The sequence below is a fragment of the Hippoglossus hippoglossus genome, chromosome 17 (assembly GCF_009819705.1).
Source record: "Hippoglossus hippoglossus isolate fHipHip1 chromosome 17, fHipHip1.pri, whole genome shotgun sequence".
In the NCBI taxonomy this organism is placed as follows: domain Eukaryota; kingdom Metazoa; phylum Chordata; class Actinopteri; order Pleuronectiformes; family Pleuronectidae; genus Hippoglossus; species Hippoglossus hippoglossus.
In genome coordinates, this window is record NC_047167.1 from 612,212 (window position 1) to 728,130 (window position 115,919).

Here is a 115,919-nt window from a genome sequence, read left to right on the forward strand (position 1 = left end):
TACGGGAGTCTCCATATCCCATAGTGAGACATCAAAACGAATGCTAAGAAAGAGAACTTTAGGTTACTTTGGTAACCCCGGTTCTCTGGTTAGCATGAGTGAGACCAGACCGTCCTTCTTGCTGCTGGGGTGAAGTGAGAAGAGGTGTGCTTGATTTTGAATGACCTGTGACATCATGCGCATCAGTTGTATTTAAGGTGTGGCACCTTGACACGGACTTCACGAATGCCAGCCACTCAGGGCTGGAGAATTGGTATAAGTGCTTCTGTGAATACACGCGAGGGGTATATCCCATAGTGAGGCATCTCACTCATGCTACTCAGAGAATTGGGGTTACGACAGTGACCTAAAGTTACGTAATGGCCCTAATACCTTTCACTTTATATAGGCAAGTCTGATTAAAGACTCCATTTGATCCAAAATGCTGCAGCACGAGTGCTGACAGGAAGAAGATGAGATCATATTACTCCTGTCTTAGCTTCTCTGCATTGGCTCTCTGTAAATTTCTAAATAGAATTAAAAATCCTACTACCTAAAGAGCTCCTAGTATCGTATCATCCCAATAGATCACTTTGATGTCTGATTACAGGCTCACTTGTGGTTCCGCCAGTAGAAAGGTTACAAGAGCCTCCAGCTACTGAGCTGCTCGCCTGTGGAACCAGCTCCCAGGGAGGCAGACAACATCTCTACATTTAAATTTACATTACATGTCATTTGGCAGAGATTTTTTTCCTCTTCAGTCATATCATGTAGATAGTACTAAAATTACCAGCAGTGTAAATAAATGTGAGCAAATAAATAAAACAACTATCAGCATATAGCAGGCTCCTGTTCCCATTGTGCTATCAAACATTTTGTCTACTACTATTAAAGTCTTACTATTCCATCTGTTTAATTAGACCTCACATTATCAAATAATTCTTGGCCCCAGGATTAATAGCGCACGGTGTTTTCATCGCAGTTACCTTCCTTCGTGAATTAGAACCCTTTGAAGAACTCAGTTTCCTAACCTGATTTTCCACCAGAGGAACCAGGCTCTAACATACGTTCACACAACAAACTTTAGTGCTCAATTCATATTTTTTGTCTTGATACAATTTTTTTATGTAGCTGTTCACATTATCTTATAAAATGTGGCTAGTATCAGACTCCAATGTGAACTGGTCATGGCCCTGATGTGACCTGCATTAATGAGGTCTAAACCTCACTGTCCCTCCACTAACTACCTCTGTTGCATCTTTCATCCATGTTTGTTTTCGCCGGGTGACTCCTGCCTGCCGCTTCGTCTGCGCAAAAATATGAGGAATGTCGATCTAGAGTGACGTAAAAGTCGCAATGAAATTCAATACGTGTCACATGACTGTTCAGACTGAGGTTGCATTTCAAAAAATCTGATCTGTAACTGATTAACTGCCACATATGGGGGGGGGAAATCAGATATGTAGTCTAAATTTAGTAGCATGGAGATAGTTTTGGGGAAAATGTGACATACATTATCCCAGGCATTCTGCATAGTAAGGTCGATACCTGAAAAAATATTGAGAGTAGACATTTGTCAATGCTGCTCCCTATATCTCAAACTGATTTTTTCTTTTATATAATTCTTTCAACATTGATACACCTCTCCATTTATGTAAGACACTGTCTTTCCTCATGAATTTTGTAAATATTGTTATTTATTATTGCTCTCTCACACAAAATAACTATTGCACGTCTGTCCATTGAGCGGGATCCTTCAAACTCTCTCTAAGGTTTGCACCTTGTTATTCTCCTGTTGAAAGGGTTTTCCTTATTATTGCTGAGGGGTAAGAACAGAGAATGTCACACCTTGCTAAGGCCTACGAGGCAAATTATGATTTGTGAATTTGGGCTGTACAAATAAGATTTGATTGACGATTGATTGATAGTCTGTCAGTGGCATCCTGCATTGCAGGGTACATGGGAACAGGTCATGACCAGGACAACAAACATGTTTTTTTTATTTTGCTACATGTGTAAAAATACTTAAGTGGTAAAATTGTCCAAATCTGCTGTGACTTGCTATGACATTTTCATTTTATGAACAACTGACAGTTTACATATTGTACATGTCCACCTTATGTTGTTAGTATCTCTTTAATGATCCTACACTAGAATTTAAACTTATATTCAGTAGACCTGAACAATGCTTGGCTGCACAAAATGACCCACCTGTGGACACAGAAGGTTTAATAATGCTGTGTGGATTCATGATGGTAAAGGAAACATATATGCTATGTTGCCCTCTGGTGGCTGAAAAACAAATCAATTAAAGTCAGATTCTTGTAGTGGAGCCATCAACCAACAAAGGTCTCAGATAAAATCCTCCGATAAATCCTAACTACACAGATGAAGAGAAGAGTTGGGGAAACATCTGCATATGAGTGTGTCAGAGAGCAAAGGGAGATAAATATAAAGAAATTAAAATTTGATCGAAGAACATTGGAATTGGCTATAGACAAAAAAGCAAACCATACAAATAACAGTGGAAAATGATACTTCAGGAGGAACACATTCAAATATATAAAAAGACACAAGATAAAACATATCATACGTATACACATATTATACAAATGTCATACACATTGCAACATACATGCAGACATAAAAAGTAGGGAGTATAAAGTGCTTAGATCGCATATGATTATTGCAAAGTCCACAAAAGTTATTGCCCAGTTCCCATAGTTAAGAAGGTTAGGGGTGTAGTAAGCAGTTTTCATTTCCAAAAGCTCAAAAGGCAAAAGTGTGTGAAAGAAAAGCCCTGCTACAGAGGGTGATGTAATGTAATAGGCTTGTGTGGCATGTGGGCGCCTGTAGATTGTAGATGTTAAGTAATGCAGAAGCAGAGACGGATAGTGAAAATGTTGTTATTGGCTATAGGCTGACCATGGCCAGCAAAGAAAATATATGTTCGAATGAACAATGAAGTTTTCCAGCTCCATTTAAAAAATATTGTCCAGCTACATTTCCTCAAGAATCAAGAATGTGTTTACAATCTACACATTCTCTGCAGACTCTCTTCAGAGTACTTTACGTTTCAGCAGTTTTACAAGGAGGGCAGGTGTTCTAATGTAAATGTAGCAATATTAGTCATAATCTGAATATTGGCTGTTTTAAAAGGAAAACACTCGTCAAGTAAAATGTATATTGAATGTACATTGATGGTTCAGAAGGCACATAAAGACAGGGCACATGGGACAAATCAGTGATAAAGTTGAATATCTCAGGACAGGTCATACAGGATTAAATGATACACTTCATAATATAGGCAAGCACCCACCTGGACTATGTGAATACTGCAAACAACCGGAAACTTATGTTCTGATAGAATGTAACAAATATAATGAACAAAGAAGGGAATTAATATCAGGATTAAAAGATGAAAAGCAAAATATTACATCAGAAAATGTATTAGTAATGACATTAAGGAATATACATCATATTCTAATGAACTATACTTAAGAGAAACAGGACAAAAGACAATCATTTAATTTTAGTTTTGTTTAGTTTTGTTTGCTCCCAATCTACTGCTCCACATTCCAGTCCAGAAGGTGGCGGTAATGCACCTATAAGCTGGTTTGCCAACCGCCCATAAACACCAGAAGAAGAAGAAGAAGAAGAAGCAGCAGCAGAAGAAGAAGAAGCAGAAGCAGCAGCAGAAGAAGAAGAAGCAGAAGAAGAAGAAGCAGAAGAAGAAGCAGAAGCAGAAGCAGCAGCAGAAGAAGAAGAAGCAGAAGAAGCAGAAGAAGAAGCAGCAGAAGAAGCAGAAGAAGAAGCAGCAGCAGCAGCAGCAGTCATCAGTGACTCAGACCTCAGCTGTTCGTACTGTTCTCGCCCTGCTTCAGCTGAGGACCTGTCATGTCCACACTCCATAGTCTGAAGGCTTTCATCAGCCAGCGGCTCACTGCGGCGGTGGAGGAGGTCATTGGCCGATTAGAGACAGTGATAAGCGAGTATGAAGAGGATATGAAGAGCCGCCAGCTCAGGCTGATGCACACTGCCCAGCGACAAACCGCAGGTTTGTGTAATAATAATAATAATAATAATAATAATAATAATAATAATAATAATAGGGTCAGTGATGAGCCAAGGAAAACGTTCACTCACACACTGTTGCTCACATAGCACATGCTAAACGTGTCCCCTGGGTTCAGACATGCTCCCTGATTAAACACACATATCTCACATACAGACCGAGTTGAATACAAACCAGCGGGTAATGTGTCTGTTTGAAGCAGCAGGACTGTAAAGCAACCTCACCAGTAATTCACTAAATCTGTCCCTCTGTCTGTCAGTACTGCAGCCAGTAACATGGTGTCACTGTCTCAAGGCAGAGATATTCATACATTAAACTGACTAGAAACCTTCTTCTTCCTCTTCTTTGTTCTGTTTATTGGCTGTGGGATTGCCTTTGCTAGATTTACTGCACTGTTTGAATGCAGTTTCAAAAATGTACTGCTGCAGTTGGTCTTCAAATGCTTTATGAGATTGCCAGTTTTGTATTTAGCAACACTTGTGCTACCAGAAATCACTTCAGCTGTGGTTCAGGGGGTAGAGCCACCAATGTCGGTGGTTCGATCCCAGTCTTCCCCATTCTGCATGCTGAAGTGTCCTTGGGCAAAGTTCTGAACCCCAAATTGCCCCTGACAGCTGTGCCGTTCTCAGAGAAAAATTGCTGCCCAAAGATGCACTTTATGAATGTGTGTGTGTGTGTGTGTGTGTGTGTGTGTTAAAGGCAAAACAACTGTATTGTAAAGTGCTTTGAGTGGTCATCGAGACTAGAAAAGTGTTTCATGAATGCAGACCATTTACCATGCACTTCTTCTTCGCCACTCTAAATGCAGAAATTGCCAGTGATAGTACAGCGCAAAGTTCTGCTGTTTTGGAGCCGCGAATATGAAGTGAGTTCTGGAAAACAAAATTTGCTATTTTGTTTGGGTGAAACTGATATAATTAAAATCTGTCGTATCCGATCAATACATTGATTTGTGTACTAGCCAACACCTGTCCATTTTCAGCAGTATCGGAGGACTGACTGACAGTAGTAGTGCGTTTTTTTAATACTGAAAAGAAGCTATGCAAATATTTTTTCTTTGGTGAACATTTACATGGATTAAGTTTTAAAGCTTAAATGTAACTTTGTTGTTGTGTATTTCAATGTTTTGTGCAGGTGTGCAGCAACATTTGGTGATTAAAGAAGAGGTTCTGTCTGAGCAGCAAGAGTGGATCTCCAGCCTGGACAAGCAAGACCCAAAGTGGGCACACGTTAAAGAGGAACAACAGGATCTCTGGACCAGTCTGCAGGTCAGGAGTCAACTGCAAGGACTGCACGAGGAAAATATCATCAAGTTCCCCTTCACCCATGTCCATTTGAGGAATGAAGATGAAGAGGAATCTCAGTCCTCTGCGTTTCATCACAGACAAACTGAGGATAATCAAGAGGCTGAACCGACATTGAGCAACTCAGCCCATCATGTGAAAACAAAACCTGATGTAGAGGGCAGTCGAGGACCAGAAGCTGACAGGATCTTAGAGTCTGGTTTAAAATGCCTCTCTGGATTTGGCGATAAGACTATACACTCTTCTGAATCTCAGACTGATGACAGTGATGATGACTGGAAGGAGATTAGGAAACCTCAAATAGATGTGAATACTGTGAAAACTAACGTTCCAGTCCATGATATGGGACACAATATCGACAATAAATTGTTTAGCTGCTCAAAATGTGAGAAAAGATTTGGACAGAAGCACCATCTGCAGACACATATGAGGTGTCATACCGGAGAGAAACCCTTTATTTGTTCTATCTGTGGGAAAAGATTTTCTCAGAAGGGGAATCTGAAACAGCACCTGACAGTCCACACACGTGAGAAACCATGTAGCTGTACTGTTTGTGGTGAAAGATTTTCACAGAAAGGAAATCTAACACAACACATGACGGTCCACTTAAGGGAAAAACTTTGTTGGTGATTGACATAAATTAATAACTTCTATGGCCAATAGTCACAAATCACAATTTACCTCATAGGCCTTAACAATGTGTGGCCCTTAACCCTCAACAAGCGGGAAAAAAACTACCAAAAGAAAAATACCGCAGAAAGACATGTGAGAGATCACTGTCCCAGGACCAAAAGAAGTGCGATAGATGTCACGTGTAACAGAGCAAATCAACTAAATAAAATATGAGAAAAGACAGTGTCTAACTTTAAAAAGTGAGGTGTATCAATGTTACACCTCACATCAAAGAGGGAGAGGAAGAAAGAGAAGCTCAATGTGTCATGTGTCCATAACAATCTCAGCCTTCAGCGACATGAGTTGGTCTAAAGCAGAGCTGAGCCGGTCTCTAACCATAAGCTCTATCAAAAAGAAAGGTTTTAAACCAACTCTTAAACGTAGAGACGAACTGAAACTGGGAGATGATTCCACAGGAAAGGAGCTAGACACCTAAAGTCATGGCTCCTACTCTACTTTTAGAGACGACAAGTAAACCTGAATTCTGGGAGCGCACTCAGCGCAGTGATCTACAGTAGTGAGGTGATACTGTGCTTTGAGCTTTTTAAGTTATGATGGGGCTATATTATTAAGAGCTTTATGATGAGGAGGAGAAATTTAATTCTATTCTAAATTTAACAGGAAGCCAGTGTAGTGAAGCCTATACAGGCGACATGTTTTTGGGGTTCTTGTCAGGACACGTGCTGCAGCATTTTGGACAAGCTGTCTTTAACAACTTACTGGTGTAGCCTGATAATAGGAAATTACAAGAGTCAAGTCTGGAGGTAATGAACACATTAGCTCTCTCAGCTTTCTTCCTTCCACAGAGCTGCTGCCTGCTGGATGTTTTTGATGTGGGCTCCATTCTGAGTAAAGCTTTAGAGTCACTGAAATCACGTTGTTTTTCTCACATTCTGAATATTATCTGAGGCACATGTCCTGTAGCAGGTGTGTTTATACACACATTTATACACTGTTGCCACATGATAATAAAAGCCCTATGAGGAGCATGTATTTTTCAAGTAGTCACAATTTGTCTTCACTGCACCATACTCATGAAATCTGTCAAGTCATGTGTCTCTCAGCTTCAAGTACAGGTGCCCTTTATGTAAATGTTCAGTGTTGATTTATAATAGGAGTGATCAAATGAAAGAAAAAACAAAAGAGCAGCAGGAAATTTAGGTGAAGAGTGTGTCAAGCATCTTCATTGATCCCAGTCTCACATGAAGATAGGACAGGACCCCTCTGAGTGTAGACCCTGGTGGTGGAGTAAAGCCAGTGGGTTGATGGAAACCATTGAACAAGTCTCCCTGGACATAATGGAGGTTATGTTGGTGATGGCAAGCAAAACTTCAATGATAATTAAAGCATGACATCTAGTGCTTGAGGAATACGTGCAGAAACACGATTGGTCAGATATATTGGCGCAGGACTGTGAGTGAAAGGATGTAGGAAAGCAGAAGTGAAGCAGAGAAATAGCCAGTGTTAAATCTCATCTCTCCCCTGTATGAGCCACACATTGAGCACGATTAAGAGCCAGACTGCTGCTTTGACTGCCCCAATTTACCAATGCTGTCTAGCCAAAAGCATCTGCTGAGTTTTAGTTGGACTAGATTGCTGTATATCAACCATTGTTTTATATGTTGATCCAAAGTCCATTATAAAATGTTGCTGATTGACTGATACACACACCTTTCATGCAGTGTGGTAGGCCTGAAATGATGTTGACACTCGAACAGTGTAGGATTGTTTTTTTTCTTTGCAGTGTAAGTTGCCGTGCAACTGGTGATCACAGTGTGCACATGTGATGGTTAATATCGGGGTCTGCAATATAATCTCCCTGCTGTAAGTACTCTGCCTATGTTGCTGTAGTACTTATTGGCTTTGACTCATAATCATTTAGTCTTTTCTCTATTTCTCAGGTCCTCCATAGCAGTCATACCATTTTTGAATAAACAATTAAATGTGAACTGAATGAAAGACTCCCTAAAATTGTATTGTGTCCACACTCAGGCCATTGGGGTCAATTATGAACCATAGGCTGATGTAGAGAAATATCTGTCTGTGTACACAGTCTGTTGAGTCACACCTTTGAATGTATATATTGTTAGTTTTGTATTGTATTGCATTTTTGATATAGACTTTTTTTATAGGAAGCTCTTTTTACCTTGCTCTTATTATTATTTTTATTTAACTATTGCACTGCTGAGCTGACTGGTTTCTTCTTGTCCAACACCTTTCATTGTACTGTTGACACTGTGTTACAGCATATGACAAATAAAACTTGGCCACGTGGGATCCAAAATCACAGACGTCCCTAGGTGGGACGTCTGGGGACTTTGCTGTCCATCAAAGTGTATACATGTAGTCTGGAGTGTGTGTCCACAGGCAGCCTGTGCAGGGACGTGCATAGACATTTTGAGGGGCAGGGTCCTCAAGTGAGAAAAAGGGCACTTCTCATAATTATTTATTTAAAAAAAGATTTTAACAAATCTCTGACTTACTTAATTTATTTTATTACCCTCACACTCACGCAATTGTTAAACACTCAACAGTTCGCACATAGACAATGGTCTTCTTTGGTATTCACACTCACAAGAGCAGACAACAACAAAGGAAACAAAGACGCATCTTTGACGCACAATTTCCTATATCACTGCACATGGCTTCTTTTTCATCAGTTAATATTAGTTAAAAAAATCAGTCAAATATGAAATCTCTTTTTATTTAGAAAGTGCTTTAAAAAGTAAAGCTTTTAAACACTGTTATTACAAGTGTGCTGTAATTAACAGAATAAGGTTTTCAAAAATCAGACTACAACAGTAAGTGAATGACGGTGGTCAGTGCTCTCCACACTGATTTGACATTCATTCAGTTTAGACTTGTGTGCTGCACCTAAGGATTAAAAGGACAAACTCTGATTTGAGCCTTTACTGTATCAAGGTGTCCCCGCCTGTCCCCACCTGGCCCCCTTAGCAGCTCCACTGCACTGAGGCGCATTACTCCGCTGGTCAACAAGTGACTCTGCTCCTCTGATGTTTTCTAATCATCACACTTAGAACTGATCTTCATAAAAAACTGCTGAATTCATATTTATGTTCCTGGATAAACGGGGCGTCGCTTCTTCTGCAACAATGAAGTTAAAACACTGCGTTACGTCTAACCCTTAGGTCTTGTGTTGTGTAGCAGGTTTAAACGTGTGTTATAAACTCTAGAGCGACTCACACAAACACAAAGTAAACGTCAGTGCTGGTGTTTATTGTTAAAGTGTAAAGTGAGTGCAGGAGTGAGGAGGAACAGAGACTCTGACACGTGGGGGGGGGGTGGTCTAATCTCACGACCTCATATTGAGATTTTTATATTCGATCAATATATTTGTTGACAGGGAAGCTGTGTAAAAACAGGAGGATTATATTCATATATTAAAAAAATTAAATTAAAAAAGCACCCCCAAAAAAGGGAACTTTCTCTGGAGAAAAAAAAAGGGCAGAGGACACGTGTACGATGTAGTGTGTAACTCAGTGGGGTTAACACTGGAAGTGGGCTGTTAACTGTGTTGCACTGACCCGGGTGTGGGGGCGGTCTGGTGACGTCACTGAGCGGGAGCCGGAAAAGGAAGATTGTGCAAACACGTTGGTCTCAAGCTCTCAACATGTCCACGCTTCAGTCGCTGAAAACGTTTATCAACCAGCGGCTCGCAGTGGCTGCGGACGACATAGTCGGTCTGCTGGAAACAACCATATCCAACTATGAAAAAGAGATAGACCGACAGCGCAGACTGCTGGAGGACGAGAGGGCTGAGTTCCTGAAGAGCAGATCAGGTCAGTCTTCATACAGGGACTCACTGTCGACATCACAGTCTTCTGTTTGCATATATGTGTGTGTCTGTGTATGCATGTACATATATGCATGCATACATTTGTATACACACACATATGTGCCTGACCTGGTATGGTCAAAATGTTGCCCTTTTCTCATTTCAGTTTTTTAGAGCTGTAACTATTCTACACAGGTAGTAGAATTTGCCTTAAAGAAAATTTAAATAACTAACTAAAAGGTATGTGTAGACTCACTGTGAGTGGGCGCCCTTATGGCGGTCAATCTAAGTTTCAGTGGTCCATCCGTGATGCAGTCTATGAAAACACAAAACATTTTCCTCCTTGCTCTCTGCTCCATCTCTTGCACCAGGTCCCAAATATCATTGACATATGCACCTCAGTGATTACATGTGCTGTTAGGCCTGAACAAAACTGCAAGAAAGTAGAAGTTTGAATGACAAAAAGCTGTCACTGGAACTGATAGATGTGTGTCCCATGTCTGAATGGGCTGTAGTCTCTGTTGAGAGGGAAGTTCAAAAAGCCCGAGGATGTTTCATTTACCATAATCCAACCAATAGCATATTTTTTGTGAGATAATTCTCAACAGTAGACTGCATATAAACATGGACCACTCAACTCCACATTTTCAAACTTCAAAGAAATATAAGTAATTGAACATGCATCAATGTGATGAGAACCACCTAACCCTTCATTTACTTTGACTTCCTACTTTGGCCCATGCCCCTTCTGCTTGGAGGGGGCGGGGTTTATGGCCCATACTGTAGCCAGCCACGATCTTTTGGCTTCACTTTTGGTAGCTGTCATGTCGTCCATCTTTATTTACAGTCATTGATCCTTACCCAGAAAATGCCAAGTCACTTTAAACTATAAGCAAATAATTTGTGATTCATGTTTTATATTTTAAATTTCTGCATGTCCAAGCTCAAATAGCAATGATGACATCACTGTGACTTAATCATGGTTATTATTGGAAACATGACAAAGCTCTGGTATAGCCAAATACATTTAACAACAATAACAACTGTCAACATTAACTCTACATATGACCACTAAGCTAACATTTACACTATGATGATCCTCCTTTTGTTTTTTATCTGAGTTTTGGACAGGTACTTTTCTTTTACAGGAAATAGTAGAGGTGTATGCAGTTTTGTAATTCTCCAAACTGAGACTTTAATGTGGAAGACTACATTGTTGCAGCATGCTTGGCAGATCACCATGGACAAAAAGTGGCCTTTCTAAAATGAAAATTAATCCTGGATTAAATTCAGGAGACAACAATGTTCCGACAGTTCAAAAAGTAAAACTACAGAAACAAACGTCACAACATTCTCACAGATAATGTGTTATTAACAACCTGATATGCCACTTTTTTTGGTTTGAATTATCCAGAATTGTGTTTCTTGAAAAGCTCAAATCCAACATAAATGTAAATACTTTTTAAACATTTAAAATACTTGTAATTTTAGAATAGTTCAGACTATCAGTGTATGAAACCTCTTTTTTTTCTTCACAGATATGCAACAGGCCATGAGGTTTCGGGTTGTCATTGATCATGATATCAAGAAGATAACTTTCGAAAATGGCGTCCCCTCATCTGTGGAGGAAATGATCAAAGTTTTTAAACAGGCATTTTCCATCACCACAGACATAGGCCTTCAGTACAAAGATGCTGACTTTGACGACTTCTTCACACTAACGTCTACAAGTGACCTTAAAGATAAAGACACTCTCAGAGTCTTGCATGTGCCCCCATGCATAATAATGACAACAGTCCCTCTGGAGTCCCACTCTGACACCACTGACGCATCTTCAGTGGATGATATCCTCTCTACTGATTCAAAGGACAATCTGATTCCCAGGCCCCCTGCCACTGAGAGGCACAACCTGTGGCCTGCTGTCTTTCCCATTCCCACCTTCTCCTACAACACGGAAATGGCTCTGAGGCAAGGTAATGAGAGGTTTCTAAAAGATGGAACCCCACTGACAACACCAAGTGTCAAATCAGATATTCTGGAGCGACTAGCTGAGGCCATGTTTTCCTACACCGCTTATCCCAATGATCCACAGAGGGCTGCAGTTGCACAGGCCCTAATAGAGAAGCACCCCTGCCTGAGGGAGCCTGGCTCTTTTAATGGATTTTATGGGTGGCAGCAAAGCCTCAAGTACAAATGTGGAAACTACAGGAGCAAACTTAAAGTACATGGAAACCCTGAACTAATGATAAATACACTGAAACACAAGCAGGATGGCGACAAAAAACCTGCCAAAAATATAAAAAAACCAAGAAAATCTGAAGTAAACTACCTCCCCCCACATCCAGCCGGTCAAACAGATGACAGCCTGGAGAATGTGAGACTTGCGCTAATTGCAGCCAGCATGACAGAAGACAATCGACTGAGGATCAATGATATGATGTCTAGAACATACAGCTGCAGAAGAAGGGAAGTGGTTGGCCAGTCCATGAATGTGGCAGAATTCAAAGAGAGATGGCCTGCCCTCTTTGATCCATTTCAGGTAAATAAACTGACTGTAATAATGTTTGTGATCTGATCACAAGTGGACAGCTCTATGGGTAAAGCTTCACTAATGCAGTATAGTTTAAAACACATAGCTATGTGCTATGTTTACACCTGGTGTCAACACTACTTTGTGATAATACATATACTGCATCATACAGTGCTGGGAAAAAGTATTTGCCCCCTTCCTGATTTTAAATTTTTTTGCATATTTGTCACACTTAAGTGATTCAGATCATCGCATTTTTTTAATATTAGACAAAGATAACCCGAGTAAATACAAAATGCAGCTTTTAAATGATGATTTCATTTATTAAGGGAAAAAAGCTATCCAAACCTACTTGGCCCTATGTGAAAAAGTAATTGCCCCCTAAACCTAATAACTGGTTGTGCCACCCTTGGCGGCAACAATTGCAATCAAGCGTTTGCGATAACTGGAAATGAGTCTTTCACATCGCTGTTGAGGAATTTTGGCCCACTCTTCTTTGCAGAATTGTTTTAATTCAGCCACATTGGATGGTTTTTGAGCATAAACGGCTTGTTTAAGGTCATTCAACAGCATCTCAATCGGATTTAAGTCCGGACTTTGACTAGGCCACTCCAAAATCTTCATTTGGGGTTTTTTGAGCCATTCAGAGGTGGACTTGCTGGTGTGTTTCGGATCATTGTCCTGCTGCATAACCCAAGTGCGCTTGAGCTTGAGGTCACGAACTGATGGCCGGACATTGTCCTTCAGGATTTTCTGGTAGAGAGCAGAATTCATGGTTCCATCAATTATGGCAAGTCGTCCAGGTCCTGAAGCTGCAAAGCAGCGCCAGACCATCACACTACCGCCACCATGTTTGACTGTTGGTATGATGTTGTTTTTATGAAATGCTGTGTTAGTTTTACGTCAGATGTACACTGCAAACGGGACGCACACCTTCCAAAAAGTTCAACTTTTGTTTCGTCAGTCCACAGAATATTTGCCCAAAAGTCAAATTATTGTGGACATAGCCTAAGTATGTCAGTTCACATTTTATTATTGTAATGCATCTCCATATGTGTCTCCAGTGATCAGATCTCACTTTCCACTTTAAATGCAAATAAACATGTACAACCTTTTAGTTCACAAACACGAAAAGTTTGTCTTTAGCTAGTCTGAGTATACATATTATCCAGTAGTGATGAAAAGTACCCTTTTCCATATTTATTTAAGTATATCTAAAAAAATATATATATTTTTCTACGTTTCTTTTTTTCAGCATGACTTTCTTTTTTTCTATTTGTATTTATATATTTCTGTGTCGGTCCGTTTGACACTGACAAGTGGGTGGAGCCTGCCACGAACAGACTATAATTTCAGTGTCTACAATAATGTGGAAAAACATATTTATTACTTGTTTGCAGGGATTTCCCCAAAAGTGCTACTTTCCTCTCCACCGATCAAATGTAACTAGCGGCTGATTCCATGCCAACACAGGTAGTTTTTTTTTTTACAGGTAAACTGTAGGGTGTGGCCAGGCAAGCAGGTGTGTCTTCAAGAAATATCCCCGGACATATGGAATATACATTCACCGGCCACTTTATTAGGTACACCTTGCTAGTACCGGGTTGGACCCCCTTTTGCCTTCAGAACTGCCTTAATTCTTCGTAGCATAGATTCAACAAGGCGTGGCGTTTAAACAATGCTCAATTGGTACTAAGGGGCCCAAAGTGTGTCCCCCACACCATTACACCACCACCACCAGCCTGAACCGTTGATACAAGGCAGGATGGATCCATGCTTTCATGTTGTTTACGCCAAATTCTGACCCTACCATCTGAATGGCGCAGCTGAAATCGAGACTCATCAGACCAGGCAACGTTTTTCCAATCTTCTATTGTCTAATTTTGGTGAGCCTGTGCGAATTGTAGCCTCAGTTTCCTGTTCTGTGGTCTTCTGCTGCTGTAGCCCATCTGCTTCAAGGTTCGACGTGTTGTGCATTCAGAGATGGTATTCTGCATACCTTGGTTGTAACGAGTGGTTATTTGAGTGACTGTTGACTTTCTATCATCTCGAACCACTCTGCCCATTCTCCTCTGACCTCTGACATCAACAAGGTATTTTCGTCCACACAACTGCCGCTCACTGGATATTTTCTCTTTTTCGGACCATTCTCTGTAAACCCTAGAGATGGTTGTGTGTGAAAATCCCAGTAGATCAGCAGTTTTTGAAATACTCAGACCAGCCCGTCTGGCACCAACAACCATGCCACGTTCAAAGTCACTTAAATCCCCTTTCTTCCCCATTCTGATGCTCGGTTTGAACTTCAGCAAGTCGTCTTCACCACGTCTAGATGCCTAAATGCATTGAGTTGCTGCCATGTGATTGGCTGATTAGCTATTTGTGTTAACAAGCAATTGAACAGGTGTGCCTAATAAAGTGGGCGGTGAGTGTATAACAGAGTGGAGAGATAGACTCAGAGAACCAAGGTTGCGACGTAACCGAGTGTTCTACTGCAGCAGTATTACGTTATATGGTGGCTTTTCCATATTGTCTTCAGCATCGTTAATCAAAAACAAAATCTTGCCACACAGATAAATGAAGAGTTCCAAAGGTGCAACACTATTCCCCTGGAGTCTACGTTTCTGTCCCAGCTGGACAAGTACACCCCAAAGTTCCTGGAACTATTCAGGACAAAGGGAGGAGTTGTTGGACAGCGCCTCAAGAGTGTGTTGATTGAACTGGTAAAGGTGAGTTTAAGGTGGTTAAGAAGTAACAAAGTCAAGTAATACATTCATCTGGAGCTACAGAGTAGATCTGGATTTGTGTTTTGTTTACAACATGGTTTGATAAAAAAAGTTGTTCTTCATCAAGACGTGCTGTTGGTACTCATGATCCAATGATCCAATGATCCACTGTAGGAACCACATGCCTCAGTGGTGAAGAAGAGGGACATGACTCTGAGATGCCTCGTCGAATACCTAGGGGAGAGTGTGCAGGAGCTCATCTCTGACTACTATGTAAGTATGGTCTTTCTGGAAGCTCCACACGTTTTATTTCAATGTGCTGCTCCGGTACTGACCTTTTCACATGGAGGAAGAAGAAATCTGTTTTAGTGCATATCAGTTGATTTAGCATTATTATTAGCACTAGACTATCGACTTTTATAATATCACACTGAAATCAATTTAGACTTAAACACTTCAGCAAAAGGTGTTCGGAGAAACATGTTAGTGAGAGGTTGCAGCAGCGGCCTGAGGCTATTCATAAAAGCTGAAACACATTAGAGAACAGGGGATTTTTAGAAAGTAAAAAGGTAAAAATGGAAAGAACATACATAAAACCAAGAAAACTCGGTGCCTATGCACTCAGGAATGATAAAATAGGCAATATGCTCTTTTAATAACATCAAAACAAAACAAATAATTTGTTTGGCTTTTTAAAAAGGACACAAAAAGAAGAAAATGCAACTTCACGTGCAACATCACATGAACTTGATTATATTGATCCTCTTGATTTTACATGTTCTTCCTTTAATCAACACATGTTAACAACTGTTTTGCATGTGTTGTAGAGAACCGCAGAAGAGAAAGTACATGAGGAACTTAAAACACAGGACATGAGGATCTACGCTTGTCAGCAGCCGGATGCAGTGGGCATCATTATTGATGGAACTCCAGTGCTGACAGGACTGGATAATGTGTCCAGAGCCTGCTGCCTGCTCTTTGGCCTCACCTATGCCCTAAATCGGGATTATCCCCCAAAACTTGCCAAAACATTTGAAGTCTTTCAAAGACTGTTTGTAGGACTTGATACACTACAGTCAAAACCATCCTCCAAGTTCATCAGCCTGAAAAACAAACTCCTCACTTAAGCAATTGCTCTGAGCCACTGGTGTTACCCATGTTTGGTTAGTGTGTTATAATTTGGAGCTGGAGAGGTTTCTGGTTATTTGACAACTTTACTGAATGTTATTAACTGTCAGAAGGGCAGTGCTTTTGATGAATAAGGGTTAAAAACACTGTAGTTCACTTTGCTTCAGTTTTAGGAAACGTATTACTGCTGTTACCAAGGACAACTTTGGAAAATATCCTCAGCAATTCCAGTTGTGACTATTTCTCTGGTCAGTTAATGTGGGTTTTATATGTCCAAGAGATTTCTGCTTCTTCCCCAGTCCAGTGGAGATGAGCGCTGTTTCATTTCAGGTTATTGATTCTGAAGAGAGATGTTTGGTTCAGAATGATTGTTTAAATGTCACCAACTAAAGGTACATTCATCTGAAATGTCACCTTCATATCACATTAATGTGAGATGGTTCCAATTTACTGTTGGTTTGAAATATATATCACATTGTTGAATATGTGAAGAATTTGTGTTGAATCCTAAACCTACAATGGAAGTAAAAACACCTCTCATGCTCTCATCTTTCTAAATTGCAGCAATGAAGAAGCATATTTCCCTGTTTTTCACCAGGACCTTAAAGCTCTCTCTGCCATATGAGCTATGAGTGTATTCAAGTAAGCTGTACATTTTTTTTTATATCTAATTACATGCTGTAACTGTTCTGAAAAATAATATTGAAATAGTTTTAGAGTGACTGCTTTTATACATTTTGTAAACATTTCAGTTTGAAGAATGTCCACTATTCTTAGCTTACAAATTCAATTTAAAAAAGAAGCAGGGAATTACAATTGGAACATTTTTCAATTTTTTTTTTTTTAAATCTAATTTTCCACAATATTTTCCAGGGGATCATATTGTATTGCTGAACTCAAGAAAATGATTGGGTAGATCATCGTGAACCCTTCATGTGAATTTCGGCTACATGTCACATGGCAAACTTGCCTTGAAGAGAGACTACTTTTGCGATTAACAAATAGTGGGTCAATAAAACTTTTCTCTACTTAACAAGTGAAGAGACATGAAGGGGGGAGAGGTCGGTGGGAAAGGGAGAGAAGAGAGAGAGACCAGGAACAGTTGTTTAACCATCATAATTGAGCTACGTCACACTGAACAAATATAATAAGTGATATTTTAAAAAGTGATGTTAATAATGATAGCAGCACCAGTTAATAATAATAATTATTGAGTAGTGTCAGATCTTGATTCCTCCAGCTCTGGACTCAGAAATACCTGCAGAATAAGAGGGAGAGAGAGAGAACACAAACTATGGGAGAAAAAAACCCCTCACCTGAGCCACCACTAACTATAAGCTTCATCAAAAAGGATTATTATAAGTCTAACCTAAGATGTAGGGATGGTAAATGGTTTGTATTTATATTGCGCTAACACTATACTCTAGTCTTGACGACCACTCAAAGCGCTTTACATAACAGTTTGCCCTTCACCCATTCACACACACACATTCATACAGTGCATCTATTAGCAGCGCTTAGTTTTTTCTATGAGGGGCAATTCAGGGTTCAGCCTCTTGCCCAAGGACACTTCGGCATGCAGATGGGGAAGACTTGGATCGAACTGCCGACCTTCTGGTTGGAGGGATGACCGCTCTACCCCTCAGCCACAGCTGCCGGATGGTGTCTGTCTCCAGAGCTGAGAGTCCAAACTGGGAGCTGGTTCCACAGGAGAGCAGAAATTGGAATCTACATGTTGTTCCAGGCTCTGAAACAGAATCTCGTTATTTATGGTGTGAAACGCAGCACTAAGAGCCAGCATGACGTGTATCGACACGAGCCCATTGTATGAGGCCATGAAAAGTTCAGTGGTAACTTTTATTAGTGTTGTTTCTGTGCTGTGTTGGATTCTAAATCCTGATCGAAAGTCTTTAAACAGACCCTTCCTGGGCAAATAAACACAACTGGTCAGCAACAGCTTTTTCCAGGATTTTAGAAATGAAGGGTAGCTTTGTTATGTCTAAATTTAGCTAAAACATGAGAAGGCTTTTTAATCACATGTTTAATTACATAAAAGCCTGCGGTAAGAAGCCTCTTGATAGAGATATATTAATCAGATTTAATATAGAACTGTTGATTCAAATGCCTTAGTTGGGATATAGTCTAATAGACAAGTTGAAGAAAGTTAAATGAAGAGTCAGCTCAGAAAGCTCTATAGACCTAAAGTGGTCTAAATTTGTATCTGGTTCTACATTTGGTTCTAAGGCTACTGTACTAGACGGCGTGTTATTTGGCAAATCATGAAATCATTACTGCTGATGTGATGGCCCCAGAGCCTCTGCCTGGGGTTGTGTGTTTTGGGTTGTATGTGTGTATCCTGTCTTGTGTTGCAGGTTCCTGGTTTGGGTGGAGCTGGAGGCCATCATTGATCTCTCAGATAGAATATAAAAGACCTGCTCTTCCTGGCAATCAGATGATCTGATAACTGACAATACAGACCAGTTACCGTATCTCTCCACTGCTTTTATGATGATTGGGTTTTTGTGTTGAAGCTGTTCAGGAGGTGCCAATTAAATTGTATGCTCTCGCAAGATCATAAGAAAGTGGTGTTGAACTGGACTCCACAAAACCAGAATCAAAACACTAACTTATGTCGCCCAACCCTATACAGTACATCTAGGTCTAACAGCTGTGATAGAGGGAGAGTGGGATTTGAGAGTTATTAATAGGCTAAACTGATTTCTACTGGATTCACACAACCAGGATCTTCACCTACACAAACCCGTACTCTAGTTCAATGATTTCCCATTGTTCATTTCAGTAAGTCAGTTCGTGTTGTTTATTGTTTAGTTGTTAATTTATAGTGTACAAGCAATAGTTACTGAAAGAACAGAAAAACATGAAACATAAGGCAATATCTCTGGGGGGGGGGGTATAAGTGGGGTTTAGATGATACAGGTGAGTGTAGATGAGGCTGGAGACCTGCTCTACAAGATACTGTGTTTCTAGTCCCAATATTCTGCAATAAGGCATCCATGTTTTTTAAACTAATTATCTCACGTGTGATGATCTGGGGAAACTTAATCTTTATTTGTTTTAGACATAAAGATTTATGCTTATCATAAACTTGATAGTCCTCATTTAACTTTGACAAAGTTGTTGAATCTTCTCTGCCAGCTCCAAGCAGTGTAGGATCCTGACTTTCTCTCTCTGGATCTCCTCAGGACTCACTTGGCCCGCCAGCTTGGCAGAGAAGTGGATCAAGTCCTGCATGAAGAGGCCCACAGCCCCTCTGGGTGCAGGGGGGATTTGGGTTAGAGTGCAGGAGTTAAACTGAAAGTTGATGTTCTTGGCCCTAGGAAGGCCCGGTCCCCGCTCCTCAATCCACGTCAGAGGTCTACAAAGAGAGAGGTGGACTTAAAGACTTTTGACTTAAAGACATCATTTAAACCATATGATGATGAATGACTGGTTCATCTAAATAAACTGTAGATCGTGTCTATGATCTTATTGGTTGCAAAACTTGCATTACTTGCATTAAATGCCTTACGCCACTATATGATGTGATGCTCTGATTTCATTGTTGTGATGACAACATTCCTACCACATGATCATAAATGGATTTCTGGCCTCTATTATTTATGGAGATATCCTGGCAAATGTTTTTTGGGATTATATATGTTGACACAGTTTTATACTGTAACATAACTAGTGCATTAAAGCTTTACACACTGGGGGCATTTTCCATCATATTTTTAATATAAGTACTGAATAAATACTGCAGTAATAATAATAGTAATGCAGTACAAACAGGTTCGCAACTCTTATATATTGGACTAGGTTGATTTTTCTAAGCTTCCACACTGAATAAAGACATTCAAATATTCACTGTAGACTATAGTAGTTCAGACTACATAACAACTGAGCTCAGACAGAAGTCAGATGTTGCTCTGGGTCAGTAGGATCCTTTGTATGGTCCTCTGCCTCCTCAGATGAAACTAACAGGAATTCAAACTGGTTTTTGCAGATACCAGTGATAAATCAGTACGGTTGTGATGCCTAACCAGTGCCAGCACCGAGCACAAAACCATCAACGATAAAAACAGCTCTTTCCTCTTGTTTCAATAATATTTGTGCAAACCTACAGTGACCAGCTTTTTGGAATTACAAAACTTCTTTAGAGAAACAATATATTTATATATGTAATAGATACTTGTGTTTTCAGTAGGAATCAGTCACTTTGGGACAGAAGCACAGACATGGCAGCGTAGTCCGAAAGACTATATAGAGGGACATTGTTAGTTTATTTATGTTTTTCTGCGTAGACCGTCCATATGTCCATCCCATTCTTGTGAACAAGATGTCTCATTAATGACATGACAGTAATTTCTTCAAATTTTCTACAAACGTTCAGTTGGACTCAAATGAATTGATCAGATTTTTGTGGTCGACGGTCAAAGGCGTCAGTGACCTCATGTTCTTGTGAACTTGATATATCAGGAACACCTGTAGGGATTTTCATTACATATGACAAACACAATTGAGTGGTCAAAGGTCAGGGTCTCTGTGACCTCACAAAACCCCATTTTGCCTTGTGAACTCATTATCTCAAGAACATCTTAAGAGAATTTTTTCAAATGTGGCAAGAATGTTTTGGGCCAGATGAACATGATGATAGCTCAAGTGTACCTTTAAGGAATTTCTTCAAATTTTGACTAGTTACTGGATTCTGATATAAACTGATTAGATTTCAGAAGTCACAGTGACCTCATATGGGCTTGGGAAAAAAATGTATGTAGAGTGAAACTGCAATGATTGGCGGAGGCATATAACCACAGGGCGGTAATTCTCGTTGTCTCTCTGTCTCTCACCGGTTTTCACAAGTCACCAACTTTGCAGTCATCTTGATGCAGTTACCAGAGTCTTCCTCCATGGTTGCTGCAGTCACCGACAACTCACCAAACAAATCAACCAACCAGGTGAGGCGAGCAATGCCACTGAACGCTGGGAAACCAAATCCAGGCTTCAGAGATCCGCCTTGAACAAATAAGAAAACATACCCTTTATCATGACATTTTCTTATTGACACGTTGTAGTTCAATCATTGAAGTGTGGTTCTTTTAGCAGGGCAACTCTACAGATCAGACCAGTGTTAATGTGACAATAGCTTATACCACTGTATGACATGACATTTAATTAACATGGAAATAATATCAAAACCTATATATTTTTAAACTAAACCAAAAACATACTTTTTAGAAAATATTTTTGCAAAAATGTATAGATGTATCAAAGTAAACACAGTCTCTTACCTGTAAAATGAAGCATGCCCTCCTTCAGGACTTTTCCCTCTACTTCTCTCTTCAGTACTTTGTACTCTTCTGTCAGCATCTCTATGTGCTCCTCATGGAGAACCACTCCTGACAGACACACACACACACACACACGACTATAAAATATACTGGGTTTTTAAGTTGACAGAAAAACAAGTGTTAGCAGCAGCTTGGCTCGCAGCCCCTCAGAAACATCCTTTGTACTCCACACAGGGTCGGAGCTGCTGAACCACAAACCCTAAATGAAGTTAACTAGTTAAGTTGCGTTCAGTAGTAGGGCCACACCTCAACCTCATCCTTGTATAACCCTGAGAGCTACATTTACCTAGTCAAACCATTACACCCTGTTTGTCTCAGATTCTGTGACCCACCCTTTCCCTTCCTTCTCGTCTCTCCCTCCCTCATCCTTTCTTATTCAGTTTGCATACATCTCGTGCGTTTCATTGTAGGTTGGGTGGAATAACGTAGTCTCCCTCTGCACAGTCACCAGTGCATCCTCCCAGATTAGCCTATGAGACAAATCTTTACTTCACCATCTTCACTCAAAATCCATTAATTTTCATTTCAACCTTTAAATGACAGATATAGTTGAAGCGGGGTTCTTGCTAGTGAAAGGAGTACTAACCAAGAGAAGCCGACAGCAATGACCACAGACTGAGTGAGAGAACCCTTGAAGCAGAAAATTACATATTGTCTGACTTCCACTGCACCTTACTGACAATTACTGCACTGGACCCATCATCAGACACTCTATATGAAACTGTCCCTCCTGATTTACACATGTGATTAAAGTTTTACCTTTTTCCAGAGCTAAATCCCACAGCTCCACAGCAGCCTTGTAGGTAATGGTCATGGGATACTCAACACAGACATGTTTCCCTGCCTGCAGAAAGGTTCTGTTGAGAAAGGAGGAGTTATTCTAGTCAGCAGAAAGCAACAGGAATTCTGATGAGAAGCTGCAAGTTGTGCATTCCGATTAATGTTTGTTTTGTTGGGAGAAGTTTTCTCAAAATCACTTTACAGAAAATCAGCTGCACAGTTAAACAGTGTCTGTAAGTGTCACTGGTCCTCGTCATAACATATTATACTTTATAAAGTGAGAGTAATCACTTGCCCCATACATCTAGCAGACTCAAAGCAATATTAGTATAAATTAAGAGAAATTTATCTGGCCACCTGCTGAAGCCAATTTTCATTCTCCTTTTGACTCTGTGTTTGGTCTCAACCAGCACCTGAAGGAAATGTTTAGCTTTTCATCCGCTAAATGTTCCACAATGTTCATCAGCTGGTCTCTGAATGTGTCAAGCAATCATTTTATGGATGTAAAACAATCCAATCTACAAAAGCAATCTTTGATGTAATCCAACAGGAATTAAACATTAGAGCAATTATGTACTACATATTTTAAATATTTCGACTTAAGTCCTTTGAGTGTATGTATGGCAGAATGATGGTATTTAACTGCACATGGTTATTGTATGGATTATGGTGATAATTGAAAATGTGAAAATGGAGAAACTCGTCCATTTTAAAAACAGTCAGAATGTGTGAGCTGCTGTATTTATTTATCCAAGACAACAATATGCTGTCTCTGAGACAAGATGGGAACTGTCCTGTGTTTAAGAGGATGAAAGAAACAACCTACAACACACCTGGGTGTAATGTATGATGCCGTCTTTCTTCCAGGCCTGGCCACAGAAAGTACAAAGTGCATTTAACACCCCCCCTAGTTAGTGGGTTGGAGGTGCTCAACTTTGGTCTGGCCTGCTGGTTCATGAAAATAAAACGTTTTTTTTCTTCGATTTTTCCTTTTATTTTGTCCCACATTTGTAAGTATTTGTTTACTTGCTGTACAGGCTTATTTAGTGTAGTTGTCCATCACACACATTACCTGACATTGTCCTCATGAGCCACATTCTCAGTGCAGATGAACGCAGCATGAATGTCTTTTCTGCTCAGAGCCTCCTCCAATGTGATCTGACTTACTCCCTGCTGAGTGTCCAGACTTCTCCTGTTAACAAAAACATGGTAAGACAGTGCTGTTACCTTCTGACATGTAGAGGGAAATCGGACAGTACTTTGACTCTGTGGGTGAGTGACTATACATGTTAAACTGCTGCTTCCCTTTCACACACTGTATGTGGTGAATAGCTTCAATTTGAGAAAATCATTTTATATACCCAGAGGTGTGATGTTGCACTGGAGAAAACACTCAAGCTAAAAAGCCAGAATGAGTTTTTTCATTTCACCTGTACTGTTCACAATGGCGAAATACACATTAATTAAGAATAGTGTGTCAGGGATAGTGTGTTTAAGACTATATAGGACTGTAAGCTACTTAACTACCCTCAGTTAGAGGTTAATTGTGTCTACTAGCTCTAAAAGAAATGGCCAAACGAGATGTTTGATAGTTGCTATGATAAAAAGGACCATCTAATTAGCTTTTGTGCATGTGACACTTACAGAGAAGCAAGACTCAGATACAGAGAACACAAAAAAGATAATAAAAGATATAGTCTTAATTCCCCCCTCCGATTGATCATACACAAGAAGTCATGCCAGATAAAGCACTAAAAACAGGCAAGAGGCAGGCAAATGTCACACTTGGGGAATCAACACTAGGGTTGTGGTCTTCTACTCTATTTTGCTAAGGAAGGTTCCCAACCTGAGTGAAATTAGCCAGAGGCTGTCCCCCATTTCCTTGCAGCGACAACATTTAAAGTGACCCAACATTGTAGTCGCACCTAGGCAGATCCACGTATAGAAAAACAGAGCAACATTTTGAATCTTGAATCTTTTATTATCTGTCTGAACCCTAAATCCATAAATACAGATTTCTTCTGTCACATCTGTCCAGTAAGAAGTCATGTTGAAAAACAAGCATTTTGAACTAGTTCAAATAGCATCATCAGAACTAAATACAAATACAAATGTCATTTCAATCTCCCAATTGTTGAATGCACAAAAAAAATGTATTCTCCATTAAAATAAATAAAAAGGCCAATAAACATATCACGAAACTCTACTGTATTTTTTTTTTGTATTCAATTATTTTTTTAATGTCACTTTCTCCTCTTGAATATCTTTTGTATTATTATATAATTTTAACATTTCATTCCTGTTTGTTATGTTTTTATTTTTTTAGTAAATTCTACTTTGTTGTTTCTTCCTGTGAGTTGCTGACTGGTTAAATGTTCCCTCTTTATAAACCTCTTTTCTTAGGAGGTGTAAATCTGTTTGTACGGGAAAGATTTCTTGAATTGTAGCCAGTTTGTTACTGCTATGCTTATCCTCTGTTACTAAAAAAGTTATTTTAAAAAAACTATCCGAGTGAGCCCATGTGAGAATACCACAGGACAATGTCTGGAAAATTCACAGCGTTTCTTTGAAAACTCATTAACACACATGTGTTTTGTGACGCAAAAGTCGAGGTATACAAATATCTCAGGATGAAAAAGAAGTGTCATACATGTAGACGATGCAGACGGAGATGTCAACTTGGAAAGAGGATGAGATCCAAGAGCTTTTAGCAATAAAGGCCGACTGGTGTTAATGTGCTGTAACAGCGCATCCTGTTTATAGGAGGGCAAACCAGACTTAATATAAAGATGGACGACTGGTTTCCACTTCCTCCCACTATCCAGAAAAGAAGCCAATGAAATGAAGCCCTGGAAACGAGGGCTTCTTGCCCCGAAGATGTAATCTGGAGCCAGAGCCTGCACAGTATCAATCGGGGGGGTTGGGCCACGGTATCAAGGTCCTGCCGATACATGCGACCAATCAAGAGTCTCAGCTGTCAATCATATTTGATCCCGTTTTTATAGCATCAAATCACTAATTAAAAACAAACATCTGTGTGATAAAAACAGCCTAAGATGACAGAAACAATCTCCTTATCATCGCCTGTACTTGGGCACACTCTCAAGTCCAAAATAGGACAAACAAGTGCAGATCTTGTGTGGCCTTTCCTCACTTGATGCTTCAGGTCATATCCTATCTTAACCTTGGCCAATATTGGCTGTGTTTCTGTGTGTATGTTGGACAGCGTCTGTGAGTTACCTGGATATGAATCCTCTGACACTGAGCTGCTCTGCAGGACTGCCAGGCAGTGGAGCTAACATGTCTCTGATCCTCACCCAACCTGCTGTGCCAATTCCAACCACCACAGCTCCAAACATCCTGCCTGAGAAACAAAGACAAGAGGTTTCAGAGCAGTAAAGTGAGTGGAGTGGATTGAACAGGATGTGATGAATAGACATGTGAGCTCTTTTATCATTTTGAAAACAAATACCATAAACAGATTATTCAACATACTCTAGTCATACATCAAAGAAGTCATGAATACCTAAGAATAGACATGAATTATATTTATAAATGTTTAGAAAATGTACTTATTTTTAACTAGCTAGAAAACACTTGTATGTCACAGGACTTTCTCAGCATCATGGTCTAAAAGTTCCCCCTCTTCCAGACATTACATTCTGTTGGATTCACTGTATGTTGTTTGTTTTAAAGAAAACACAAAGTCATGAGTAAAGTTTCTTATGTCCACTTCATGTAAAAAGACGCCAGTTTATATGCACATCAGGTTATAGGTTCAAACACAGCTGTAGAAATCCAATTGAAGTCTTGGAGCTTTGGCCTTTGACATAGACGTTTGTCTGCTCCAGCTTACTTGCTCTGGGCTCTACGCAGGGACGTAAGTTTGGGTTTGCCAGGGATATGCTCTAATAGTTCTAGTTCAATCAAGCTACAACAATACAGGCGTAGTGTGATAGAGGCAATGGGGGATTGTTGGTCACACTTGAAATTTCCGCACTGTGAAGGTCTTGAAGGACATTACGTTTTTAAAACGATGAACACAGGCTGAACAGAAGCAATGTTTGCAGCATGCTCTAACACTCATCAAACATTAAACATGCAGAAAAGATAATCTTTCCCTCAAACACCACAACTTGCTGTCAAATTAATATAATATTCCTGTCACCGCTGAATAATTATAACACCGCTGCGTCAGCACCAGGACAGACGCTCATTAAAGATCCGGTGTGTCAGAGTCTCTGTTCCTCCTCACTCCTGCGCTCACTTTACACTTTAACAATAAACACCAGCACTGATCACAAGTTATTGAGACACGTACAGGACTGACGTTTACTTTGTGTTTGTGTGAGTCGCTCTAGAGTTTATAACACACATGTTTAAACCTGCTACACAACACAAGACGTAAGGGTTAGACGTAACGCGGTGTTTTAACTTCATTGTTGCAGAGGAAGCGACGCCCCGTTTATCCAGGAACATAAATATGAATTCAGCAGTTTTTTATAAAGATCAGTTCTAAGTGTGATGATTAGAAAACATCAGAGGAGCAGAGTCACTTGTTGACCAGCGGAGTAATGCGCCTCAGTGCAGTGGCGCTGCTAAGGGGGCCAGGTGGGGCCAGGCGGGGACACCTTGATACAGTAAAGGCTCAAATCAGAGTTTGTCCTTTTAATCCTTAGGTGCAGCACACAAGTCTAAACTGAATGAATGTCAGATCAGTGTGGAGAGCACTGACCACCGTCATTCACTTACTGTTGTAGTCTGATTTTTTAATTGAAAACCTTATTTTGTAAATTACAGCACACTTGTAATAACAGATTTCATATTTGACTGATTTTATTAACTAATATTTACTGGTGAAAAAGCAGCCATGTGCAGTCATATAGGTCATTAAATAATAAAGGAAAGAGTATTTAACAATTGTGTGAGTGTGAGGGTAATGAAATAAATTGTTAAGTAAGTCAGAGATGTTTTACTATATTCAACTTTTTGTTTAAAAAAAATATTTTTTATAAATAATTATGAGAAGTGCCCTTTTTCTCACTTGAGCCCCCGCCCCCAAAATGGCTGTGCACGTCCCTGCTTACAATGAACAACACAGACGTGGCTCCTTTTGTAAGTTGATAAAGATCGATTACTGGTTTAAGATTTGTGCAAAGGAGTCTCACACAGGTGCATTAGAAATATAGCAATACATATTAATACATGTAATTCCTACCAGCTGTAAACAGATGTTTTCCCCGTGTTTAGCGCAGTCAATAGAAATAGAGTTCAGGGTCCTTGTATAAGGTCTGTGTTGTCTGTTCGGTGAAAGGTTGTATAAATAATGTGTGACCCAATGACAAAGTGCGAACACATGTATAAGAGACGATCTCTGCCGTGTGGAGAAAGCGATGATGAAGATCAAGTGGATCCAGTTTCACGAAGCATGACATAACATTGGAGAAAAAGCTGTTCATGACAGAAACATATGTCATTGTGGAGACTAACACACTGAGACCTGGACCACAGACGTTCAGCCGCAGTGTGCGCAGAGAGGAGTGGACTGTGCCGCGGCTCTTACCTGCTTTCTGTCGCTCACCCGGAGGAATCCAGCTCACAACACAGATACACGCACAACGAGGTCCTCAGGCGGTGTGGAGCTCTGTCACCGCCGGTCCCAGCATGAGGAGCGGACTAGTCCATTGTCAGCAGAACAGTGTTACATAAGGTGCGCTTGGTTTACTGCACGGGTAGTACCGGCCGACTGGAGACAGAGGGGCGGAGGTCCTTTGTCCATTTACCACGTGATTGCAATCAATATGGTAGATTTATGAACTCAGTAATGAGAAGGTCTCAACCACGTTGGAGACCCAGTAGATCTGAAACTCCAACATTTCATTCAGGGTCTGATTGATTTTATTTCGCAGCAAACAAGAGGAAAAACTTTGTGTCAGAAACAGTACTGACTCAGTCTTCATCCTTCCTCACAGTGTTTCTTACATTTACCATCTTTATTGTTTGCAGTTTAGAAGAATATTCTATTGATAAATGGTTCAAGAATGTGCATGTATATGCAATGACTGTTCACAAAGACAACTGTGTGGTTACACGACTGCATTCGTCCTGTACAAACAAAACCTTATACCTTAATCGAAACCACTAATCCTGCTGGGTTTTTGCCATTTCAAAGCTGTTCTAATATCATTCTTATGCTATTTTAATATTTGTTAAAGAGGAGAGCCAGTGTACACAAGCTCTTTACGGTGCCTTTGTAGAGAATGGGAAGAAACTTTTACTGTTTGGAGTGTTATAAAATATTTTAATATTGCAACTGCAAATCATCAAAAAAACAAGAGTTGGATTAAGGGGGAAACCTGTAGCACTGTGAAAATGATTATGTCATCAACAAAGATCAATATTATATATTTTAAATCAATACTGATTTGTTTGTATTTGTAGCAGTAAACATTTAAAATCTTCATAATGGGTTTTAAATAAAGAAAAAAGATTATATGAGAAAAGCAATCCATACACATTTTTCAATAATAATGCTTCTAAAAGTAGATGACATCATGACAGGGTGAACAGAGCTCCATGATATATGTATGAGTGTCTGTCCATAGAACTGTATTGAGTCATTTAGCATTGTGAAAGTTTTCCCAGGAGACAAACACATAGTGATTCCGTGGGCAGTTCAATACTGGAGACACACCCACAGAATCCTCAGGCCTGTAATATATAGATAAAAACTGCCCCTCCTGTTTTTCTAAACTGTTCTGTTGAACTCTTAGAAAGAAATAAGTGTTCAATTATGACACACTTGGTCTACAGACCTACAGAATCCAACATAGGAGGGAGAAAGTTAACAGCTACAGTATAGTAATGCATATGTAGCTGGTAGTGAAATGTCCCTCCAGAGCTACTGTAGGGATGGGTAGACCTTAGCATCTCCTACTTCCTGGTTTCTAATTTGTCTGGATGCATATATTAGCCATGATCTTTAGCATGCAGTCCTTTTTGCTATCCTTGTAGTATCTATTACTTTCCCCCAATAAGCTAATAGATCTTTGTATCTGCCATGCAGTGCTAGTATTGTGTACTGAACATGTGTTTCCTGTCTTTGTGCGATAGGAACGGTGCCAAACATGGCCGTCCAGACGGTGGGGGGGTTGGTGACGCTGTTTCTCACATGTACTTTGCACCCCCCATAATCCCATGTTTGGTAGTTGTTGTTTGCACGTCCTTCACAATTTATATTATTCTCCTCCACCATTTGCTTTACTTTGTAGTGTGTGTGTAGGGCACGTGAGCGTGGTGAGTACTCCGTCACAGTATAACTTTATATATATATATATTTACAATTAAGTCTCTTGTATGGATTCACTTTTCTGTTTTAATATAATGTTTAAGTTGTCAGTTGCTGAATAAATGGTTGTAATCTTGGGAATTCCTAGTCTCAGTCCATCTTTTACTGTCATGGGTCGTTATAAATGATCTTTGGGCCTTTAGTTGAGTCAGTATTAAAGGGTCAGTACACTATAAAACTTTAAATCCAGGACTTGCCTTGGCCCATGGTCACTGTTAGGATTTTAATAATATAATTAGACACTATAGCCCCGAAAAGGATTGATTTTACACGCACCATGTTTGTACCTTAACAGAAATAATTTATGTTTTGTTATGTGTTAGGACTGTAATCCGTGGCATACAATACACTGTACTTAAACTTGTTCTCATACATAAACCTTTATATATATTACAGTATTCCTTTAGCTTTATTCAACATCACACATACATAAATGCACTGTGCTCATTAAGACACTGTGACCTATGCCTTAGAAAGAAATCAAGAAGCTGCCCCAACTTCTGAAGGCCAGATAGGAAAGGCGTTGTCTTGTCTGATAAATACGCATGCTTACACACACAGAACATACAGACGATAAAACAAAAACACAATGTTTCACACTCCAATGAACAAAAACACTGTGTCTGCAAAACTACTGAAGACTCACAAAAGCTTCAGCCGGATAAAGGCTTTTTCTTAATACACAAAACTTAACACTGTCAGAATGTGAAGATTTGTCCAGCTACTATCAAAGGAGTGACGAACCTGGGAGCGGCTCCTCATCACTGGTGGATTCCAGTTCCAAGATGCTGGGACCACGCCTTCAACCTACTATTATAAATATTGCACCTGTCATCCGTTCGGGGCGACTCTTGGCTACCCCGAGCTACTGACTAAAAGCCGAGGCTGTGCATTGAGTGCCCATAGCTATGCTGTACCTTTTTCATTGCTTCTAAATAAATACTTTTTGAACTAAGACCGACCCTTCTCATACCTAAGGATAAAAGAACACGACAAAATTGGTGACCCCGACGTGATCCTGAAGAGAAGTTTTTGACCAGAAAGACCGGAGACCCAAAGGTCGAGGCCGCTCCGATCGATTCTCCACATACTCACGGGCGCCAAACTAAAAGGTAAGCAGAAACCTGTTAAAACAAATTCTGCATTAGTTATATAGGCATTGATATAGATTGTGAGTGTGCGGAGAAGAGAAAGGAGGTAAAATAATAAAGTTCTGTGTTTTATGGAAGCAATGAAAGGGTATGTAAAATAAAAGTACTAAACAGAGGTCTGGGACCCTGTGAAAGGTCTGGGACCTTGTGAAAGGTCAGGGACCTTGTGTGGGGTCTGGGACCCTGTCTTGGCGCAAAAGAAACAAGATAAAAAAGCGAGGTCTGGGACCTGCGCGGGACGGGCGCCACACTTAAAAAGTCTGTGACGCACCAACCCTTAAAACTAATTCAGATTGGAGAAAAGACAGACGATTCATGCAATAGATTGCATCCGTGCAACCAAATCTGGGATTAGGGTGTGAACCTGGAGGAAGGGGCTACCGGCACTGACGAGTGAGGAGCTTAACTAGCCAGACACACCGTTGCTTGAATCGGGCACAAATTAAAAAGACGCCAAGGCCATAACATGTCGCGAGTACTGACAGATGAAAAGACTGACTAGAATAAAAAGACTGACAGACAAAAAAAACTGACCATAAAAAATATAAGATTTAAGAGGTCTGAATGTGTGGGTATTTACTAAATACTAAACAATAGCGTTTTGGAGATTGATTAAAGAATTTAAGGTAACTAATACGTGTGGGTAATGGAACTGATTTGAGTAGTCCTAATATGAACTTCATGTAAAGGAACTATGGTGACACAGCACTAAGTCTGATACAAGTGTGAATGAAAGTGTGTGTGTGGAAAACGAGAGAGAACCAAATTAGGAGGAGATAACAAGAGGAAGGTCACCCAGCTGACAGAGACAGAATAAATAAGGAAATAAGAAAAATAGAGCGAGGTCGCCATCTGGTGGCGGATAAAAGAAAGTACAACTAGCGGTGTACGCCTGCCATCTGGGGGCTGATAAAGGGTATTACAGCTAGGGATAAAACAAGGACGCCACCTGGGGGAGACCAAAGGACATTACAGCTCGGGTTACAACTGGTTTGACATCATTGGATTGGCTTGTGTTTTGAATTTTTGATTTTATTTAATTTTGTTTAATTTTTATTTTTTTCTCCACTAAGAGACGACGGGAACTTTTTACAGTCAGAGATACACACCCTTGACATACAGATACACACATTACAGCAACGTGTCACAGCACTAGGAAAACATCGGGTGGCTGACAATTGGATGATCTGGTTTCTTCTGTGGCTGTACCTTCTATTTGGAATACTGATGTACTGATGTGTGCTGTTCTGGCGATATTACCATTAAAAAAATAATAATAATAAATAATAATTATATATATATATATATCTATATAGATATACACTCCCTCTGCACCCCCTCCTCCCGCCACCGGCCTGTACCCAGACATCCCCGACCCTCCCCTATATGACAACACTTGTTGCAGCTCAAAGCCACCACTACAAACCCCTGTTTTCCGCATCATCAGTGGAGAGGTGGGCCTGGAAAGTGACATCATAGATGCAGCAGGAAAAGCTCATCGAGAGCTGAATGAACGCGTGGCGTACCTGGCTGAGCAGTTGGACGAATTACAAAGAAGAGCAGACGAGGAGACCGAATCTGAGAACCACCCATGTCAAAAAGGCGGAGCAGCCAGCCCTCCGCTTATGGACCCTGACCCCCCAATTATTTCATCCACACCCCGCAGGAGCCCATACAAAGACAACAGACAGAATCACTTAAGTGACGGACCTGATCTTCCACATGCCCTCCCCACAACCAATTATCCTCCCCCTTCCAGGAGTACTACCCCTCCCAGGAGGAATGCATCTATTCCACCACAGGATCAGGACAATGAGCAAGAACAGACCTCCATTCCGACCGGGGCTTGGTTCCCTGCCAGAGGAAAATTCGTGGGGATGATAGACGGAGGCCTGTTTCCTGAAGAAAACGATACGCCATCCCTGGCCGCTGCGATGCCCTCTCACCCCGCCAGTCGCACCAGGGCCAAAAACCCTTTGGACCCCCAGCAACCTGCCCCGTGGAAAGTCCCTGTTCAAGCTCCACTGCGAGTGGGGCTCGAGGGGCAAACTCTTTTCCTACCATATACCATGAAGGACTTAACCAGCCTAGTTAACAACCTCCCCCCACTGACAAAAGGCGCCAATAACTGGATCAGGAACCTGGTGACCTTAACAGCTGGCGACCCGCTGTGCCTCGGAGACTACAGGGGACTGATCACCCGACAAGGAGGGGCACATGTCTGCAACGCAATAATGACTGCAGCAGGGTTGACAGACTCCCCTGACCGAAGCCCCCTGACGACCTGTGCAGGCCCGCTGCACGATGCCATGAGGGCTCTTTACCCTGTACAGTTAGACCCATGGGCTTTAGGCTCCATCACCCTAAGAGAAGGGGAAGATTTGAACACCTACCTGGACAGGGCCAGCAAACTCTGGATGGAAGCAATGGGGACCAGACACGACACATCAGACACCACCCTTATTCTCTGGCGCCGCCAGGTGGTGGGTGGGCTTCCTGAAACAGTCTAGACAACCTAGAACAACCTAGAAGACGTCCTTAACCTGGACACCCAGACCGACCCAGACTGGAGACGCACCGTGGCACATAGTCTCATCAAATATCGGCGACAGGAAAAAACTGAGGCCGACGAGGACAAGGCTCTCACCAGACAGCTACTAAAAGCCCAACTGGCAGAGAAGAGGCATGACGTCAACAGCAACAAGAAAAACAAGCCCCTTAAACAAATGGCGGCCGTGTCAGGATTACATTTGGAAATAGCAGAGGCAGTAGCACGGGCTATGCAAACTGAAAGACTCAGTCAACCCCCGGTCGCCCCGCAGCCCCCACCTCCCAGCTACGATCAGTGGGGACAGGGTTCCCCCTCCGTTCAGACCAAGAGGAGGGTACGGCCGTGGTCAGTATAGAGGTCAAACCAGAGGAAACCCCAATACCGGAGACCCCAATACCGGATGCTTCATATGCGGCCAGCTTGACCACTGGGCCCGAGACTGCCCTCATGGGGAACAAAGAGGAACACCAGCCCCCTACAGAGGACAAGGCCCCCAGCGCGGAGGCCCCCCAGGACGAGGCCGAGGAAGAGGCATGCCCCCGCAACCACACCAGATGCCATCTTCCGCCTGGGAATACGGCTACGAATATGACCAATGAAGTTGCCCAGTGTCCACAGCAGGTCATGTTGTGCCCCCCGAATTTGACCCCATAGTGACCTGTAAACACCAATGGAGAACAACAGCGGACGGTTAGCAGTCCCAGCCAAACTAGCCCAGATACTTCTCAAACAGGCCCATGGACCTACACACATCAGTAAGAAACAGACTCAGAAGAACATGAAACACTCCTGGTGGCATCCACACATGGAAGCCCTGGTAGAGAACTTTGTACACGAATGCGATACATGCAATGCACACAACCCTAAAAGACCATACAAATGCCCCATGGGCCGTTTCCCTGTTCCTGATGCGCCATTCAAAGAAATATGCATTGATTTCACAGACATGGGCGCTGACCACCGAGTACAGGGATATAGGTACATGTTAGTAATGGTAGACAGATACACCAAATGGCTCGAAGCAATACCCTGCCGACGGGAGGACGCTAAAACAGTGATCAAATGGTTAAGAAATGAACTCATACCCAGGTATGGAGTTCCCCGAGTCATCAGATCAGACAACGGGTCCCACTTCTCCAACAAACATTTAGGTACGGTAGAAGCCGCACTAGGGATCACGCATCGATTTGGTTCCGTGTATCACCCCCAGTCGCAAGGATTGGTAGAAAGAGCAAACCAGACATTAAAAAGAAAGATAGCCAAAGCATGTCACAACACCTCACTCACGTGGGTTGAAGCACTGCCCTTGGCGCTCATGTCAATGAGAAGTTCATCCAATGGTGTCACCCATCTATCCCCACATGAGCTTCTCACAGGACGGCCCATGCCAGGGCCTCCTCGAGACCCTGGGTATGGACCCGGGTTGGATGTATGTCAGGAGAAATTGACTGACTACATGAAAGCCTTAACTAATCTTACTGAAGTTTTGTCTGCACAGGTCCAGGCGGCTGCTGGACGTTCTGACGAGACCCCCACGGAGACTCCTGTTCCAGTAAGACCGGGTGATTGGGTAAGGGTCAAAGTTCACAAGAGAAAGTGGCCCGACCCTAGGTGGACAGGACCTTGGGAGGTAACAGAGTGTACCTCACATGCGATCCGAGTAAAAGAAAAAAAACAGGAGCAATTTGGCACCACCTCACACATTGTGTACCCACTGACCCAACTTCTCGGTCTTTACGAGAAGTAGCCACTGATTTGGCCGACTCCTCCTCAAAATCTTAAAGTAATACGTTGACCACAAAAGGAGGGTCTATCTGTATGTCTTGTCTTGATTATTTCCAAATATAAGCTTGTATACTCTACTTTAAACTCAGCTACGCACCTCTGAGTTCCATATGAGCAGAGAGAAACACGCATTCAATTAGAGAAGCAGTATACTGAGCTGGTAACATATATCCTGTGTCAAATGTTTTATGTATTCAAGAGCAATTTTCGTTAATGGGACTAGAGAGTCCATCTTACCTGGTATTTCAGTTGGAGTTGTTTATTTTATTTATGTTTTTTATTGGTTTATTAGATGTTTGTTTTATTTGTTTTGTTTATGTTTTATTCAAACAAGGATATTTTAATATTTCAAAATTCGAATTCAAATGTCAGACTGAATAATGTTCATTGCTCTTTGAAAAGGTGAACTTGCATGATTATGTTATAATATAATTTTTCCTAAAAAGGTTTTAGAGTTATGACAATATATAATCCAACAAGATTTGCTATCAAGACCGCCAACCAAAATATTTTTTTATAGTGCACAAAATTAGAGGGTTCCTTGCACTGTTACACATATCCAAGCAAAATTGGTACTGTGAAATGATATATCCTTAACTGAATAGAGATCGAATTTGGAGTGAAGAAGCAATTTCCACACAGAAATTCTTTATTTATTTAATTTTCTTTAGTTTTAGAATTGGAAGATAAAGACTACTTAAGAATTTTACTTGAGATTTACACCCTTAGATATAATATGTGCTGACATTTTGCAAGTAAATTTTGTATCTGATGTTGTGATCATTTTATGATCAAAAAGGAGGAATGTAATGACATTTTTTTACCATTATACCACACTAAATATTATCTCTGCTTATGCATACTATTCTGCTTGTGTAAACTGCCAAAATGACATCAGAGCCACAAATCTGAGACTGTGCTCGTCCCCCCCCAACAAGACCTCGAAGAGGCCTTCAGCATGTGTCTGTGTCTTATCTCCTGGGATTTTAATATTCACTCAGTCCACACACGTAGTTCTCACAACACACACACACACACACACACACACACACACACACACACACACACACACACACACACACACACACACACACACACACACACAGTTCAACTCTTCACACACACACACATCTCTTCATTGCATCTACATAAAAAGCATACACCTGCAACAGTTTCTTTGTCACTACAAATGCAGTGTGCTACCCAAGGGAATGAATGTGATAAAATGGCCAATGAATGTGAACGAACAGATAAATCTGCACAGAAAAAGTTTTCTTTGTATCCTACAGTGCCTCAGTGTGTCAGAGTGGACCACGATCTCGACTGTGCCCCTCTTCTGAGACCTGAAGTGGCTTCAGCCCCAGCCGTTGACCTCTGCCCTGTATTCCTCCACGAACAGAACAGCAGACACCTGCTACAGGTGTGGAAAGAGGGGACATTGGGCGAGGGAGTGTCCGGAGGAACGAGGTGCAGCTGCTCAGGCAGATTTGAGGAGGGGGGGCCAGGAGAGAGCGGTGGAAACTCTGATTCATTCGACGCCTGAGATACATGGTATCGCACCCACACCACACATACATGAAAGTGACACACCAAATGTCACTGACACACACACATTGATATTAGAAGCAATCACATGCTTAGAAATGGAAAATTACTTTTCTGCATTATACATCACATGTTCATATGGTTCCTGATATCACATATAAAAAACAATGGTTTAGAGATGAATGCAAAATGATAAACCTTTGATAACACGTTTTGTGGAACACAGGCCCCAGAGGTTACACCCACAGATACAATGCAGATCCAAAGAAACATCACCCTCACCCGGAGGATCACGCCTGCCGGTTCCCCCGACAATAGACTCTTAAACATCTCCACTATAACAAATTGACTAAAAAAGCCGCACTGCCTTATTATTTTGTTTTAGGAGTAGACATGACAGGAGCTGACCCCATGGGCATCGTTAGGGTAGACGTCCGTTCCTCCTCCCCTAGAACTCAGCCTTCCCCTTCCCCGTCTGATAACTCTACTACTAGCTCCACGAACTCTCCCCCTGAATCCACCTCACCACTACCATCCCCACCCAGCTCCCCTGCGGTACAATATTACGACGCCAGTACCGTTGAAGATGTGGTAGAAATAGAGACTGGATACACTGATGAAAACATATGGCTAAAATGGGTCCACTTTACTGCCCGTTCCCAAAACCTCACTAATTGTATAGTCTGCAGTCAGCCCCGGCCCACCTTAACCACCACCCCGGCCCCCCTACTGATAGACTCGGATCGACCCGGTTTTGATTGCATGTATGGCTTACACATGGAAGCCAGTCCCGCCAAATGTTCTACTCTCAGTCATCTCTTTCCCCCGGCGCCAAACAACACGCTGCCCCCTATATTTACTCCAGTAAAGGGAAATTACACATGTCTGACTAAAAAAGGTAACTCATCTCACAGAGAGGTGGGTTCAATACCGTCCTCCTGGTGTTCTAGAAACATCAATGTTACCGACTGGCACAACGCCACACAGCTGGAGTGGGCCCGCAGTGACCTCTTCTGGTACTGTGGAGGAAAACGCTTGAGGAACCGCCTTCCTTCAAACTGGAAGGTTTCCTGCACACTTGTTCAATTGGCCATGCCCCTGACTATCCTCTCTCCCCGCCCAGAACAACCCACTAGCACCCGTCGACGAAGAACTACGCATTTTGACTTAAATAGGGACTCACCCACATACATAGATGCCATAGGGATTCCACGGGGTGTTCCAGACCAATATAAATTAGCGGATCAAATTGCAGCGGGATTTGAGTCTATCTGGATATGGGTAACTCCCAACAAAAACGTGGATCGCATTAACTACGTCCATTTCAATCTCCAACGCCTCACCAACCTTACTCGAGACGCCATAACAGGCCTATCCGAACAGCTCGCCCCTACTTCCCTTATGGTCACACAGAACCGAATGGCCCTAGACCTCCTACTGGCAGAAAAGGGTGGTGTGTGCACTATGATAGGAAGTTCTTGTTGTACATTTATCCCCAACAATACCGCCCCTGATGGCTCGGTGACCAGGGCCTCTCCGCCTTACGCACCATGGCACAAAACATGGCCGCAGACTCTGGAATTAACAACCCCCTAGATAATTGGATGAACACTGCATTCGGCAAATGGAAAGGGCTGATTGCATCCTGCCTCCTCTCCCTAGCTATCTTTTCAGCTATCCTAGTCACCTGTGGCTGCTGCTGCATCCCTTGCTTTAGGACCTTGCTCGACAGACTCATCACCATGGCTCTGACCAAGGAAAACATGCCCCATCCCCCACCCTATCAGTTGCCTTTGTTGAGTGATGATGATGATGATGATGATGATGATGATGATGATGAGTTTGCATTGGATGAGATAGAGGTTGGGGAGTTCGTGGATGATCCCCAGTAAATTGTTCACACCATGAAATGGTGTGAAAGGAGGGATTTGTTAGGATTTTAATAATATAATTAGACACTATAGCCCCGAAAAGGATTGATTTTACACGCACCATGTTTGTACCTTAACAGAAAGAATTTATGTTTTGTTATGTGTTAGGACTGTAATCCGTGGCATACAATACACTGTACTTAAACTTGTTCTCATACATAAACCTTTATATATATTACAGTATTCCTTTAGCTTTATTCAACATCACACATACATAAATGCACTGTGCTCATTAAGACACTGTGACCTATGCCTTAGAAAGAAATCAAGAAGCTGCCCCAGCTTCTGAAGGCCAGATAGGAAAGGCGTTGTCTTGTCTGATAAATACGCATGCTTACACACACAGAACATACAGACGATAAAACAGAAACACAATGTTTCACACTCCAATGAACAAAAACACTGTGTCTGCAAAACTACTGAAGACTCACAAAAGCTTCAGCCGGATAAAGGCTTTTTCTTAATACACAAAACTTAACACTGTCAGAATGTGAAGATTTGTCCAGCTACTATCAAAGGAGTGACGAACCTGGGAGCGGCTCCTCATCATTGGTGGATTCCAGTTCCAAGATGCTGGGACCACGCCTTCAACCTACTATTATAAATATTGCACCTGTCATCCGTTCGGGGCGACTCTTGGCTACCCCGAGCTACTGACTAAAAGCCGAGGCTGTGCCTTGAGTGCCCATAGCTATGCTGTACCTTTTTCATTGCTTCTAAATAAATACTTTTTGAACTAAGACCGACCCTTCTCATACCTAAGGATAAAAGAACACAACATCACATATAGTAATAGTGTAATATATATATTAATGAGATGACTTAACTCCTGATCACCAATACAACCAATGCTATTAGGAGGGTGGGTGTAGGTCAGTAGGCAGAGAGGGTCTGTGGTTTGAACCCTGGCTTCTCCAGTCTGCATTCTGAACTGTCTTTGGGCAAGATACTGAAAGTGCCGTCAGTGTAGCAATAGTGTGTGAATGTGATGTGTACTGTAAAGAGCTTTTAGTTTTCACTTCAAGCTCTTTACGCACATTTAGTTGTGCATACTGACAGGCTTTTAGTTGGACAAAGAATGAATCTTAGCAGTTGTGAAAGGAGCTGAACAGAAAGAGCTCATGTTACACCTGTCTTAGCTTCTCTACGTTGGCTTCCTGTGAAATTCAGAATAGAATTCAAGATCCTGCTCCTCACAAACAAACCCCTTTATATTCGAGCCCCATTGTATCTTTAAGACCTGATAGAACGCTTCTCTATTCAAAGGCAGGCTTACTTGTGGTTCCTAGAGTTAAGAGGAGTATTACTGCAATTATTGTTAATAACATTTTTTAAAAATATTATATTATAACTGTTATTACAGTAATCATAACCAGTACACAATGGCTCCTGGTCTCTCTCTCAATTTTCTTTCCGCTCAATCCAACAGTTCTTCATGTGTATATTTACTTTATATTTCCTGTCCCTTATTATGATTTGTTACGAGACTACACACACCGCCCGGCCGAGCACGAGTGGCAGACGCCAGAGTGTAAATGGAGCGAGCCCACACCCAATTGGCGATAGTCTGTGTGACGTTTACGGAAGTAAACAGAGCAGCGTCGACCTACCGGTTTGACAGAAGGTGAGAGGTTTGTTTCGTTTTGCAGTTCTGTTGGTGCAGTGCCCCATGTGAACCTGTGTTTGGAATGGGATGTTTATTTTGTTCTTGTTTGTGTGCTGGATGTTGTGCAGAAGATTTTAATAAACAGTCTGAACTTGGTAGTCCTGGCGTCTCTCGTTAGCCAGGTTGGCTGCCATGTAAAGGAAAGTTTGAAGTTCTACCCATGTGAAAACTCCATTTCCTCCTATGTAAAAAAGGGCTCTCGTTACACTCCAAACAGCCCAGCCGTGGGCATGATGTGAACATGGGTTACCACTTAACATGGTAAAAACAGTGACGGTAAAAAAAGCAACAACAAGGTTACATTATAGCAGTAAAAAGACAGATATTTTACATTAAAAACAATTCTGTTACATAAATAAATCACAGATTAGAGCAGATTTTAAAAAAGCGAGTTTTTTAAGTAGGTGAGAGAGGGAGAATGTCTGAGGTGTTGGGGGAGAGAGTTCCAGAGGGAGGGGGCAGCGATGGAGAAGGCCCTGTTTCCCCCCCCCCCCCCCCCCCCCCCCCCCCCCCTTGATGCTGATGAACTGGTGGTGGTCAGAGAGGTATGATTTGAATCGGGAGAGGGCGGTGCCGTTGATGTGGATGGAGGACTCAATGCGGGTGAGGAGGATGGAGTGGTTGATGGTGTCACTAAGGTCAAGGAGGATAAGGATGTTGAGGGAGTGATCTTCAGAGGAGAGGAGGAGGTCGTTTGTGACTTTGATTAGGGCGGTTTCAGTTCTGTGATGAGATCTGAATCCGGATTGAAATGGTTCGTATAGTTGATTGGAGTCCAGGTGGGTTTTGAGTTGGGAGGCAACAGTACGTTCCAGTATTTTTGACAGAAAGGAAAGATTGGAGATTGTTCTTTAGTTGTTGGGGATGTCAGGGTCATGGCCAGGATTTTTGAGGATGGGTGTGACAGAGGCGAGTTTGAGGGCTGGGGGAACAGAGCCAGTAGACGGGGAGGAGTTGATTATAGGGAGGATGAGCTGGCGGAGAGCAGGGAGACAAGCTATGACTAATGTAGTGGGGATGGGGTCCAGGGAGCAGGTCGGAGTCTTAATGCCATAAAGCGATTAATTGAGTTCTGAGGGGGTTATGGGGGAGAATTGGGAGAGTGAGCGGTCAGTTAGGGGGGAGACTGATTCATGGTGGGGTGGAGAGGGGCTGTTAGTGGCTAGTTGTTTGTAGATGGTCTCGATCTTTGATTGGTAAAATGAGAGGAAGGAGTTGCATTTATCAGAGTGGGGGAGATTGTCCATGGGTTTGAGAAGTTTGTTTATTGTGGAGAAGAGGACCTTGGGGTTAGCAGAACTGGAGTGGATTAGGCCAGAGTAGTAGGTGGAGCGTGCTGTGTTGAGAGCGTCTTTGTACTAGTGAATGTAAGCTTTGTATGCCAGGGTGGGTACTGCGAGGCCGGTTTTATTGCAAAACCGCTCTAGTTGGCGCTTTATTGATTTATTAGACAGAGTTGAGGGGTGAACCAGGGAGCAGTGTGGGTGAAGGAGACAGTTCTGGTTTTGAGAGTGTGTCGTTGTAGAGATTGAACAGGTCTGTGGGGGAGGGGCTCGAGGAGGGGGTGAGGGTGGAGAATGTTTCAGTGAGATGGGCTGACAGGGTTGAGGGCCAGATAGACTTGATGTTACAGAGATTGATGGTGCGCGTGTGTTTGGGTTCTGGGATGGGGAAGTCGATGTCCATGATGATGGCGAGGTGGTCGGAGATGGTGAGGTCAGAGCCAGAGAGCTGGTGGATGGTGATTCCGGTGGAGCAGACCAGGTCGATGATGTGGCCACGGTTATGGGTATGGAATTTGATGTGTCTGCTGAAGTTGAAGCAGCTGAGTATGTCCAGAAATTCTTTGGCTAATTTACAGTCTGTGGAGTCGATATGAATGTTGAAGTCGCCCAGTAGCAGGATGGAGGGTGAGATGGAGCAGAGCTGGGTGAGAAATTCAGATAAGTCGGAGAGAAAGGACGGGTTGGGTTTTGGGGGGCGGTAGAGCGGACAGCAGCGGGAAGGCTCAGCCCGAGGAAGACCCCCTGAGCGTGTGGTGACGGCCTCCCGGGGCATCCGACGGCGGTTCTTCCCCGTGGTGGATTGACAGGCTGCCTGACCTGCGCTGGCCACAGGTGGAGTTGATGCGGCGGTGACAGGAGCAGCCGTGGAGGACATTATTGTTGGGGTTCACCATGAAGACAAGCCAGTCCTTTTTCACAGTGTCAGGTAGCTTGCTCTCTATGGACCTAGTTAACAGTGGGTTTTTGATGGCACCTTTGTTTCCAAGCTCTGTGAGATCTGCCAGGGCTTTCTCCACTGTCTGGATCAAGTCAATAACTTTTCTTGGCTGATTTGTCCTTAAGACAGGAATTTTCTCCAGTTTTCCCATTAATCTCCAAGGCGATTGTAGACTTATTTGCAAATCTGTTTTCGAGCATTCTGATCATGTCTTCTGCAGTGTTGTATGTAGACAGCCGGAGGTCTCTGGAGATTTTTTCATCCATGCTGTCCAAAAGTTGCATCTTTTTTACTTCATCTGAACCGGTTGGTTCTCCTTGCTTTTGCAGGCTTTCCCATACCCTCTTCCATCGGTGGAAATTACTTTTGCAGCCATGAAATCTAGGAAGGCTCGTTGGCTTTATTCTCACAATCGGCGTGGTCTTTGCTTTTGGTGTGTTCGCCGCATTTGCTGCAGCTGCCATTGAAGCTGTCACAATTTTCTCCTCTTCTGCAATTGTTAGAAACGTCATGCTTGAGTGACTCAAATGAGCTTCCTGGGTTTTGTGTCGTAACAATACACTGGAAGTCTCCCTACGTGGCCTTGGCCCACCCCCCACCTCATCCCCCCCGCCCCCCCCCCCCCCCCCCCCCCCCCCCCCCCCCCCCCCCCCCCCCCCCACTCGTTACGCCGGGTTTACACCGGACGCAGCGAGGCTGCGAGGCAGCGCAGCGCCGTTCCCAAGCACGTTGGCGTTGGCCAATGTAGGGAGACTTCCAGTGTATTGTTACGACACAATTCACAGGAAGCTCATTCGAGTCACTCAAGCATGACGTTTCTGACTTAGAGGAACCATAACAAAACACGCAAGTGTTTTTTCCCCAGAGTTTTTGGGTTGGTAGACATGCCAGATACCCACATTAACCTGTAGAAGCACTAACAAAGTGGAATTTGCATGCTATGTCCCCTTTAAATGAAACTTGGTCAGATGTATCCTAATAAAGACACTGTATGTTCTTGATGTAGTTTTATCCACCTCTCTCAAAGCCATTTCTGATATTTTATGAGGTATAAAACCAGATCCCCTGGTTGCAGTATTTGTTGTTTGAAATTAGAACAACCAGATAACTGGAGCCACATACATTGTTACAACTTTTATAATGCTACTTGCACATATGATCATTTTAATAATGTACAGCCCCATTCATGCTGTGGTTGAGGGAGGTAATGCAAAAGCTCAGGTAGCCTATGTGCTTCTTAGATGTGGTAATTAATATAGCAATAATTTACTTTAATTTTACTCTATCAGAATATTGTGTTCTACACAGACTCAATTTTTTCTTGTAGATTTTTTGTTTGTCTGTTTTTTCCAACTCTGTATTTGCGTCAGTGTGTGTTCTTTATTGCTGTTGTAGCGTCCAGTTGTTTTTAGAACATTAACAACGTGTCTCTTCCGCTACATGTTTGCCCATAGTCTTCTTCTACTAAAGTCTGAAGCTGTTGTTGAGATGTGAATGTTATTTAACACTCTCACAGGAAAGAAAGCAAAGATGAGGGTTTCCAATAGTCATCTGCAGCAGCTCGCCATCTTCACCACTGTGCTGACTGGTGGAGGGGTTGGCACCATGTACTATCTACTTCAGCGTGAGTACAAATGAGCGGGTGTGTGTGTGTGTGTCAGTTGCGTGTGTGTAAATGCAGGTTATTTTGTGTGTAAACCAGCACAAGAGAGTTGGGATGGGTTCATAAATGTCTGTGCATTTATGCTGTATCCCTCCTGCTTTGTTCTCTTACGATTCATATGACACCATAAGCATCCTTCAGTCCTCAAAGACTATGATAATATATGCGCCTCAGTAATATCTCCTCAATGTTTGGTGTGGTGTTCTGAACGAACACTGTAAAGGCATTTTTAAAGAATTTTTTTCAGAACGGTTATAAAACTCCCACCTATTTTCAAATACCCAAGAAAACCATCTTATCTAATTACTACACAACCCTAGCCAGCAGGAGCAACCAAAAGCAGAAGGAAAGCACTTGCTGTGCTAGTTACATCACACACATCCTGTGGCAGGGGCATAGTCACCAACAGAAATACAGCCTACATGGTGGAAACAGAACTGTTGTGTGTGTGTGTGTGAGCCACACTAGTCATGACTGCAAATTTTTTAGACGCTTTGCATTACAGTTTGTTAGATGCAAAACACAGTGTCTTGCTTTGATGGAAGGATTTTGCCAGCAACAACAGGTCAGTCCACCAGTGCACGGCAACCTGCATCCAAGCAGCCACAACCTACCTGACAGCTTTAGTGACCCAAGCTGGGAGTTTGCTACGTCTGAATGCCTTTTTGTTGCAGCTGCACCCCCAGGTGTTACTAGAAAATCATATGCAACATATTAACAGGCATTCATGGAGTTATCATTTACTTGGATGACATGGAATTACTAGAGTAATACTAGAGTAATTCCATGTCAAATCATCACACATTTTGGCCGCAACATCATAAATATTAATACAATTTGGTATGCTGATTTGGTCATATAATAAACCCGTAATTAAGGGAGATATGGGCTAACTAATTTTGATGTTTTTGGAGGACTATGTGACTTTGACTGGCCATATCTCCTTTAATATAGGTTACAGCTCCAAATGTATCAAAAATAATATGCTATCCCCTGTGGTGGCAATTTCTGTTAATCAAGCACAAAGTCAAACACTTGTCTTTCTGTAAGTTTAATCCAGCATCTGCAGATGGACTCACAGTACACATCACCTGAATGACATGTACAAATGAGCAACGAACAGAGATGAGAGTTGTGTTCTTATAACCCACAGCCCCCTCCAATTGGGTATGTAAAGGTATTTATTACCCTCCTGATGTCTTCAGGGTGGGAGCTATCCTGCCTTCATGTCTCTGTGGGCGACCCCTAGAGTGAGACCCCAGATATGAGATCCCAACCATTTGCAAAGAGACACCATAAAGTTAAGGCTTCAAGAGGCCATAGAGTAAACATCTCTGAGCAATAATCGTAAACCTAAAGTTGAATGATTTAAACAAACAATTTGGTCAATCTTCCACATACACGTCTGCTCAAGCAACATCACATCCACAAATGACAAAATTTCCATTACACCCCCATTTGAAAAATAACTAATTTAGTTGATCTGAAAATTGGTCAAATTTTCACTTAGCTGAACATGTTATAAAGACCTCCAGAAATTTTTGAGTGCTGAAATATCATTATTTATCAGGCATATGCGAAATATCAGTGCTCTACTCCGTTGGTGGGCTCCAAGGACACTACTGGATAGTTTACTCAAAGAAACACAGCATGGGTGGAATCCATTAATTCAATTAATTATCTGAGATCTCCTTTGTCAGCTGGCAGATTCAAACACTTGGCATGGTGTTGGAATCTTCTGAGTGGTTCATTACCACCTCAACATTCAAACAGTAATGTAAATGTAGTTTTGCAATAACAAGTCCTTTATTAGTCCCGCAATGGGGAAATTTGCAATGTTACAGCAGCAGAAGACGACACATAAGTAGCATGCAGTACTTGGGTGAAGGAATATAAAGAAATAGAAATATAAAACAATATATAGAAAAAATATATAAATGTGATTAAACCGGTATATACAGTGTTAAGAAATACATTATGTGTCACAATATGTACAGGAAATGGATTGCACATAACGGTTTATTTATCACAGACATTTTTACAAATGAGTATAGTATAGTAAATATTGCACAGTTGAGAATATTAAAGTGACAGTCCACAGTGGTGGTGCATGTAGTTTTACTTGGAGCAGAGCTGGTTGTAAAGTCTTGCTGCTGCAGGAAGGAACGACCTGCGATACCTCTCCTTCAGACACTTAGGGTGGATCAGTCTGTTGCTGAAGGAGCCGCCCAGTGCTGTGATGGTGTCCTGCGGGGGGTGGGACTGGTTGTCCATGAGAGAAGACAGCTTCGCCATCATCCTCCTCTGTCCCACCTCCTCCACTGGGTCAAGCGGGTATCCCAGGACCGAGCTGGCCCTCCAATATTAACATATTGCTTAAAAACTGTTATTCCATCCATGTTTTGATTCTTTTTTTATTTTGACCAAAGTATATCACAGACATTGTATTTGTTGTAAGACCTCAAGAAACTGACAAATTGTGGAAAAGGGGCATAATATCTCTTCATTAATGTCCTTGCCAGTCACCACAGTACATTGTATAGGGACAAATGCACACTTTTACTAGCCTGCTCAAGTTTGTGGCCTTTCCTAGATGTTCCAACCTATTTCACACTAATGTTGGCCATACTGCACCTCTGCAAGCCAATCAGCTGCCAAACCCAAATTGCCTGGCTCCTGGTGATGACAGGCTACTACCTGGACTTCCTCCTTATGGACACAATCACCACATGGATTTCTACCTGCTCAGCTGCTCAGTTTATTGGGGCACTTCGTAAAGTGATTTCAAGTTAAAAAATAAAGTCAGTTCCTCGGTGAGGTTCTGATTGCTAGTTCTCTAAGTCTTATGAGATACGAAAAGCATATGAGATGCACACAGATAGAGAGAGTGCAGAGAGGGGGGCTGCTGAAAATATCACAGTGGTTATATTCTGTCTGTGGCCGGATGTCACGACCTCATATGGTACAATGACTTTTCGATGCTCACACAACATGAGCAGGATGGAATGCAGGGTCATACAAGTACACAATATGTAAGCGAGAGTGCAGAGCAAAAGGTAAATTGCTATACTATAATTCACACAGGATGTACGATAGCGAGCAAAGCAAGAGGACAGGACATATTTCATGGTGAACGGTACTTTACAACATGCATTGCACTTTTGCTTGTGGTTTTAAGAACACACGTACATGGAACATAGCTTCACACCTAGCTCAGCCGTTTATGCAACACTCTCCATGCCCAGCACCTGACTTTGGCGGCATATGATCTCTAATATTCTTCCATCCACAATGAATTACAACCTGTCAACATACCGGCTAACTTTTCAACTGCTCTCATCTGATAATTTAAATGGTTTCATATGGCACTCTTGAGAATGAGAAATACTTTAACACAATACCTTTACTGATTATTATTATAATTATTATTGTTATTATTTTTTAACAATTCAGTTTCATTTTCTTTTTGTAATTTTATTTCTACTTTTCAAATAGAGAAGTTCACTGGGTCAGACTGGCACAGACTGTCTATGCAGAAGTTGGAAGCATGTCCTGCAGCCATGGAAAGTCTAGGTGTCCCACCTTTAAAAGTCTACAACATCCATCTGACTGACAGACACAACCGTGTAGATCAGGACACTGCGCAGGTACTGTGTTTTAGAATGTCAGCTGAAATTTTAAAACAGTTCCCATGCCCAACCTGTATGTTGTTTGTGTTGCTTGCAACTGTCCTAAAGATCCATGTTGGATTGTTACTGCCTCTCAAGGGTCAGGATATTTGAACTATATTTGGAGCTGCATTGACTCTACCCGCACATGTAGAGAGTGGCCTAACACCATTCCCGCCCAGATATTTTAAACTTGATACGACAAGCTATAGCTCACTTCTTTCACTGAGCAATAAAACTAGGGATAAACGAGGAAAAGAAATGAAGAGAAAAGCAATAGTTTAAGCTGTCTTCCATATGTCTCATATGACACTGATCTTGATGTTGAATTTGTATTGTGTTTCAGATAAAGATCCATGTAGCAGGGTCAAAAACTGGCGGTTGTCTTTATACTTCTTCAGTAAGAGACTCTAATACCAACAGGTTAGTACACTCTCGTCTCACTGTCCTCTTCTGTGTTCACTGTAAATGATGGTTACTCTTTTTTATTTTTTTATTTTTGTTTATTGTTATATGCTGAACATACATGTATCTTTCTATTCTTAGAAAGATATAGTAATGAGGGCCTCTAGTGTGGAGCTGAAGCCAGCAGCAGCATGATTCAGGGGGCTCTTAGAAAGGCTTTCATCCCATCTAAATAAGTACTTTGTACTCACTTGTAAATTAAGGAACAAAAGACAAACAGGAGACAATTCACACAAAAGAATTAAGGCAAACTATCTGATTACAAGTGAAGACACTGACCATGTCACTTGAAACCAAACTGAATATGAGGCTATGGAAGCTCTCCAAGCTGACATCATTGTTGTTATACTGCAGTGGCAGGTCTACTCTGGTGGAATTCAGAGGAGAAGTTGGCCAGAAGCAACATTTTATTGTTGCTGATTTAAAAGAAATAATGGACAGGATGTGAGTAGATGGAGCAGCGAGTGGCTGACATGGAGGAGTGGAGTGTTGAAACTTGGGAATTTATCCAAAATAGTCACCAATCCTAATGCAAGTTTGTCTACATTTTAATTTTTGCTACAAATTAAGCTTGCATTAAACTCAAACTCCCACCTTTTTAACTATGAAGCTCAGGAAAATGAAAGAAGAATGTAATTGAAATGAAAGAATAACGTAATTAAATACCTAAGTGTACAAATAACCAAAGATACCTATGCCACCCATGAACACAAATATTCCTGCCAGCTGCTATTAAAGCAGTCCTGTATATTTAAACAGATGTCATGAAGATAAATATATTACCCAGGCTACTCTTCTTTTTTACCTACTGCCTGTCAAAGTGCCTCATGAACAGTCCAACAAATAGAACAGAATGATTCCAACATTTATTTGGGGAAAACAAAAACCAAAGATTAGATTTGGGACATTAACACTACCTAATAATAACTGTGTTTGTTATTATTATTATTGGGCATGTAACATAAAGGCAATGTTGCACTGGATTGAGGGGGACCGATCTGGTAGATGTGAAACCTGGGTACAAATGGAGTATGCTTACTGCCCACATAATCTAGGCTCCTTACTATCGACCTACACCCACTCCTCAAAGTCAGTTTTGCTCTAACCCAGTGGTCTATCACTCAATCAGAATTTGGTCAACATTTAACGTTTGAATCCTTTGCACAACTCTCTCAATTATTCAATTTACCAAAATCAAAACTTTTTAGGTATCTCCAAATCAGACATTTTGTCCAGAAAAACATTATTTCCTTTCCAGGCCTTCCAGCCAGCAACACAGTTGATCATATCCTCTTATTATCCCCACATCGCAAAGGTCTAATCTCAGTTCTCTATAACAATATAAACAATATCATTCCTCACTCCCTCCAAGAAGCTAGAAGACTATGGCAGAACGACCTTGGAGAGGTAATGCCAGATGATCAATTGAAAGCAATACTTGACTTAATACACACCTCCTCCCTTAGGCAAATAAGGCTGTGTTTTTATGTACAGGAACAATGGTGGAGAACTGAATTACGCAAAGTCTTATGGTACCGTAATTTCACACATCAGAGTCCCCCTGCCAGGTACACCTCCATATCCAATACGTTTCATTGCTGGACAAATCACTGGTATTTGTGCTCCCTGCAGGTGGAGTCTGGAGCAGGCAGTGCTGAATCTCCGAGGAGGACAGACCATCAACCTGCTGAGTCCTCCTTCAGCAGCTACCGCAGCACAAGCCCAGGCAACAGAACAGACACAGGGACTACACACAGGTCACTGGAGCTGAATGTTGAAGTTGAAGTGGTTCTGCTCCAGAAGGTGCTGAATAGAAGTCTAACTATCCACTATCAGCTCCACTATCATTTGTGAAGAGACAGTTTGTTTTGATGCACAGCTCAGTGAGTGTCATTGTGCTTCTCCCTGACTTCTCCGGTTGTTGTTGAGTGTCTGTGTTTAGTTTTGAATAAATAATGTGACACAAACATATTATTGCACTTACCACTGTGCTGCACTGTTACATTTTTTTGTTCTTTTTGAAAACTAGTAACTTAGTTTTTGCTTGTTAAAAATGTGCCTATCACTGTTAGGCATTGTTGCAAAAATATTGCCTGGGTTCTGTTTATAAACTCAGAAAGAAACATTATGGGATGTTGCTGGAGATGTCACAGTAGTACAACTGGTACATTTTAAATGAATTACATTACATTACATATTATTTAGGTGATGATTTCATCCAAAGTGACTTCCAATAAGTGCATCAACCATGAGGGTACAAACCCAGAACATCAAGACTCAAGTAAGTGCAATTTGCTTCAAAAAAGCCAAACTAAAAAGTGTTATAAGTAAGTGCCATTTAAGTGCAACTAAATGTAATTTTTTGAACCAAGGTGTAGTCAGAAGACATTTCTTTAGTCTGCGGTGGAAGATGTGTAGACTTTCTGCTGTCCTGATGTCAATAAGGAGCTCGTTCCACCATTTAGGAGCCAGGACAGCAAACTGTCGTGATTTTGTTGAGTTGCAAAATCAAGCCGATTGGCAGATGCAGAGCGAAGTGAACGGGCTGGGGTGTAAGGTTTAACCATGTCCTGGATGTAGGCTGGGACCAATCTGTTCGCAGCACGGTACGCAAGTACTATTGAAGACCAGTTGAGCTGCTGCATTCTGGATGAGCTGCAGAGGTCGGATGGCACTAGCAGGTAGACCTGCCAGGAGGGAGTTACAATAGTCTAGGTGTGAGATGACCAGGGCCTGGACCAGAACCTGCACCGCCTTCTGAGTGAGAAGGGGACGTATTCTCCTGATGTTGTGCAGCATGAATCTACACAAGCAGGTTGTTGCAGGGGGCAGGGGGTAGTTTTGGGGTTTTCAGAACTACACTAAGTTTGGTGTGGATCAGTTGAGTTGTTGTCCAGAAAATTGAAGGACGGATAGAAAGAAAAAGTGACCGACAGACAAGATTTTTGAACTTATCAGTAGGATTTCCTTTCCAAAACCAACATGAGCCCAAACACATAACTGCAGAGTCTGCAAAAAAACAGAAGTCAAATGGCTGATGACCTTGGTTTCCTGTCCCCCTGCAGAGAGGACAAACAGCACAGCGTGGACTCAACTACAAGTTCAGTTGATCATTGGCAAAAATGTTGATATGGCCTGGCTCACAAATCTAAATTCAGTAATAGCTCCAATTTGATTCTACAGTATTTAAGTTTCAGGTCCATTAAAAAGCCAGCACCTCCACAAATGCGAAAAACATCCTCTGGAAGCCCTGCATGGAGAATTGTGCAAAAACATACTTTAGTAATTAAATTCAAAAACGATATATTTTATACACACCTACTACAGACCACTCCTACCTGTACAAGGCCCTTCAGTGCCAGTTAACCCTAAAGCTCTGATGTGTGGAGAGAGCTTCAGCTTCAACACAATCTGGACCAAACAAATTCATCATATCACTATACAGCACATCAAGAGTGTTATGAGCTTATGTTTAACACCCACAACTCCTTTTAATACCAGGTGTAAATGGGGTATGATAGTCCTCAACCTATCTTCCAAGTGAACTGACTTTTACACATTGACACTGGTAATAGAGACTGTCCTTTTAAAAATGAACCCATGGCATAGGTCATCTATGCAGCAGCCTTTAAGAACACATAGTTATTATTAGGGTAATTCTAATGGCTGTAGAAGTCATTCATCCATCAGTTTTCTGTACCACTTCTCCATTGAGGGTTGTGGGGTACTGGAGCCATAGCAATTATGATAGCAAATGGGGAAGATGGGTAACGGGAAAATGGACAGGTTTCTTCCAATCTCTCATGCAGTTGAACTTACAGCATTTCACGTGTTGTGTGTCCTTTGTCCCTCTGCAAAAAAAAGAAAAAAGAGCATCTGGAATCTACAGTAACTGGTTGTTTTGTCAATTACATATGTACACAGTTTAACCTATGGCTTGGAAGCTAACTGAGCATCACTGATATACTGCTCCAAAGACCTCCTTTTCTTCCTGTTAGAAATATATAGAAAGAAATGGACCCATGACCCTGACAGTGGTCGAGTTTCCTCTTTGTGGAGAAAATATATAATTGTCTAAAATTATTGTGAAGCTTGACAAAGAAAACAAGATTATATATCGAGCAGGTTCTGTACCGATGCAGATATGAATTTTGTTCATCTAATCTGATTTAGCTGTTTAATATGAATATTCATAATTTTTTCTTTTTATTTCATAAAGACTACCAAGCAACACTTTACAGAGGTGCCACAGATTCAGGGTGACAGTGATATGCACGTAAAAGTTATCCCTCTAAGCGAATTGGTAATGTGCAATACCATTTTTGTTGAAAGTAGACATTAAACAAAAGTCTGAGACCATATCGTATCAAGTTTCTGTGAGCTGTAAACTTACCACTGTAATGGCAGATTTTGCATTGTGTAATGTTTAATAGAAGAACAGATATGTATTTAGAAGAAGTAGATAACAAATGTGTTTCTGTGACTTAACTACGGGAAGTTGCAGAAGGAAGTGTTTATGACCCTCACATGTGTGTCTTAGCAAATGCTTCACTGCAGGGGTGTTACTTAGTGTGTCTGATAGAGATGGGTGAGGGGAACTCTGCATTGTATACAGGACTGGGGTCTTTTGATGTTGTAAATCTAGATAAGGGATCTCGGAGACAGATTGTCTCACACCAGAAAGGCACACCAGGAGATCTGAGACAGGAAATCTGCCTAACCTGGTCAGACATCAAGAGACTGAAGAATACCTTTTGGCTCCTCGCAGGGAGGGGCTTCTGATTGTATAAGTGAAGTGATTCTCCTGTGCTCTGTGCTCATTCTATACACGTCACACTAGGTGGCTGTGTGGGGTGAGCCCACCTGCAGGTGTTTTAGTTGAACTTTCCGAGAAACAATGTTATGTGTGTATTATTATACAATAGAGTATCATTATTAAACAGAAACTGCCACCACACCACCTTCATGCAGAAGGCGGACGGAAAGGTTAACAAGGCAGCTCACTTCATCTCACTCACACCATGTGGAATGGGAGAGTGCTGAAATGATTTTATCCTCAGTGTGAACATGAGGAGCAGTCACTCTGCAGCTACTTCTGGTGTCAAGAAGTCGCTGCAGAGTGACTGACAAAAAGAAAAACAACCTGAATGCTGGACTTGTGGAATCTCATCTGAAGTGTTTCTGCCAAATGATTGCACATTAAAGGGGCAGCCCTACTGCAATATTTGTTCACCATGTAATCCCTGTTATTAACCATTTTTTCTGAAAGGCACATTTTGAATTGTAAAGAAACAATGTTGTGTTTTTCACACATGATTTATGGTCCAGTTGGCTATGAAGTCAACTATGTTTGTAACCAATAAAAATAAACGAAAGTCTGAATGGCTGATGACTGGCCAGCAACATCACCTGACTTCAACACATGCTACAGCACAGTGTCGACAGTGACGACAGTGACGACAGTGTCTGCCTTCAGCAGGAACTGTCGTCTTTCTCACTTCTGACTAAACCGCTGCAGCGAACACTCCAGAGTCCCTCAGCTGTTCTTTGCGTTTCTCATCATTCTCCTGCACACCTACAAAAGCTCCTGCGGTGAGTTCAGTCCGACTTCAGTGACTTCAAAAGTCTGAATTTGTTTGTTTTATATTAATTTGTATTTGACACCATGTGCTGATTTATGAGATGTACATGTGCAATTTATTGTTCGTATTGCATGTTGTGAATTTCAGAGATCAAATGCACACTACAAATGACTTCTTTTTCCAAATGCATACTCTTTTCACCTAATGAAAAGGAATATTAAAGAAACAGCAACACTGAAAACAACATTGTTCATTATAAATAACTATACAGCACCAAATACACACATTTAATTTAAAATGGAGAAGCTACAAGACAGTCTTATACTGTATAAGCAAATGTGTCATGTTACAAAATGTTAAAAATAAGTTTTCTGATATTTCATTCAGAATCTATAGATTTTCTCCAGCTGTGGATAATGTCAGTGTATGCACATTTGCTGTTGATAGATTTTAAAGGGCATCATCAAAAGAAAATCGTCAACTAACTATGCATTTTAATTTAAAATTTTTTAAATGTTTTGTTTGAAAAGATGGAGTTCCGATTGGTTGCAAGGTTCATAAAGATAAATCACAGATTACCACATTTGATGGTTTATCATAAAGAGAAAACATGTCTGAATATTTATTAATGGAGTTTCAACATTAAAGTCACATTGATTCTACAAACCCACAGTTAAAAACATGATTAGTACTTATGATGATGCAAAGTCATGGGACAGGAAACAAGCCTCTGCGCTGCGTTTATGAACTTTCACTGTGAGAAATGACTTAGAATGGATCTGCACAAAAGCACATTAAATATAAACTCAGGTTTGCCAAAAAAATTAACTTTTCAAACAAAAACCCCAACACAACCTCATCATGTATGAATGGGCTTAGCGCTGTTGACTAGAATGTTGTCTTTTCAAAAATAGAGGAAGCAATCATAGCTTTTTATCTGAGTTGCATCATTCACTTTATGCCTTTTGAATAAACTTTGTCAGCGCTAATTTAACATGCTCATTGATTTTCCCTCTTCAATAAGTTTGATTGAAAGATGTGGTGTGATTGAAAGAATTTAATCTCAGAGCATTTGGCAAAGACAAGCAGAGTGGAGTGGCACAGCCCGGGAAATACTGGATGCTTTGACTGAGGTCACTAATGGGACAAGAATAAATCGAACACATAAAAATGTTAGCAGAAGGCTAGCATGTTTCAATGTCGATCTATGTCTTGTTTTTGTGGGAAATGACAACTTTATAGACAATTTGGGAAACTATAAAAACTTGGGCAACTGCTACAAGCTCCCACAAACTCACTGGAAGATGTTTTACTCTGTGGAGGTGGCTGTAGTGATGGTGGGGGTGATAGAGCAGGATGGCTATTAATTGCAGGCTTCATGGTTTAATATTCCCACATTACTACTCCCCACAAAGGATCCCCTTTCATTGCGGAGATAAAAAGTATAAAACTCAAGTCACAGTACCTGATAGTGAATAATTTCTGGGAACAACAAGAAATGAGTCACTGTGTTGCACACTAGTTGAGAGAGTCAGGACTTTTAGCTGCGCCAAGCACTTTCTGTTCTCTGTTTTGAGTGGCAAAAAATAGGAACCTAAGTTGATGGACCACACAAGAATCAGTCACTTATTTCTTAACACTTCTCTGTTACAGGATAGACTCCAGCCATGAACGAAGACGACCAATATCAGCTCTACCTGGATCTGTTCAATGACAGTAACACGACCGACCCGAGCTATGTGGGCTCCAAAACAGTTAAGATCTGTTCGAAGGAGAGTGTCAACTACTTTGGGGCAATATTCATCCCAGTTTTCTACTATGTCATCTTCATCCTGAGTTACCTTGGCAACGGGCTTGTCCTCTTCATCGTCTACAAGTATGAAAAACTTAACACAGTGACAAACGTCTTCCTCCTGAATTTGGTCCTTTCCAACATCCTCTTTGCCACCAGTCTCCCCTTCTGGGCGACATACCATCAGTCAGAGTGGATTTTTGGCTCGTTTCTGTGTAAGATGGTCAGCAGCGCCTACTTTATTGGCTTCTACAGCTCCATTCTCTTCCTCACACTCATGACATTTGACCGATACCTTGCTGTGGTGCATGCAGTGGCAGCTGCCAAGAGCAGGAAAAAGGCATATGCCGTTGTTGGGTCAGTAGCAGTTTGGTGTATCAGTGTTGTAGCAAGCATAAAAGAGCTGGTTCTCCAGAATGTGTGGAAGAGTCCGTTCAGTGGACTCATGTGTGAGGAGTCAGGATTTCCTGAAAGCACAATGGTTCGCTGGCGTCTGGTCAGTTATTACCAACAATTCCTCCTGTTTTTCCTTCTCCCTCTGTTCATGGTGATGTACTGCTACATCAGCATCACAGTCCGTATCCTGTCTACCCGCATGAAGGAGAAGTGCCGCGCCATCAAGCTCATATTTGTTATCATTCTCACTTTCTTCGCTTGCTGGACACCCTACAACATCGTCATTCTCTTCCAAGCTATACAGATTTCCAGCACCAGCGAGGATGATGACCTGTGTAGTGAATCTGAGAGTTTGGACTATGCCTTGTATGTCACCCGGAACATAGCATTTCTGTACTGTTGTATCAGTCCTGTGTTTTATACGTTTGTGGGAAAGAAGTTCCAGAGACACTTCAGAAGGCTAGTGGCAAAGAAGATCCCCTGTCTGAAGAGACATATCAGCCTCAGCAGCCAGAGCACCAAAACCACATCACAGCGGACACCACACTCTGCTTATGATTACTAAACACACACAAACACCAAATGAATGTCAGTGTAATGACATTTGTTTCCTGGGGACTTAGTGCTTAGGGTAACCTTGTTAGTGTAACCCTAACAACTACTGATCGAACCCTAAGCATTATCCTAATGTTAGCCAATGCCAAACATTACTCTAACCTTAAAATATGTGTTCCCCTTTAAATTGAAATATTTACCTTATGGGTACTTGTTTATTGTCCCCATAAGGAAGACAAGTCCCCATTTGATGGTCTATAAAAATGTAGGTCCTCACAACATGAGTAATACCTTGACCACCCACACACACTCAGCAAGTAAAGAGAGTCATCATTGGTTTGATTCCTAGCTCCTCTAGTCCACATGACAAAGTGTCCTTGGGCAGGATACTGAACCCTAAGTTGCCCCTGATGAATGTTCCAGCAGATGGTGATAGAAAAAGTGGAACATATAGTAGCGCTGCATGAATGTGAGTGTGAATGCGTGACTGTGGCTTGTACTGTAAAGTGAGTAAATCTCACACTTAATAAGAAAGAATAAAATTGTCTTTATCATTAACTGTCTTAGATAATTTTGTCAGTGTTTTGTCAGTGTTTAGATATTGTTTATTCTATATAATGTTACCTCTATTTGAAAGGGTTACATGATGAAGACTTGCTTTGTGTCTTTTTTTGAGTATCTTCAATTGTACAAACCATAGCTACTGTAATCAACTACAAAATGCTTCTGCCTTTGATCACATTTTATGTAGATACACTATGAATTTGATTATATCAGGTCAAAATATTTTGCCACATGTGCAGAGCTGGTAATTCATTGAGAATGAAAAGGCAAACGTATTTTGTTTATGTCAACAAATCCAATGAAAAGATCAAAACCAACAATGTATTGGTCCTCCTCTCAATACTTCCGAGTCCCACATCCCAACAGTGGCTCTCAGTCCATACATGTTTCAAAACAGCTCCGAAATAGATGGTTGTACACTTTAGAAAGGCTTGAGCCAACAGTGCATAAATGATGTGGGATAGAGATAATGCTGCACATAGACATGTGAGTGAATGGGTGAATTCAACTTGTGCTGTAAATACAGTCCATTTGTCATATACCATTATTTTAACTCCTGGCACGTTGTGTTCAGCAGCACATTGAGGGACAGACAGGACTTTGTGGGACTGCATTGTTTTAGTTCTTTGAATTGCCTGCTTGATGATTTCATGCATGTGCTCCGAACGAGGTCCGGAATTCCAGTCTTTTTGATTTGGTGTATACTTGTAGAGGTTTGATGTATTGGACTCATCTTGTACCGTTGCTTTGAAATAATTTGTGTATTACCTTTCCAATAAATATGATATTCACACTGTTCCCCTGTGACACCTGTCCTTTTAATGGAAACTGTTCCCTTCTATTTTCAACAGTTTTAGATTTTTCGTGACCAATGATTCAACCATTTCCCCTTTTCTGACAGAACATCTGGAGCCGTTTCCTGTCAGCTAAGTAGATTTCTCTGGTGATTCATTACAGTCATTTCTGGGAAAACAACATTAAATACGCATGTGGACAGTAATATGTTGAAACAATGTGACGAATAAAGGGGTATTTTATATCGAAATCCCTCTCTCATTTCTTCTTGTAAAACTAAATATTTTGAGATTTATTGTTATCACAGGATTATTGGATTTATTCCATCAAACTGCATTTGGGATGCTGCTAACCCCATACCTGTAAGCTCTGCATTAGCAAACATGTACCTGTGCTTTTAAGGACTGCAGCAACAGTGTCCTTTTCTTTTTTTTGATAACTTCACCATGGCTAACATCATCCCTTCCTCTATCCCATTTTCTGCTTACCCAAGTCAGCTAACAATGTTGGATAATTTCTCCCCTTATTTCCTGGTGCCCTTATCAGGTGCCTTTTCTTTGAAAATTGGCAAATAATAGTGGTAGTGAATATTTCACCCAGCCCTAATATGACTAAATTATTGATCACTTTGTCTGCGGATTTATATTTAAAATCATCCCTTTTAACATGAGACTTTTGTCACATGTTTACTACTGCCATTCTCATGCTGTAAACTTAACCAGTGCAACGAGTGGTGGGATAAAGTTTGCAACATCCTTAAAGAAAATATTTGTCCTTATATTATAAATAAAGGTTGTCTCTAGTTTTATTAATTACATTATTACTGCCCATAGATGCACTGTATGAATGTGTGTGTGAATGAGTGACTGTACTGTAAAGTGCTTTGAGTGGCTATCACGACTAGTAAAAGCGCTATATAAATACAGACCATTTGCCATTAAACACTTTTGTTAACGCTCCCATTTTTAATGACTGGAAGTAAATAATGTAAGATTTCCTCTTTGCAAACAAAAGGCTTAATTCTCTCAAATTTGTTCTCAATTTTCTCAAGTGTTAGTGAGCACCTCACCTTTCCAAAGATAATCTATCCATCAGATAGGTGTGACATATCAAAAGATGCTGATTTTAAAGCATGATCATTGTACAGATGTGCCTTGGACTGGTCACAATAAAAGACCTCTCTAAAATGTGCAGTTCATTTTGAAGAAAGGCCTTTATTAGGCACTGAACTACAGTTTCCAGGATCTTGTATGACCATCAAGCAGTGCAACACATTTCCTTTGCATATGAGTTGATCAGGTTATTGATTGTGGCCTGTGGCATATTGGTCCACTCCTCTTAAATGACTATGCAAAGTTGCTGGATATTGGCAGGAATTGGAACCTGCTGTCGTACAGGTCAATCCAAAGCAACCCTCACATGCTCAATAGGTGACATGTCTGGTGAGTATGCAGGCCGTGCAAAAACTGGGATGTTTTCAGCTTCCAGGAATTGTGTACAGATCTTTGCAACATGAGGCTGTGCATTATCATGCTGTAACATGAGGCGATGAATGGCATGACAATGGGCCTGAAGATCTCATCACAATATCTCTGTGTGCTCGAATTGCCATCAATAAAATGCTCCTGTGTTCATTGTACGTAGTTGATGCCAGCCCATCCCATAATTCCACCACCACTATGGGTGGTTGTTGACAACATTGACTTTAACTTGTGAAAAATGGGAGTGAAAATAGAAGCGTTTATATTTTTGTTGATAATATACCTTATCACAATATGACACTTAGTTCTTTAAGTTATATGGACAAATCATGGACTGCTTATTGTACAATGCCAGCACATGACTATATGTGAAAGTAATTGTCAGCCCTTTATACTCAATTCAGTTCATTTAAGAGATATTGTAATCCAAACTCAACAACTGAAGGAAAAACTTGTTAGATGCTATGCTTTTTTATTTGTAAGTTAAAGCACAACCAACTTGATCAGCTGACCTAGGTAACGACAACTCAAAACTACTGTCCAGGGGTCAGACTAGCTGCAGACCCCGACCCAAACAAAGATGGTGGACTTTTGTTCTTTAATTTATCATTACTTAAAACTTGGGAGACAGGTTTATCAATTGTGATTATTTTTGTAATGTGTTAATATTTTTAAATGCAATAAAAGTGCTGTCAGCTGTGAAATTATTCACTGCAAAATATTTCCATGTGAACGAAAGAAGCAGCTCTTCTAATAAACTTAATCCTTCCACTCCACTACAAATGTACTTTCTTCTCCAAAATTGACAGCTTCAGTCACTACTTACTTTTTAGGGAGATTTAACATAATAGATAATATAACCAGCTTTTAAAATACTTCACATTTTTAGAGCTTAAACCAGAGGTTTCCAACCTTTTAGCTCCTGATTTGTTAACAGAAAAACTGTAGTACGAACTATCTAAGTAAAAGCACTGGTTTGGTCCCTCAGACTATTTATTAATATGACATTGTTAGATACTGCTAAATATTAGATGTTAGATACATTGTTAAATACTGCAGTGTATAAGTTATATTTCACTGTTGTAGCAGTTAAAGCTGGATTTAGTTTGAACTATAGTTTTATAGACAGGGACACCAGACAAACCTGTGGGATCATCAGATAATCAATGGAAGAGGAAAGAGGAAAAATACAAAGATATGTGTGATGGAAATTCATCTTGAGATTTGAAATAATGAAATTCTCAGACTGGAGTTGCCTTTGGGTCTTTTTAATAGTAAGCTCTGCAGAGGTTACACAACAAGCACAGGTGCTCAAATGGAACTGGCCGCAAGTTCACAAATGCCAGAACTTATACAAAGAGGCGTTTCATAATATGAAAAAAAGACATGAAAGACATGAGATCATCTGTGTCTGTCCGTCCGCTGTAGCAGTTGGAAGAAAACATCACCAAATAAGGGCATACACCCTGTTGATCAAGGTCATAGCAGTGAGACACCGCCAAATAAGGGTTCCATCCTGTCAGGTAGACAGTATCACAGCAGTGAGACACCTGGTCAGGGGGATTTCCACTACCTTAGACACTGGTCAGTTGAATTTTCCACTACATACAGTGCCTTGCATAAGTATTCACCCCCTTTGGACTTTTCTACATTTTGTCATGGTATAACCACAGATTAAAATTTATTTCATCGTGAGTTTATGTAATGGACCAACACAAAATAGTGCATCATTTGGAAGTGGGGGGAAATATTACATGGATTTCACAATTATTTACAAATAAAAATCTGAAAAGTGTTGAGTGCATATGTATTCACCCCCTTTACTGTGAAACCCCTAACAAAGATCTGGTGCGACCAATTGCATTCACAAGTCACATTTGCAAGTCACATAATTAGTAAATAGGGTCCACCTGTCTGCAATTTAATCTCAGTATAAATACACCTGTTCTGTGACGGACTCAGAGTTTGTTGGAGATCATTACTGAACAAACAGCATCATGAAGACCAAGGAGCTCACCAAACAGGTCAGGGATAAAGTTGTGGAGAAATATGAAGCAGGGTTAGGTTATAAAAAAATATCCAGAGCTTTGAACATCTCTCTGAGCACCATAAAATCCATCATAAGAAAATGGAAAGAATATGGCACAACCGCAAACCTACCAAGAGGAGGCCGTCCACCCAAACTGAAGAGTCGGACAAGGAGAAAATTAATCAGAGAAGCAACCAGGAGGCCCATGGTTACTCTGGAGGAGTTGCAGAGATCCACAGCTGAGGTGGGAGAATCTGTCCACAGGACAACTATTAGTCGTCTACTCCACAAATCTGGCCTTTATGGAAGAGTGGCAAGAAGAAAGCCATTGTTGAAAGGGATCCATAAAAAATCCCATTTGGAGTTTGCCAGAAGCCATGTGGGAGACACAGCAAACATGTGGAAGAAGGTGCTCTGGTCAGATGAGACCAAAATTGAACTTTTTGGCCTCAATGCAAAACGCTATGTGTGGCGAAAACCCAACACTGCCCATCACCCTGAGCACACCATCCCAACAGTGAAATATGGTGGTGGTAGCATCATGCTGTGGGGATGCTTCTCTTCAGCAGGTACAGGGAAACTGGTCAGAATAGAGGGAAAGATGGATGGAGCCAAATACAGGGAAATCCTTGAAGAAAATCTGATGCAGTCTGCAAAAGACTTGAGACTGGGGCGGAGGTTCATCTTCCAGCAGGACAATGACCCTAAACATACAGCCAGAGCTACAAAGGAATGGTTTGGATTAAAGAATGTTAATGTCTTAAAATGGCCCAGTCAAAGCCCAGACCTCAATCCAATAGAGAATCTATGGCAAGACTTGAAGATTGCGGTTCACAGACGGTCTCCATCCAATCTGACTGAGCTTCATCTTTTTTGCCAAGAAGAATGGACAAACCTTTCCATCTCTAGATGTGCAAAGCTGGTAGAGACATACCCCAAAAGACTTGCAGCTGTAATTGCAGCGAAAGGGGGTTCTACCAAGTATTGACACAGGGGGGTGAATACTTATGCACCCAACAGATGTCAACTTTTTTGTTCTCATTATTGTTTGTGTCACAATAAAATTTATTTTGCACCTCCAAAGTACTATGCATGTTTTGTTGATCAAACGGGAAAAAGTTTATTTAAGTCTATTTGAATTCCAGTTAGTAACAGTACATAATGGGAAAAAGTCCAAGGGGGGTGAATACTTATGCAAGGCACTGTATGTTTTTTTTTTTTTTCTGTATTCCTGTAACTTTGATTAGATATTAGATCATTTTGTATTACACTAATTAAAATAAAAACATTGTAGCGGTTTTAGAGTGACAAAAATCTGTATTTGTTGGAGCCATTACCAGCTCATGAACATCTAAAGTGACCCCTGACTTCACACTACTGTTTGTAAGAGCTTGTTACATTATTAATTCTGTCTTCATCTGACAAGAAGTGAAAATATAGAGATAAAAGATCGAAAATAATTTAAAACACTCAAAGAAAGTATAGGTGACTCAAAATTACCAAAGAAAATGTATCAACTGCAGTGTTTTTATATTGTGGTCAACACAAGTCTGTTTATTATACCGGTAACAATAAATGGCATTACTGAACCTCTGCAAGAATGTAAAGGTTATGAATAAACTGATGTTTCTTTAAAGGGGACATAGCATGCAAATTCCACTTTGTTAGTGCTTCTACAGGTTAATGTGGGTATCTGGCATGTCTACCAACCCCAAAACTCTGGGGAAAAACACTTGCGTGTTTTGTTATGGTTCCTCTAAGTCAGAAACGTCATGCTTGAGTGACTCGAATGAGCTTCCTGGGTTTTGTGTTGTAACAATACACTGGAAGTCTCCCTACATGGCCTTGGGGGTTAGGGTTAAAATGATGTTAAGGGTTCGGGGGTAAATGATGGTCTTCATAGCCCCCCCCCCACCCCTCTCTTTCTCTCTCTGTCTGTCTGCTTGTGTGCTTGTAGTGGATGGGCAGAGGGGGACATTTAAGTATGTGATTGGGAAAATTAAAACTCCAGGACAACAGAAGGGGAATACAAAGTATGGATGCATATTTGATAATTGATATCATATAAAATATGTAATTTATATCGTTTAAAATCATGGGGGGAGAGGGGGGAGGGGGGAGCTGGCTCATTAGCATTTAAAGGAACAGGCACTCAAAACAGGTCACTCTGTGGAGGGCTGTTTTATACAGGGTAAAAAGGGTGCTGTTTTAAATGATCCTTGTGGTATTTTGACCAAAGTATGTTACAGACATTTCATTAAGACCCCAAGGAACCATATCAACTTGTGGTAAAATGGGCATGCTATGTCCCCTTTAAGCAAACTGTTTCAAGTAGATAATTGTAGATAATTGGCAAACTTTTTGGAGGAAACCTGGTCTTGTTAGGAGAGACGGCGTTCATCCCACTTGGGATGGGGCAGCTCTCTTATCTAGGAATATTACCCAGTCTATTAAATGACAACCCAGAGTTGGGACCAGGACGCAGAGCTGCAGTGCTAAACACTTCTCTGCGCTCCCTCTGGATCAGTCACACAACCACAAACCCATAGAGACTGTGTCTGTCCCCCGTCCCATTACATTATTTAAATCAAACAATAACAGAGGGAGAATTCCACACAAAAATCTAATACAAATTAACACAACCTCTGCAACAACTCAGGAAATAAAGACTTTTAAATGTGGTCTGTTAAACATAAGATCATTGTCATCAAAGGCTATTTTAGTTAATGAACTAGTCTCAGATCATAAAATAGATTTATTGTCCCTCACTGAGACCTGGCTGCATCCTGATGAATATGTCAGTCTAAATGAATCTACTCCCCCCAGTCATGTAAATACACACGTTCCCAGAGAATTTGGTCGAGGAGGTGGAGTTGCTGCTATTTTTAACTCCAGTCTATTAATTAATCCTAAACCTAAACTAAGCTACAACTCATTTGAATGTCTTGTTCTTAGTCTTCCACGCCAATCCAAGAAACACCAACAGCCAATCATATTTGCTGTAGTTTACCGTGCCCCTGGGGCTTATACTGAATTTTTAACAGAATTCCCTGAGTTTTTATCAAACCTAGTCCTAAAGACCGATAAAATTATTATTGTTGGTGACTTTAATATTCATGTTGACAATAATAAAGATAGCCTTAGCGTAGCATTTATTTCGCAATTAGACTCAATTGGTTTCAGTCAGTGTGTACACCAACCTACTCATTGTTGTAACCACACACTTGACCTTATATTATCATACGGTGTCAAAATTGAAAATCTAACAGTACTTCCGCGCAATCCAATTCTATCAGACCATAATTTAATAACCTTCGATTTTTCACTATCAGAATATATGCCACTAATAATGAACTCATTTTCAAGATGTTTACCTGATAGTGCTGTAGCTAAATTTAAGGAAATAATCCCGATTACATTTAAACCCGTACTATCCGTCGATATAAACAACAAATTCATTAAAAACCCGAGCTCCACTGAGATTGACCATCTCGTCAATAGCTCTGTAAGGTCATTACGATTAACATTAGACTCAATAGCGCCTCTAAAAAAGAAACATATAAAACATAGTAAATTAGCTCCGTGGTATAATTCCAAGACACATGAGTTAAAACAAGTATCAAGAAAACTAGAAAGGAAGTGGCGCTCCAGCAACCGTGTTGAAAATCTCCTAGACTGGAAGAATAGTGTTAAAGCATATAAGAAGGCCCTCCACAAAGCAAGAGCTGCCTACTACTCAAAACTAATAGAAGAGAATAAAAACAACCCCAGGTTTCTCTTCAGCACTGTAGCCAGGCTGACTGAGAGTCACACCTCCACCGAACCCAGTATTCCTCGATCCCTAAATAGCAATATCTTTATGAATTTCTTTAATGATAAAATTCTAACCATTAGAAATCAAATCAACCATCTCCTGCCCTCAATTGGCACTAATACCCCATCAAGAATAGAAAACTCAGAAACGGCCAAGAATCTTACCAATTATTTAGACAGCTTCTCTCTGATCAGCCTCGATCAGCTGACCAAAATAATCTCATCTTCTAAACCAACAACTTGTATCTCAGACCCCATTCCTACAAAATTACTTAAAGAAATTCTGCCCCTAATTGACAGTTCATTACTGAACACAATACATCTGTCATTATCATCAGGATATGTACCACAGTCTTTTAAAATAGCTGTAATCAAACCCCTCCTCAAAAAACCCACCTTAGACCCAGAGGTTTTAGCCAATTATCGTCCGATATCTAATCTCCCCTTCCTGTCTAAAATCCTAGAAAAAGTTGTAGCCAATCAGCTGTGTGAGTTTCTCCAGGAAAATAATATATATGAAGACTTTCAGTCAGGGTTTAGAGCCAATCACAGCACAGAGACAGCCTTGGCAAAAGTCACTAATGATCTTCTAATAGCTTCAGATCAGGGATTTGTGTCTGTCCTCGTCCTGTTAGATCTTAGTGCAGCATTTGACACAATTGACCATAATATTTTATTACAGAGACTAGAACAGTTAATTAGCATTAAAGGAACCGCCCTAAAATGGTTTAAATCCTATTTTTCAGACCGCTCCCAATTCGTGCAAATTAATGATGAGTCATCTGTGCGCACCAAAGTTAACCATGGTGTTCCACAAGGCTCTGTGCTCGGCCCAATTTTATTCTCATTATATATGCTTCCACTTGGAAACATTATCAGGACACACTCGGTAAATTTCCACTGCTATGCGGATGACACCCAGTTATACTTGTCAATAAAACCTGAACAAAGTAATCAAATAACTAAACTCCAAGCATGTCTCAAGGACATAAAAACCTGGATGACCCGCAATTTTCTCTTATTAAACTCAGATAAAACAGAGGTTCTAATACTTGGCCCTAAACACCTTAGAGATGCATTATCTAACGATATAGCTGCGCTAGACGACATTGCCCTTGCTTCCAATGAAACAGTCAGGAACTTGGGAGTGATCTTCGATCCTGATTTATCCTTTAATTCTCACTTAAAACAAATTTCTAGGACAGCCTTTTTTCACTTGCGTAATATCTCCAAAATCAGACATGTCCTTTCTCAAAAGGATGCAGAAAAACTAATCCACGCCTTTGTTACATCCAGACTGGATTATTGTAATTCCTTATTATCAGGCTCCAGCAGTAAGTCGTTAAAGACTCTGCAGCTTGTCCAAAATGCCGCAGCACGTGTCCTGACAAGAACCAAGAAAAGACACCACATTTCTCCAGTATTAGCTTCGCTACACTGGCTTCCGGTTAAATCTAGAATAGAATTTAAAATTCTCCTCCTCACCTTCAAGGCCCTTAACAATATGGCACCATTATATCTTAAAGAGCTGTTAGTACCTTATCAACCCACTAGAGCACTGTGCTCCCAGAATTCAGGCTTACTTGTCGTCCCTAAAGTCTCTAAAAGTAGAGTAGGAGCCAGAGCTTTCAGCTATCAAGCTCCTCTCCTGTGGAATCATCTCCCACTTTCAGTTCGGGAGGCAGACACCATCTGTACGTTTAAGAGTAGGCTTAAAACCTTCCTTTTTGATAAAGCTTATAGTTAGAGCTGGTCCAGGCTTGTCCTAGACCTGCTCTTAGTTAGGCTGCTATAGGTCTAGAAGGTCGGGGGACACATGACACACGGAGCTTCTCTTTCCAGCTTCTCCTTCCTCTTCTCAATCTTTATCACATCAAAGTAATTCATATCCCATCAATACATGTTACTGACTTGACTTCTTCCCCGGAGTCCCTTTGCCTTATCGTCCGCAGATCCAGGGCCGCGGCTGTGGCCACATCATGGATTAGGATCTGTGGATCACGTATCAGAGGTCGTAATGGTGGATCCAGTATGGCGGATTCTGCATCGTGCTGGCTGATCGTGATAACAAAGGCAGATCCTTTATCGTGTTGGCATCAGATACTGGTAGTGGACCACGACCGAGGTGGCAGCTGATGATGGATCCTAATGGCGGCAGTGGACAATAACTGTGGACTATAGTGGCATCCGATCTTGATGGTGGATCATGATCTTGCTGGCTGCTGACCATGGACTATGATTGCAGCAGGACTGCTCGATACATAGTATTTCTCCTCAGACACTTGACCATTAATGACATTAATCCACCAATTCACTGACCTTCAGTTATACTTCAAAATGTTTACCCTAATCAATGCTGCTAAAACCTTTATCTTGATGTTCTCCTTTACACTTGACATCCATTGCACTTCTGTCCGTCCTGGGAGAGGGATCCCTCACATGTGGCTCTCTCTGAGGTTTCTACGTTCTTTTTTCCCTGTTAAAAGGGTTTTTAAGTAGTTTTTCCTTACTCTTGTTGAGGGTTAAGGGCAGAGGATGTCACACCATGTTAAAGCCCTATGAGACAAATTGTGATTTGTGAATATGGGCTATACAAATAAAATTTGATTGATTGATTGAAGTTCAGTACAGTATTGGAATTTAAGGTCAGCATTCCAGACATAGAGAGTCAGGGAATTTAACCAATGTAATGGTTTAATCTGAGTTTCTGTCAGTTTCATGTTTTCTAACGTGCAGTGAAATGTTATTCTTACATATTAATTTTTTTGCATTAATCGCCAAAGCAATACAAATGTACAGAAATGCAATATAAGCAACCAATTAAACTCTGTAGACTCTGCCCTGGAGGCTAATTATGCACTATTATAATTCTGCAGTTAATGAATAAATAAGTAGCCTAAAAAACATTGCAAATATAAGGATCAATATTTCCATGGCAGATGGATTTTTCCACTATGTAGGCCTAATGTCACAGCTTTCCAAGTAGGAAATTGACCATTGAAAGTTATAATTAGCTTGTCATGTTCATAGACTATGAGGAAACAAGGGGACCTCTGCTGGTCACTTTCAGCCATTCTGTCACTATTTGGGAAATAGGTCGCAGACTATGTATTTTAACTTATTTATTAAATTAGGCTACTATAGCTGCTGGGCCAGGTATTTTGACATACATGCCATTTATCAATTTTGCAATTGTGTAGATTTATTCACACATTACTTAATTTACGTATTTATTTGTCAATATATGTAACACTACCTTTCTATTCTATTTTGTGATTCTATGACTGTCATTGTGGATCAGCACCTGTGCTGTGTGTCTGTGTCAGTGTCTCAGTCTGAAATGTGAAAATAAAAATAATGAAATTATCAAAATGATCAGCGATTCTGACCCACGGTTTGACCCAGTTACTGACCACTGCTGTAGTTTATGCCAGCACATAGAAGAAGACATTTTGAACTCGGCGCCTGCCCCAACCCCAGCTCTTTGATTGGAAAAGGGTCCAATAGTATATCAGGTGTATCATATTGCCAATAGGTGAAGAATGGAAAATAAAGCATGTGCTGTAACACAGTCAAATTTGGCCTCAAATGCAAAGTGAGTAATATTGTGATTTAAATTGTCAACTAATTTTCATTCTTTGTTTCCTTTATAGAATACATTTTTTTCTTTGTGACGTTGTGATGTAAAATGGCTGCAGCAGTCAGTTTGATAGCCAGCACTTGCTGGTATAGCAGCAGGTTCCTGGAATCTTCACACTGCCTCTTCAGCTTCAAGACATTCTCTTGTGACCCAATCTTTCCAAAGAAACACTGAATTAATAGTTTTCCCATCCTGTGTCTGTGAAAGGAGTGATTTTCTCAAGTACATGCATACAGCACTCATTTTCTATTTTTGATGTGTTGTCTGCTAGCAAATGTGGGTGAGTACAAGATTATTCTAGTGTGTGACTCGTTGATACGACATTGGGATCAACACTTTGACAAAATATTGACAGGTGACCTTCCAAAGCAATAGACCTCAAACAGACATTTACTATGCAGCTAAAACCCAAAGTTTCGGGAAATATATGATTTTAAGATGCAAGATGTCATGACTGTACAGTTGGAACTATTACGTTGCAGTAGACCTGCCCACCTGTGTTAATGTAACAGCACTAGTGACTCCTGAGGGAACAGGCATGGGAAATGAACACATGTACTGAAGTTCTGAAGTTCATTATATAAAACGGATTACCTGGTTGGTTAGGAACAGTGAATTCAGTAGTGCTTGCATGTGAAAAAGGACAGAATGCAACAATGACAAGTACAAGTGCGAGTTCATTGATACAAATTGGGATTGAGGCATTAAACTTGGGGGCACTTATCTAAGCACGCTGCTGGATGATTACAAATCCATCTTGCATGTAGGTTCCCTGTTGACTGCCTGCGGTCTTTGCTGGAGCTTGGAAAACATTCCTGGTAAACAAAACATGTATGAGTGGCAGCATTTTTTTTTTCATTTGGTGGAAACTAAAATTTGTTAACAAAAATGTGGTCACTTGCTCACAGTGAATGCCACGGAGGATTTCCTTCTGTATTCTCACATGAGCTCACTCGGACATTATCCGGAGAGAGTCCGGAGCGTCTCACTCGGACATTTGCATTGTCACATATCTGTGTATGAAAACAGATCTGCTGAATTGGTTGGATCTACAGTCATATTTGTATTACTATATTAGCAGTTGAGAGGGACAGTAGACATTGGATTTAAATCACAATATCCTAAAAAAAATACAGGCCTTTTTTAGCCCTGTGATCAGGCCCAGTGGAAGGGAGGGTGCACATATACATCTCCTAATTGGCACACTTGATCTTCTTCCTTGCTGCTGTGGAGCCCTACAACCAACACCGTGCTTGTTTTTCATTCCATGCCTAATGTAAGTCGATGGATAGTCGAATCTTTTTTTGCTATTCTTTAATTGAGATTTCCATGTGTAGCCTCTGTGAAAGAGAAATCCCTGTCTGAATCCACCCGGTCATCCAGGTCTGTTCTCTCACAGAGACATCTGCTGCCCGTGGAGCGGGGGAACACTGATCTTTGTCTTCATATTGTCCTCACACCTTCGTCTGGCGCTCCCCTTCTGCCCAACCCCCCCTCAACCCCCTCCCAATTTCAGGGAGCCCTGCATTGTTGTACGTATCGGACCGTACCAACTCCAGCAGAGATCGGGGGTGTATCGATGAGTCCGGCGGTTCAGCGCAGTAGCATCCGCTGTCTGTCTGTCTGACCATGCACCTGAGGTCCGGCCCGCAGCACACCCGCGTTCTGTTCACAGGCTTCTTCTGGAGGTTGTCGGTTGAACCCCGCTGGAGTGCCGCTGGGCAGGTTGAAACTAGAGAGGAGAGAGGAGACAACACGGGCAGGTCAGACATTGCTCGTTGCTTTAGCTGCTGATAGAGAAAGCAGCGTCTCGCCTGTGTGTGCCCAGAACAACAGACCGTCTCCGTCCGCCCCGTCGACCCCAGCCGTTTCTCTGAAGATGTCTCATGTGACCGCGCTGTGGCTGCTGCCTGTGGTGTGTAGCATCATCAGCACCGCCAGTGCTACATCCTCAGTGTCCCGTAAGTAGGCTAACACACACACACACACACACGCACACACGCACACACACACACACACACACACACACACACTCTCTCACTCACACGCGCGCGCGCGCACACACACGAGCATCAGTAGTGTAGTAGTGTAGCAGTGTCTTGGTGTTGCTATTAAACCCAACACAGCAGGATGGAGTCAGTTTATGAGTCAGTGTTGACAGGTCGGTTTATTCAAAACATTTACATATTTCATAGAATAAAATACATAATATCTGTACAACAGTCGTAATAACGTCTCCTTCATCATTGCTCTGAGGCCTCTTACTTTGTACATGATGTTGATTACACTGCAGTTCAATTGTAGACGTATGTGTAACCCTAACCCTGAGCAGACAATCATGGCAGCGGGGCATGTGAGAAGCGGCGTGTGGAGGTCCTTTAGGTCCTACACTGTAGAGGATCAATGGTGAGGCTGTTTGTCATCTTCGTACCATGCAACTGCCTCATAACAAATCGGTGGGCTCACTTCTTAGCAGCTACTGAGGAGGCACCACAGACAAGCAGAGCAAAGTCAAGTGGTCCAGCTCGTCTGACTGACACAATTTGAACAAATTTGAACTTGATATTTGGGGAAAATGGCAGCCTCAATAGATTCTGGATGAATGGATGGATATAATGTATATCATAATACATATTTCCACAAGTATTTATTGTTAATGTGCATGGGATGAATTGTAGTTGTTGCCATCAACAAATGCAAAATTTAGCAAAGCCTATGTGGGGTCTATAAGCCCATTCTGCAGCCGAAGTGTCCTTTGGGAAGATACTGAACCCCAGATGGCCCCTGATCGCTGATGTGCCATTCTCACAGAAAAAGCTCTGCTTATAGATGCACTGTATATGTTTGTGAATGGCAAAAAACTATAAAGCATTTTGAGTGGTCAGCAAGACCAAACAGACAGCGGTTCGATCCCTGTCTCCTTCACTCCATGTGCCGAAGTGTCTTACCTGCCGGCAGTGTATGGATGTTGTATTACCTATGCACTGTATGAATGACTGTGTGTCCAGACACTGAATGAATTAATAGGTGTACAGACCATTTACCATTTATTTCGTCATAACAGTGAGTATTTCATTGGGATAAATCTGGTGGCTGAAAATCAAAAACTGTGGTTTCACCTCTAACAAACGGGTATTTGAAGTAACAGCTTAAGGTTAGAAGGTTGGCATCAGTTTTACTGCAGTGACACACTCTTGCTGTTTTTACTGTAGCATAGCACAAAGAACACACACTGTCCAATCACTGCACTGTTCTTTTTTATACCTCTCTATCTAACACATGTAGAAATAGAAAACACGGCTGGGTTTCAATCAGTCACAAAACAGTGCCAACATGCAGCATTTCCTGCCTCGCTGAGGGGTTTCACCACTGGTCTGTGTTCTGGTCTGATGGTCTCTGACTATTTGATGTCAGTTAGATAACTTTGGAATAGTTGGAGGGTACAGTGTCTTCCTTGGTACCTTGCTTTCTTGCTATGTTCTTGTTTTCAGGTTTGTGCTTAGAAAACTGGGAAAAAAGCCACAATATTACAAAAAAGACTTTGGTGGAAACGTTGGCATATTGATTAAATTAAGCATAAAACATTTTGGTCAGAGGCAGAAAAGAAATAAATCACATTGTCGCAGTTGCTGCTTCTTGTTTTTTTTCTTTCACACGTTTTCTTATAGTTCCTTTCACATAACTTTTTTGCATTCATCTTTTGTTCTAAATTCTTACGAGTAACCTTTTTTAAGCTGTGATCCCTGGAGTTCTGGTCTGTTTCTTTCCCTTTGGAATCACTCCACTAAGTCCACTTACAGCGGTCATTTTGGGTCTTTTCATACATGTTTGGACTGTGAAAAGTATATATTTTTTACAGTTAAGCCAAACCGAGCGAGCCGCCATCTCATCCAGCTCTATACATTGACTAAGTTTTACTCGGTCTGAGTTTACACATGTGACGGTCACACTGTGTGTGAGAGAGAGAGAGAGAGAGAGAGAGAGAGAGAGAGAGATGGCTGATGAATGCATGCGCTGCTCTGAAGAAAGATTTAACTCATTAAGAAAAGTATCAATCATTTTGTGAAGAGCAGTGTTGATATTTTCTCTCTCTATTCTCCTCTTATTCTTTTCTTCCGACAGAGACTAATTACAGTCTTTTGCGATACGTAAATCGCGCATGTTGATCGTTTTCTTTGTAGTAGTAGTCGCAGCATTGAAAGTAAACCAGTATGGTACATACATAGCTTCTGAATAGCTCTCGTGTGTTTATGCTCAAAACATTCCTGTGCTGTTGGTTTTTAATTCACGCTGAAGTGGACTTTGCTGCTTTTTCTGTTCTGTTCATAGTCCTCTGGTTTGAAATAAAGACCGGGTTCTCTCCATATGAGGGTTATCAGCTGTCATTAGCCATTGCCTATCGGGATATTTTACTAGAAACCGATGATAGCGTCATTTCCTCTTCAGCGCATTGCACTCCGGAACAATGCACATCCAAATCATTATGCCTAAAAACTTTGGATTAACCAGCAGCTGTTGACAACAGGCTTCTTCTTACTCCTACGAGTGGTGTATGGACACTGGCTCTGTTGCTAATATTTGTAAACATACCAGAGGTCAGGTAGATGGGAAATGGTTTGTATTTATATAGCTTTTCTAGTCTTGCTGACCACTCAAAGCTCTTTACAGTAAAGTTTTACATTCACCCATTCACACACACATTCATACAGTGCATCTATTAGCAGCACTTTGTTGTTCTATGAGGGGCAATTCAGGGTTCAGCATCTTGCCCAAGGACACTTCGGCATGCAGATGGGGAAGACTGGGGATCGAACTGCTGACCTTCTGTCTAGAGGACGACCACTCTACCCCTCAGCCACAGCCGCTGAGGTCAAGTGTCCAATTGGAGAGCGGCCTTGGAGTGCAGTGCATTCTGGGTGTTGTAGTGTTTCTACCTTTTTCGCTGTATTTTACTGTCATGTTGCACCAATTTGGATTTTTTTTTTCACCTTTCTACTGTGTAGATAATATACATGTTTATTAGAAGGCCATCCTTCCAGCAGTAAAGTGCTTCTTTAACATTTATTGACAGTGACATTCATTATATTATATTATATAAGTGTACTGTGAAAGGTTTGTGAGTTCATTTCAGTAGGTCAGGACACTTCCGCAAGTAAAACAATACCAGTCAGTCTATGTCAGATTCGTGATTCATTCTTAATCTGCAGAATTGTTTGCATCTGTGTTCTTATATTGATGAATGCCATGTGTTCGTAAGTTCCTAATTAGCATAGGTAAATGCCACACCAATGCCCATAAAAGGGGATGAGACTGCAGGGCCATGTGCACACAGAGGAATCACAGAAATTGAAAAGGATATTTAAGAAGTCAAGAATGTCTAACGGCAATGGAATTTCTCCTTAAAACCCACTTATGCAGTTTTTACAAAGATTCTGACTTTCACCAATGTTTTCTTATCTGGGATTTGTTCTTATGTAAGAACAGAATCTATGCACACAGAAGAGCACTCTTGCAGATTCTTGACAAGTGAAAGAATGCATGGAAATGTTGAACAGGAGAACACACACACACAGGATATTTGGTCTATACTGCAAAAGATAACACTTTTTAAACACACGAACATGTTGAAGAGGAGAATAATTAGTCACAAAAATAGTTACCCATCTTTAGGTTTTACATACTGGTATTTACATATGAAGTGTGTCACATGTTCCATAGTTTTACAACTTTTAGTTAGAACGTCCAAGTGTAGCTGGTAAATTCTGAAAACAGTTTATTTCTATTCTGAGACGAATGTCGCTCTGGAGATGCACCGCACACTGAGTGGGACCTGAACCCGAATAATATTCAAAACATTTAGTATGAACCTTGCATGTCCAATCCCAATGGGTCCAGTCAGGCTCAGCTGAGCATCCACAGATGCTCAGCTGAGGGTTCACCTGCAGTGCTGTGTTTCCAATGATGCACTGATCCAGCTCAGATAACTCGATGCACCTTCCTTATCTTTTCCCTTGCCTGATGAATTGCCCCATTGTTTCACTTTTCTTTCACTTTTGGATTATGTTCATGTGAATTAATTCTGTATGAGGTGGGGGTTGGTTATGATTTGTTCTCCTTGACGTGTGAGTTGTTAGTGAGGTATTCATCCTGTCTGTGTCATTTTTAGTCCACACAGAAGTTGTGGAAGTGGTCATAAGAAGCAGTTCATGGACTCATCAGCAGACTAAATTAGACTACTATAAGTATTTGTTTGTTCATTCTGAAGGAGCGTAAAATCTTTGGTTACAAATAGGATGTGAGGATTGAGAAAGGCCTGTGAAGCCCTGACAATGTAAATATCTGACACATCATTAAGAAAAGTCTGTTTGGACTATTTAGGGTTTTTAGATTCATTATTTCAGTATGTTAATAAGTTTGAGGTGGAAAGACACAAATCAGCAGCTGATTTATGGTCACCGTACAGACCACAACACACAGATAATGATTAATCTGCTACAGCACCAACTCTTTTATGTGAAATTTGTAATTAATAATTAATTAATAATAATTAAGAAAGAATAAACACTCTTATATTTTTTAAAGATATATCATTTCAACTATAATAAAGAACATTACTCACAGTAACTGAACAGAAATCTCTTACCATTTCATTTAATCAGATGTGTGTTTCTCTGTAACTTCCCGTATAGAATGGGACTTAGACATAGCCTTATTTTCATGTCCTCCTGCTTCACTGGCCTGATTTTGTACACTTCATCTCAAACAAGCCCTTCCTTTGGGCTGTTTGTTTTGTAATAGTTTACCATCAGTACCACAACTATTGAAATTATCAACAGCAGTGTCAGATTGATCAAGGGGCCATGTCATAAAAGCTTTCTGGTTTCACTATAGGCCCTCATGGCTGCACTGCATATACAAATGGCAGTAATACATCACAAATCAGAAAAGCTAATTTCTTTCTGTATGACAGCGGCAGACTGGGACCTTAATTCAGGCTGGAATTTGACTCCTTTCCAGGTTCCCCTTTTCATGCAAAGCACCAGACCTCTAATTTTGTAGGCTAACCCTATTTGTTGTTAACAAGTAAGTGGCACAGTAACTCATTGCCATCTGCCATCTTTTCAATGACATCATTATTGTCAAGTGCCATAAGGATCTCCTTGTCTATTGCCATAATTGGTCAGTAATCGGTCCGATTGCACTAAATAGATAAATACTGTAGTGACACTCATGCTTAATGCTGCGTGGTTGATGCACTGGCACTGATGGAGTACGTGGATAGAAGGATGAGCAGGAAACTAGAGTTCAGCAACTATGAAGATTTCCTATCAACTCATTAGTTGATATAGATTCTTTAGATCTGTGATCTTGGATCTTTGTGCTGAACCAAGTCCAGTATTACACCATCGCAGTACAAACAAAAGTACCCACCACTCTGGGTTCATTAGCCGACGATATGATTAACACTGTATATTTTTCACCGTTCTGCTTAAAGCCCCCTTTGGGAATATAATATTTCTGTTAGTTTTAATAGATTTCATTTGTCTCTGAATTTAATAATCCTGCAGTTTTGGGTGATTATAATATGCACAGGAGATTCTGACGATGAGAAACATTTGTTTTTGCCTCCACCTTTAAATCGGACACTGTATTAACAGCAGCAGCAACTAGGGTTGCAAAGGGGCGGAAAATGTCTGGGAAATTTCCGGAAACTTTCCGGAAACTTTCCATGGGAAGTTAAGCTTGTGAATTTGGGAAATTTTGACACTTTTTTTGCAAATGTTAGCTTATAACAGGTAACTTAAATGTAGTTGAAAACGAGACTAGGCAAGCCTAGCTCAGCTGGAACCTGGATGCAGCTAGGTGGGAACATTGTCTGCCAGAAACGTAAACCTATGACTTTCTGTTGTTTTTGAACGTCTTTGTCATTACCTAGCATATTGATTACTTGTTACACTGAAGCCATGTTCATTTTAATACCAAGTTTATTTGTATACAGTAGGCTAACTTTTTACAGCAGTGAGAGTAGGATGTATGTATGTCCACACAAAAGTACACCATCACCTCGATTACTCGCGGCTGTTGGGGTCCATCAAAAAAGCGAGAGTTGGGCTACTTATCAAAAATAAAAGTAATTACCGCAAATTAAAGGCTGAGCAATAAAAACGTCATTCAAAACTCTATTTTAAAGATGTATGGAATGCAGCACACGCTGTGTTTCTTTGAAAAGGATGTAGCTAGCTATTGTAAACCAAATTGACAGAATTAATGGATTGTTTTATTTTTCTCTCAACCCGACATGATCAAATGCGTCAAATGAAAGTCCGAAGTCCTCTTGTCCGAGAAAGCACGCTGTATCCATTATTGATTGACAACGCAAACAGGTGACTGTATCTATAGTCCACAGGAACAAAATTGTCTTGCTGGCAAGTGGCTAACGTTAGCAATTCTAGATCTTGCAGCATGATCTTGGTTAAAACAACCAAGATCATGGTTGATCATGGTCGATCATCAACATCGCTTTCTCCTCCGCTGAGCCACAGGAGACATTTAACACCTGTGAACTACTTCCCATTAACTAACGTTTATGCGTAAAACTACTTCCCCTTTGCACTTTACATCCATTTCCTCTAAAGTAAAAATATATTCAGAAACCACCAATACTCATCTCCAACATACTGTCACATAGAGGAAACTGCTGAGGTCAGATTTTCATATTTAAGTCCATCGTTCCTGCAGGTAGTCCACAGGAACAAAATTGTCTTGCTGGCAAGTGGCTAACGTTAGCAATAACGTTTTCACTGACCGGGTTCTATCCTGAGATCCACATAGAGACGGTAGAGTTCTACTCACAAATGGATTAAGTCAAAAATGTCATTTTTAAAATTTGTATTAGAAATGTTTGCATGCATGTCTGCTTATGACAAAACAAAATGTTTATATTTATGTCTGTATATGACAAGGTAAATACCGTTAGTATAAATTACCCCAAAGTTTCCAGTTTATTCCCATTAATTCCCGTATATTCCTGTTAATTCCCATGGAAAGTTTCCAACTTTGAATATTCCCGGAATTTTGCAACCCTAGCAGCAACACGTTACCACTCAGTCAATTTTCTTTATTAATGATATCACTGCTTTGGCCACTAAAGAATCTTTCTTTCTTCACCTCCACCTCACTAACAACCTCGATGTCGGTAACAGTAACAAGTCTGTGCTCATGGTTGGGGCCCCCAAGGCTCTGCTCCGGAAGGTTGGAGATCTCGTCCTCGACATTGAGGTTGAAGCTGCTCCATCTTCCCATCCCTCGATGTCCGCAACCTGGGTGTCATTCTTGACTCCACCCTCTCTTTCCAATCCCACATCAAATCCGTCACCAAATCTGCCGTCTTTCACCTCAAAAACATCTCAAGACTCAGGCCTTCACTCCCCGACTCCGTGGCAGAAACCCTCATCACCTCCCGCCTGGATTGCTGTAATGGAGTCCTGTCCGGTGTACCAGACAACATCCTGAACAGACTTCAATATGTACAGAACTTCGCTGCCAGGGTTCTCACCCGCAGCACATCCCCCCGACCCTCATTCACCTCCACTGGCTCCCAATAAAGGCCTGCATCAAATACAAACTCCTCCTTCTCACCTATAAATCCCTCCACGCCCTAGCCCCACCATATCTAACTGACCTCCTCCACCCCTACACGCCGCTCAGAAGGCTGCGGTCCTCAAACACAGGTTTGCTTTCCATCACCAACACCAAACTGCGAACCTTTGGAGACAGAGCCTTCTGTGTCACAGCCCCCACCCTCTGGAACTCTCTTCCCGCAAAGCTACATCTCTTGACAGATTCAAAAAACTCCTCAAACACCACCTGTTCACTAAGGCCTTTTGCCTCAGTTAAAGGAATAGTTCACCCAAATATGATAATTCACTCATTATCTACTCACCCCATGCCGATAGAGAGGTGGGTGAAGTGTTTGAGTCCACAAAACACTGCTGGAGTTTCAGGAGTAAACAGTGTAGCAGCCAGGTAGCAGTTGAATCCAATACAAATGAAGATATTAGGGGCTTACCTTCAGATGTAAAAAAACAACAGAAAAAAATGTAACATGCCTCCGTACTGCTCCTGTGGTGTCATCCAAGTCTCCACTAGCCCCGACATTCATATTCAACTCGAAACTAGGTCATTTACACCATGTTTTAAAGCATTGATGTCTGCTGATATCTTCCCCATGAGGTGCATTCAGGGACAGTCAGAAATGCGAATTTGCGCTGGCTTAGCCACTTCTGGTGGACTTTTACTCGTAAAAGACAGTGGAAATGACCTAATTTCGAGTCGAATATGTCGGGGCTTGCAGATACTTGGATGACATCACAGACGTACGCACGTTTCCAGGTGTGCTTTATAAAGGGGAAATTGCCCTCAGGTGTGCGAGTGCATGGTTTTATAAATATGAATCTTTTTTGCGTGTGAGCAATGGTTATGGATCCTCCGTACTGTTTTATAAATGAGGCCCAGTATTTGGGGCAAGAGCTTTTCTCTTCTTAATTCTCTCCCTCTCTGCTTTACCTTTCCTTTTCTTCTGACCAGGACCTTCCATTTCACCAGCGACTTGTTATAACACTATCAGAAGCAGGTGCACAGGTGCTACAATGATTTCAGATAGCAGAGCTGTAATATCATTTGGCTGCTATATGTGCTTATACTCTTCCTGGATGTTTACTTGAGTACTGATTCTGTACAGTAAATATCTGATATCAGTCCATCTGGCCATCTGGCTGACAGCTGTCCTCTCAGCTCCTCTCGGAGCTGCTGCTGACAGGACATCTGCTTCTAAAGCGGGACTAGGGTTGCAAAATTCCGGGAATATTCAAATTTTAAAAATGACATTTTTGACGTAATCCATTTGTGAGTAGAACTCTTCCGTCTCTATGTGGATCTCAGGATAGAACCCGGTCAGTGAAAACTTATCAAAACCTGCAGGAACGATGGACTTAAATATGAAAATCTGACCTCAGCAGTTTCCTCTATGTGACAGTATGTTGGAGATGAGTATTGGTGGTTTCTGAATATATTTTTACTTTAGAGGAAATGGATGTAAAGTGCAAAGGGGAAGTAGTTTTACGCATAAACGTTAGTTAATGGGAAGTAGTTCACAGGTGTTAAATGTCTCCTGTGGCTCAGCGGAGGAGAAAGCGATGTTGATGATCGACCATGATCAACCATGATCTTGGTTGTTTTAACCAAGATCATGCTGCAAGATCTAGAATTGCTAACGTTAGCCACTTGCCAGCAAGACAATTTTGTTCCTGTGGACTATAGATACAGTCACCTGTTTGCGTTGTCAATCAATAATGGATACAGCGTGCTTTCTCGGACAAGAGGACTTCGGACTTTCATTTGACGCATTTGATCATGTCGGGTTGAGAGAAAAATAAAACAATCCATTAATTCTGTCAATTTGGTTTACAATAGCTAGCTACATCCTTTTCAAAGAAACACAGCGTGTGCTGCATTCCATACATCTTTAAAATAGAGTTTTGAATGACGTTTTTATTGCTCAGCCTTTAATTTGCGGTAATTACTTTTATTTTTGATAAGTAGCCCAACTCTCGCTTTTTTGATGGACCCCAACAGCCGCGAGTAATCGAGGTGATGGTGTACTTTTGTGTGGACATACATACATCCTACTCTCACTGCTGTAAAAAGTTAGCCTACTGTATACAAATAAACTTGGTATTAAAATGAACATGGCTTCAGTGTAACAAGTAATCAATATGCTAGGTAATGACAAAGACGTTCAAAAACAACAGAAAGTCATAGGTTTACGTTTCTGGCAGACAATGTTCCCACCTAGCTGCATCCAGGTTCCAGCTGAGCTAGGCTTGCCTAGTCTTGTTTTCAACTAAATTTAAGTTACCTGTTATAAGCTAACATTTGCAAAAAAAGTGTCAAAATTTCCCAAATTCACGAGCTTAACTTCCCATGGAAAGTTTCCGGAAATTTACCGGAAATTTACCGGAAATGTTCCGCCCCTTTGCAACCCTAAGCGGGACACATCAGAGTTAGGGTAGTTTGAACAGATGAGTGCTTTGGTAGTACTTGAGCTCTGCTGATGTCTTTCTTTTTATATGGATAGTAACATTTGTTATAAAAATCTGTACCACCAATCTCATTCTTGGTAGAATCCACAGGAAGGAAGAAAGCCAAAGTATTTAAATATTGAATAAGTGAATATTTCACCCAAAATCTATCTATTATACTATTATTGGATATTCCCATCCAGTAGATCTGAAAGGTGGCTGTAGTTTGCTTCATCATGAGATATAGAGGGCTAAGTCAGACGAAAAATATTTGAATTGGATGACCAAACACAATGTGCTTAAGTTAATAACACACAAGCAATTACAATTCTTCATGTCTGTTATGAACACACCCATCAAACATTCACAGGACTGGCGGGAAAAGTAAGTGAACCCCTCTTGGATTGATAGCTGGTTGAACCTCCTAAACATCAAGCAAGCACTCCCAGGAAATGCCTATCAGACCAGCATGTTCAGGAGGAGTTTGTGACCATTCTTCCTCACAGAACTGCTTCAGTTCAGCCATATTCTTAGGATGTCTGGTGTAAACAGCTATGTTGAGGTCATTCCACAACATCTCTATTGGGTTTAGGCCTGGGCTCTGACTGGGCCGCTCCAGATTTTTTTTTTTTTTAGCCATTCTGTTGAGACTTTACTTCCGTGTTTTGGGTCATTGTCCTGCTGCATCACCCAACTTGTGCTGAGCTTCAGCTGGCAGACAGCTAACCTGATATTATCCTCCAGGAGGGAGGCCTTGATAAACTTGGGAATTTATTTCCCCCTCGAGGAAGGTGAGCTGTCCAGGCCCAGAGGCAGCAAAGTAGCTGCTACAAATCATGATGCTCCCTCCACCATACTTCACTGTTGGGATGATGTTTTCATGTTGGTGAGCAGTGCCCTTTTTACGCCAAACAGTGCTGTGTGTTCTTCCCAAACAATTCAACTTCAATTCTATCAGTCCACAAAATGTTTTCCAAGTAACATTGTGGAGTCAAGTCATGGTGCTCTTGGGCAAACTTCAGGCTGACAGCAATGTTTTTTTGGATAGCAACAGCTTTCTCCTTGGTGTTCTGCCATGGACACCCTGCTTGTTCAATGTTTTGTGTATTGTTGACTCATGAACAGAGATGCTAGCCTCTTCCAATGATTTCTTAAAGCCTTTAGTTGTAACTTTAGGGTCCTTCTGTACCTCATTGAGGATTCTGTGTTCTTTGGAGTCATCTTGGCTGGGTGCCCACCTCTAGGGAGACTTGCCAAAGTAGCAAATAGTGTATTTATTGACAATTTATCTAACTTTGGACTGATGGATGGATGGAAGAAGTCTTTGAGATGACTTTGTAACCCTTTCCAGCATTATGCAAATCAACTACTCTTGATCGTATCAGCAGATACTTCTTCAGCATACTCAAAATGTTTGAGTGTTTTTTAAAAGTCAAAGTTGCTCTAACCCACACCTCCAAATTGGTTTCATTTATTAGACTCTGACTTCTGAAACCAATAAGCTTTTGCTCAAGTTAATCTATGGTTTCAAATACGTTTTCCAAGCTACGCTGTGAATGTTTGAATAATGTATTCAAAATGGACAAGAACAATGCAATTATTTGTTTAATTAGTAAAAATATATTATCAGATATCAGACCATGACCAGAACATTTTATATTAAAAAAATATACATAAATGATTGTTATTCCAAAGGGTTCACATAATGTTTCTTACCACTGTAGGTCACTTTATATCCAGATAACGTATCATCACAAAAAACACACTCTGATATAAAATGATAATGTGGAAAAGCCCATTTCTTATCACATATTTTATTATATACTATATACAAATAACTATAACATATATAACCCTAACCCTAACCCTAAATATTAGATTTGTGTCCTCTTTTTATTTAGACTCTTTTATAAAATATTGTGTATTAACAATGAAAAGGTAAATGGAAAACAAAAAGCAATGAACAATGAAATAAACGATAGAGACTTTTTTGCATGTTCACACAATATATGTCATCAAATATCATGCAGCCCTAGCTAAAACTAATAGAAGGATGCACAGGATGGACAATAGTGTTTATATTAATATCATATAAATGAAGAACACGTATTCTCCTCAAAGGGTTGAGCTGTTGTTGGGGTGTTGAGGTTGTTTTCCAGGTTCTTTGTTGGGCAGATTATCACTTTCTTGTTTTTTTTAACTGCTTAATACATGCTTGGCTTGTTGTTTTGTAATGCATATGAGGAAGCTCATTACCATGCCCTGCACCTGTCACACACACACACACACACACACACACACACACACACACACACACACACACACACACACACACACACACACACACACACACACACAGACACACACACATAGAGCGCTGATCCCTCCCCCATCCAAGACTCCATGTCAAGAACAAAGACTCAAGAACCCACACACACACACACACACACACACACACACACACGCACACACACACACACAAACTGTCTGCTTTCTGGACCTGAGTCAGAACATGAGCATCAGTACTGTAGCAGTGTGTGTTAAGGTTATTTTAAAGAATATTTTTAAAGTATTCAGCCTTTTTCTGCTTGTGAAAATTAACTATGCATAGTTGCTCAGCAGCAGTGACCTAATCATAGACACCAACAACATAAAAATGTTAAAATTACATTTAACATGATACAGACATTTAATTCGGACATTCTCCGCGCTTTCTCCGGGGGAGGTGCATGTGTGAACACAAATGTCCGAGTAAGAGTCTCCGGATTGGCTGCAGATTTTCTCTGCCTGGATCCCTGGTATAAAGTCCGCGGAAATCAGGAGAATCTGATGTGAGTGCACAGCTGCATAGTGTTACTGTAAAAGCAAACATGAATTGGAATTACAAGGACTATTAATCCAGGCACAAAGACACTCTTCTAGTTCTTGGGCACATTATAGATGTTTTGATATTTATAGATGAAAGACAATAGTCTCTTTTAGTTTTAATTTAGTTTCAATATCATATATAATAAACACAGACAGAAGATACAATGTGATGTGTATTTAAACATCGGATACTAATAACTGATAATGTCTCTAATGAAAAATAAAGATTGATCAGAATATGTTGGCTTGCTTAATCAAACACTCGTAAGACAAACTATCAATAATCAAAGATGGGAGCAAGAGAGTGAACCAAGCTCACATTCAACAGTTGCAAACTGATCCGTTTAGTTCACCATTCACCAAAAATATGAGCATGTTCAATGAATGGGGCTCTTTTAGCTCATTCATACACAGCACTGAGCATGTTCATAAATCTCCCTATATCATTGCTAACATGGTGATGTTTACAAGGGTGCTGTAATGTTCACAATGTTGACCATCTGAGATTAGTAACTTCATGCATTTGCTAACATTTGCTTATCAGCACTTCAAAACCGTTGGATTGTCTTTAGTTTATATTAATAAAACCTTCATTGCTTATGGTAAGCTAATCGCTTTGTCTGTTTTCCATCTCTCTGGTTCAGGGAAGTGTGAGGACAGTTTGGCCACTCCTCTTCCCTACAGCTCCCTCAGCAGTTCATCTGTATATGCCAGAGGATATGGAGCTGGTTATGCCAAACTCAATCGAAAACAAGGTAAGCCTTTGCAATAAGTATTGTGTTGTCCCTACTATTGTGAATGTACATTCTAAAAGTTATTGGTTGATATTCAGATAAAGCACAGTCAAATGTTTTAGAACACTCCTATTTTTCCAGTTTATTATTTATTTACATTTTTGCAGTTCAAGCCCAGTGAATATATGTAGATGAGCTGAAAATGTCTAAGGTAAAGAAAAAAGTTTAGGTCACCAATAACTGACAAATCATGAAGTAAATGAAGCCATGAATTTTAATGCAAACTATTCATACAGCATGATTTACCCATTTGTTGCCCAAATAGGAATACAGTTATGCTTGGCGTGGATGGCTCCATTCTTTGTATGTCCCCTGGATCAGCCAAGCAGCATGCTAAGATAAAACAGGGAACATGTGCAGAACCCCCCAGTGGGCGGAGCAGGCAGGATACATTTGTTCAAGATCCTTTAAACCACTCTGATGCCAGAGTTAGTCAGTAACAGGTCTAAGGGATAACTTTGTCCCATCTTGGTCAGTGATCTCGATTTCAACTATTTGTACTTTTCCATCTCGATAAAGGAACAGTTTGGTGATATGATCTCATTACATTTGGCCTGACCATTGTGGACAAATATTGTTTGTGCTGCTTATACCGGGAAGATAGTTTTAATACCTTCTGGGTGCAAGAGCCCTGGCGTGTCAATAGGTGACACTTCAGTCTTTATGGTTATGGGTAAGTAAAAGTGCTGAGCTGTAGAATTATAGTCCAGGATCCAGATGCTCTAGCACACTTTTGGAGTTTCAGGGGTAAACAGCGTCGCAGCCAAACTACTTCAAACATAAAAAACTAGAGAAAAACATAAACCTTTTGATGAAAAACTGCTCCTGTGGTGTAATCCAAGTGTCCGTAAACCCGACATTCAAATCCTACTCGAAACGGTGTCATTTACACCATATTTGTAGTCTCCTCCGGAGCAGGATTACAGCGGACATTTAGTCTAAAAACATGGTGTATATGTACTTGTTTCAGGCCGAATTTGAATTTTTTATTTTAGGGCTTGCAGACACTTGGATGTCACTACACGAGCAGTATGGAGGCATGTTATGTTTTTTTTCTGTTGTTTTATCATGTCTGAAACTTTGGTCCCCAGTTACTTCAATTGTATTGGATTCTGCTCTAACACTGTTTACCCCTGAGACTCCTAACTATCCCTTTAAGGAGGTTTTAGCTTACAACTAGTCTACAACAGCATACATTTCCTTGCATAGTAAAAACATTAATTATTGTTATTATTTTGTTATTTAATCATATTGAGATTGAGATCTCTTTTCCAAGAGAGGCCTGAGAACCAGAAACATTCACAATCAGCAGCAAACAACAAAACATGAGCAACAACAAAACAACACAATTAAAATAAATAAATTATACAGTCACAGGTTTCATAAAAAACATCACATCATAAACATTTAAAATCCAAGGGGAACACAAGACTGTAGTTGGAGGGAAGTTTGTAGATCATTCCATTTAAAGGGTTCATAGTAACTGAAACTGTACTGGTTTTAAATGAGAGAAGCCAAACTCAAAAAATTATAATTTCTCAAAGTTTGCAGATGTCTAATAAAGTCACTGACAAAGCACAAAGGCAAACAAACCCACAAGCTATACCGCATAGATGGACTCTTAAATCAATTACAGAAAGAGCTTGGGACTCTTAAAGAAACAGCACACACACAGCTCTGTTCCAAGCTTAAAGGGGACATAGCATGCCCATTTTACCACAAGTTGATATGGTTCCTTGGGGTCTTAATGAAATGTCTGTAACATCCTTTGGTCAAAATACCACAAGGATCATTTAAAACAGCACCCTTTTTACCCTGTCTAAAACAGCCCTCCACAGAGTGACCTGTTTTGAGTGCCTGTTCCTTTAAATGCTAATGAGCCAGCTCCCCCCTCCCCCTCTCCCCCCATGATTTTAAACGATATAAATTACATATTTTATATGATATAAATTATCAAATATGCATGGGAGAGCGAGCGGTCGCGCCCGAGCAACTGCTGCAGCCTCCCAGTCCCAACGATCCAGACATGTGAGTGAATCGCGGGCTGACCAGCGCAGAAATGCTCGTCCCGTGTGAACAGCCAGGCGGCTGCGTGCTTGGGAACGGCGCTGCGCTGCCTCGCAGCCTCGCAGCATCCGGTGTAAACACGGCGTGACGGGGGGGTGGGCCAAGACCATGTAGGGAGACTTCCAGTACCTTGTTACGACACAAAACCCAGGAAGCTCAATCGAGTCACTCAAGCATGACGTTTCTGACTTAGAGGAACTATAACAAAACGCGCGAGTGTTTTTTTCCCAGAGTTTTTGGGTTGGTAGACATGCCAGATACCCACATTAACCTGTAGAAGCACTAACAAAGTGGAATTTGCATGCTATGTCCCCTTTAAGACAGGACACCTCAGTTCCAAATGACACCCTTTTTCTGCTCTTCTTCCTTGTCATGTTCTCTCATCTTTCACCTAGGTGCTGGAGGCTGGTCACCTCTGGATACAGACCATTACCAGTGGTTACAAGTGGACCTGGGTTCTAGGAAGCAGGTGGTTGCCATAGGGACTCAGGGTCGCTACAGTAGCTCTGATTGGACCAGCAAGTATCGGCTGCTTTACAGTGACACTCAGAAAAACTGGAGGCCTTATTTACAGGATGGTAACATCTGGGTAAGGAAAAACCTTATTGATGTTGTGTAGTGCACCCTTTGAAAACCATTATTTACAATTTCTGTCAAATGAAATCAGTGCAGCAACGTCTTACTAGTGACACTGATGTCTTTAGGGGAAACATTGCCATAAATATGATTTGTAACTTTCCCAACAGTTGCCAAATTGTTTCTGCCACTGCATCTGCAAAGCATGGTATACTAGTAATACTGTAGAGTATAATAGAAAACAACTCTTTGTACAAATACTCACCAGTTTATTGTTGGATCATCTTGTTTAAATCCAAGGGTGCATCTCATATGTTTCCCTCAAGGTATTGTCACATTTCTCTCCCATTGTACAAATATCCCTTTTCACTTCTACTGAACTGACCCTACTTCTACTGAACAGTGCGGTTCCACCATCGTAACTTAGCAAACAATGTCGAATATGAAACTCCTGGAAATAAAAAAAACGGGATAGTAGCTTGTCTTACAAACTCACAAATGTTTTGGTAAAGTGCACTATTTATGCTTTTATTCTAAATGATTTACAAATTCTTAATCTTTCCAAACTCAAAAAGCAAGACATTCGAAGAAAATGGTTTCATCCCAGTGGAAGCCACCTCATTCTCTTAACATTAAAACTTGGTCCCTCTCCTTCTTAGATGTTATTTATATGGAGCTCTCTCCGGCTTGGATCAATGTCGTCTACATTAAGTGCCTGATGCAATATTGCAGAGGCTCAGTGTGTTGCTCCTAACGTTCTGTCATCTCAGATAGTTCCCTGTGTGTGTGTGTGTGTCTGTCTGTCTGTGTGTGTGTTTTTGTTTTGTTTGTTTTAAGGGGGTCTTGTGCTTAATGTCAATAGCTTTCTATAATGTATAACTAGTTTTGAGTTCCCCGTGACACGTTCTTATGTCTTGGGCCTGCTGGAAATATGCTCCCTGACTGGAAATACCAATAGAATTTTTTTCTCTCTCTAATCTGATATCTTACAGAGTCACAGCATGTTTCTGCTTTGTCTGCACATGTTGAAAGATAAATACAAATTTGATCGCAAAAGAAAAGTGGGGTGAAGTTCTATGTCTTTATACAAAAAGTTTGAGGTCATATATAAGTATATACTGTATATATAGTACATATACAGTATATATAGTATAAGCTAGACATAGCCAGAGTGCAAGGAAAATCCCAAAACTAGTAACAAATCTAAGTATCAAACTATCAGAGCAATCTAGCAAAGTACTAGGGAAATGGAATAGACTGACAGGGAAAACCAGGAACAGGTGTGGATTGTGAGGGCTGCAAGATAAGAAATCATTTTAAAAGGATGTTACAAGTTGCCTTTGCAAGCAGCCACAAATGGAAGTCATTTTTGAAAGCGACTAAGATGGGCAATCGCATTGTCCAGTCTGATCTGTTGGATCAGGGGCTTATATCATGCCCTTTTCTGTCAACCCAAAATATTTAGTTTTCTTTACCATTTTCCTATCCATAGATACCCATATTTTTTTTTAATCGTATCAATAATTTAATAAAGGAATTTGAACATTTTAATCCACTTTTTCAAATTTATATCATTTATCTTTTCAATAGAAAATTGAAGTATTGCATGTACCTGCCAGTATAGTGTTTGTTTTATGTGTGTTTCAGACATTTGAGGGAAATATGAACAGTGAGGGCGTGGTTCACCATGAACTGCAGCACACCATTCTGGCTCGCCACATTCGCTTCATCCCAGTGGACTGGAGCAAGGAGGGACGCATTGGCGTACGTCTGGAGCTCTATGGCTGCTCATACTGTGAGTACAAATACAATATATGTCACTCTATAATTGTGAATTAGATTTGATTTTACCAGCAAATTGTTTTTCACTGTATGTATTAAGAACTATGCAGGTGTTGCAGTAGTTATTACATTTTATTAAATGATAAACTAAATGATAAAACATTTAACATTTAACTCTTCCTAGCCCTAAATATACTAATTACAACTACACTACACTTCTGTCACATGGTTGGCTGATCATTGCATAAACATTCTTTTTAATTATCAATAAAAGACTATTTAACTTCCAACAAGGACTTTCATAAAAGTAAACCTGTTTTAGTACACATTAACAAATGTGTTGGCCAACTAATAAAAATGTATGAAATCTGTGAATGATAAGTACAAGACGGCAGTGGCTGTTAGATCCCAGTGCCATGCTATGAGTTTTGAATAACGAAGTTTTGTTATTTGTTTTTGTCTGTCAAATGTTTTATGTTTGTTAGACTGTCAGCAGCCTTTTTGTACAGTCTTTTAATATTGTCAGATCCACTACAACTTGAAAATAAGATGACTTAAATTTAGCAATGTTGGTTTGCAGAATATAAAATGGATGACGGAATGTTAAAGGTTGACAAACAGTCCATAGGTTCTTGCACTACTTACAACTGTGACACACATGAAAACAGTGTAACGTGGACATTTTGGATCCCAGCTCTGTTCCGTTGGCAGAATACAGAATTTCCTTTTTTCCCTGTCTTCCAGGGGCAGATGTGATCAGCTTTGATGGCCATGGTGTCATCTCATACCGCTTCAGGAATAAGAAAATGAAGATTGTGAAGGATGTCATCTCACTGAAGTTTCGAACCACAGCTAGAGACGGGGTCTTGCTCCATGGAGAAGGACAGCAGGGAGACTACATTTCCCTCGAGCTCCGCAGGGCTCGACTGCAGCTTAGCATCAACTTAGGTAAACTCAACGACTCCTAACGACCCTACAATTTAAATAACTACTCCCAGCAGTTAGTTAGAACTAAAGAAGCCTCTTAAATGGTGAAACATCTTCAAGAAACTCAACCAAGTCCAGTTGACCTGTTTTCTAGCACTTGGATATACCATGATCTGGATGACTGAGAATCTTCACAGACAACTTAGGTAGCATTGCTGTAAAATATGTGTGGTTTCAAGGACAGCAAAAGCATTACATATGTCTGGTGTTGGCCACAGACAGCCTGTTATGTTCTATCCAACTCTTTGGATTTTACCATCTAGTGCTGTCAAACATGATAAACACAACCTGTTCATGTGTGTGTGATTTGCAGGCAGTAACCAGTATGGTTCCATCCAGGGTCACACCTCTGTGATCAGTGGGAGCTTACTGGATGATGACCACTGGCATTCAGTTGTCGTAGAGCGTTATCGGAGGAATGTCAACTTCACTCTGGACCATCACACTCAGCAGTTCAGGACCAATGGAGACTTTGACCACCTTGACCTGGACTATGAGGTAAAGACTCCCTAAATATCTAAATATCTAAGAATACAGAGACAAAGATGTGTTTTCAAATTGTTGTGTCCTCGACTTTATTGCTTTTACTTATCCAAACTTAACTTATCTACTTCTTCATGGACATACTCTTACTGTTAGGCCTGGATTTGTAATAGAAGAGTTCGGTTCAGTTGGGGTCATGTTAACCATTTTGGCACTCTCATAATAGCTAATCAATACTGCTGACAATGTGTGTGAGGAAGATGATGGAGACACTCTGTCGCTGTGTTCTTGGCTACCTTGCTACTGCTTGTCCTTACCAATTAACTCCCATCAGCCCAGACAGAAAACTCTTATGATTTTAAGGAAATAAAAGAAAAAAAATACAATTACATCTTTATGTGACATAATTTTCACGTTAGAGTCACATGAGTCCCCCTTCTCAGCAACCAGTGAACTTTTGCTTAATGTTGATTTTATATGTATGCAGGGACAATATCCCAGCAGATTTATTTATTTGTCAGGCTTCAGTCTAAATTATGTCTTCAAGGTTGGTTAAGTGTTAAAGTTTCAGTCTTTAAGCATGTCTGAAGAAGTCTCTGTGACTGGTGTCACACAGGTGTATCAGTTCAAATTCTCTGTTTTAATTTCTTTTATTATTGGATTATCTGTTTGGTTTTATATCTTTTTATGGAATTTGGAGCTATTGTTATGTTTGTCATTAATGTGACCTTCAAACATACAATGGATATTCACCATCTTGTCCTATGCTGTAAAAAACTATTACATAATTACAAATAGCCGACCAGTTGGACTTTGTATATGACTTAAGCACATAAAAACGTATCTACGAATAATATCAACATAAAAGACAGAAATGCAATGCTTTTAAGTCAGTAAAAGCATTTTTTCAGTCAACTAAAAAAAATGATTTGATTATATATGGAGAGTGTATACGGGTCACAGTTTCACAGTGAATATCACAGAAGGATCTAACCCTTAGTCCATGTTGTCCACGTCGCTGTGCCCTCAGATCAGCTTTGGAGGGGTGGCTGTGTCAGCAAAGCCAAGCTCAGGAGGCAGAGATAACTTTGTGGGCTGCATGGAGGGAATCACCTACAACGGAGACAACATCACAAACCTTGTTCGCAGGAAGAAGGTGGACACGTCCAGCTTCGTAAGACAACTCCCTTTGACTCAGTATGTGTGTTTGCCTGCATGTGTGGGTGTGAGTAGAATGACACTTTTACCAACTTTGCGCACTTTTGAAATGAAATTTCTGAGGATCTCATGTTTTTTTTAAAGAGAGGGGTTTTATTGCACTAAGAATTATCTGTTCAGGGAAATTCCTCATCTTGATGGTAACTTTTTCTTAAAGGAGAATATTTCACAACACATGTAATAGCTCTTTAACAAACAGGCTGGAACGCAAAGCCAGTGCTTGGAGATGAAATAGAATGTTCAACCTCAATCTTGTTTAAGAACATGTAAGGGTAAAAAAAAGGCAGTAAGAGAGAAACTCACTTCTTCAAAAGCAGATCAGGAGTCCAAGGAGCATGTCAAATGATGCAACACACATTCTGCCAGGAGGAGAATATGGCTGGAAAGGAAGGAAGGTCAGATAAGTTCGAACATTGGGAACCTTAGAGATACTGCTGGGCAGGTAGGAGTGGCTGGATCTGATATAACAGGACAGTTGCAAAGTGCATCGCAGAAAAAAGGGAAGACAAGACTAATGTAACGTAGATCCATGAGTTTCACGATGGCTCAAACCTGCTCCTCAGCATGTCCAGGTTTTTTAATGAAATGGTACAGTTGTGTGGATCTACAGCAGCTGTGGGTCCAGCACTGACTCAGCAACTACTGCAGTCGTCTGTATCTGCTGATCTAGACATTGTAAAACAAAACCTGTCATGACATTTTCCTTCCCTGCTCTAACATTTCTTATCATCCATATTAATGTAATCTATGTTTGGCGAGGTCAGTACTATTTTGCTGAAAGAATTTCCAGCATTCCTGTATTTTTAGAATACAACGAAAATGAAAACTTAGCAGTGCAAAATTAAGTCAATCTACGACTACAATTCCACAATTCCTCTCTCCTTCTCTCCCACTGTAGCGTAACCTGACTTTTTCCTGCACCGAGTCCAATTCCTTCCCTGTCTTCTTCAACTCGACCTCATTCCTGCGGCTGCCAGGTCAGAGTGACAGTGACACTCTGTCAGTAAGTCTGTCTTTCAGGACATGGAACCCCAATGGGCTGCTAATGTTTACCGCACTGGCTGACGGCTGGGTGGAGGTGGGGCTGACGGAGGGCAAGGTCTCCGTCTACATGAATGTGACACAGAGGAAGAACACACGCATTGACATCTCATCAGGTGAGCTCAGCTCATTGGTCATCAGATTGGAAGTTCAGGAACCTTCAGTTAGTTGAATCAGTTGTCACCTTGTTGCCTGCTTCAATTTGGCTGTTCTCCTGACTGAAGTGTGTTTTTGTTTTCAGGCTCAGGTCTGAATGATGGCCAGTGGCACAGTGTCCATCTGAATGCCCTGGAGAACTATGCAATGCTGACCGTGGATGGAGATGAAGCATCTACAGTCAGAACAGCCATCCCCATTCAAATCCAGACTGCAGGAACCTACTACTTTGGAGGTGACTAATCATAGATTTCAATTTTGTGGTGGTGGCAGTGCAAGTTTTATTGTCAAGCAGTGAACCAAACAGTTACATAAGTTTCTTTTAGCCAAATGAGAGTTGTTTAAATTAAGTGTGTTACCCCAACACAGTGCCACTTTTCATTTCAATTCAATTTCATTTGTATTGCACCGAAATCCCAACAGACATTATCTCAAGGCACTTTACACAGTAATGTCGAGACCATACAATATTATAGAGGAACCCAACAATTCCCACAACTAGCAGCACTGCTGACTGTGGAGAGAAAATACTCTTTTAACGGGAAGAAACCTCTAGAATCAGACTCAATGTGGGTGGCCATCATCAACCGGTTGTGGTGACCATCTGCCTCGACCGGTAGTGGGGGAGAGAAAAGCGGTAGGTGGAAAAGAGGGGAGAGAAAAGAGAGGGGGAGAGAGAGGAGAGAGAGACCAGACGGGTGAAAATTATACAAACACAATGTATAAGCAGGATTGATGGGAGTGTAAAATAGGAAGTGTAAGAAGAACTACCACTATAGTTGGGCATCACACGGAGGTCTGTGGCTACATCCACACTAACACATTTTAGTTTTGAAAACAAATCACCTTTGCTTCGTTTGTCTGGCCTCCACACTACTCCAGAGTTATCCAGCCCCGCAGACTTTTGTAAATGCTGCTGGTCCCATTTTAGTTTGAAAACTCTGGGGTTGCATTTTAGTCTGGATTGGACAGACACTTAGTCATTTGGAAATTACGAAGCAGGTGCCCATGTTCTATTCCTGGCTTTTCATATTCTTTAGTTTCCACTGTTTGAGAATGAGAAAAATGTAAATAAAGGATTGGTCATTTCCCCGCCTGTATTTCTGATGTGTCTGTGGAGAAAGCTTTAAACAGTATTTAGAACTTTTTGTGGTGTGTGGTGACTAAGACAAACAGATTTTTTCAGCAATTCCACTGGTTTTAACAATGACTTTTCACTTCCTCTGTTTGTGTCCAGGCTACTTCATGCACACTAACACCAGATCAGCACAGCGCTCCTTCCAGGGCTGTATGCAGATGATCCACATAGACGACCATCTAGCTGACCTCAGGGCTGTGGAGCAGGGCCACATTGGAACTTTTGAAAATGTTAGCCTGGATATGTGTGCCATCATTGACAGGTATATAACTGTAGAATTATAAACTGGTTGAAATAAAATAAGAGGAAGCACAAGGAAGTTACCAAGTGGGTAGTTCTGCTGTCCCATTAGCAAATGTGGGTTGGAAACTGGTTCCTGTTGTCAATGACAAACTTGCTGCTGGGAGAACTGGAACCTTTTTCCCAATGGGCTGCAACACAAATTGGTTCCCCTGGCTCAATATATAAAAGGTTAAACAGCTCCACCCACACACGCACACTATTTGTGTCTTTGTATCCATATTGATTAAAACAGTTGACGGTTACTGACCTGTTTTACATGAATTAAGTGTTGATTACAAAATATAAAAGTGTGGCTGAACAGATCAAAGCAAATTAGTTTTAATCCTGAAGGCTTCAAATATGTGTGGTCCAGTACAAACAGTACAGTACTACAACAGTGGCAGGCTGATTACATCATCAACCTAATATGTGTTATTTAGTAGGATAATATTGTATAGCTTCAATTTGTGTTCTGGTTTGATCAGAAAGTCCAATACACCAATTGAAGCATCAACGTCTGAGATTATCGCAATCCTACAGATTTTTAATAACGAAAGATCAAACAAAAGAAAAAAGTTCTGTTTTTACTGTTGTACTGTCCAGTTGCTAAATTCAAATGTTATAAATATATATATATATACAAATTTATTTATTGAGTCCATATTCACAAATCAAAATTTGCCTAATAGGGCTTAACAAGTGTAACAACTCGACAAAAAATACCATTTTAAAAAAGTTTGGATTTTAATTTCTCACTCTCTGTTACCTGTTATTACAAAAATATATAGCCATTCTTTAGAATGTAGCTCCTTATTGATCCCGTGCAGACCTGATATTAACATCAACCCTGAGAGATCTGATCACAAGTGGTCAGCGTTAAGCACAGGTGTGAACGTAACCAAATGTGTCCTCAATGCGTCCAGAGATCCGATCACTAAAACCAGATTTGGAGGTGGCCCATGTGGCAACATTATTTATGCTGTGTGAACGCAAATGCATCCTGGGCCTCATATTAAGGACCGCCTACTCAGCTCACATTCTCTAACCTGCTCCAGTTTCACAATGAATCAAACCTATTTTTATGCTTCTCAGTGACAATACGTTGATATTTTGTGACCACTGCCACAATATCAACACAAACAAACCAACTAAACTAAAATAATTGATACTTTTTTCAAATGGGCAAAATCTTTTGTCATTTGTCTCTGCATCTCAGCATACAGAGTGAGAAAGTGAGTTTCGGTCACAAGTGGTCACAGGAGGTGCATTTTAATGCCAGGATGTGAACATCTGTACTTAAAGCTGTCCACTTAAAGCTGTGTTTCTCAAACTGTGATAAACCTCATTCAATCTGTATTTTAATTGTGTAAATAACATTTAGAATATAAAATTATATAGTTATAATTCATGTGTAGGTGTTTTTATTTGACGTATTCTTCTAGAAATCCGTATCGTTAATTTAAACGTTGTTTAGCATATGATTCTTATAACATGTAGCAAAAACAGTATGTGATGGTCTCTAGAGGGGACCTGGTGGTGTATTCTCAGTCAAAAGTTGGAATTATTTTTTACACCCACTCCTTCCCCTATTTATCTGTGTCATAAAAGGTGTGTTCCCAACCACTGTGAGCACGGCGGTCGCTGTTCTCAGACGTGGGACACATTCAGCTGCAATTGTAGTGGCACTGGATACACTGGAGCTACCTGCCATACCTGTAGGTGCTCTCTCTCATACACACACAAACACACACACACTGTATATTGTATGCACACCATCTAAAGTTGTGTGTTGTGTCTCCTCCGTAGCGATGTATCAGCAGTCCTGCGAGGAGTATAGGCACCTGGGGAAGAGCTCAGGGAGCTACTGGATCGACCCAGACGGCAGTGGCTCTCTTGCCCCCTTCAGAGTCAGCTGTGACATGACAGGTGAGATGTTCAAGTATCACAAACTCTGGATACGACAGTAAAAGGGTCTATTTCCTGGAGTATCTCTTGTTTCTGCTTGTGACACAAACATGAGTTCATCTTTCAGCACTTATCTTCAACAGCTGCACATCAGCAAACATACTGCATAGTGCAAGTTGATCTTTCCTGAAGAAGGTGTGGAGGCATTGATGGCATGTTTTTTTGTTTTTTAGAGGAAAAGGTCTGGACCACAGTAAAGAACAACCTGTCTCCTCAGACTTCAGTCAACAATCCAGACCAGGAAGGGAAAGCAGTGCTGCAGATCACTTACAATGTGACCGATGAACAGGTACACAATGACCACACACTTACTTTGACCTACTTCAACTACTGCATATGTGCCTGTGGTGGTACAGCCCATTAATAATCATAATAATCTATAGATTGCTTTTAAAAATCCTCTCAAAATATAGATATTGAGGATATTAAAAAACAATTAAAAAATCGACAATGCAACCTGGGGGAATAAAGAGCCCTATAAATAAAAGGCAACACAGGTTCTTTCTCAAAGGGGTTAGCAGAGTTAAAGAACATCACTAAAAGTATCGTTTGTGAGGTAACTTATTAACAATCTATGAAAACATGATGATTGGCACTAAATTATCTGTCAAAATTAATTACTGAGTGCCCCAGTCCACTATCGTGTCCAGCCGGTGAGACCTTGGCTCAAGGAAATTGTCAGCTGTGTTGTCCACGGCGCCCAATCTCTTCTCCACACAGGCCACTCCTGGGTCATCGCCCACTCCCCCGATGTACCAAACTGTCTGGGGAGACAAATGTCAACCGCCAGTATCCCGTGGATATACCAACCCAGTCCCCCCCCCCCCCCCTTGCCTGGCCCTGCAGCCAGCCCTATGGTGTCCACTGCATTAGGGAATGAAAATTACTCGCGGATTTCTCCGGCGGTAATGACCACGGCCAAGACTGGAGTATTCACAGAAAACGGACATGGGCTGCTGTGTTCAAGCAGTTTGTGGCAACTTGTCCTCTGGTCTGTGGGTTCTGCCATGGTTCTTACATGGCTGCATGCCCGCCCTTGGTCCCCTCTCAGTCTCTCTCTGGTTCCCTGCTGCATCTACATGCTCGCCATCGGTCCCTCTCAGTCTCGCTCTGGTTCCCTGGTCAGGGTCGTTCAGGGGCAGTAGGATAAAACACAATTTCATGCAATAAAAAAATCAATAAAGCAAAACAGTTGAACCAGAATAAAAATAGCTTAAAAGACACCAATATTATAAAACATATAATTTAAAAATGCAGCAACTTAAAAATATGTTAAGACGACTATAACACTGAAACCTGATACTTTGCTATGTTGTGGTTGAGCAGTTGCAGTTTGTAAGACAGATGTTTACCATAGAGGGTTACCTCAGCATTAAGCACACAGGAGACAGAGCATTGATTCCAGCTATTTTATGGCTGCTCGCAGTATACAACACAAAAAGTCCACGCCACTGTTACTTATAGTAATAGGATACAACCACACAAGAGAACATGTAAATACAAGTCTGTCATCCATCCATTCACTTATTCATCCATTTTCTACCGCTCATCTGGTGTCGGGTCGAGGTGGCAGCAATGCTTTCCAGCTCCAGTGGATTCTGGGTCTACCGTGGGGTCTTCTCCCAGTTGAATGACTGGAAACTTCCAATAGAACACACCCAAGATGCATCCTGCTTAGATGCCCCTTTGAAATGGCCTCTTCTCCGAGCTTCTCCGAGCTTCTCCGGACTCTGTCTGTAAGGATAAGCTCATCCAACGTAAAGGAGGAAACCCATTTCGGCTGACTCTCATTCCAGCTGCTTTACATAATCACAGATATTATCGTAATCGAGGGCCATATCGTGTATCGTATTGCATTGTTACCCTGCGATTGCCACCCCTACTTAACACTCAAACTTCACACTGCTGGGGGAGACGGACTGATGACGCCAACAGAATCTCTTTGTCTGCAAAAAGCAGTGAGTCGAATCTCCCATCCTTGAAGATCACACATAGCATTTACGACAATGGAAACCCATGTTTGACTCCCTCCCAGGAATATCAACACAACTCTCACTGTGGTTGCTGAGTTAATGGTTCATCTTAGCTACCATACTCCCACTGTGCCCACCAAGACCCCCCCACTGACACAGTTGTAAGCCTGAAAGCAGATTGGATGAGCAAACTCCCATGACCCCTATAGTAGTTAAAACATGTTTAGTATGACTGGGTATCGTCTGAATTACGATGAAAATGTACAGTGTTTCCTGATAATGTTTCTTAATGAAAGCATATATATATATATATATATCGTAAATTTAATTGGGCTAGGTATTGTATAATTAATGTTGTTGAAACAAGAAATGTTTCCTCCACAGCGCAATTTAATATTTATTTAAAGAACACACATAAATATTCTTTGTCTGCTGTTGTGTGTGTGTGTGTCCAGGTGTTGTCAGTCACTGGCAATGCAAAGTACTGTGAACAGTATGTAGCGTACGCCTGCCGAATGTCCCGTCTGCTCAACACTCCAGGTAAAATGATTTATCAACAGCAGAGAAGTCACAGCTTCATCTGTTTTTCTGTGTATCAGTGTACTATTAATACTACAGGATAACAGGTTAAAAGCCTTTCATAGGAGCAGGATATTTTCAAATTAAACGTGTAGTTTGAAAAATCAGTACAGTAAAAGCAAAAGTAAAGGGACACTGTGTTACTTGTTTGACCCACAGATGGCACCCCGTTTACCTGGTGGGTAGGAAGAGCCAATGAGAGGCATTCCTACTGGGGCGGTTCTGGACCAGGGATACAGAAGTGTTCCTGTGGTATCGAACACAATTGTACTGACCCCAAATACTATTGCAACTGTGACGCTGACGTGCGCTCCTGGTAAGTGGACCAGTGCTCTGCAGCTCAGCTGAGTTAGTGAAGGTCACAGAGTTTGTATGCTACTTTACCTTCATTAAAGTAGCTGTACAGTTGCTAAGAGCCAGCAGCAATCATCTTATTAGTGCGTTATTATGGATTCTGTCCCCCTTTTTATCTATGTTGATTGTTTTTTAGTTCACTATATTTCATGATGTACAAGGGGTTATTTGGAAGTAAAAGTTAAGGCAAATATCTAAATTATGTCTGTCCATTAAACCTGAATCATATGTTTTAAAATAAGAAATATGTAAAAATGGATGTACCTTTGCACTGTGAATATATGCAGGAGGGAGGATGCAGGCCTGTTGGTGTATAAAGACCATTTGCCAGTCAGTCAGGTTGTGGTTGGTGATAGGAGCAGAGCTGGATCTGAGGCCAAACTGACAATCGGGCCACTCAAATGCCATGGGGACCGTAAGTGTCACACACACACACACACACACACACACACACACACACACACACACACACACACACACACACACACACACACACACACACACACACACACACACTATAGTAGTAATCTATAGTTATTTGGACACCTATTGGCTGATTGATGCAGTCTGTAGCCGTGTGAGGCCCAGCTACAATGTCCTTACAAAGACAAAATTGGTCCTCATAGCTGTAGAAGGAAATGTACACACAGAGACCATGAGCTATTTTCTTTGATCAGTATTTGAGCAATATTGTGTCCTGCTGTTTTTTTGTGAAGGAAACTACTGGAATGCTGCATCCTTCAGCAGCCCTGCCTCCTTTCTTCATTTCCCGTCCTTCAGAGGGGAAACCAGCACTGACATCTCCTTCTACTTTAAGACTTCCTCCACTCATGGAGTCTTTCTAGAGAACCTCGGAACCACCGACTTCTTGCACATTGAACTAAAAGGTGTGTCTGAGTGCACACTGCACACGATTTTAGAAGCGTTTTTAAGTAAAAAACTCAATCAGATCAATATGTGCTCTCTGCAGTCATTGCAGTAGTGTGATTTGATGCACATCAGTGAAAAGTACATATTTTTCCTAGAGATGAAAAAGATATCATCACTTCACTGTGATTAAAACTATAACCAAGTTAGCTCCCTCAGAATAGTGTTTTATCTGGTCAGGATTTTTCATATACAGTTTAAGGGCTAGGTTGTTGAAGGGATTGATGCTAACCGAGGAAAGGAGAGATGTAAGTAAAAGAAAAAGAAATGTGTTTCTTTCAATTTTAGTTTTTAGCAACAGTATAAATTATAATAACAAGATGATTAATGAGATATGACAGGGAAGTACTAAAAAACAAGACAACACAGTAAAGCTTAAATATTGCTATTGTCTGCTTTTCACTCTGGTGTTGTCAGGGGCCTCGGTGGTCTTCTTCTCTTTTGACGTGGGCAGTGAGCGGGTGGAGCTCAGTGTGCGCTCACCGGTTCCTCTCAACGATGACCAATGGCATCGTGTTGAGGCTGAGAAGAACATCAAGGAGGCGGCACTGCAACTCAATGGACAGTACAGAGAGATCAGACCTACCCCCTCAAAGGGACACAAAAAGCTGGAGTTCTACAGCGAACTATATGTTGGTAAGAGACACACAAAAACACACATAAACAGGGCGGAGGGACAGAGCAGACAGAGCTGGACCATCAGCGGGGGTCATCAGCAGTGCTGGATAATGGAGTGCTCAGACCATCAAGTTGGAAAACGCTTCATCCATTGTATTTTGTGTTTTATAAGTCATATAGACAACATATATAATTTAGTAGATATGTAAAGCACTGCACTCTATAAAGCTCCCTTAGCTGTCGTTGTTCTTACTGTGCAACTAAACCTGTAAGTCCATATGACATCGAGAGTATACCCCATGAGTCCACCATTCCATTCAGCTTATGTAGAACTCTGCAGTTCTAAATAATGACATTGCAATTAAAGCTATATCTGCATTGCATGGCAGATGACAGCAGAATTAAAAGTAAACAGTGTTGGCAGAAGTGCATCAACAGTCACAGGAACAAATGTCCAAGTTCACCTGCATGAACATGATTTATACAAGGGTTGAGTCTTTGAATGTGAAGCATTAGTGAAATAGCTATACTTCATCGCTCTAACTGAACTAATATGTTTTATATCTTATTTCGCAGGTGCCTCAAGTGGTCAGAGGGGTTTCTTGGGCTGCATGCGGGCTCTTAAGATAAATGGTGTGACTATTGACCTGGAAGGGAGAGCAAAAGCGACTCCAGGGGTGAGTCCAGGCTGCCAGGGCCACTGCAACAGCTATGGGATGCGCTGCAGGAACGGAGGGAAGTGTTTGGAGCAGTACAACAGTTACTCCTGTGACTGCTCACTCACTGCTTACGATGGACCCTTCTGCACAGAAGGTACAGCCTCAAACAGTGAATCAGATAACATTGGATCAGATTAGATGACTTCATTGATTAGATTCGATGCAACATTTGTACAGTGTTTGAATTAACCTTGCTGCTTCTGCTGGTGTGTGTGTGTGTGTGTGTGTGTGTGTGTGTGTGTGTGTGTGTGTGTGTGTGTGTGTGTGTGTGTGTGTGTGTGTGTGTGTGTGTGTGCGTGCATGCACTTTAGATGTTGGTGGCTACTTTGAAACAGGGGCCTCGGTGCGTTATGACTTCTTGCCGGAGGCGGGACATTTTGCATTGAGAGAAGGGAAGAGCCTATCTGGTGTTAGTGTCCCTAGTGAGGCCAACCTGACTCAGGAGGAGCTGGTGTTCAGCTTCAGTACCTCCAGCACTCCCAGCATCCTGGTCTACATCAGTTCCAGGACTCAAGACTACCTGGCTGTGGTGCTAAGGCACAATGGTGGGTTTATCAACATACTTTTAATTTCTTCATCAAAGATTATAAAAAGATATATATATTGAACTGCTGTTACACTCACCCTATTAAAACATTATTTCCAGGCACTCTCCAGATCCGCTACAGTCTTGGGGGGCTAACAGAACCTCACACCATTGACGTTGACCATCGTAACATGGCCAATGGACAGCCACACTCTGTCAACATAACCAGGAACTTAAGAGAAATACGACTCCAGGTTAGTACTTTCTGCCACTGTATCATGTATGGTGCAGATTTGTGCAAAACAGTGTATTGGTTGATTTATGAATATCAGCCTCATGTTTGTATGTACATATATGGATCAAGGTGTGTAAGCTACCAGTGTTAGCTTAGCCACTGAAACCTCTAAATCTCACTGATCAGCATCATGTGCATCAGTTCTTCATGTTTAGATGAAGGTTTCAGTATTTCTCATGTCAGTCTCTAAAACGCTAATAAGTGTATTTCCCAGGATGTTAGTAAATTATGTGATGAGTGGTTCTTGGTGTCACTGGTCCATTCCTCTTTCCATATTCTCCAGCTGGACCACTACCCAGTGTACACATACACTCTGCCTGAGGCCTCGGACACCCAGTTCAACTTGATAAAGAGTATCTTTCTCGGAAAGGTCTTTGGTAAGTGTGTAAATGATTCGAAGAATCACCTCAGGGGTCACGTGGGAATGACAGTGATGACATGTTTTTTATTTGTATGGTTTTGTTTAAACTACAATTTAACAGGCGACTGTGACTCAGGGGGTAGAGTGGGTCATCCTCTAACCAGAGGGTCAATCCCAGTCAAGCCCATTCTGCATGCCATTCTCATAGGAAAAAGTACTGTCCATAGTTGCACTGCATGAATGGGTGAATGGCCAAAAACTGAACTGTAAAGCGCTTTGAGTGGTCATCAAGTCTAGAAAAGCACTGTGTAAATACAGACTATTCATCAATTATATAATTTTTTACTGATCATTGTTAAATCCATTTTTATTCCTGGAAATCATCTCGCCATCACCCTATTTTGGAAACCAATATCATAAAGAATAAAGTCTGATGTGTCAGCATGTGCACACACAGTAAGGACAGACAGTACAAGGTCTAACCCAGAAGTGTCCTTCACAGTGATTCTGAGTGAATCCCATGTTAATCATGATTCTGTAATTAGTGTGCTTTGGGCACCTTCTCCTGTTATAGAAATGAATATGTTCCCTCCTATAGACCAGCTTTATTTCATTGTAAATTGTTTTGCATGCAATAACACTAAATACATTATTCTAATAATGCAAACAATGTGTAATAGTTTTATGTATTGTAAGTATTGACAACATTCTCCATCTGCTCCTGAAAACTTTCTGAGACTTCACTCATTGTGTGATCTGCTGTCTTTCTTGTAGAAACTGGACAGATTGACCACATCCTAATCGAGCGCTACAACACGCCAGGCTTGGTGGGCTGTCTGTCAAGAGTTCAGTTTAACAGTGTGGCCCCTCTGAAAGCTGCACTACGCTTGGGCCTGGCAGCACCTGTCACCACCCATGGGATTTTGGTCCCATCCAATTGTGGAGCCTCACCCTTGACCATCTCCCCCATGGCCTCAGCTAGTGACCCCTGGCACATAGAAGCAGGTTGAGACACAAACAGATTTTCAAGCAAAATTCCAAATTTAAAGTCCAATAGAAAAGATAGTTTGTACATAATAATTGTTTGTCCACAGCTGGAGTTGTTTTCCCTTTCAATGAGGACAAAGCCAGTGGTGATGGAGTGGATCACAACTTTGTCATAATTGGAGGTAAATCTTACACAATTTTGTCTCCAGCAGAAAATGATGACTAGTGCCCCCTATTATCGTAAAGTAATTTAGCATTTCGGTGCATTCACAAAGTTTTCAGACTTTTCACTTTTTACATTCACCTCATTATGGGAAAAGGGAAAACAGATATTTTGCTAAGTTAATATACTGTGGCTGAGGGGTAGAGTGGTCGTCCTCCAACCAGAAGGTCTGTAGTTCAATCCCAGTCTTAACCCATCTGCGTGCCAATATGTCCTTGGGCAAGATGCTGAACCCTGAATTGCCCCTCATAGAGCAACAAAGTGCTGCTAATAGATGCACTGTATGAATGTGTGTGTGAATAGGTGAATGGCAAACTGTACTGTAAAGAGCTTTGAGTGGAAAAAGACTGGAAAAGCGCTTTATAAATACAAACCTTTTACCATTTATTTTAAAGAATAAACCGAACATTTACATTGTAAGTACTAAAAGACACTTTGCTATGTTACTTGAACTTTAGCTCAGGTCCATCCTATTTCTCTTCATCATCTGTGAGAGGTTTTTGCACTTTGGTTTGAGTTCATTTGTCCGTTCATTTGTTAATCATGTCCTATTCTATTGATTGGACATTATTTGGAAAGACACATACCATCTATACTGTCTATATAAGGTCTCACAGCTGACAAAGCCATGAGATTGAAGGAGCTGCAAATATGCTGGATTGAAGATTCCTAAGAGCCACAGTGGCCTCCATAATTCTTAAAGGAAGAAGTCTGGAACAAAAGGGACTCAAATAGAGGCGGTTCTTGATAACAGGTGACCAAGACCCAGATGGTTCCTCTGGCTGGTCTATTCAAGCTGTTTTTTCTTTTAGTTTTTTTAAATATTATGCACATCGATTTGGGGGATATCAGATAGGGTTGAGATTATTGGACTTTGTAAGGTCCTTTACTACATTTCCTCTGGAACATATTCTGTGATCTGTGATTGGACACAACTCATAATGCTTATCAATTGCAAAGAGCCCTAATAGACAAAAGAAAAATACAATTGTGCCTAATCAAAACAGATCTAGAAATGGCTTGTGTTATGAAAATGTTAAACGGGCAATCACTTAAGTCAGTTTACTTATGATGATGAGAAGAACTACTCAGCTAGTGACAAGTTGTAGTCCTGTATAAACTCTTTTAAGATGCATTAAGGGGGTGGTGTTTTTTTAGCATTGACCCTCAGTGTATTTGGGACTAAAAGTCAGGATATGCACCAGTCACCTCTCAATCCATTTGTCTCTTGAGAGCACAGATTTAAGAAAATCTGATTGTAAGATTTAACTTCCAGATCTGTCATTATAAATTGCTTGATTTCTTTGTTTCCAGGCATCATCTCCATGGTGATCTTCATTGTCCTTTGCATCATGGTGTTTATGATCCGTCATCTGTTCCGCCATAAAGGCTCCTACCACACTAATGAGGCCAAGGGAGCAGAGTCAGCAGACTGTGCCGATGCTGCGATCATCGTCAATGACCCGGCCTTTACTGAAACCATCGATGAGAGCAAGAAGGAGTGGTTCATCTGAACCCCTCCCAACAACATGGACACATGACATTAGGATGTATGTAGTTTTCTAAGCATAGGCAGTTGTAGTGAGGTGACCCCCGGTGGAACCTTGAGGATGTGCCGAATGGTTTATTCAAAACTTTATGGACAATGGCATTACAAAATGGGTATGAAAGCACAGGGGAACGCACTGCCTGGCAGAGCCAATGTTGAAATGTGGAACGGTTTATTTAAACTTTATTTACAATGGACAGGATGACAGCCTTCATGGTTCAGAGAACAGTGCCATTAAGTTACAGGCCATGGATAAGTGAATGTGTTAGCCTTCCTTTTATTTTTTTATCAATTATAATTTAATTTCAATTGAACTTTTGTTATTTATTAATATTTGAGTAATATATTTTTTCATTTATTTATTTCTATAGATTGATATCTGTAGGCCTTTGTGCAGTGTGCTAAAATATCAGATTAGAAGATGATGGCATTAATGGTAATAATACAACTTATTCATCTATTAATGCCAATAATCACTCATATCTGTAGCAATGCTTATTAATTGTAGGGGGAGTTTACATTATGTCTAATCATTTGCATTACTTTATATTAATTCCAGTTGAGTTTAATTTGAGCCTTAAGACTGAAACAGTGTGTGTGTGTGTGTGTGTTTGTGTGCGCGCGCGTGTGTGTGCTAGTGCATGAGTGCACACTGACTGGCCTTCTTGCCTGTAGAGGAGATGTAGCCATGACAAATGACTACATCATTTAGACTAAGACCTGAGGGAAAATTGGAAACACCACGCTTCTATTTATTTTTGCATCTACATAAATGACAGTGTCTCTTAATGACTTTTTATCATTGATTGTTGAAACTTACTGATGCATCTTTTATTTGACTGTTTTTGGTGCCAAATGAGTTGCGGCTTTTGAACAAGGAATGATGTCCTGTCAGTCCACAAGAGATCAACTTGCTGTTTTGGTTAGGTTAGACAAGATGTTAATATTATTATCATAACTATGTTCGTACATCGAGACTGGTGGGGAATAAGTTTAGCTTAATGCTAACTGCTAGCCTAACTCCACCTCGCTAGCCTAACTCCATCACAAGTAATCATTTCCAACAACTTCAAATTTCCTTATTGTCTGTTGTTTGTTGGCAAACTCCATCCAAGAACCAGCTTTGCTAACAGTAGAGATAAAACAGGGCTCCAACCTGACAACCCTACTGTGAGGACAAGACTGTTTTGTTTTGGTTGGTCAAAAGATATCTCCAAACATGATGTCTCCTTTCTATTTCTACACAAGTTATTGTGTTAAACACGGCTGTGAGTTGTTGAACAGGCACATTATCAGAGCCACTTGCACCAGCCCCGAGACAAGTCCAACAGAGACCCAACCCCTTGGGTCAATTGAGGAAAAAAGAGTCATGTGCAAGTCTGTACTCTCAAACCAATCTTGGGCACACAGCTTGGGCATAGACTTGTGAGCACAAATTTGCAAGCTGAGCACAGATTCACACGTGGCTCTTTTCTTTCTCAACAGACTTAAGTGAACTCTGGTTTTGAGATAAAATGGGGTCAAATGACAAAAAAGGTATTTTTTGTACCTAAATTGATATAAATTCACTCAATTAAGTCTTATATATGTATTATGTATCACTATTACCTACCATTGTAAATGACAGCTTAAAAGAGTAGATGTGATACTAAAGAATATGTGAGAATTTTTACAAGCCATTGATGAGCAGTAGAGCAGTGTAGAGTCGGCATAGAACAACTCTGCCATGCCGGTCGGGTAAAAAGCTCCTCAATTTCAAATATTGACTACACACAGTGGAGACATTTAATAGGTTTGAACCTTGTCTTGTTTCACTTGTGATGGAGTTAGGCCAGCAGCTTCACCATGCTCCCAGTCTCTGTGCTATTCTGGAGTAAACACATCCTGAACATTTTGGTACTGGATGAGAGTTGATGAAATTTGCCTGTCCACCTCAAACAACTGACTAGGGAAGTGTTCAGTGTTCATTATGTTGATTTGTCCTAAGTTTTCTTTGTTCTCTCTGAGCTGCAGGCTTACTGACTTTGGGGCTAGGATAGTATGGCATGTGACTGAGACCAGCTCCGTTGTGATAGAGAGCAGCTACAAGAAGACTTGGCTGACTCAGTTCAGGATACTTCTTTTAAAAACCTGAGCTATGTATCTGATTTTGAAGTAGTAAGATGAGGTTTCTTAAAAAGAATGTTTGTTACACACATATAAAACTACGGCTTACATCCTGACATTTGATTGTATTGCATCTGTATACTATTGACTGCACTGCTGTGTAATGGCATGTTGTTTGACACTGAATGACTCACATTTCTGATTTGATATGCTACTCTAGAATCACATAGCTTTTTCTTCATGTTATATGTATAAAACTTTGCCTAACTGTTCTTCTTTTTATAGCTGATTTCTCATTCTTTGTGCTTTTCTCATTGTCTTGAAATTTCGCCTTGAAAGACCAGTAAAACATACAGTACAAATCTTACACTGGCTGCTATGCAATTTTTGACCTCGCACAACTGGATCCAGTTGATTGACATTTAGGAGAGATGTCAGAGTGGGAGTTGGGGGTTGTCGGTCTGTGAAGAGAAGTTATCAAAGATAAAAAAGACAAATATAATTATAATCTTAATTGTCTTATATGTCCATATTTCAAGCTTGGGACCGTTAATTAACCAATAAAGATGAGTTGTTTTGATTTAGCATTTGTTATTCATCACAATTTGGATGACACTTAAGGTCCCCAAACACAGAGTCATTGTTCTTGGCCCCATATGTTTTGTCCTTTAGTCTTGGCTGCATTTCTTTAGCTCATATGCCATTTTGTGCTATCACATTAAAATTGCATGCAAAAGCTTACGTAATAGCCAATTATTGGCTGCCTAAGCAGGGGCCTGCACTATGAAGCAGGATTTCTAATCGAGGTAACTTCACGCTTAACTCTGGGTTTTTAGTGTTTGAAAGCTAGGTCATTTCTTACAGAGGTAAATCAACAAAGTCACTTCCGCTGCTATTCTAATCTGCTCTGGAGGAGGTTAAGCGATCCAGACCTTTCAATGGCCCTACTACTTACCAATCCAAAACCAGTGTCGTCATTCTACAGGATCCTATTTGTCCAGTGTAGAAAGAATAACAATAAATTGATCATAAGAACTTTTAAAGCTTCATTCTAATTAAAGAAATATTCTTTGTTTCCAGCAGAATTCCAGACAGTGTTTCTGATTTGACTCATTCTATCACTGCAGCTCAGAACAACTAGGTACCACTTTCCTTTTTCCTTTCTGCCATTTTTTATATCCTACCATTGTCAAGGTCAGGTGCATATGTTATGCTATTGATACAGTAGTATTGAGGAGCAACAGGTTTTCTCCTGCAGAAAGAGGAAAAGAGGAAAGAGAATGTGCTTTTCCATCACATGGAGGAACTTCTAAGCCTACATGCTGCAATGCAAGACTTCAAATCCAAACTGCTCTACAATGCTTCTATGTTCATTTTAGGTTCAGCTCCTTTACAGTTATGTTCTGCAAAATTACAGACATTTACCATCGAATCTGGAGTATTTTGGACAAGACTCTGCAGCTTGTCCAAAAGTCTGCAGCACTGACAAGAAAAGAGATCACCTCTTCCTGGCTTCCTGTTAGATTGAGAATTTTTAATTCTCCTCACCTACAAAGCACTTAATGATATGGCACCATAATACCTAATAGAGCTCATAGTAGCATATATCCACTAAAGCAATGCGCCTCCAGACGTCAGGCATACTTATCCTTTAAGTCTCCAAAAGTAGAAAGACCCTTCAGCTATCAAGATCCTCTCTTGTGGAATCATCTACCATTTTCGGTTTGGGACTCAGACACCCTCTAGTTCAAGAGAAGACTTAAAACCTTACTATACTATACTTGCTACTATAGGTCTAGATTTTCCAGGGACACATGACACAAGTAAATTCGCTTTCCTCCTCTCCTTCTTCATCACATTAATGTCTCATCAATACATGTTATTGACTTGATATCTTCCCGGGAGTCCTTGCTTTTTATTGTTGCAGATCCAGAAACGCAGCTACGGCCACATCGTCGATAATGGAGGCAGCTCATTGTAGATTATGATTACGTAAAGTATAGATTGCTTGGATATACAATATGCCTATACTCGCAAATTTTACCATTTCAGTCAGACAACTCACGTTCAAATGTTTATTGCAACAGTAGAACAGGTTAGTGTTTGGCGTCTAGGCTCCGACTTAGTCACTCCCCCCGATACGAGATGATGGGAGTGATGAGCAAATACTGTCTGGAATGATTGAGAGTTTATGTTAGACACTGTCCTTGCGCACAAATCAGTGGTGGCTCCGGACAAATTTCGGTCAAGCCAGTCAACACTCCCATCTCTGTGGTCAAATCAGCCGACACTGAAATTCTACTGCACCCATATATTGACATTTATGGTAAACACATTCAAATGCCCCACAACAGGAATCGAGCAACGGAGTACGTTAGTAGTAAGTTAGCGGAAGAACATATGTGTGACTACGTTTGGTTTTCAAAATAAAGTGTTGACAGAGCATATACACAATGCATAATTGAAAATAATATTGATTGGAATATATTCACGAAGTATACAACATCTTACCTGTGTAATTTTTATGAAGAGCATTTTTACTGTATCAATTAAGAGATTTTACAAAATAAAAGTCCAACATTTGTTAGCTTCAAGTAGCTAATTTCTGGATATTTGAGATGTGTAGCGTCACGGGTTGTCCCTAGGGGGGGCAGTGCAAAAGAGAGCGTAAAACAGGCACCATCAGACAGTATAAATGAAAAATAAAGGTTTATTGGTCCGTCCCACTGGCAGTTCCTTTACATCAAAAAAAAAAAAAAACTTTTAAAGTCCATGAATAAACATAAAGCGTCCCGGAGGAGAAAGTGGTTTCTTCACCAAACAAAAGTAATCCAACACTGCCAGGTCCTCGGTAGCTGTTCCTCCATGTAGGCGTCCTCTCTCCTACTCCGGGCCCAACTCTCTTTTAGTGGTGCTCTCCCCTCTGCCCTTTATTCAGTTTCCCAGCCCTGCCTCAATTAGGGGCCTTAAGCACCTGCAGCTGGGTGCACGATGAGGCAGTCTGGGAGCTGTAGTCTCTAGCCCGGCGGCCATTTTGGGTTGTGGGCACTGATCCTGGGTGAGGATGTAGCGCCCCTCCACAACCTGTCCCCTTGTGATGCCACATATCCCTCTCCCCGGGCCTGACGTCCTCGGCAGGGTGAATGAGGACCAGAAGGCATCACGGCGTGACAGGGCATCTGCGTTTCCATGGCGCCGTCCTGGCCTGTGAATGACAGAGAAATTAAAAGGCTGGAGGCTTAAAAACCACCTCGTTACCCTGCTGTTGGTTTCTTTGTTTTTTGCCATCCATTGCAAAGGTGAATGATCGGTCACCAGAGTGAACCTCCTTCCAAGCAGGTAATATTTGAGGGTTTCCAGGGCCCATTTTAAGGCTAAGCACTCTTTCTCCACTGTGGCATAGTTCTTCTCTCTCGGCAGCAACTTCCGACTCAAATACAGAACGGGGTGTTCCTCACCTTCCTTTATCTGGGCTAGCACCGCGCCCAGACCCACCTCAGAAGCATCTGCCTGGACCACAAACTCCTTGCTGAAGTCGGGGGCAGTAAGGACTGGTTTCGAACACAAGGCCCTCTTCAGGTCGCCAAATGCCTCTTCTGCCGCCGGGGACCATGTCACCATCCGGGAGTGTTTCTTGGTCGTTAGTTCTGTGAGAAGTCAGGGATGAACCTTCTGTAATAATTGGCAAGGCCCAAAAAAGATCTCACCTGCTTCTTGGTCACCGGTCTTGGATTGCACAGAGTTTTGCCTCCTGGGGTTTGACAAGGCCCCGCCCGATGGTATACCCCAAGTAGTTGGTCTCCCCGAAAGCCAGCTTACACTTCTTGGGGTTCGCTGTCAAGCCTGCCTGCCGGAGGGAGTTTAGGACCTTCTGCACACGCGGTAAGTGACTTTCCCAGTCTGGGCTCTGAATCACCACATCATCCAAATAGGCAGATGCATACTCTCGATGGGGTTTAAGTACCTGATCCATCAAGCGCTGGAACGTGGCGGGAGCCCCAAACAGGCCAAAGGGCATCATACGGTACTGCCAAAGACCTCCCGGGGTGGCAAAGGCCGTCTTCTCCTTTGATTCTGCAGACAAGGGAACCTGCCAATACCCTTTTGTAAGATCTAGGGTTGTTAGGAATCGTGCCTGGCCCAGGTTTTCAATCAGCTCATCGACACGAGGCATGGGGTATGCATCAAATTCAGACACTTCATTTACTTTTCTGAAATCATTACAAAAACGTATAGTTTTGTCCGGCTTGTCTGCCAGGACGATAGGGCTTGACCAGGCACTCTTGGACTCCTCAATCACATTCAATGCCAACATCTTCCTTACCTCCTCGTCAATCAGCTTCTTGCGGGCCTCCGGTACCTGATAAGGCTTTTGGTTTACCGTTTTTCCTGGCTGTGTACGTACTTCATGTTGCACCAGGTGGGTGCAGCCTGGGAGGCATGAAAAGACATCCTGATTACCTTCCACAAGCTCCTTTGCCTGCTGCAGCTGGTGAGGGGAGAGTTCCGGGCCAAACTGCACTTCGTCCCGGGCAGGATCTTTCAACTCTCAGGGGGGAAAACAATTGAACGCCTCTCGATCATGCCATTTCTTTAAGAGATTAATATGGTAGATTTGCTCACCTTTCCTCTTCCCCGGTTGCCGTACTTTATAATTGACTTCCCCAACCTTTTCAATTACTTCATATGGTCCCTGCCAAGTGGCCAAGAACTTACATTCCACGGTGGGGACCAGGACTAGGACTCTGTCTCCAGGGTTGAATTCCCGGGGTTGGGCTGCTCGGTTATAAGCTGCCCTCTGATCCCTCTGAGCCTTCTCCATGTGCTCCTTCACAATGGGAAACACCGCTGCCATCCTGTCTCGCATCGCCCCCACGTGTTCAATCATGGTACGATGGGGACAGGGTTGCTCCTCCCACGTCTCCTTGGCTATGTCTAGAAGGCCCCTGGGTTTGTGAGAATACAACAGGTCAAAGGGTGAGAAACCAGTGGAAGCCTGAGGAACTTCTCTTACCACAAACAGCAGGTAGGGTAGCAGCTGGTCCCAGTTTCTTCCGTCTTTGTCGATGGCCTTCCTCAGCATGGCTTTCAGGGTCTTGTTAAACCTCTCCACTAACCTATCCGTCTGGGGGTGGTACACCAAGGTTCTCACCTGTTTCACGTGCAAAAGCGCACACAACTCCTTGGTGACCCTGGACATAAAGGGGGTCCCTTGGTCGGTAAGAATCTCCTTTGGAATCCCTACCCGGCTGCTGAAGAGGAACAGTTCCTTTGCTATTTGTTTAGCATTTGCCTTTCTTAAGGGGACAGCTTCCGGATAACGGGTGGCGTAGTCTACTATGACCAAGATGTACTGGTGTCCACGGGCACTCTTGGGCAGTGGACCCACAATATCCATGCCCACCCGTTCAAAGGGGGTTTCTATGATGGGTAAAAGGGATAAGGGGGTTCCGGTAAGTTGGTTTTTGTGCAGTTATCTGGCAATCTGGGCAACTGCGGCAGTAGTTCTCTACCTCCTTGTGTACTCCTGGCCAAAAAAACCTCTGTAACACCCTCTCTTTAGTTTTCTCTACCCCCAAGTGAGCTCCCAGCAAGTGTGTGTGGGCTAACTGCAGAACGGTGGGGCGGTGAGGTCGGGGCACAAGTAGTTGCTCAACAACTAGGTCCTTACTTCTTGTTACCTGATACAAGAGGCCATTTTTCACTGAAAAATGAGGGTAGGAAGGAGTCAACCGGGTTCCCACCAACGTTCCCTCTAGGACCTGGACATTTTCTTAAGGCATTTCCCAAAATGTAACTGCGCTGTTCCATACTGTCCTTTAAGGGGCGGCAGTTCCTGAGGGCCACCAGAGACATCCTCACTTGGCCCAGGTGGTGGCTCGGAGTCGCCCGATTCAGCTCCACTAGAGGCTTCTGCCAAGGCTTGGACTGACCCTGGGGTGTAAAGGCAGGGATTGACAACGTTAACCCATGATTTATTTATTTCAGAATTGTTTGACTTACGTTTCCGTGGCTCTCAACTGAGCTTCTTTAGTGCTTCCCTCCACAGCATCCGGAAGGCCGGGCAGTCCCGCCCAATCAGGACTGGGACTGGAAGGGACCGGATTACTCCCACCTCAACATTAAACGTGCCCTTAGTTGTGGTGAGTTTCACTACGGTGGTTGGGTACTCATGGGTGTCTCCGTGGACACAAACCACCGGGACGAGGTTGCCTTGAGCCAGGGAAGATGCCTCCAAGACGGCCTCCTGGATCAGGGTCCTGGCACTTCCAGAGTCGAGCAAGGCTTCTACACCCCGCTGATTCACTTTTACGGGGCACGTGGGTCGCCTGTCCCTACTTTCCCCCAGCAGGGCAGCAAAGTGGACATGTGGTCCACTGGCGGACTCGGCCTGGGCTCATCTAGCCTTTCGCACTGCCACGAGATGTGGCCCAATTCGCCACAGCGATAGCACTGGTGGACCTCCGGGTTCTGAACCACCCGGTGCTGTCCAGGTTGACTACTGCCTCTGAAGGGTGGGTTAGAGTGAGGGTTGGCCGGTGTAAGACCACTTTGGCAATGCACACGTGGCCGGGCAGGGAGGGAAGCCACGGGGTCTTTACGGGGTGGGCGGAGCATGTCCTCGGCCGCCTGGTACTGCTCTACCGCTTCTACCAACTCTGTGGCCGTCGTTAACTTTTGGTGGCTGATTACCCGTTTGGCCTCATAAGGCAGACCCCATAGATACCTGTCCATAACCAGGGTCTCTATAATGTCTGCGGGGCTGTGTGAGACGTAAACCCCCAAATCAGGGAATGTCTTGTAACAGAGGGTCTTAACCTTTTTCATCCTGTGACTGAAACCTTCAATTTAGCATGTCACTGGTACTTTGTAAGAGTGCAGTGAGAGGCAGGAGGCCGAAGAAGCATGTAAGGAGTTTTATTGTCATTGCAAAATTCAAAGTTTATGCTGGTGGAAGCCTTCACACTGCTGAACACCTCCCGAGCTGCTCCCAGCAGCAGGATTAGCACCTTGGAGTGCTGCAGTGCACCCCTCACAGACTTAAGCTCATCATCGTTTGATTGGACCCAAATCACTTACTTCATGGCTTGGGAGGGATCTTTACGAACCGTCAATCAGACAGCAGTTAGATTGATAAAAAAAACTTGGATTTGCAGCTTTAAGGAGATACCATTTGGTGTTATAATAATAATAACTTTATTTGTATAGCACTTATCTAAACGAGGTTACAAAGTGCTTCACACAAAAGTCCATGGCAAAATGAAGAAGCGATTGTAATAAAAGATAATCTGTTCAGTCCAATTTAAGAGCCAAATCATAACATAAAAAGGTCAAGACCTTAAGTTTGTAGAGAAAACACAACATTTCCCACAATAAGCAGCACTTTGGCGACCGTGGAGAGAAAAACTCCCTCATTGGGAGAAACCTCTGGCAGAACCAGACTCAGTGTGGGCGGCCATCTGCCGCGACTGGTTGGGGTTGAGCAGAGACAAATGGGGAAGAGAGGAGGTGGGTGAAAAAGAGGGAGGAAAAAGAGAGAGATATGGGGGTGGGGGGTGGGAGAGGGGGAGAGCGAGATCAGGAACATCACACTTGAACTCTGTAAGACTTATTGTTGTTATGAAAATAATTACAAGTCGCATGTTAGAAATGCTTTCCTGTAAAAATACGTTTTTAGCAGTGATTTAAAGATCTGTAATGAGTTGGACGAGCCTGATCTCATCAGGCAGGGAGTTCCAGAGCCTTGGAGCCCTGACCGAGAAGGTCCAGCCTCTGGTCCAGGCCCTGGTCATCTCACACCTAGACTATTGCAACTCCCTCCTGGCTGGTCTACCTGCTAGTGCCATCCGACCTCTGCAGCTCATCCAGAATGCAGCAGCTCGACTGGTCTTCAACCTACCTAAGTTCACTCACACTACTCTGCTCCTCCGCTCCCTTCACTGGTTACCAGTAGCTGCCAGCATCCGTTTTAAAACACTAGTACTTGTGTACCGTGCTGGCCCAGTCTACATCCAGGTCATGGTTAAACCTTACACCTCAGCCTGTCCACTCCACTCTGCATCTGCCAATCGGCTTGTTGCTCCCTCACTGCGAGCTAAACACTCAACAAAATCACGACTCTTTGCTGTCCTGGCTCCTAAATGGTGGAACGAGCTCCCCATTGACATCAGGACAGCAGAACCACCGTCACTTTTTTCATCTATGCATTTATATGGCACTTACATGTAGCACTTGTAGTTTAGCTTTTTTGAAGCAAATTGTACTTACTTGATTCTTGCTGTTC

The 115,919-nt window shown here is 41.4% G+C and overlaps 6 protein-coding genes and 1 long non-coding RNA gene across 10 annotated transcripts; 5 read left to right on the forward strand and 2 right to left on the reverse strand.

The window, feature by feature from the left end:
- The first annotated feature begins 3,724 nt into the window (after positions 1-3,724).
- Positions 3,725-6,185, forward strand: LOC117777784 (zinc finger protein 846-like). The gene is made up of 2 exons (XM_034612747.1): positions 3,725-4,036; positions 5,189-6,185. The coding sequence occupies exons 1-2, from the start codon at positions 3,877-3,879 to the stop codon at positions 5,986-5,988; spliced, it is 960 nt and encodes a 319-aa protein (XP_034468638.1). The 5' UTR covers positions 3,725-3,876; the 3' UTR covers positions 5,989-6,185.
- On the reverse strand, positions 5,905-6,470 carry LOC117777805. Its single transcript, XR_004616670.1, has 2 exons — positions 6,251-6,470; positions 5,905-6,005 (listed from the first exon to the last, which is right to left on the reverse strand). It is a non-coding gene; the product is annotated as an uncharacterized LOC117777805 (long non-coding RNA).
- Positions 6,471-9,623: 3,153 nt separating this feature from the next.
- Positions 9,624-16,629, forward strand: LOC117777772. Of its 2 annotated transcripts, none has more exons than XM_034612714.1 (5): positions 9,624-9,830; positions 11,365-12,365; positions 14,927-15,076; positions 15,254-15,352; positions 15,907-16,629. In XM_034612714.1, exons 1-5 carry the CDS (start codon positions 9,662-9,664, stop codon positions 16,204-16,206), a joined length of 1,719 nt encoding a protein of 572 aa, XP_034468605.1. In that variant the 5' UTR covers positions 9,624-9,661; the 3' UTR covers positions 16,207-16,629. The 2 variants fall into 2 exon arrangements, with proteins under 2 accessions (XP_034468605.1, XP_034468606.1); XM_034612715.1 differs by having other exon boundaries at positions 14,927-15,059; positions 15,907-16,041.
- Positions 16,630-19,001: 2,372 nt separating this feature from the next.
- blvra (biliverdin reductase A) lies at positions 19,002-28,057 on the reverse strand. Of its 2 annotated transcripts, none has more exons than XM_034612748.1 (7): positions 27,902-28,057; positions 25,579-25,702; positions 23,411-23,530; positions 22,318-22,415; positions 21,499-21,606; positions 21,058-21,223; positions 19,002-19,583 (listed from the first exon to the last, which is right to left on the reverse strand). In XM_034612748.1, the coding sequence occupies exons 2-7, from the start codon at positions 25,695-25,697 to the stop codon at positions 19,328-19,330; spliced, it is 867 nt and encodes a 288-aa protein (XP_034468639.1). In that variant the 5' UTR covers positions 25,698-25,702; positions 27,902-28,057; the 3' UTR covers positions 19,002-19,327. The 2 variants fall into 2 exon arrangements, with proteins under 2 accessions (XP_034468639.1, XP_034468640.1); XM_034612749.1 differs by having other exon boundaries at positions 25,579-25,698; positions 27,902-28,053.
- Positions 28,058-40,224: 12,167 nt separating this feature from the next.
- LOC117777796 (cytochrome c oxidase assembly factor 1 homolog) lies at positions 40,225-50,311 on the forward strand. The gene is made up of 5 exons (XM_034612767.1): positions 40,225-40,273; positions 44,055-44,162; positions 47,697-47,848; positions 48,216-48,292; positions 49,967-50,311. The coding sequence occupies exons 2-5, from the start codon at positions 44,069-44,071 to the stop codon at positions 50,103-50,105; spliced, it is 462 nt and encodes a 153-aa protein (XP_034468658.1). The 5' UTR covers positions 40,225-40,273; positions 44,055-44,068; the 3' UTR covers positions 50,106-50,311.
- Positions 50,312-53,808: 3,497 nt separating this feature from the next.
- ccr12a (chemokine (C-C motif) receptor 12a) lies at positions 53,809-83,350 on the forward strand. 2 transcript variants are annotated; one of them, XR_004616662.1, is made up of 3 exons: positions 53,809-53,926; positions 55,570-56,943; positions 56,985-58,021. XR_004616662.1 is itself a non-coding variant. In XM_034612739.1 (3 exons), exon 2 carries the CDS (start codon positions 55,584-55,586, stop codon positions 56,667-56,669), a length of 1,086 nt encoding a protein of 361 aa, XP_034468630.1. In that variant the 5' UTR covers positions 53,809-53,926; positions 55,570-55,583; the 3' UTR covers positions 83,323-83,350. The 2 variants fall into 2 exon arrangements, 1 of the variants encoding a protein (XP_034468630.1); XM_034612739.1 differs by lacking the exon at positions 56,985-58,021 and adding an exon at positions 83,323-83,350 and having other exon boundaries at positions 55,570-56,669.
- cntnap2b (contactin associated protein 2b) lies at positions 70,487-108,002 on the forward strand. Its single transcript, XM_034612670.1, has 25 exons — positions 70,487-70,942; positions 84,574-84,684; positions 87,186-87,379; positions 89,014-89,161; positions 89,893-90,096; positions 90,449-90,633; positions 91,649-91,792; positions 92,735-92,993; positions 93,119-93,268; positions 94,271-94,433; positions 96,062-96,168; positions 96,260-96,379; positions 96,592-96,707; positions 98,847-98,931; positions 99,130-99,286; positions 99,612-99,739; positions 100,041-100,211; positions 100,669-100,887; positions 101,446-101,682; positions 101,900-102,133; positions 102,235-102,368; positions 102,693-102,786; positions 103,545-103,775; positions 103,865-103,939; positions 105,295-108,002. The coding sequence occupies exons 1-25, from the start codon at positions 70,861-70,863 to the stop codon at positions 105,492-105,494; spliced, it is 3,948 nt and encodes a 1,315-aa protein (XP_034468561.1). The 5' UTR covers positions 70,487-70,860; the 3' UTR covers positions 105,495-108,002.
- The last annotated feature ends 7,917 nt before the right edge of the window (positions 108,003-115,919 follow it).

Coding starts and splice junctions, on each gene's coding strand:
- LOC117777796 (XM_034612767.1), top strand. CDS start 44,069: ATGAGGGTTTCCAATAGTCATCTGCAGCAGCTCGCCATCTTCACCACT. Junction 44,163..47,696: donor CATGTACTATCTACTTCAGC/GTGAGTACAAAT, acceptor CTTTTCAAATAG/AGAAGTTCACTGGGTCAGAC. Junction 48,293..49,966: donor AGAGACTCTAATACCAACAG/GTTAGTACACTC, acceptor TGCTCCCTGCAG/GTGGAGTCTGGAGCAGGCAG.
- LOC117777772 (XM_034612714.1), top strand. CDS start 9,662: ATGTCCACGCTTCAGTCGCTGAAAACGTTTATCAACCAGCGGCTCGCA. Junction 15,077..15,253: donor AGAGTGTGTTGATTGAACTG/GTAAAGGTGAGT, acceptor GATCCACTGTAG/GAACCACATGCCTCAGTGGT. Junction 15,353..15,906: donor AGCTCATCTCTGACTACTAT/GTAAGTATGGTC, acceptor CATGTGTTGTAG/AGAACCGCAGAAGAGAAAGT.
- blvra (XM_034612748.1), bottom strand. CDS start 25,697: ATGTTTGGAGCTGTGGTGGTTGGAATTGGCACAGCAGGTTGGGTGAGG. Junction 23,531..25,578: donor GTCAGAGGATTCATATCCAG/GTAACTCACAGA, acceptor TTTTGTTAACAG/GAGAAGTCTGGACACTCAGC. Junction 21,607..22,317: donor GGATTTAGCTCTGGAAAAAG/GTAAAACTTTAA, acceptor TGTGTCTGTCAG/GAGTGGTTCTCCATGAGGAG.
- cntnap2b (XM_034612670.1), top strand. CDS start 70,861: ATGTCTCATGTGACCGCGCTGTGGCTGCTGCCTGTGGTGTGTAGCATC. Junction 90,634..91,648: donor ACCTTGACCTGGACTATGAG/GTAAAGACTCCC, acceptor CTGTGCCCTCAG/ATCAGCTTTGGAGGGGTGGC. Junction 100,888..101,445: donor CTACAGCGAACTATATGTTG/GTAAGAGACACA, acceptor CTTATTTCGCAG/GTGCCTCAAGTGGTCAGAGG.
- ccr12a (XM_034612739.1), top strand. CDS start 55,584: ATGAACGAAGACGACCAATATCAGCTCTACCTGGATCTGTTCAATGAC.
- LOC117777784 (XM_034612747.1), top strand. CDS start 3,877: ATGTCCACACTCCATAGTCTGAAGGCTTTCATCAGCCAGCGGCTCACT. Junction 4,037..5,188: donor TGCCCAGCGACAAACCGCAG/GTTTGTGTAATA, acceptor TGTTTTGTGCAG/GTGTGCAGCAACATTTGGTG.